Source organism: Cryptotermes secundus, unplaced genomic scaffold (assembly GCF_002891405.2).
Source record: "Cryptotermes secundus unplaced genomic scaffold, Csec_1.0 scaffold973, whole genome shotgun sequence".
NCBI classification, from domain to species: domain Eukaryota; kingdom Metazoa; phylum Arthropoda; class Insecta; order Blattodea; family Kalotermitidae; genus Cryptotermes; species Cryptotermes secundus.
In genome coordinates, this window is record NW_019745099.1 from 473457 (window position 1) to 617635 (window position 144179).

The 144179-nt window shown below is 41.0% G+C and overlaps 2 protein-coding genes and 1 long non-coding RNA gene across 3 annotated transcripts in view; 1 reads left to right on the forward strand and 2 right to left on the reverse strand.

The window, feature by feature from the left end:
• Positions 1–4514, forward strand: part of LOC111875010 — a 121289-nt gene extending 116775 nt beyond the window's left edge. The window contains exon 3 of the long non-coding RNA XR_002844648.2: positions 4097–4514. This is a non-coding gene — a long non-coding RNA (uncharacterized LOC111875010). The remainder of the gene's footprint in view (positions 1–4096) is intronic.
• A 24501-nt stretch (positions 4515–29015) lies between these two features.
• LOC111875004 (box A-binding factor) lies at positions 29016–99881 on the reverse strand. Its single transcript, XM_033755677.1, has 10 exons — positions 99842–99881; positions 75344–75472; positions 71624–71798; positions 69627–69824; positions 66714–68088; positions 63858–64030; positions 62283–62408; positions 51836–51977; positions 34424–34634; positions 29016–30694 (listed from the first exon to the last, which is right to left on the reverse strand). The coding sequence occupies exons 3-10, from the start codon at positions 71783–71785 to the stop codon at positions 30592–30594; spliced, it is 2490 nt and encodes an 829-aa protein (XP_033611568.1). The 5' UTR covers positions 71786–71798; positions 75344–75472; positions 99842–99881; the 3' UTR covers positions 29016–30591.
• A 12312-nt stretch (positions 99882–112193) lies between these two features.
• The window catches only part of LOC111875008 (transcription factor GATA-4), a 105136-nt gene continuing 73150 nt past the window's right edge, over positions 112194–144179 (reverse strand). Inside the window, exons 4-7 of the mRNA XM_023871003.2 lie at positions 130622–130716; positions 123187–123351; positions 120894–121017; positions 112194–113533 (exon numbers count right to left, since the gene is read on the reverse strand). Of these exons, the coding sequence (XP_023726771.1) occupies positions 112968–113533; positions 120894–121017; positions 123187–123351; positions 130622–130716 (950 nt within the window). The 3' untranslated portion in view covers positions 112194–112967. The remainder of the gene's footprint in view (positions 113534–120893; positions 121018–123186; positions 123352–130621; positions 130717–144179) is intronic.

The window sequence follows — 144179 nt, forward strand, 5'->3', positions numbered from 1 at the left end:
CATATTTTGAAAGACAATACTTTAATTATCTAATTACAATATTTGTATCGGAAATAAAGTAGTAAAAAGACCAGCGATGCATGTGAAATTGCAAAGGATGCATTTGGGTAATGTCTGGACTTGAGACTCTAGTAAACAGTCCACTATTTTGTACGTAATGCACAAGGCGAACGGCGCCTTGTCTGGAAGTCGTGTCAGTCCGTCCGTACGCATGCCCTTCTGCTCCAATTCCATCGTCTCGATTTAAGTGATATTTTATATGTAAGGGTTACACTAAAATGTATCGCAGAGATGCTTTTCATCCAACAGGTCTACAGTCATTAAACGGACGCCTACAACATATCGTGTCCCGTTAACTGTACCGTACATGCATCAGCCTGAAATGAAAAGTGTAAATTTAAATTTGTAGATCGTAATGAGTTGCATGAATAATGTCATGTGAATATCATCAAATGCCAATATTACATTTTAGAAACTTCATACTCACGAATTTAGTGTATATAAAGCAGACTTACGCCGTAATTTTCGCTTTTTTTAATATATTTTTAAGAAATAAAGCTTATTCAGTGTTAATCTAAACACGTCGCTCTCTGAGCATGGAGATGTCCTCGTGTGATCGGCGCCGTTGATTTCTAAGTTTAATTACTGGGAGACTAGAAACCAGAATAAACCTACGGACGTAAGAGTCCTGGGTAAACAGACTGGCACCATTTTCTTCTTTAAAAACGCTTTTTATCAATTAATATTAATAATAATTTTAATAATTATTCGGATGTTTCATGAAATCGAACAATGATTCTCGGAGAAATAGGTAACTTAAATTTCAGATTAGCTGTATTGATACGAGGGACAGTATCCATACTTAGAAGTGGCTTTGTTAATGCAAACATTCACATTCATAATATGCACACAGTATCTATTAACGTTATGTTGCCTAGTAATTTTATTTTTAATTCGTTTCTTTAAGTATAATTGTATTTTATTTAGCAGGTAATCTGTTAGTCGGCCAGTTAGGCCCCATCCTAATGCATATACCAACATGAAACAAACATGAATACCTCCTGTCTCGAACCCGCAATTACAATGTTCGAGATAGCAAATACAATGAGGCTCTTGCGACCAGAAATTGTGTGGACGGAGTAATTAATAAGAATATCCAGAAAACTTCAATTCTTCTCTTGTTTTATCTTCATTTGGTGTCTGTCTCCAAGTATAATTAGAATGATCAAGTCAAGGAGGATGAGGTGGAAAGCGCATGTAGCACGAATGGAGAAGAGGAATGTATATAGGATATTGGTGGGAAAGCCAGAAGGAAAGAGACCACTAGGAAGAACAAGGCGTAGGTGGATGGACAATATTAAAATGGATCTTAGATAGATAGGGTGGGGTGGTATGGATTGGATTATCTGACTCAGGATAAGGAATAGTGGAGGGCTCTTGTGAACACGGTAATGAACCTTCGGGTTCCATAAAATGCTGGGAAATTCTTGAGTAGCTGCAAAATTTGGAGGCTCGTCAAGAAGGGCTCATTTCCATGAGTAAGTAAGTAAGTTTGTAGTAATTACATAAAAGAGAAACGTGTTCGGAGGCTTTGATATATCTGCATGCATAATCTTTTAAATTAATGAAAATTTTAGGTAACATTTAACACTTACGATCTGCAAAAACATTTGCTTTTATTGGTCTCACATCCGCCACACATGCTCTATTTTTATCTAAAACTTCTTATTGTAAAAGGTATCCGCTCATGACATAGTACAGTACGGATGAAGAATATTATCTTCTATCCCGAAGACAGAGGCAGCAGCTTCCTCCGAAACGTTTGTTAACTCTTTACCAGGACATTCGTCTTCACATCCCAGGAGGGAGACGTCTTCTTACTCACCACTGTAAGAATATCCAAAGTGCATAAAACGCTTTTCTCATTAATATGTAAAGCTTTTGTACGAAACACAGGATCCTGCCACAGTATCTTAATACGGTGAATATTTAAAGCATTTCAAGAGAGGGTGATTATTATTTTTTGCTATACATAGTATTTGTTTCATTGAAATTGTTGAAATGTGTCTGCAACAAATGAACACCAAGGCCAATGAGGTGCGTCGGATCTCAACGATGACAGCTGAGTGTAATCAATTGGATTAGGAACTACATCTTTCCATTCTAGTTTCTTATACTTTCCGTTGGAAGATTTTTTCATAAAATAATATATAATGATTGTAAATGATTCTTAGTAAGAATATTTCTTTCTGAATTACGAGAGAGAAAAAAAGTTCTCAACCCACATAATTCCAAATTTATGGTAGAAATTCCGGAAATATATTTCTCGCTACCTCATTCCAGTCTGCTATTGCTGTGTCAAGTGGAATGGACATCACTTTCGGCCACACGCAAGGAAGATTTATTTCATACTGATGTGCTCTCCGTTTTAGAACTTCTTGAAAAGAATTCCATGTCAGGACTTTTAAAAGCGTTTTTTTTATCCAGACTTGTGGAATAACTCCATAGCTGTCGCCAGAGGTTATCAGGATGTTCTGGTGAAAGGTATACCCTTTGCTTTTATTGTAGTAGGTTCAAGGTGCATGCCACGGAGAAAGCATTCGCTATAGAACTGTTGTGATCATAACGCTAAAACGCACTACAAGTGATCCACCATTTGATGGCGCCAGCGGCAACAGTGTGGCGTGTTTCGTTACCTGTACGTCTAACGCTTTCAATATACAGAGTGTAAGATTTGAGGCTTTCACGGCGGTGACTATGAAGAAAGCAGTCTTCTGGGATTTGGCACCGTGTATATGTGGTGTTAATCGACGTTTCGGAGGAACGTATCGCCTCCATCTTCAGGGTAGAAGAAAAAATATAAGAAATCTGCTTTTACCGGTTCTCACGGTCTCTTCGCTTGCAGATTTCTTATATTTTTTCTTCTACCCTGAAGATGGAGGCGATACGTTCCTCCGAAACGTCGGTTAACACTACATATATACGGTGCCACAGACAGAGTGTAACTTTCCGAAACTGACTTATTTGTTCAGTTGGCCGCGCCATAGCTCAAGCGGTTAGTCGTTGGCTTCCCACCGCGGCGGCCCGGGTACGATCCCGGGGCTGGTCAAGTGGGATTTGTGGTGGACAAAGTGGCGCTGGGGCAGGTTTTATCCGAGCACTTCGGTTTCCCCTGCCAATCTTCATTCCACCAATTGCTCCACAATCACCCTCACCTATCATCTTGGGCTGGTACAATAGGCCAGAAGTGGCCGCAGTACAAGGGACTTAGTCCCACCCCACTAGCAATAAAAAAAATACTTGTTCATTTTAATCGGAAATTCTTACTGAACACACACAGTAAATAGCGTTTCGCTTATTTGCATGTTTTAGGCTTGTCAAATTTAAGGGCCGCATAGTGAATGGGGATTAAGGGTTGAACGTATTTCCCATCTCAGAAATGTCTATCACTACACGCAGAAAGAGCTCTGCTAATATAGGTTACTTTCACATGAAAATTCTATGATGATTGTGCCGTGATGTGTTTCAGATGCAACTGATTTTTAATGTTACCCATGACCTTATGTAGTCTCAGTTTTCTTCCGTCTTCAGATTGTCTTCTGCTTTATTCCATTTTGTAGCTTCATGTGTATCCATGATTTATTCTGACCGTCTTACAGTGCATACATTTATTCACCTTACTCTTCTCTCTTGCACTACATGTTTCGGCACTATAGTTCCATCTTCAGGTGCTTTTCGATGTACGTCGAACTACTGCAGTGCATGCCCTGTTGTCTTTAAACTAAAATAACTAAAATATATATTCGTCATATATATTGCTAAATTTTAAATATTAAAAATGTTAAAACTGTTCAGGATTTGTCATCCTTATGTCGTATTTCAGTACGCGAGTCAGACGGTCAGTAAGACAGTCAGAATAAATCATGGACATAAATCAGTGCAACAGGACGCTAAAATATAACATTATTAATAGCTTCATGTGTATTTTGGAGGAACATATTTTCTCCACTGTCAGGATATATCTAAGATAGAACGCTAATAACCATCCTTGAAAGTAAATAATATTATACCGAGATCCTGGTTTTTATCACTACAGGAACACAAAATCTCTTACATACTGAGTTGATACGTCCAGTACAGAAGCCTAGCAGCTCCCTCCAGGATTGCAAATGTTGAGCACTGAAGGCAGAAGAGGATTTATGTACCATTTTTCTAGGATGTTGTGAGAATTTGGCTTGTGATTCTCGAACTACAGTAAGTCCTCGTGTAATGCGGTGGATACGGTCTTCTAAGCAGTTAGGTTATGTGAAACGACGTTAAGCGGATCCATTTTTACTGTAAGAAAGAGAAATTTTGCGAGCCTTGATGTCTCACAACTCAGTGGGTCTTCAGGACCTGTTATAGGGACTGTTTTTACTACAAGAAATCTAACAATTAAATGAGTTACGTTCCTCGCCCTTTCTTCGCCCCATAACATGTGTTACAATAGGCCTATAGACAATATGAAGGCTTTTGTAAATCCTTGTATATTATTAACTATAAATATATGCAATTATAAGGTACATGTATATTTATTTAACATTCGGAATAATCTACATTATTCAACATTAGACACGTGTTTGGGTGCGTAACCTCCCCTTCTACGTTTTTTTTAAACTCCAATGTGAACGATGACATACTTGCGCGTTAACAATAAGTTGTTTGGAGCCTTGGTATGAAGACAGTACCTACGTAATGATGCTAACTGGAACAACGTTAAGCGAGGAGTTACCGTGTTCTGTTCTGGAACAAATTTGGACACTTAATAAACAGGGCTTCTGTCTTATTGCCCATAGCAAACATCTACATTAAAGATATTACGCTTTGGATAAAAATAAATATCTTTTTTTTTTTTGCATTACTGGCAAACTTAATTCAAAACTGATAGACCTACAATACATTTCAAGATTTATAAATATTTTTTTCTTCCTGCTGAGTTGAATAACTCGCAGAAAAAAGGTTTCCAAAGAGTAACTCTCGTAACAGTATGTAGTATCATACACAAAATAAGCTGACTTCCAGCCTGAAGCGTTAAGATCTTTCTTTTTAGCCTGATGTAAAACAAAAAGGACTCAGGATCAATAAGCTTCCTGAAAAAATGATAAAGTTACAAGAAGTTCTAGGAAGAAGTATTCACCTACTTTCCTTTGGTATGACACGGACCGCACAGAAAATGACGATTGCAACAGTTCGTCTTTTCAGCGGTAGCATCTTCACCGAGTTCTTTCCCAGCAACGATAGGGTGATACACAGACCCACAGACATAGACGTCCAACAATTGTTCTATTGTTGTGCATATTCGTTGCCAGGGGGACGTCTTTACTGAGCCGTTGTCTAGCAATAAGAGAGGGATACATTTCACCGAACCATTGTCTAGCAACGATGGGAGGGATATACATACAGACACACACACACTGATGGAAGAGATTTATGGATTAGTCCGTTGAGATGGGCTCAGGTGCCATGATATACATACCAGGTTTCATAAAAATTGGTTCAGGCATTCAAAAGTTAATAAGGAGGGGATTCATAGGCACAGACAACATTGAGATCGCATAAGCCTTCTTTCATTTTCTCAAAATAAAGAAAGTAGGTTAAAATGATGCCGATCGCAGTTGCCGGACGATCTAAGGCATGAACCAACTTCGCTCGAACGCTGGGATAATGCGTTCGAATCCCACTCAAGGCATTGGTGTCTGTGTGCGTTTATTCTGCGTTTGTGTTGTCCTGTGTGCAGCTAGCAAGCTTAGCAAGGAGTCCTACCGACTGCGTATAGGATTAAGAAACTGAAAAAGCGGCCAAGGTCCAACAAAGGATTGTAGAGCCATAGATAGATAGGCTATAAATGATGTTAAATAGACCTGAGCAGTTTTGATTGCCGTTGCGAGAAAGGATCAAGAAAGAGGTTATTACCGCTTTAGTGAAAAGATTAATGATTAAGGCATAAGTGTCTCTATGTTTGTGTTCTCTTCTATGAGTCTTTACAGGGCCGTGGAAATAAGCACTCACTGCTTCGGGCCTGAGAACATGTGCATGATGAACATCACATTTCGGACGATTTTAACCACGAAATACAGCCCTTGCGTCGGAGACTGGTTGGACCTCATGGCCGCTCTAGACATGGCGGTAAAAAGAAATGCAAGAGCGTTTTGGGGGAGAGAAGAACCTGTCCCTGTGTCCGTTACTTTTCACGGCAGTCAGTTATGTGCAATATTATAGATAGAGCTCGAAACGTGGTTCAGTGTCGCAGTAATTCTTGTCTGCTCAAAAATTATATAAATATATACGTCTTAAGACTGCCACAGGAGTAAATTTGTGTCTACTGGTTTCCTCGTCCAATTATTTACACTTTCATTTGGTTGGACTAGACGATAAGATATTACAAGGAAAGCTAAGAGAAATTCATAAATCATAGTTTAGTTCTGCATGCACTTCTTGCCGTACAGACGTACAGCTGCTGACGGACGTCCCTTAGCAGTCAAATTAGGATAATTTGTTGCGAATTTGCATCGCTGAAATAATATCTGGTGTGTTCCATCCGGTATTTCTCCTTCAGTAACAAAACGCAGGAAAAATCATACAAAATGGAAAAAAAGTTTTCTGTAGTGGAGGCAACGATAATTGTTTGTGCTCATTTTTATTATTTTTATTATTTTATGTCTTTATTAACATCAACCCTTCGCAAATAAATCAATCATACTCCTATGTATGAAAGTACAAACTTCCCAAGAAGATATTTTGTTGCAATAGAGACGAGCTAACAAGTGTTCGAAAAAATTAACGCCGATGGGCTTCAAAATTTCTACGATTTATACAAAATAAAAACACACCTAGGGCGATTAAATTGTGACATGTAGAGCCGTTGTTAGGCCACGACTCTTTGAGAACTGCTGGCGTTCATTCGTTGTGTCCTTTTGCAGTTAGAAGCTGGTAGATGAGGCCCGGGATGGTTGGGTAACCCAGAGGAAAGCGAATGTGAGCCGTTGGAAGCTGCTGCCAAGCAATGACAGTGAAGACGTGACTGTGTGCGCTAGAGAGCATGTAATAATGAACTGTAAATTTTAGTTACGAGTTGTTTAAGACTTTAATAAATGCGACTACCAATCCAGTCCCCGTCTATATTAACACGCATCACGTTCCAACTGGTGTCAGAAGTGGGATTAGATTGAGTTACTGGATTGAAGACTGCAGTGGTTGGTTGCATCGTCAGCCTGCAAAAATGGAAAAAATGACAGGGTCAATGCTGCAATGCCTGCTAACCATCATGGCTGATATAGAAGTCAGCCAAGAACGGACGATAGCCAAGATGGACGCCCATCGGAAAAGGTTGGAAGCCAATATGAACTCCTGGCGAAAGGTAAAGACTCTCCAAGAAACGATGGAGGCCTATCAAGAAAGGACGGAGGCCAGGATCGAGACGGACCAGGTACGACTGGAAGCCGAAATTAAGATTTTCCTGGTAGAAGTGGAGGCCACGTATTTTGAGGCAAATCCTGAAGGAAAATTGGACTGTAGAGGAGCAGGAGAAAGTCCCACTGCGGTTGCAGTGAAAATTATTGGAGCTCTAATGTACAGGTCCGGGGGCCGGCGTCTGGCCGTAAAGGGCCGCGGACGGACTAAGAAACGGCCTGGAGCTCTAATGTACTTGTCTGGGGATCGGCGTCTGGCCGTAAGACGCCGCGGACGGCCGAAGAAACGGAGCTAGGGCGATGGTGGGTCCCGGCAGAAGTTGGCCGCTGCTCGAGGACGGTTGACCCGCCGTGCTATTCGTGCATTGCGCAAAGACGTATCCGTAGGGGATTCGGCAAGACAACCAGCAACGGCATCAGGAGTAGAAGCAGAAGACAGGAGGTACGTCTGGGAAGCAAGAAGACGTTATATGAGGTCCTCGAACAAACTCTCGAGTTGGAAGTCGTGAAACGAATAGTTGGGATTTCTATCCGGTTGCAGAAAGTGAGTGACTGGACACTGTATCAGCCATTGTGAGCAGTTGCTGTGAGAAGCCGGTAGCTGAGGCCGGGGCAGTGCGGGAACCCAAATGAAGGGGCAAGTCTGCCGTTGGAAATCGCTACCAAACAACGGCAGTGAAGACGTGACTCCGCACACTAATTTATGTGAAGTAATGTACTGTCAGTTGTAGTCACGAGTTGTTAAGTAGTTCAGAAAATACGACTACCAATCCAGTCCCCGTCTACAGTCACAGATATCACGTGATGATAACAAGAAGGATGGGGTGGGGGCATATAGGCCCTACCACGCATTGATAAAGTGAGAAATATATAAAATATTTCTTGGAATACCCCAAGGAAAAAAAAACATGAGCGATATAACCTAGACCTTAGACAATTCGGTTGCGAAGTTATGAAGTTTCATGACCCTCAGAATAGGATCCAGTAGCGGACTCTTGCTAACAAGGAACTTGAAGATAATATTAGTGTGACGGATGAAGGGTAGAAATTTTATGTTCTTGTCATTAAATCTCGCTTGGTATAAAGAACGTCATCAAAATTAAATTATCTTAGATTCAATTATGGGGATAATCCTGATAAAAGGTTTTGGACAAGTCCGGGTTGACCGTCAACTGGCTGGATTATCTTCATCCGCTTCGCCACTGAATGCAAAACGGCGCTGGAAAAAGACCAACTCACTATCCATCGGTTGTCAGAGCTTTACCTTGGATTGAAGCTCATGCCTTTTCGCCGCCTTACGTGGAGGTTAAAACAGGTCAACTTTGTCTTTGTTCTTCCTACAGGCTACGTCAGTTTGGTGTTCCGTAGGCGCAGGAGAAACGTATTTAAATATTTAGTTTATCTTTTATTTGATCTATTGGCCATCACCAATGAAGTTTAGTCTACTTCAAACCCATTAATCGACTTCAAGAATAGACCATATGCTGATGGAAGCCAGTTGTATCCAAGGAAGCCTAAGAAAACTGCATTTAAAAAAGAGACTTGTCGATTGACATCTTGTATTTGAGATAAACCATAAAAGACGGGAAGCTTCTTGACCAGCTATGAAACAGACAGCTTCTCATGTAGAACACTGTTCCAAGGAATTAATCTGTCGATTATTCAGAACAGTATTTCTCAACCACCGGACCTTGGCTTCAATTATAAGAAAAAGAATTTAGCGGACCGCGGCCTCACAAAGGTTGAGAACCACTGACTTACAGGATTTAATACCATATCAATCTTCATGATATGCATATTTTCGCCCCTTTTCCCCCCAAAGCGGCGTGGACTGTCACAAAATTGGGTGGGGCCCTGTGCACTACGCTTCCCCTCTACCTCATAAATTTGTTGATTGTTGAAGGGATTGGTGCGGTACAGAATGAGTCGCGTGGGGGTAATTATACAGCCGAGAAATCTAAAATGCGATTAATGAACACGCACTTCTACAGGGAGCAGGCGCGGACAAAAATTTCCTCCTGCTACTGAATAAGGCAAGCCGAAAAGCCGATCTGTCTTCTATTCCGCATGTAGGTTCTGGCTCCTTCATTACTTTTGTTTTTACTTACTGATACAGAGATTAGCAGGGAGCCGGGTTAGTGTAGTCGGCGTACAGACTGGCTACGGGCTGGACGATCAAGAGGTCGGAGTTCGAGTCCCGGTAGGGTCATATTTTATCTTATGCGGCTCTGGGGTCCACCCAGCCTCCTATCCAATAGGTACTGGTTGTTCTTTCCCCGGGGGTAAAGCGGCCAGGGTGTGAGGCTGACCACTCACCTTCAGCTAGTGTCCAAGTGAAGAAAATGTGGATCTATTCATCCACTCCCCCATACGCCTTCATGACGTAGTGCTTAATTTGTTAAGCACAGGAATAACTTTACCTTTTACCTACAGTACAAGAATTAGCTTTAATTAAAATTCAGCATTGATGATATCTTGCGAATCTGCGATCTACCTGCTACATTTCATGATGGATATACTCGTAATTTTCTCTTGTTTCTACTTAGTTATATTGCGGATTCCAACTTCTATGCCGGTTAGAGTTGCCGCGCGGTCTAAGGCATGAACTGGCTTCGCTTGCTCGGACGCTGCGATCGTGGGTTCGAATCCCACTCAGGGTATGGACGTTTGGTGTATGTATGCGTTTAGTCTGTGTTTATGTTGTCCTGTGTTTAGGTAGCGTCCTTGCGACGGGCTGATCAGTCGTCCAAGGGGTCCTGCCGTCTGTGAAAAATGATTACGGAAGTGAATAAGAGGCCAGGGTCCTGAATGGGTTGGAAGAGCCATTGAAAAAAATACTATTTCTATACCCTAAGGAGATATGGTAGTCTACCTAGTGACTCTGAGCTAGAAGACAGGGATGCAAGTACCGGCACGGGCAACAAGCCCAGACCAGTGCGGGAGCATATCCAGCCTCTTATCCAGTGGGTACCAGAGGCTCTCTCGGAAGGGGTGGAGCGTTTTGAGTGTGAAGATTACACTCTCTTCTATATCGTGTAGACTAAGATATAACTTCTCGTCCACTCTCCCTTTACACTTTCCTAACTTGCGGCTGACATAATTCAGAAGAGTCAATCTGTCCATGGTGCTTCTTACTGCACCTAAAATGGGATATAAGACAGGCTCAGTGCTAATGAGTTTGCATCCTGACAGTACTAAACTCGGTAAAAGTGGCAAGGGGCATTTCTTTTGACTTTGTTCTAAATTTCGCATCTCTTAACCAGTAAATCGGGAAAGCATCATTGATAATTATTTGATTATGATTTTAAAAAATGCTGAATTTTCAATAACAGACACACTGAAAATACTCAGCAATAGCCGTTAGTTAACTCGAAGAGAAAACTAGGTTGAAAAAAAATAATTTCCATCTCTGCCCATAATCTTAAGGAAATGGTTTCGTTTTAATAATAGCCAGAGACTGCCCCTCGGAAAAAAACTCTATGAGCTACTTCTCTTATAAACTGTGTGAGAGAAAGATCGAGAGAAATATGGTCCCATAATGGGATCATCAAATAGTTTCTTCAGAGTGTAATATGTTGGTTAGGGGACACTTGAAAAATGTGTTCGCAATAAATAATTTCGGAGCAATAAGATTAATAGACGAAAGTAGGAAGATAAATGCTTCTATCAAACCTAATAGAGACAAAAAATTACATGAAGCATCTGATAAAAATAAACTGTATTCATATTGACGCACTATACAGTGTGAATAGCAAAAGTTCATAGTGCAGGTTTCTTATAAACATTGCTCAATGCCAGAAGTATAGGGCATAATAAGACATAAGTAAGTACGAAGTATAGTAATTTCTAGTTGTATCACTGGAACTGCGTACAGATGCCTACACACCTCATTTTGTATATCTGACATAAGACGTATTCTGTGCGACTCTAAAGTGGTAAACTGTAATGTAAGATGGAAATGACTGGTTACATATGACATTACCGAATCACACGTGTGTAAACCAAAACATATTTCTTTTCAGCAATACACTATATAGTGTTCATTCATATCGTTCCACTTATGCAATGTTTGTAGGCTACTGACTTTCCTTTGGCTAATATTCTTTCGCAAATATCTAGCATTTTCGCTCAATCAGAAACGATTATACTCGTTTAAGACATGAATATCAGCTTTAGTATACACTATCGTGTAACCCATATCAGCTGACAGCTATGTCTGTCGACTCCCAGTTAGGCCATAGAAATATGAACACGTGCAAAGAACATTTTGTAAAAATATGAGAACTGGTCCAAAAGTTTGTCACACTTTTGTGGTGTATTTAATTGTCCTCTCCAGGAAAGGAAACACCTTTTTAATGACTCTCTCTAAATTTAATACCGTCGTGGTTTACAGTGAATGTACAACTTCTTTAATAAAACCGTCACAACACAAGTATATCGAGGACAGTGCCTAGTTTTGGCTCTGACCAAGAAATGGTTGTGTTGTGACGGTTTTAATAAAGAAGTTGTATATTATAACACAACAGGATGGATGAAATGAAAATTACAGTGAAAATACCCTATAATTTCTATACGCCTGGCTTAAGGAATAATTAAGATGTCATTTGCAAAAATTCTGGGGTTGGAAGACGCACAATCTAAAATAATGAAAGTGGCAATTAAGGGTGTGCCTCTGTGCCTCGATATGAGTAGTTTAGATGAAGCCATTATCAATTTTTCTGAATGTCTTCTCATTGATTCTGCTCGGATTTGTTTTCTGAAGAAACTAGCAGACGTTCAGCTAGTCAAGAAACTGCTTTCCTTTTATGAAACCCGAAGTTTTCTTGCCATTTACACAAGAGTACGTCATTGGAGTCTTACATTTTAATCCTTGAATTTCTTCAAGCGTTAATATTGTCACGTGTTGGGTTAATATTAACCCACGTACGCCTCTCTGAAAAGGAGTCTCTTCCGTTAAGGGTTTTCTTAAAAAAATAGTTAAGCATTTCTCCTTTCTTTCATGTGCGATACACGCCCTGTCTATTTCATTCTCCATCACTTGATTGTCCTAATAATATTTATGGGGTTTGCAAATTATGAAATTCCTAATTTTGTGTTTTTCGTCCTCTTGTTGTTTTGTTTCATAAGTCCAAGTATTCTCTCGACATTATCTTATAAAACTTCGTCAGCCTATATCCTTTCCCTGAGGATGACAGACCAAGTTTTACACCCATACAATATTGGCGCTACTATTAATATCGTAATAAAAGTCTGGCTGTGATATTTGAGATCCAAATGATGGGAAATAATTGTAAGTCAGAACAACTTGTGTTAGCTGCATGGGCCTGTCACACAGACACTTTGGATAATAATATTGGACATTGTGCGCTCAAATTACAAGCATTGCCCATTATTCAATTCCGTGTGCATGTAACATGGAAGGAATGTATAATTCAGGCTTCTGATACAGCTACTGTGATGTGGAGGGTAAAGAAAACGCTTTTTAAGGTTCATTGCACCACTCCGAGAGACAAGTTTCACACAGACATGCAAGGAGCCTATTCCCGGCAGTCACGTTACGTAAAAATTGTCGTCCATATTTAAAGAAAAGGTTTGTCCTAGACCCGTTACAAAATATGAAAGAAACTTCGGTAATCCAGCACTATATATAAATGGATGATACTATCCAAGGAAAATGAATAGCCCCATCCTGTTTAGATTATCAAGAAAGGGAGTAGAGAACTGCCATGGGACTATTGTGAGAGTTCATTTAATATCTGCAAACCTCTTTCATTCACTTCGGCAGTATTTGTCCTGGCACCAGATAAAAGCTATTAAACTGAAATGATTTCTTCTTTGATCCAGACTCGGAAGCATAATTTACAATAGTTTAATGGACACTGAAAATTAAAGGAAAGTCTCCTCACTTGTCAAATACGCTACTTATTCTTTCAAAATTTTAAACCTCCAAAAGAAATTATTTTTTTTCCTTTGACGCTACAGCCCCAGTTTGGGCCTTGGCCTACGTCCATGAAATGCTCTGTTTCACTTCGGTTTACTAGATCTTAGACATTTGGTAGGACTCCTTGGGTGGGTGATCAGCTCGTCGCAAGGCCTCTACCTGTACACAATCACAGAAAAACGCGCGTGCGCGCACACACAAACACACACAAACACTGAACATCCATGCCCTGAGTAGGATTTGAAATCAAGATCCCGGCTTCCGAGCGAGCGAAGACAGTGCATGCCTTAGACCTCTCGGCTACCGTGACCGGCAAAAATACACGTATATTAGTGCATGAAAATTCTGAAACATCGTTTAGTTCTCAAGAATTATTTTTCATATTGTAAGTATGAGTTACCTACATCCAAGTATTTCAGTACACGTTTTTAGTGAACACTTCATAACTTCTCAAAAAATTTCCTGAGTCTATCTATGGGGGTTTAAGCCTAATACTATAAAATTGTTCTCCTTTTTATACATAAGTAGGAGCCATGTCTGTTAAAAATTCTCCAATATTGTCAAAAGCCTGACTTTGAGATATATTAATTTTTACGCTTTGACTGGTTCTAGGAAATCTCGGTTGGAGTCGAAACAGGATAGCAAGTTTATAAATTTAATCGAAAAGGGAGAACAACGTGAGTTGTCATTTCATTTCAGTGCAACGTGCCGAGTTTGATTATTTTCAAGAATTATAAAAATGTACCGGAATATACGGTCACGGTTATTAGCTACCGTCTTGCCCCAGCGAAGCGTCCGACTTCGTTATCACACATAAACCGAAGGAGGCACAGTACCAGACAGTTGGCATCCCAAGTCACCTTGATCTCTCGGTGCATTCATTAGCGCCAGTAACCCAGCGATTCTCCGGGACAGATTTTTTGTCTCTCCAGTCACAGTCTGCATTCGGAATCCACATACTGAAATGTCTCCTGGTTTCCATAATTACAAATGCAATTCTCTACAAATTTAACGCGATATAATTTTAATATTTAACTGTAAACTTTACCAAGAACACGAGGGTGAAATATCTGTCATACATGCAGACATAAGATATGAGTGACATTTTTAGCATTTTTCCAGGAAGTCTCCAGGGAAATCGTTTCACAGGCGTCTATATATATACGTATTTTTTTCTTTGGCACTACAGCCCCAGTGGGCCTAGGCCTATCTCCATGAACTCCGTTCACTTCGGTTTTTCTAGATCTTACACATACGGTAGGACTCCTTGGGCGAGTGATCAGCTCGTCGCAAGGCCTCTACCTGTAGCCAAACACAGAAAAACGCACACAAACATCCATGCCCTGAGTGGGATTCGAACCCACGATCCCGGCTTCCGAGCGAGCGAAGACAGTGCATGCCTTAGACCGCTCGGCTACCGCGACCGGCCTGTCTATATATATAACAAATTATAATAATAATAAATGCCATTGCTACGAATGAATTCTAAGCTCGGCTCACTGCAGCGTGGAAAGGAAAGACACAAATTTGATATCCATATTCTAACGCTTTTAAGCACTATATACATGTAAGTAATATTTCCAAATTTAGTTCGTATCTCTCAGGAAGCAAAATGCGTCACTATTACGAAATCCAAATTTAATGGTGCTTAAGGAATCAGTCGTTTATATTCCGAGATTCATACGAGACTTTCAATATGTAGGCCAAATTGAGAGTCATGTATCATCAGAGAATATGATAAATATTTTAAAAAGACTATCTGATCTCATATAGCCGGTCACAGCAGCCGCACGGTCTAAAGCATGAACTGTCTTCCCTCCCTCGGACGCTGGGATCGGGAGTTCGAATCCCACTCAAGGCATGGACGTGTGTGTATGTGTTTATTCTATGTTTATGTTGCTCTGTGTTTAGGTAGGGGCCTTTCGACGGGCTCATCACTCGTCAAAGGAGTCCTAGCGTCTGTGAAAAATGATTACGCAAATGAACAAGAGGCCTGGGCCCTGAACGGACTGGAAGAGCCATTGAAAAAGAAACCTGACCTCAGTAATATGGCCAAAGTTATGAGCTTTCGGAGGCACTGAAGTCTTACACGTCTCATTCCATTGTCACCAGGCGATATATCCAAGAAAATTTATTACCTATTTTTCGTCTACGTTAGGCTGCTGGTTGATCTCATGTCATCCATTGATTTTCAGGTCATTTAACAAAAGCTCTTCAACTGCAGATTTTACATAGAGTCGAAATAAATAGCAATACTTTATTACTAAATACAGTAACGGTCTGGAACGAGGTATTCATAGCTTGTTTGTAGGTAAGTTCTGTTGTCTCAGAAATTGGCTGCAGGGTAGCCAAGATACTTAGCTCGTAACCTGGCCGATATGTACACCGCGTAACTCTCGAATATAAATCTGGACCATTGTGGCTATAGCAGTCTGCTTTTTATGGTGTCATTTGCTTAGTTACAAAGTATAAATATATTAATGGGCCTTCAGACTGATGAAAAGTATTCAGTAATTTTGTGGCGCATTTTGTAAACACATATTCTGGCCTACTTATCTGTTCACTTGTACAATTTAACTGTACTGTCAGTTGATTTAGTAGCATAGAAGTACAGTCTTCAAACTCTCTGAAAAATATTCCTTTCTAGACGTGGTTTGTTCTAGTCTGTTCCTAGAGTATGTGGCCAGGTGGTAATCCCAATATCTTCATGTTGTACAGAGCACAAATACGGAAAATATACGTACATATTTACATTAAGAATCGCTGACAGGGTGTTTTCCCCTTCCTTTTGCTAGCTTCACAATTTTGATGGCTCTAATTTGGTTGAAGGTGGCAGTAAACCTGCGTTACACATCAAATTTCAAAGACATATGTAAATGAAACACTGATAGTCTACGTGTAATGAGGCCTGAGGAACGCACAGAAGTTACTGATAGAGGTATATGTCAGCCCATAGGCCCAGCTAGGCCCATCCGGTGAGAAATGTGCCTGCACTCTTCTAGAGTTGTAGAATTCAACATCATCTTAAAAGACTGAACTGGAATGTTTTGTTTTAAACTCAAATTAGTTTAATACCGCAGTGGCATTTTCCATTATCTGAGGGAAATTGTAAGAAAAGTAAAACCATCCCTGCAACAGGCCGTGGAGGACCATACGGTTCCGAGACCACGAGGGTCCCACATTTTATAGACAATCAGCTCAAATACTGCGGTGAGGTTGTCAGCCTAATGCGCCGACCGCAGGAGGAATCCTGGTACTTCTTTCCGTTAGGGGCTGAGTCGACCCCAGGGCCATAGTGCGGCTGGAAGAACTAGATCAATTGAAAAATCCAATGACCTCATGAAAATGAACCTTCTAGTTCAATAAAAGGTTAAGGAAGTCTTGACTGGTTAAGCGACTATAAAAAAAACTCCGTGGCTTTAGTCCGCAAGCGAACTATACCGACTGAGCGACCGCCGCTTGTCGGCGAAGTTAGTGACAAATTTAGCGGATAGACGGTGTCGCGTGGTCAGCGTGACGAATCCCCATGGCCGTTAGTCTCGATTTTCTAGACCGGAGCCGCCATTTCCTTGAAATAGCTCCTCAGTTATCCTCACGAGGCTGAGTGGACTCCGTTCCCGACCTACTACTTCTCAGAAAATCTGGTAGCGCCGGGAATTGAACCTGAGACCTCTGAATCTGTAGCCAGGAACTCTGACCACTAGACCACAGAGGCGGTCACATCATACACCCGTTACCTAAGCGACTATAAGTTTCTGAAAATTGACTATGCTCCATGGATTTGGTTAATTGGTTATTTAGTAGTGGCAACAGCAGAAAATGAACGTAATGAAAGTGCCTGTCCGTACGACAAAGTTTTCCATTTCCTTTCTCTGTTCTTGTTTGTTTTCTCGGGCGGCGTAAAGTTTATAGTTTACCTCAGAAGGCGCAATTAATGGCTGGACATGTTATGCAGCTCGTGCAGAAATGAAACTTACAAATATAAGACGGCGAGTGTTACGGTGCAGAAGCTACATGATTTGTGAGGGTAGACATATGGCTCACGAATTCGAGGGTTAACAATCTTAATGGCTCAGCAATGGAATCCGTGCTGTGTCTTGCTCCAATTGAACTCCTCCCTGTCTCTTACCACAAAGACGATATCTAAGGACCAATAATTCATGGCGATTAATATGGTTCTCCGGTACTTATCTGGCTTCGCCCTATGGTAAGCATGTAGGGTACATATATAAATATATTTCAAAAGCCCATATTTTAGAAGCTATATAGGCAGTGAACGGAGAAGCTCATGGAGGTAGGCCTAGGGCCACTGGGGATGTAGTGCCAAGGAAAAAAATAGGCAGTGATTTATGGTTGTTATATTAAACATTTATGTCGGATATTTTTTGAACTTATTATTAAAGAAGAATAGTGTTGGTGCGCCTACATTGAAATGACCCAAAATATAACTGGAGGTTTCCTTTCTTTAGAAAACATCAAGTTAAATGTTTGCTCCTTGCAGTTTTAAAAATTTTCAGTTAGTATCTTGGAACGTATCTAAGGTTTAGTGTTGCGAGTGTTTTGATAAATCAGTCAGCAATTAACTAAACTTCGTTAGGTCCATATAAAGTCAGAAACTAACTATGCTTCTGAGAGAAATTTCTGCCCCTTTGTCTCCAAAGTTTCTTTATTAATTAAATTTTGCAACAATAATATTTTTTTTAACGTTGTATTTCATACTTGTATTTCAGTTTTTATCCCGAACTGTATTTCATTGTAAAAATGTGATTTCGCTTAAATATATAGACTTGTACGTGGTTTTTAACATAAAATTATTTGGCACTTCACTCATTCAATAAATTTAAAATGAAAAATATCTGGATGTATAGGCCTANTCTGTAGTGCTCGTGTAAGTGCTTTAGTAATTGTGTTGCTTGACAGCCTGTGTGAAAGAAACGGAAAACACGAGACCTGTCCAATTTTGAAAGCAGACAGATTGTTGGTGTGCGTTTAGCTGGAGCATCTGTGATAAAAACTGCCAAATTATTAATCGCATCTAGAGCGAGAGTTTCTAAGGCTATGTCGGCATACATGAATCATAGGAAGATAACATCAGCGAAGAGGAACAGTGAACAAAAATCAACATTGACAGAGAGAGAGATCGTCGTACTTTGAGAAAAATTGTTTCGAAAAATCACACAATTACGGCAGCACCGGTGACAGCAGAACTAAATAGCCAACTTGAAGACCCTGTTTCCACAAACACTGTCCAGCTTGAACTTCACAAACCCAACATCCAAGGTACGGTTGCAAATGTTAAACCTCTGATCACTGAAAGTATTGCTCAGATGAGTAAACGATGGTGTCACGACCATAAAACCTGGCAACTGGATATGTTCGCGTGATGTGGTCAGATAAGTCGTCCTTCATGCTGTTCCCTACATCAGGATGAGTTTACGTTTGGGGAACTTCCAAGGAAGCCTACAATCCGCAATGCCTGGTTCCAACAGTGAAACACGAGGGAGGTTCTGTGATGGTTCGGGCAGCAATATCGTGGTACAGTGTTCTGTTGGTCCCATTGTCTCTTCATGTCCGAGTTACTGCAAGGGAGTACGTGGACAGGTTGGATAACCAGGTGCATTCCATGAATCAGACGTTATTTCCGAACAGCGACACAGTTTTCCCAGACGACAGTGCCCCCAGTAACACAGCTGGAACTGTTCAATCTTGGTTTTAAGAGCATGAAAGTGAACTTCAGCATCTTCCCTGGATGGCACGTTCACCAGATTTGAACATCATTGAACCACTCTGGTCGGTTTCGGAGACCAGTGTGAGGAACAGATTCCCATCCGCAACATCTCTAAAGCAGCTTGGCGTTGACTATCTATAAAAATTGTATAAAATTGCGCTAGAGACTGTTCAGAACTTGCGCGAGTCCATTCCAAGAAGGATTGCAGCTGTATTGAAGGCAAAGGTGGTTCAACACCATATTAATAAAGAAATATGTACGGTATCTGTAGTGTTTCCACTATTTTGTCCAACCCCAGTATACATAAACATATATACATATAACAGGTATATATAGAGAGAGACAGAGGTATAAGCTTAATGAATCAATCACTGTCATAATCAGGTAAAGAATCTCTTCCCATGCGTGGATACAGCTTGCTTAATGAGGTCTCATGAAAGCGAGCCGGGAAACCCCCTTCCCTACAGGCTTCACGTGAAGTTCATATCCAGTAAGGCTGTGATTACAGTTATAGCTGAACTTGTTCTGTGTAACTGGATTCATTGCAAGAAAATACAGGTTCCAGAAAAACTTATCAATTACATAATATGGAATATTTAAAACAACTAACTCAAGCAGCAATTGCCTTCAGCAGCTTAGAAATGCTGAAGTACATCCTCAAAAGAGCGAGAATTCGTTTACAAACCTGTTTCATAGACAGTATTCCGAAGAAGTAATTTAAACATGACTTTCCAGAATCTCTGTATTGTATCATGAGAAAGATATCAATGAGCTTACTTTATTGTCAGCTTGATAAAATTCTTATTCATAGGCTAGTTTTGAACAATATATTGCAGCGAACGTACGAATGTAGCGTTTATCACTTCTTAAATGTATTAATTGCTTGGGATCTCAGCTCAGATATCCCTTATTCTGTATCTGTGCCATGTGCTTCCAGGTTTACTCTTTAACCATCTCGTCCTTTGTCCACCTGACTAGGATAAAGACAGGAATTTACACATTTAGCCAGGAGCAGCCATTGGACAAAATGTCCATTCTATCCCTTTCATAGAATAGCAGTGAGTATGACGATGGGCGGCTGAGAGGAGCAGGATGCCGTCCGCATCACAGCACAGATCTGTACTGCCCACATAAGCGTACATATAATTTTGACTCCGTTAAAATGAAGGAAAGGAAAGTCACATGGAAACATGAACACTGTATCTGACTGATTTGAATTTTGATACCTTGTGTCCTGATTAAATTGTTTTGTCATTAGTTCATTTTGTCAAATAAATAGGCCACTACCGCCGCCTTATACATCATCAGCTCATTATTCATAATCATCTTAGTATTTAAATACGCGGTTTGTTATACGAATCATTCATACACTCACTGCCGTCTCAAGTGCGGCTGGCAGTAAAAGGTTTAAAACTGAAATTTTACAATTCTGAAGCTCTCGAATTTCTTTAGGTTTATGTCTTTATGTAACACGTCTATTGCAAAATATGTTGCGGTCAATTTGACTATCATCAGGTGCATTAAAATTATTAGAGAATTTGCTGCCCTTTTGCACAATGTCGCAACTCGTGTCAATTCGTTTTCATAATTTTATGATTTAAATTTAAAATTCGAAATATGTCATTCATGAAGAAAGCAGTCTTCTGGGATTTGGCACCGTGTATATGTGGTGTTAACCGACGTTTCGGAGGAACGTATCGCCCCCATCTTCAGGGTTGAAGAAAAAGTATAAGTAAATCTGCAAGCGACAACACCGTGAGACACGGTAAAGCAGACCCAGTCTGCATGTACGTATTTACTGCCGTCGTGCCGTGTGTAAACGTTACGAGGGTTCTGCAGAGTCGGTTCCGTTTTATATAGGATGAATGTGTGTGCTGTCTAGTATTTACGAAATATTTACGAAGCTTGGGGTTATACAGTATATAACCGTTTTAATGCTAAAAGCATGTTATCCCATTTAAAGGCATTCATGTATCTTGTGAATCTTATTTTTTTTAGACTGGTAGTGGGAAATGAAACTTGTACTTCTGTGCTTACAAATCATAATATAATTGTTTGTGCCTTGGAAACTTCATGTTACTAAGAACACAAACAGACGTGCTCCTTAATCTGAAAAATCCCCACCCAGGAGGAGTTATATATATCAACACACGTTTGATTGTTTATTTGTACAGGAAATATTGCAACGAAGGCTTTCAGAGCCACCGAGGTAGGCTTAAAATACTCTTTCTCGTCAGCAGATGGCAGAAGTATGCGTGGTACTCCAAGCCGTTTCTGAATCTTAAGCGTTCTAGCAACGGTTCCAACGGTATCTGTCGTAAAGCCGACGCGTTGTTTAAACTCGGAGCAGATAACACGTGAATGAGCAGTTAGTTCAAAGTAAGGGCTACGGTTCGAAAGGCTAATCTCCTAATCCACACATACTTCGACGAAACTTTGGACCCTGCCAATACAATATGTTTGTCGCTGTCATACAACATACATCCAATAACCTCATGATTCACAAGTATTTGACTGCTGAAGAGTGGGGGGAGACGAAAACGCGATTATATTCGCTTCTTGTAGTGAAGAATCGGCACATAGAACAGAAAATATAATAAACTTGATATGCAAAGTAACATGAGCGGAATCAATTAGAACTAAAGTTGATTTTCAAACATGAGGAGCTATGAAAAATAAAACTTAAAATAAGGAGAACTAATTCCACGGAGTAAAGTCAACCTTCCAAGAAATCGCCCAAATATTATGGCTACGGCGCGAAAGAGGCCGCCACTGGACCCTCTACTAGGCCAGATGAATTCAATCCACACATTCATTCCCTATTTCTTTAATAGTATCCTCCCAGAAATGCCTGGATTACGTCTAGGTCTCCAAAATGGACTCTTCCATTCAGGGCTTCCGTCCAAGCTTTTGTTAGCATTTACAGTATCTACTCCCTACGTTAGACAAAACTAATTATGCAGGCCACAAGTTATGAAGTTCCTCATTATGACTTCTCTCTCCGTTCTGTTGATACTCCCTCGTCCTTGTTCCAAGCAACTGTTCATGTCAGTACATTCCACCACATTTCGAGAAATTCTTTGTCGCGATGTAAAATTTAAGACGATATAAATACAAGAAAATTTTCTACAGGAAACTTAATATTCAAAACGGTAAATATCAAAATTACTGGCTTTTGGACTCTTTCCATTGTTAGATATTCTTGAGATTAGAAAACACGACATTTTGGAAAATGGATCTGTTTCTGTCCTCAAGTTAGCTATTTCTAAGTGATCCAACTGAGTAGTTGTCTTCCTCCAACGCCTGAGGATGGAAGCAGGTCCAGCTTCCGAAACGTCGTGTTTTCTGGTCTCTAGAATACCGGACGATGGAAAGCGTAAAAAAACAGTAATTCTGAGCGTTATACACCAGCGTCAGAACCCTTTAGAGTAAACATGAAGAACAGTTCTGCATTACAGTTTCAATACTGACCACAAACCTGTTTCTTCTGACAGAAAATCATGGCTCCCCTTTGCGGACACTTTTGGAATAACCCTGCATACACGACGATATTAGCCATTCATATAAATCTTAACTCAGGAATGGTATTTAAGCAATTCATGCGAAGGATAGAAAATTCATAGGCCTAAACTGTAAAAGTAAATCACTCCAAGGAGGGCATGTTCTTAACATATTGAAGGATTAAAAGCCCCAGTCTTCAGGTATAATTAAGATACTGTAACGTGGATGGCCAGAGCATTGCTAGGTAACGGACCGGTAAACACCCCGCGACCATATACACACAAGGCAACATTGGAAGATGTGTCTCGGTGGAGGATTGTTATTGCGTGTTGCTAGTCAACAGCGTACCAATGAGGACGCTGGCTACGAATCACATGACTTGTTCTCTGTGTGGTCTTATAAAACAATATAACTCCGTTTTATGGGCGTGTTCCGTGCGGATGCTGTATGTCAAGAATAACACTAGCTGTTCAGTTAAGTCAGTTCTCGGTAGGAGACAGCCACGGAAGTACGTACAAGACCTGTGAAGTGTGATTATAAGACTTCATTCATGTATAATAATTGGAGACTAGATAATGAAAAGTTCAGTCCAGTGTGACATACGAGTTTACAACACTTCAGTCCTCATTCACCTTACATGTTTCGATTCAAAAGAATCATCTTCAGAGGCGCACCACAACGATAAGGAAACACTGTCACATAAGATATTCTAACAATATGCGCTTTAGATATGACTAATGCTCTCTATATAAATTTTGTTATCACGGTTGGTTTTGATGTTTGTCTTAGGCACTCACAATGGCGCTTCTTGAAGTGTAGATTTACTTATGATGAGTTTCTTTTAGTGTATTTCCTGGTTATTCTGAATTGGGTTTTTCACCGCACGCAATATGGTGTTCACTTTTCCATACAGTAGCCTCCCAATGTATTTAAATTTGTATTAAAATTTCCATGTAAACAATTAGTTATTATATTAAAATATCTTGAGCCGACATTGGGTCATGTTGTTTTCCTCCTGATGGTGGGAGATGTCGTTTATTTCTCTTGATTTTATGTTCTTATTATTAGAGTGTAGTTCACGTGCGTGCTGTGTCGTTTGTAAACTCATAATGTCACACTGGACTGAACTTTTCATTATCTACTCTGTAATTAATAGTGTGACGGACCAAAATGTGACAAGTTAAATTATAATAATTGGAGTTGGCCGTCCCATAGCTCAAGCTGTTAGTCGCTGGCTTCCCACCGCGGCGGCCCGGGTTCGATCCCGGCTCTGGTGAAGTGGGAATTCTTGTGGACAAAGTGGCGCTGGGGCAGGGTTTCTGCGAGTATTTCGGTATCCCCTGCCAATCTTCATTCCACCAAATTCTCCATTATCATAATCACCCGGGGCAGGCTACAATAGGCCCATCAGTGGCCACCGTGCCAAGCGGACCCAGTTGGACTCCACCCACCACTAAGCGAATTAAAAAAAAAATACTTCAAGTGTATGATTCAGTGAGACTGTTATATTCCCTGCGTTTTATTTGCTGTACCAGGAGAGGACCATTGTGTGTATGTGTGTGTAAATCAGCGATAGCGTTATATCTAAATGTGATTAAAAGAGCTTGTAGCCAAGGTGCTAATAAATCCAATTATTAGAACCCGTCGATTTCGTCACGCATACAACCCTACACGTGACAGTATTAAGTACTGATATTCGGTATAGCGAAGGGTTACGGACGGACTGGACGGCAAAAAAAAAGATTTTCGGTTCTGGGCAGTTGCAAGAAATTTTTCTCTTCTCCATAGCGCCCAGATAGACTATGGTGCCCACCCCGTCTCCCACACAACCCGTGAGATAAAGCAGCAGGGGTGTGAAGCTGACCACTCACCTCCATCTAGTGCGACGATAAGAATGATTGAGCTATACCTCCTCTCCCCCATATGTCTTTATGCCGTGATGATTAATTAATTAAGCACAGGGGAAACTTTACCTCACCTTACAAATAAACAAAGCTACAACGGATAGCTCAGTCGGTAAAGCGAATGGCTATGGGCTGGACGACCGAGGGATCGGAGTTCGAGTCCCGGTGGGTCAAGAATTTTCACTTCTCCATGTTGTCTAGACTGACTCTGGGGTCCACGCAACTTCCTAACCAATCCTATTAAATGCACAGTGCACAAAGCCCGAGTTTACCAAATGTTATAATTTCCAAAATTGAAAAATTTACGTAGGGCGCCAACGGAAGCAGTGGCATGCTGTAATAAATTTCCCTGTTATTGACAGAGTATATTTGAGATAGGTATTTTGCTACAAAATTTTACGATTAAGCACGCAAGTAATTGTAGCTTCTTTGACGCATGTAGGCCTATCTAAAATGTCGATTAATCAGTGTATAATTGTGCTGTATAATTTCGGCTAATAATAAAATTAATGGTAATGATAATTAAAAGAAAAGGTAAACCGTCGTGACCTATTTTAAAGCATAATCCCATAATTTGAAGAAACTGAGTAAAAGAACGAAAAAAAATCAACGTAACTTCTCTATATGCTGAGATTTTGCTAAGAGGGCCTTATGGGGGGGGACCTTCCCAGAGACACGGTAGGAACTGAGCCCGGTAGTTCCCGACTGCAGTCTAACGCGCTACCGCTGTGCTAAACGCTTGTCCAAGGGAACGTCAGACGGGGTGCGTGGGGAGAAGAGAAGAGTCCTACAGTGAGATGGAAAAGAGGCGGGATTTATCCGAAGGGTAGCAGGTGGCGAACAATGGAAAAGGTATCAAGTCTCCACCCTATCAGATGTCAGCTCCACCCCTAAGTCCACCCTACTGCAAAGGGGAGTATTTTATTTCGGACCCATGTAGTGTGGCACTAATCTCAGCTCCATGAATAGTTCTGTTAGCGCAATGGAACGCGTCTGCCCGCGGAAACGAATACAGATCGCAGGAGGGGCGACAAAGCAGTTACAGAGGGTGTGGGACCAGAGAGTCGTACGCCACTTCGCATTTGATTTGCGATACAGCCTACTAAGAAATGTTTTAAATAAATGCATAATTCATAACGTGCATCATTATAATTGTTGTTACATGTATACTCATTGCTGGGTAACGTGTTGGTAAACAAGTTCCCGCGAAGACCTATTCTTGGTAAACAGTTCGTTGCTAGGTTACGCAACAATAGATGAAGCTGTGTATTTACGTCGTTCGTGTCGAACAACAGTAGGAACGGGGTCCTCTGTGACCAGTTGCTAGGTCACGCAACGGTTCTTACAATAGAACTGTCTTTTCTGTGTGGTCCGTGCCGCGGCTATGTAAAGAGATTCCCAGAATAACCGAGAGAGTTTAATGTGTAAAATGTATATACCATTTACCTCATGACAAATGAATGAAGACAGTGACTCTAACAAAATACAGACCCGTCCTCTCGTCAGAGAGGGCACCCCACAATAACAAGACCATAACTGTCAAACAGTAATAAATATCTGGTCATAATCCCCAAACGGGGCTCAACACCAAGACCGACTTACTAACTGACCGTCAATCGCTATGTGACTTTGACTTCGACTAACCGAGAGAGTGACAGAATTCGTTAAGGGGCAGTTAGGAATCAGCCGTAAGCTGGAGGAGTGAGTCCAGAAAAATTTTAGTTCCGAGGTTCCAGAGTGATTGAAGAACAGAGTTAACATTAATACAATACAATACATTGTGTTTTAATAGTGTTTCTGCCCTACCTATAATTTGTTTTAATATCCGAATGGGGCACGCGGTAGCGTAGTTGGTTGAGGCACAATGCTACAAGCTGGAGATCGCGGGAACGATTTCCAACGAGGTAATTTGATTTTTCAATTGACCTAATCCTTCCAGCCGCATTATGGCCCTAGGGTCCACTCAGCCTCTAACAGAAATGAATATCAGGAAACTTCCTGGGGGGTAAAGGGCGGTCGACGCGTAAGGTTGACAAATTTACCGCCATCTATGAGCCGAATATCGAGAGAAAATGTGGCAGCCTCGACGTCTTACAACCCTATAGACCCTTCACGGTCTATTACAGGGATAGCCATATTTTAATAATTGAATGATTACTGTCGTAAAAAAAACCAGAATGTGATTTCGATTTTGCGTAGGACTTCATAGGTGCAGGATTTAGGACTTGGGCAAATATGAGCATTGTAGATAATATCATCATCTTTACATTTTCGGTCTCTCTCTAATCTAAGTGAGGAACACACTTGGAAAAATAAGAGCTCCTTTACATATATAGGCTAATCAACCTAACTCTTCAGTTTTTATTGAAGCCAGAATTTTTAGAATGGCAGAACACGGTAATAATTCAAATGTTTTCATTTGTCGTGTTAATATGCGCCTGCGTACGAGGGTGCTAGCTCTATATGGCAAAGAAAGTTGTATTTGTAAGATTTGAGGAGGCGATACGTTCCTCCGAAGCGTCGGTTAACACCACATATACACGGTACCACATCCCAGAAGACTGCTTTCTTCAAAGTTGTATTTGTCCACAGAGTGCATTTATGTAGTCAAAAATAAACGTCCCTTATTTCACTGAACAACATTAACCGATTAGTCTTTATAACAGAGACTGAGTACTTTCTGTGAGGTACGGATTTAATTTTTCAGTATTATTTAAATAAGTTTGTTTTGAAACGGTTTATGAAAAGTCCAGTTAGTTTTAAATACAGGTATACAGATATTTAAATTCCATTAGCATCGAACATAATCAATAACCTTTTATTATGATATACGTTTTCTTTTATCCCTATACAACTCTATAACCAAGCCATATCACTCGCTACCAGGCTCCATATTCCTTCTTTAAGCATAAAATAGATTTTAAAATATGTCACAAGCGACAGGAAGTAACAGGGAAATGGAAAATTCTCTCAGAGAGGAGCTTCATAATTTGTACTCATCACCAGCAACAGTAGCGATTAGGCATCACAGGTGAGCAATTGAGACGCATGAGATGGGCCATGTACGAGTATGTAACAGAAACTGTGAGAAGAGTGTTGCATACACACGTTTAGTCAGGAAACTTAAAAGGAAGAGATCAGTTGGGGGACCTACAGCCCGGAGGTTGTGAGAACAGGCTGCTGAGGAGAATATTTCGACCGAAGAGAGATAAAGAGACGGGAGTTTGGAGAAAACTACATAATGAGAAGCTTCATAACTTGTACTTTTCTCCAAGTATAATTAGAATGATAAAGTCAAAGAGGATGAGATGGGCATGGCATGTAGCACGAATGGGGGAAGAGGAATGCATATAGGATATTGGTGGGAAAGCCACAAGGAAAGAGACCGATAGGAAGACCAAGACGTAGATGTATGAGCAATATTAAAATTGATCTTAGAGGGATAAGATGGGATGGTGTGGATTGAATTGATCTGGCTCAGGATAGGGACCAGTGGAGGGCTCTTGTGAACACGGGAATGAACCTTCGAGTTCCATAAAATACTGGGAAGTTCTTGAGTAGCTGCACAATTGGCGGCTTCTCAAGAAGATCTCAGCTCCATGAGTGAGTGAGTCAGTTTCCATCGCTGTCCGCCTCGAAGCAGCGTTGACCGACAGTCACATGTACGACCAGATGCGTTGCCGTCTACATTTTGTTTAGAACACTGTTTCATTAGACTGAAAGCTGCAAGCCTGCGACTTCACTCTTCTACGTTTGGAACTGAAATGAATATCTGATAATGGTGCTACATTTTATCAGAGTTGTGGATCGTTACGTCACACACAGGCGGAATCGGGGATCACTAAAACGCGACCCAACTATATGTGGAAGCGCGATATTAAAAAAAAAAATAAACTAGAAAAACAGTGCGTGAAGTTTGGGGTTGGATTCGTCTTCCACCTCACAAGTCCCCGTGGCTCCGGTCTAGAAAACCGAGATTAACGGCCGTGGGAATCCGTTGCGCTGACCACGAGACACCCTCTATCCGCTAAATTTGGCACTAACTTCGCCGACAAGCGGCGATCGCTCGGTCGGTATAGTTCGCTTGCGGACTAAAGGGCACGGAGTTTTTTTAAATACATCTTCTGGTTCCGCAAAATACGAGAAATTCCTTGACCATGTTACTGTAATATCTTCAGGAATAACTCTGCGTTACAAGGGGAATAAGTAATTGGAAAGATGTGACAGAGTCGGAGAAACTATCCACTTAGGTTCTGAATCTGTAAAGATGCTTGTGGGTATATGCACTATGCCTTACAGGACTACCTCCGTAGCTTCATAAAGCATAGGAATACCCTCGTCGACTCCTCACACTTAACTCTAGCCTTGCTATGAATTCCAGTCCGTTTCGGTTAAGGATATCCTAGGTTATCCTTAACCATTATATTTCTTATAATGCAATAATTATAATTATATTTTAATGTGACTAACTTTAATTTATTTTGTTTATTTTACATGGATTTGGCAACCCTGACTAGATTATTCTTTAACAGAATCAATTAAACCCATAAAGATACAATTTTTATGTATACAAATAATACTTTTAAGCTACCTTGTAATTACTGCAAAATGAACGATACTTCAGCATATTAATAAAAAAATTAACAAATGTACACTTAAAGGACACGAATAAAATTAATAGTTCCGAATAGTTTTGTCATGATAAACCGTACCGATTTTCTTGTACTCCCATATAATTTTTCCCCACATTTTATTAAAAATATGCATAATCATAAATTAAATTATTGTAGATCTAATTCTGTGAAACTGTAGAAACTTCACTAGACCAGTGAGGGCGCTGATGTCAACAATTAAATGCAGGCTTCACGCTCCGGCTTATCGCTTAGGCCAGATACCGAAAGCATTTTGCAATCTGAAAAGAATTGCCGGTAGAAATCAGCTGATGCCTAGTCGTACAGACCAGATTCTTCAACAGTGTTGACAAGATACCTTTTGAAACGGATTTTGAACGGCACGCATTGGCTCATTATATTCTGTCTGTTAAAAGAAATTAATTTCGGAACCTCTAAAATGTTCTCTTTCTCTCTCAGAGACAAAGCACACTTCTAATATATTTACATCCTCATTGCCAACTACGACAGAATTACCATTCTAGGGTGGGTTTCTTCATTATAAACGGCAGCTCACGACATCATGGTCAATCCAAATCACATTTCCTTTCTTCCACAAGGAACTTGGTCTACTTCCTTCGCAGATCATACAGCACTGTGATAAATCAAGAAGTGTATCTATTTCGGAAATTCATGTGGCACGTGTTTGTTTATCCAATAGAAAGAGTTTATATTATTCTGACTAGTAACAACTTTGGGCTTACAGGTCTACACTGGCAATTATCCTTTCAAAATTCAGTGGTTATTTTAGGTACCACTTGCTTTAATACATTTGAAACTCTGCGTTCTGCCCCCAGAGTGCATTCGTGTGTTCCGTGTGGTTCTCATGATAAACAGTGTCTGTTTCCCTAAACAGCATTAACTTATTTATCTTTGAAGCCGAGACAAATGTGTTTCCTGTGAGGTAAAATATAAATTTCTACATATTTCTCAGAAGAAATTCAGTCTTTAAAGACTCTTAAACACTCCGCAATGAATGCGTTAAACAGTTTACCCTAGGGATAAGTAACTGCTTCGATTGTATGAGAAAAGTTAGACTGTTACACTGCGTTTACAGTAAGATTTATATGTTAGGGAGAGATCTTCCTCCATTTTCACAGTAAAAGGTCTGTCGTTCTACTTTCTCAGAGGCAACATGTATAGAGAACTAACCTGTCCACGGAACAACAAACATTACCTAAACCATCTGCAGAAATCAGATATTTTGTTGAGACCACTATTCGAGCTTTTTCATAGCCCTCGTTACATCTTTGCCCTCCTAATACATGGCTGTTAATATAGTAGAGTGCATTCCTCCTATATTCTTTTCTAGACAACGTTCACTGGAATGACTTCGGCTAACTATAGTTTAAGCTTCGAATCCAGGGGCCAACAGATGGTGGTTTCCGAGGTAAATGAATCAGTTGTTTTGTTGTTCATTGTTTAAGATGGACGTCGAAGTGATGACACTTGTCAAGGCGTCAGGTGATGGCCTTGTAGGTATGGGCTCTAGCGGTGGTACACTGAAACAAACAGACCGCATAAGTCATGACGTGCTATTAGGCAGAAAATTCAGTAAAAATGTTAGGTACGACTATCAAGTGGTGTAAATTATAACAATGGGATTTTTTCCTTGGCACTAGAGCCCCAGTAGGCCTAGGCCTACCTCCATGAACCTCTACGTTCACTTCAGTTTTTCTAGGTCTTACACATTCGGTAGGACCCCTTGGGCGGGTGATCAGCTCGTCGCAAGGCCTCTATCTGTACACAAACACAAAAAAACGCACACACACACAAACTAAACATCCATGCCCTAAGTGGGATTCGAACCCACGATCCCGGTTTCCAAGCGAACGAAGACAGTACATGCCTTAGACCGCTCGGCTACCGTGACCGGCAACAATGGGTTTTAGAGTTAAGAAAATAAATGTAGCCATATTCCATATCTGGGAACGAAAGTAAGAAGTCAAAATTACATTTACTATTACGGAGAAAACTTGTTATGATCCAGTTCAGAATTGTTTTCCTCGCCGTCTAATGATTAAAGTACAAGAATGTAATAGTACATTGTGTATTATCGCGCAAGGAACAATATAGACTGAACTTCTCTGAGAATCTGGTGCTCAGGGCAATATGTGGATCTAAAGGTAAACAAAAAGATGCCGGAGAAACTTGCATAATGAAGTATTTCATAATCTTTATCAAACGTAACCTGCGGGATCGAATCAAAAAGAACGAGAAAGTAAAAAGCATGGCAGAAGTGAGTATGGTAAACGAAATTTTGCAAGAAAATATGACGAAAAAGACTCATAGGTAGACCTGGGCATAGATGGGATGATATTAAGATGGATTTTAAGCAAACAGGCTGTCAACTGGATTCATCTTGCTCAGGACGGGACCCAGTGGTCGACTCGTATGAACACAGTTATGATCCTTTGGCCCCCTTAATAGAGCCCCAATTCCTTGACTAGATGAAAGACAATTAGTAATAGCTTCATTAATATTCTGCTGCATTATGTTACTTAGAAGTTAAAGAATTTTGTCATGATAAAAGTCCCAAATAAATTTGGTGTTTTTTAGAAATTTGAATAATGGTAAAAGCAAGCAGTGAATGTCAGTGCGCTTTCAAAAGTGGCAGAAATACGTGTAATAATGTTCTTAAGAGTATAGAGATATTAGTCCAAATTAAGCAGAATAAGTAATAAATTTACATTGAGAAAATTTGTTCTACATTATGTGATCAATGGGAAGACACAAAATTGCAATGTCTGATGGTTGATAATACCTGCAGTCTGAAAAGTGCAACAGTTAAAAAAATTTAAGGCCTAATTATAACTCGAGTATGTAGGATCTGAGGTTCTCGCAACGGTGCTTATGAAGAGTTCGGTCTCCTGGGATATGATGCTGTGTAGTCCGCTGAAAGCCAGTCGACGTTTCGGAGGAACATGATGCCTCCACTTTCAGGGTCGAAGTGTAAGCCAACAAGAATCAAGTTGCAAAGTACTTCATGCTGGTATCTTACTGGCTTATTCTTCGTAATGCCACGTTCCAGAATAGAGTGAACAGAAATCATAATAACTAAGCTAACTTGCTCTGCTCCTTCTAATCATATTTGAGAGGTCAGCGCATTGTCGGCAGAACACCTAGAATTTACGTGTAAATTTCGATTCTCCGTTGCATATCACAAATGTTTCCTCTCTACTTCATTTTACAGTAATGTGCCCGGAAGTTGAGCTAAGTTACAGGAATCAGAAGGGTCACCGGGCGTCCCAGATATCCAGAAGATCCGAGTTCGTTTATTGAGAACTTTAGAGTGTACCACTCACTCACTCTTGAGCTGAGCCCTTCTTGAGAAGAAGCTAAATCTTCAGCTACTCGCGAAATTCCCAGCATTTTATAGAACCCGAAGGTTCATTACCGTGTCCACAAGAGACCTCCACTGGTCCCTATTCTGAGCCAGATCAATCCAATACATGCCATCACATTATATCTCGCTAAGATCCATTATAATATTGTCCATCCATCTATGCCTTGGTTTTCCAAGTGGTCTCTTATATCTTACACGTCTACTAAAAAATTCAGACATTACAATCAAGAATTATTAAAATATAAAAATTATGAACATAATCGAAATAAAATCCGTTATAAAAAGCATATCAAAAATACTTGCAATTTTTCATGTATCATAACACCTTTATATATTTTGTATTAATATTTTTTTTTCTTTACGTTGTGAGGTCAAAGCCTTGCACAATAAAAATCACTTCATTCCAACAATGTAAAGGCAACAAAGAGCCTCAACAATTTATGTAACAGAAGAATGAGCTCATGAAGATGACTGAGACGACTGAAATATTTCAAGCAAATAACACTCACTCATGCAGGTGAGCCCTTCTTGAGAAGCTGCCAATTATGCAGCAATTCAAGAATTTTACAGCATTTTATGGAACCCAAAGGTTCACTACCGCGTTCACAAGAGCCCTTCAGCGTTTCCTATCCTGAGCCAGATAAATCCTGTCCATACCATCCCATTCTCTCTCTCTAAGATCCATTTTAATATTGTCTACCTACCTACGCATTGGTCTTCCCAGTGGTCTCCTTCCTTCCAGCTTTCCCACCAATATCCTATGTGCAGTTCTCCTCTACCCCATTCATGCTACATACCCTGCCCATCTCATCCTCTTTGACTTGATCATTCTAATTATACTTGGAGAAGCGTACAAGTTATGAAGCTCAAGCAAATAACATGCTTATGAATTTTGGTACATTATAATGGTTAATAATGTAATATTTTCTCTAGATCAAGTAAACTACAGTGCAAATATTTTATGAAGGGGAAAGGTAAAAATTGTAGTAGAAGAGTAGAAAAAGCGAAAGTCACAGGGGAAAATGAGAGATATTTTATTGTGGGGAGGGACAAAGAGTATAGTTTTTTAGGATCCTAGGCTTCACCCGCTAGTCCTTTGATCACCACTACTTGAATTCCACTTTGACCAACGAACCTCTCAGAGAATATGCGAAATTTGTTTGTTGATAAGTACAAGCGAGATAGCTCGACTGTTTGGATTGCGTCGCTGAAATACTATAGAGCTTGAAAGCATATATTTTTAGTATTACGTCTGGATTGTGCGGCTAATTGCACAAACGGAACAAGAGCAGCAGTAGCCGGGCTGAAACCTGTGCAACATAAAAGTTACCAAGGTAATTAACAGTTCGTATTTTCCAGCATCTACGCCGCCATTTTTTTTTTTTTTCGTTACGTACATCGGAGCCCGCTGTCTTGTTTTGCCCAGCTAAGTTCTTCATTGGTGAGCCGGGATAGCATAGTCGGCATAGCGACAAGTTACGGGCTAGACGACCGGGGGGTCGATGTTCGAGTCCCTGTAGCGTCAATAATTTTCTCCACGACGTCCAGACCGGTTTTGGGGTCCACCCAACCTGCTATCCAATGGGCACTGGGGGCTCACTTACCTCTAGCTAGTGCCGAGGTCATGAAAATGTGGATCCATACATCCAGTCCCCCATACGCCTTCATGGTGTAGTGTTTAATTAATTAAGCACAGGGACAACTTCACCCTCACCTTAATTTCTTCATCACTTCTTCTTGTGTAGGCTAGGGGCCTATGTAATGTAGCAGGACAGCTCCTTCGGAATTCAGAATGCAGTACTATCTTCTTCTTATACAGATGCAAGCAGGGGAGAGAGACAGAGAGAGAAAGAGAGAGAGAAGGGCACACGTCCAGTGTACTCACTTGGAAATATGTCTGTTGAGTATGCTCGTGGATGGCAGAAGGGGGGACTGGGAGGGTGTGGGCCCCAGACTGTTGTAGTGATCTGCTGGCTGACCCATCTCGTCACCTAGGAGACCTCCGTGCGCCTGCTGTTGAAGTAACATCTGGTGGGGCTTCACGTCGGGACTCCCAGTTCCGCCACCGTACATATGTGCCAGCTCCAGCTTGTCCACTGTCAACACAAACGGGACATGGAGCTTCTACTTTTCCAAAACACCTCCCTCTCAAAAGGGACTGCTACCTCACTTGAATTCATGTCTGGCACTTTCGCTGCTAAGAATCTGTAGTTGCTACATGGCTGCTAACTCATAGGAGAGCATGTTAGATCTGTGCTATACTTTGATATACTTTCCTAGGATTCAAGTCACAGTACCGAGAAATCTTAGTCATGCAACATTTGGTCTATTTACAGAGTAAGACATATAGAAATATTTCAGATTAATGTTTAGGTCGGGTTGTGGAAGAAAGCGTGTGGGAACACACATCATCTCAAGTTGATTCCCACCAATAAATCAGCCAGAAAATCTTGGGACATTGTGCTTTATTTCGAGCTGTAACACCCTCGGAAATTTCAGCTCGACTTAAATCTCTTGGTCACATTGACTACAAACAAAACAAAAAGAAAACCCTCCGTGGCCTGTAGACCGCAAGCGAACTATACTGACCGAGCGACCGCCGCTTGTCGGCGAAGTTAGTGCCACCTTCTGCGGATAGGTGTCAAGTCGTCAGCACAACTGATCCCCACAGCCATTAATCTCGGTTTTCTAGACCGGAGCCGTTATTTCTTTTAAATATCTCCTCACTTATCCTCACGAGGCTGAGTGGACCTCGTTCCAAATCCATTACTTCTCAGAAAATCTGGTAGCGCCGGGAATCGAACTCGGGACCTCTGTATCTGTAGGTAGGAACTCTGACCACTAGACCACAGAGGCGGTCCACATTGACTACAGCATTAAAGAATAATGGTCTTGGTTCGAGTTAACTGCTTCGATCGGTTACCGTATCACTCCTGATGAAGACGCCCTACTCAGAGAGGACTATTTTGCTCACGTATTCCATAGCACTCCCGAATAACAGGTCTTACTTCGATTTAAGGTGCTCTGATAAAGTGAGCTAGATTACTTCCAATTAATGCGCTATGCTTCGCAAGAACTTCTTTCATCACGTTAGTCATAGTACTGCTGACTGGAAGATCTAACGTCCAGAGAGCTCCATGGGCCAGGTTAGCCATAGCATTCTCAAACAGGATGCCGCACTTCGAGGTAACTCCTACGGTCAGGTTAGCTATAGATCCTCTGCATAAGTCTTCGTTACTGAGTTCTCCTGCTTGGAATACGCTGAAGACTCCTGAAGGGAACTCGGTAATTCAAGCCGATCTCTCATCAAGATTCTGAACGCTGTGTTTTTCGAAAATCTTCCGAATTTTTTCATCAGGCCTCGGTGTCTTTTTATCAGTTCCTTAATTCACTCGTGATCATTAATATGATATAAAGACGTTACAAACTTTGTCGCGGGCTTTAATGACTAATGCATATTCATGCTTTTCCGACCTCTTTCGTCACCACATCAATGTAGCAACCGTGTGATTATATCAGGTTTCTCCAAAATTAATACCATTAGATGAAATATGTGTGTAGCTACTAATGCAATGCAACATCAGTAATTCCGTATTCACAGATACAACCCTCACATTAGTGGTCAGTTTAGCTGCAGAAGGTAAACAGAGGCAAAGGGTCGCGAAAGGTGTGTTCTTAAGGATTTACAAGGAGACGGTCTTGTCCTATTTCAAGGTACTATTCCTGAAACTGAAAGATAATATAAATGGTTAAGTTGTCTGTGTGCTTAATTCATTAAGCATTATGGCATGAAGGAAGCACAATAGATCACTGTAGGTCGCGGTGCAAGGCCCGAGAAGGCCCACCAGTTATACATTAATTCATTCTTTCATGACATGAAGATGTATGGGAGAGTGGAGGTATAGCTCCCTCATTCTTGACTTCTGCACTAGATAGTGGTGACTGGTCAGCTTCACGGCCCGGTCGTTTTACACCCGGGAAAATCGTTTCTGGTACCCCGTTATATAGGGGACTGAGTGGGCCCGAGATTCGGTCTGGACGCTGTGGAGAAAAGAAAAACTTGCCCTTGCCAGGAATCGAACCCCGACCGTCCAGCCGTCGCCCATCACTATACTGACTGAGCTATTCGGACTCCTGAGAGTAAGAAACCTAAGTCAATTTATTCGATACCTGGACACAGATTCCGACCCGGTAACTCCGCTGTACAAATCCAGAATATTACCGCTAAGCCAGCCTGCTCTGCGCGCAAGGAGGAACTCATGAACCGAGCGACTCGTCAGCACAACACCTCCCCATAGTACCTGTGATGTACACATCTAAAATTGCGATTTTATTATCTGAGAGCAGTGTATAAAATTTCATGAGACGTACTGAGCAAGTTTGAACACTGATAAGCGCGATCGATTGACATGAATACGTGACGGTTCATGCGCGGAAGGATGAGAAGGCTCAGACAAACATTGCGACTGATAAGTCAGTCCATACATTTTGCAACACAGAAAGCTTACCTTCCTTTTCAGGGATGGACAAGCCAGTCAACACTCCAACACTTCAAACCGTTACATAACTCTCAATTAATTATAATACAATTCTGCTTATTCGTAATTTCCACTAGTAGAGCTACAGCTACCGGTTACGTTATAAATTTGTCAGATAAGTTACAGCCTTGAAGGTTCACATCATAAAAAATTCGTCATAGTCTTTTCCATGATGACTATGTTCTCCTTATTTCCTTCCCCCATCAGTTATACGTAAGTTGAAAGTCTTCAAGCAGACAACGTACTCTCTTATACTCTCTCTTAGAGACGCTTCCTACAAGTTAACTCCCTGCATAATAGTTACCAACATCGTCAGTAAGCCTAAACTTAGTATGCATTAATTTTACTTAACACTACAACTTTTTTTTTCTTGGCACTACATCCCCAGTGGGCCTAGGCCTTCCTCCATGAATTCCGTTTCACTTCGGTTTACTAGATCTTACACATACAGTAGGACTCCTTGGGCGAGTGATCGTCGCAAGGCCTCTACCTGTAGGCAAACACAGAAAAACGCACACAAACATCCATGCTCTGAGTGGGATTCGAACCCACGATCCCGGCTTCCGAGCGAGCGAAGACAGTGCACGCCCTAGACCACTCGGCTACCGTGACCGGCAATACTACAACTTGCCCCTCACAAATGTCATAAATTCTTCCAAAACATTTTATTTCATTTTAACTGTCAACTCTGATTGAAGTTCTTTTCATTGGTTGGGAAGGTTATACCAACATATTAATAGCAATAAAAATTTAAACAAATCTCATTAAGATGAATAAAAGAATTAAAATACTGATCAAATCAAAGCAAATGTACCCATAATATTAAAACAAGAATATGCAAGTCCCCACTGTAATTATAATATGTTTGTTAAAATTTATCGACTTAATTTTTATTGTAACTTACTTTAACTCTTTAAAAACCCAGCCTCTTGTAAATAATGTTTAAGAATTGATTTCGTACCTCACAGGAAGTGACAAAAACCAGTCTGTTACTGTTATTCAGGGAAACAAACTCTGTTTAATGTGATAACCATACGAAACACAAAAAAAAAACTCTTGGGGCAGAACGCAGATTCTCAATATCTCACGACAGCTGGTACATTTAAAACCACTGGTCTTAAAGGTTAATAAGGACTAAAGGACGATCTTTTCTACTTCTGAAAAATAATTCTGAGTTTGGCGGAAAGGATATCACTCTTTATCTTCTAATCAAACCTTTTAAGAGTATCTTACGGTATAGGCTGAAATAATAGCCCGTCATAATAAGTGCAATTTCCGTCTTAATATTCGTTTGCAACTCCGGCCCGATATTTAACCGAACGTGTAATAGTCTTCACTAGCAAAACACGTTACAGTATATTTCCTGAATTTAAAATGTTTGTTAATTTAAGTAACTTGAGACCAAGGACCTATTGCGTTGTAAATTCCATTCCAGTTTAAAGTTAAAAATTGTCTTGTCCTGTCAAATATATTACCATTATCACATGGGCTTTCACTCGATTCCTTTTTGTCACTTGTGCTAGAGGCCTGGACACTGTTTCCAACTAATGCTCATATTTCGAAAGCAGGCTACTGTTCAAGTACTGCCGTATGTTCAAATGTAGGGCTGTATAGTATTCATAGATCAAGTATCGTACAATGGAAATGAATGTAGTTGCTTGTATTATCTCCCCCCCCCCGTGAAAGATTTCGTTTCACTCTACCTATACAAACACAGAATAAATGCAGGCAAACATCTATATCTTGAGTGGGATTCGAAACCACGATCCCAGCATTTGAGCGAGCGAAGACAGTTCATGACTTACACCGGAAGGCCGCTGTGATCGGCTCGTCATCATCATCATCATCATCATCAATACCACCATCATCATCACCATCACCATCACCATAGTACATTTGCGCATTCTGTTGCATTGATGTACCACTCTACACGTTCATTTTCATCTTTAATACAACTGCAGTATACGAGTGTTCATCCTAAAGTGACATACGCGTACGCTCGCCTAGTGGGAACATACACACTACGGGGGCACACGATGATAACATTAATAACAAAGACCACGACGTTGTTCATCGGAATAAATAAAACAACACAACACAGGCGCCGCAAGAGGAAAATAGCACGGGAAAGGAGAAAGAGCTGGGTTCCCAAATATTTGCATTTCAGTGTGAACGTCTGAATATGCAATAGCATTGAAATGTAGCAGTGAATTGCAATTTTATTGATATTTTAAACTAAAGAGATACTGTGGAAAGAGTTGCAGTAAAGACGGAAGTGAACGTGCTTAGTGACCTTCAGCTCTATCAACTGGTTGTTCGAGCGGCATTAACGCCGGGATGGTGCAGCAACTTCTTCATCATGGCAGCAGACAGGTAGCCTAAATTAAGGCTGTTCTGGTCAACATTCAGAGTCAGCTGAATATAACATGTAGGATTCTTGGAAAGCCACAGCACTTCAACCTGGCGTGGGCGGTGCAAGTTATGCAGTAGGTAGTAATTACGTTAATGACTTGTACTTAGAATATGTGTCCTCACGGATTTGAATGTAGAAAATTCGGTTCTTGACCCATGGCCAGTGCAAGATTCTTAATTCTGGAACATCTTGCTGTTTCATTACGAAGAGATTCCTACTTCTATGGGCCTGTACAGTCATTCAAGATACAGATGGACCGGCGCATCCGTTCCACAGCCGCCGAAGAAGTGAGTTTTTCAGTCATGAAATCTGACCGCTGTCTGATCGATGTACGACTGAAGAAGAGACCGTGTATTACTTAGTGAACATCCACTAGATGGCACTAAGAGCGCAGGAGCTTGAGCATCTGCTTCGACGGCGTACACTTCGGTAACATTGTATCGATTTCCTTGATATCAATTAAATTTGTGTGCCTACTGCGTAAAAAGTAAAACAGTAAAGCTATCCCTGTAACGGGCCGTGAAGGCCCATAAGGTTGTGAGACGTTGAGGGTCCAGCACTATCTTAACAATCGGCTCAAAGATGGCCTTACGCGCCGGCCGCACTTACGCCAGGAAAATTATTTAATTAATTCCTGGTACTCATTTCTGTTAGAGGCTGAGTGAACCCCAGGGCCTAGTGCGGCCGGAAGGATTAGGTAAATTGAAAAAATCCAATGACCTCATCGGGACTTGAACCCGCGACCTTCCGGCTTGTAGCATAGTACCTTAACCACTACGCTACCGCACAAAATTGGTATTTTATGGATACCTGAAACTTTAATCAAGACGTTTCTTTCTCAGATGAATGCATTGAAGAATATAGATACATAGGTGGAATTCTTGTCCCCAAGGCATTGGGCATCGTCAGGTTTCGGACGGAGGAGACGGCCTTCAGATGTGGAGGGTAGCTGTGAATATAATGAACAGGCAGTCGCGGACAACCGACAAGGGGTGGTCCTCCAGCTTGGGGGTGTTTGGCGTGAGGCTAACAGCTGGACGGACTATGCTGAAGAAAATGGACATGGGATTTGGTACATGGAATGTAAGAAGTCTGTATGGGTCAGGTTCTCTCGTGACAGTTGCGAAAGAACTATCACATGACGTCAAATTACGTGTGTTCTCCCAGCATGGGATCTCCCGTTTCAGTGATGTTTCTTGGTCCCCGCGCTCCCCTGATCTATCGGTTTTTGGGGATACCTCGAGGCAAGAGTGTACACAAGAGGTGAAACTTTCCATTCGTCAAGAAATCGCAGCTGTGCCGGAAGACATGTTGGAGAATGCGATGCAGAATTTTGTGGAGAGGCTCTAAATGTGAGTCTAGCAAGAAGGACGTCACCTGACTGACATTTTCCGTACGTAATATATGTGTAAGTTAAAAATTCATTAAAATACCTTCTTGTTTATGTAATTAAATAGGTTTTATCTTGAAAATCAACGAAGTTATTATTATGTGAAAAACATGCGTTTCCTCCTCTCCACTTTGTATAAGATAGATTTAGTGGGAGTACAGGAGGTCAGATGGGACAAAAGTAGCACCGAACCACGAGAAGAATACAGATTTTTCTATAGAAAGGGGGAATGAGAATCATGAATTAGGTACAGTTTTCTCCTACATAAGAGAATCATATCAACAGTTAACAGGATAAAGTTTGTTAGTCATAGGATGTCGTACATAATACTGTCACGTGTTGCGGTGAATTTCGACAGAGTCTGGATTGGTTAATGGAGCACTACCGCAAATCTCTACAATTCACAAATCACCACAGCACCCGCTAAGCCTTCTCCAGGCTGCCGTGTCTTCATCAACCGTTCCCTGGCAATGGCTTCTAACATTGGATATTCGTCAGCTTCACACGCTCAGGTCCTCTCTTAAGAACCTGCCGTGCAGAACTCACTCTCAGCTGACACTGTCCCTTTCTTATAACATCTTGGCACGAACTTCGTAGAAACGTCCCTTTCCATTGTTGTAGTTCTGTTGTTACATCATTAAAAATCAGCAACGGGAACGTATTTACCGAGCAGTTGCTTGAAACGGTCGCTGTTTAGAGCGTCACTACTTAGAAACGGATCTACACGCCACAATAATAAGTCGCCGGTGTGATATCATTGTTCTAAATATTCATGCGCCAACAAAGGATAAAACTGATGATATAATGGACAGTTTGTACGACGAACTAGAACGTGCATTCGATAAATTCTTAGGAGATTTCCATGCCAAAGTAGCTAGGGAAGACATTTTCAAACAAACAATTGGGAATGAGAGTTTGCATGAAATTAGTAATGTTAATGGAGTTACAGTAGTAAACTTTGCCATATCCAAAAATCTGGTTGTCAAAAGTACAATGTTCCCACATCGTAACATCCATAAACTTATTTGAACTTCTTCTGCTGGAAAGACTTACAGCCAAACTTACCATATTCTGATAGATATGAGACGGCATTCAAGCTTAGTTGATATTCGAGAGTTCGCGGAAGCAGATTGTGATACTGAACACTATCTGGTAATGGCAAAAATTTAGGGAGAGACTGGCAGTGAGTAAACAAACAATGCAAAGAGGTTCGACCTCAAGAAATAAAATACTCGTAGATAGAGGGTAATGAACAGTATCGTGTTGAAATTTTTAGTAGAATCGCAACTTTGGAAAACTCAGACGCTGAGGTGAATATTAATAGAGCTCGGAAAACTATTAGAAAGAATACCAAAATTTCAGTAAAAGAAATTCTAGGTCATTATGAATTGAAGAAGCACAAGCCACGGTTAAACGAACGATGTTCAAAAATAAAAGACCTAAGGCAACAATCTAAATTGCAATGGTTACGGGATCCAAGCGAAAAAAATGGGGATTATCTGAACTTTATAAAGATTGAAGCCAGCAGGCATTTCAGGAATAAAAAGAAGAAATATCTGAAAGACAAGAACACAGAGATATGTATAGAGGAATAATTGAATTCAAAATGGGTTACCAACCTAAAAGTAAATTGATGATGAATGAGAATGGTGATCTGCTTGCAGATTCCACAGTGTTTTGAATAGGTTTAACCAAGAAAAATTCAGCGTGAAGCAAACCGAACTTCACGCTGCTCTCTTGCTTCTATTATTCTTCGACCTGAAAATGAAGATGTGTTCCTCCGAAACGTCAGTTGGCTTTCAACGGACTATCCAGCGTTATATCCCAGAAGGTGGAACTAATCTGTGAATATATCTAGGTAGTTCAATAAACTAACATTAAACTGCACTGAACTTTACTTTACAAAAGACCACGACGTTTCGGAGACTGGATCTATCTCCGTCTTCAGGTGGGTAGGGAAGGCTAAACCTACTCAGTTTGGCCCGTTAGAAAGAGATAGTCTCAATCAATGCAGTCTTTTGTCTTTTACATACCAGACGATGGATGAAGTCCAAAACAAGCCAAAAGAAGTATAGTATACGCCATCTTCAGAATCCTTTCAAGTCTGTCTGCACTGAACTTGTTCGCAGTAATGCTCATAGACCTGCAATATTCATCTCGTAACATGCAGCTTATCAGCAGCTGTCAGTGGACTCAAAATATATAATTTCTAATTTCGTTTATATAAGTTGTCCTCGGGTTGGACGATGTTAAAGCAAAATGGAAATGACTCCGTAAATGTTATTGTGGGTGTACTGATGCAAGATTCATTGATTACCAGAATCGTAGCTTTGCGCTTTTTTCTTACGGACAAATGAACAGGCAGATTTACAGACAGTACAAGCGGCCTCCGTAGTCTAGAGGTAACGTTCCCACCTCATGACTCGTGGTACGCGGGTTCAAACCCTTCGGAGGTCGTGGAATGTTTAAGGGCGGAAAAATTCAGGGAACAAGTCCTCCGGGAGGGACTTTAAGCCGTGGGTCCCGTGTCGTAGCTTTACGGCACGTAAAAGAACCTCATATCTCCAAATGAGGTCACTGAGCTAAATTCAAGGACATTTCCCGCCCAACAGTAGTCTCTAACGCCTCTGATAGATGGGGGAAGATTATAGATACCGCCAAGCCAGTAGAGGCCGAACTCGCTGGCTCGGTCGGGACTGATGGTATGCACCAATATCGGTAGGGTATAGAGATTGGTAGAATATCATAGAGGGAAGCACAGTGGACCAGTACAGGTCTAAGTGCATGGGGAAACCCACCCTCTCCAATAACTAACTAACTAACTAACTAACTAACTACAGACAGTAAAGCACTGGAGAGCGTTTGTCATCTTTTTTAAAGAAAACAGGTTTCAGCTACCCCATAATAAAATGGATATCTCGATTTTCCTTTCGAAAGCCAGGTGGCCTGCTGACGTACATTAGCAGTATTAAACTAAATTAAGTATTAGAATCTTCCTCGAAACGTATATTTTCAGCCAGTTGGATGTAATTCCTGCCGATCACTGTGGCCGCGCGTTCTAAGGCATGAACCGTATTCTCCCGCTCGGGCGCTGGGATCGTGATTTCGAATCCCACTCAAGGCATGGCTGTGTGTGCGCGTTTATTCTGTTTTTGTGTTGTTCTGTGTATAGGAAGAGGCATTGTGCCGGGCTGATCCCCCGTCCAAGGAGTCCTAGCGACTATGTAGAGAATTAAATTGAAAACCAGCCAAGGCCCAAGAAAGGGCTGTTCAGCCACACGACCGATCTCGCTCTGGCCCCGAATATCTTTCATGTGTGCCCAGTTCAACAATATCCACTCTAACATCCGACCGTCTTACAAACCTTAACATCTGCGTATTCATACTCCAGATTACATTTAGTAGAAGAGAGTTGAAAGTTGCAGGTGATGCAGTTTTGTGCTACTAATATTCCTGAGTAAGTTCGCTAAAGCCTAAGTCATTTGATCTGTGTTCGGGAGGTGACCAGTTTGAATCTAGGGCCATGACTTTGATGCCTGAAGTTTTTCATGGCTTTCCCAGTACCTCCAACATATTCCTGGACAGTACTTTTGTTAGGCCACTAACATTTCCTTTCACATTCTTTCAAATTCCTTATTTTCTAATTATTCTAACATTCGAAGTCGCATATTTGGAATACTGATTCTGTCTTTTTCTCTCTCGCTATATATATATGTGGGTGTGTGTGTGTGGCTCTACAGCCCTTTAGACTTTGGCAGTTTTTCAACTTCTTAGTCCCATACAGTCTGTAAGACTCCTTAGATGGAAGATCAGTCCGTCGTAAGGCCGCTACCTACACACCGCACAACATAAACACGGAATAAGTGCACACAGACATCCATGCTTCGAGTGGGATTCGAACCGACGACCCCAGTGTTTGAGCGGGCGAAGACGCTTCACGCCTTAGACCGCTGGACCATTATGATCTGCTTCTCCTGGAAGTGTCATTAAGTTAACGGATAAATTATACACATTTCCCAAATGAGAACTTCGATATTTTGTAACATCTGTTGATCTTTGTGATAAATTATTGCATTTTCAAATCAACTGTTTACATAGATAATAATCCCATAGATACTGCACAAGACGAAGATAGATTTTGTTTGTCATTTCATTCATCTGTGAGAAAAACAGTTCTTGATGAGTTTGTGAATTTTGGAGACCATGGACTGGTAGACAATTTAAAATTATTACCTCCGAGTCTAATGAAACCAGTGAAGGAGCTCAGGACAATTTCTAAGTCAAAAAATCAAACTTTATGCATTCTGAATACAAGATACAGAGCATTACAGCTTCACCTAAAGCTCTAACAAATAAATTATTATAATTAAAGCAGCACTAATGAGTTTAGTTAATGTCTCTGAACTGTCTGTTGATCTAACCCTTCCAGCCGCACTATGGCCCTGGGGTCGACTCAGGCTCTAACAGATATGAGTGTCATTAATCTTCCTGGGGGGCCGACGCGTTAGGCTGACAAACTTACCGCCATCTATGAGCCGACTGTCTAGAGAAAATGTGGGAGCCTCGACGTCTCACAGCCCTGTGGGACTGCATCGCATGTTACGGGATAGCTTTAAACAGTCTGAGGTTGGAACAGGTAATTTAAACGCCCAAATTAAGTGCCGGCATTTTTGATGAAGTTGATGGTAGTAGTTATGATTACAAAATTATTAATGTGTTCCTCCCGCTCGGCAAACCATCCTACATAAGCCTAAACGAACAATTTCATGAATTATCGGAATAAGGGAACTGTCTTTAACACACACGTAGAAACAGTTTTCCTACATCCAGAAGTGGCGTGATCCTGGAAACGACTTAGTACTGTGTGCAATGATGTCAGAGCTAGTGCTTAGTGCTCCTATTGTGTCTACGAAGTTAGGTAACGCTAGTCATGACCCAGCTCAGAGTCCGCCATATCCTCCGAGCCTGTTTTTCAATGAGTAGGCCTACGTATTAGTTATATACTACAAGGAAAACACAATGCTATGAAACTGAAGTGCCTCGCGGCTTTTCTTAAACTGCGGAAAACATTCTCGGACTTTTTTCCGATCGTGCAAAGCAGTTAGTAGATAAGAATGACTATGTTCCTTCTTGTTGCTTCGTAGTTGAAGTTTCACGTCTTCAGTTACTGTTATAAAATCCAATAAAATGTAGGGTTGATAGCAACGCGTATACCTGCATTGAAGGATATGCCTGAGGAATGAAGGGGCCGTAAGCTATTTCCGGTAACTACCCGACTCTTCCCCCTTGAATTCTGAAGAGCGTCAGGAAGAATGTCAGTCAGGATACCCTGTGCTCCAGCCTAGATTCGAACCGATAACATCCCCTATTCAAGCCAAACATGAGTGTACCCTCATTACTATGATTTAGGTTTAAAGAAGGGATGATACAGCGACAAATAAATAATGAATATTGTGACATGTAGACCCATTTCTAGGCAACGCCCGAAATACACGCACGCAACAATAGAACCGGTGTCTCAAGAAGGGTTTTCTATGTTGTTCGCATATATCCATTGTTAGGTAACGGGCCAACAAACATGCATTCTTCACAACAGAAGAAAATATTTTCCGTGAGGTCCGTGCTGAGAGCTTATCTTGAGAACAATCGATGTTACAGTCAGTTGAGTCGAGCCCTTCAAGGGCGGCTGAGAAGAGACGGAGCTATAGTTGAGTTTAGTTAATTGAGATAAGGGTACAGGTGTGGGGTGTTAACCAGTGGACAACAGAAGAATCTCCACTGCGAAGATCCGTTACCAGGAAACATCTAGTGAAGACACTGCAGAGGAATAGCCATTGTGAAGGGCTGTTACCAAGTAAAGGGTAGTGGAAAGTGACTGAGAAGACTTACTGTTGAGTGATTTGTAGTAATTATTTGTAGCTACGACCTGTAAGTGGTCGATAAAATATTCACCAATCCAAACCCTGTCTATAGTCACTATTAAAAGGAGACAATTTTTGATAAATGTGGGTTAAAAATTCCTAAGTTCTTTTACAAACTGTTACCCATGAATAATTAAGTAGCTAGTGGAACAGAGTCCTTTCTTAGAAGCTGATAGCCGTTCACCCCATCAAAAATTTCCTGTCTTTTGTTAACGACAAAGTTTATTGTCATGTTCACAAGAGCCTGCCATTGGGCTCTTCCTTAAAATATCTTAATACAATTCTCATCTACGCCTAGGCCATATCACCCTCCCTGGTTTTATTATGCTAGTAATATTTGATGAAGACTTCAAAGAATGAAACTCCTCATTATGTAGCTTTCTCCTCCCTCCTACACCTTCCTGCCCCTTGGATCCGAATCTTCTTGGCATTGGGATGTCAGGCACCCACGTCTATGTTCTTGCCTGAGGAACTAAAGAAACTAACAAGTTATGAATTGTTGCACAGGACTTCCGGCTATCAGAAGGCAGTTTCTTAGGCTCATGCTAGAGTTAACAGTTTCTCATTCAGAACATACTTTCACATTTCAATTACAGACAGACGAAATAGGCACAAGTGTAAAATACAAAATATCTTCCAGTAGTTCATAATTTTGAGTAGGTGATTTTCACTTCCAAATGTGAAAATTTTATTTTAGTATCAGGACAATTTGCCATAGCCCAGTCTGGTGAAAGCTGAAAGCACTGTATGACACTCAATCAAATTTCAAGCTTTGTAAGATTGTATGCCAGGTTGTGTACATATGTATACATGTGTGTATATGTGTATATAACAGAATCGGAGCGATAGACAGATCATAGAGGCTTTAAATATTGGACAGTTGAAGGTAAACTCAAAATTTTCATTTACGAAAAAGTGTAGAACATTAAATTCGGAGATTATTTTGTACCATTCAGTTCAGAAGCTTTTATCTTCCAGTCTCCTACCTGAAAACGTAAACACAAAAACATACATAGCTGTAAATCTAGCTGCCATTTTGTGCGAGTGAGAAACTGGTCTCTTACTGCAGGGGAATAAAGCAGATTGAGGAATTTTTAGAACAAGTTGCTGAGGGCATGTTTGAACCTAACGGAGAGTAACAGGAGGGTGAACCGCCTCTGTGGTCTAGTGGTCAGAGTTCCTGGTTACAAATCCAGAAGTCCCGGGTTCTATTCCCGCCGCTACCAGATTTTTTAAAACCGCGCCATAGCTCAAGCGGTTAGTCGCTGGCTTCCCACCGAGGCGGCCCTGGTTCGATCCCGGGGTCTTGTCAAGTGGGATTTGTGGTGGACAAAGTGACGCTGGGGCGGGGTTTCTCCAAGTACTTCAGTTTCCCCTGCCAATCTTCATTCCACCAAATTCTCCATCATCATCATCATAATCACCCGGGGCAGGTACAATAGGCCAATCAGTGGCCGCCGTGCCGAGTGGACCCAGCTGGACTCCACCCCCCACTAAGCGAAAAAGGAGGGTGACTACAATTACATAATAAGGAGTTTTATATATTTGTAAGGCGATCAAATAAAACAATATGGGTGAGAGAACATGTAGCACGCATGGAGATATGATAAAAGTGTAGCAGAAAATTCTGAGAATATACAATTTGAAAACTAGACATCTATGGGAAGATATGCTAAAATGTATCTTAGCGAAATAGCATATGAAGTTGTGGACTGGTTTCGTCTGGCTCAGGACGCGATCCAGTGGCTAGTTCTTATGAACACAGTAACTAATCTTGGGATTCCATCAAAGGCGACGAATTTCTTGGGTACCTGCGCAAATATTAGTATCCCAAGAAACGGTCTGTTCCAGGGAGTTGGCTTATAGCAGTGTCTACTCTCTGTACCATTGTCATTTGATACTGGAGAGATTAATGTCGGGTTTGTGGCTGAACTGTACTGGTGCATTACTGATGGTATATCTGTACACATGGTCGCTGTTATCAGTCGGGTGAGCAAACACTGTCAGATCACCGGAAAGCTCGGCGCAACTATTGAATTCTATTCAAGTGTAGGGTTCGAGTTCTTGGCAACAGATAAGAAAACTCTTCATTGGAAGCCTACGTGACAGCTTCATCCAAGGTCTTTTATTGATCTCCTTCGGTTTTACTGATCTTGTATTTGCGAAGTGACTTACGTGAAGATCAGTGTGACGGCTTACAAAATGTTCTTTGCTTAGAGCCTCTTTCAGATGAAAGTAGCAGAACAGGCTCAGTCAACCCGTAAGACCTATAACTTGTGTTCATAAGGCTCCGGTTCGAATCTCGGCTCCGAGACAGATTTGTGATGACTGAGGATTCTGTGGTTTTCCTCAGCCGTTACAGGGAAATGCTGACATAGTGCTTTAAATTAGATCACGACCTCTTCCCTTCACATCCTTTCCCATTCATCATTCATTATCATCCAATTGTTAGATTTCTTATTATTTATTGCTGGTGGGGTGGAACTACGTCCCTTGTACTGCAGCCACTTCTGGCCTATTGTACCAGCCCCAGATGATAGATGAGGGTGATTGTGGAACAATTGGTGAAATGAAGATTGGCAGGTGAAACCGAAGTACTCGGAGAAAACCTGCCCCAGCGCAGGTCCACCACAAATCCCACTTGACCAGACCGGGATCGAACTCGGGCCACCGCGGTGGGAAGCCAGCGACTAACCGCTTGAGCTCTGGCGCGGCCTTCTGATTAGTAAGTCTGCATTTACTACAAGTATTAATGCATTTCCTTATTTGTGCCGTGAGGATAGGTGCCCGAAAGCTCATATAAATTCCCTCGTATGATCCAGAAAGACTCTGAATACCTCCACTGTCTTTCAGATTAATGGACTTTGAAATAGTTGGGTTTGAAATGTAAAATGTGCCACAAAGCTATTCATCGGCGCTCTAATTCATTTGGCGCTCGAAGATCCAATACGATGGAGAATAATACATGTATTGGTTATAATGAATGGTAACCGCAGCGGCGTGTTCTAAGATTTATCATATGGAAGAGCCGAAAAGAATATGAGAAGTTGCAATTGTCTTACGAGATTGAACTCCAGCCTTCTGAAGACTGGGTGCGAATGAAGAGTGTGAACAAGCAATCTTGATTCCTTGACGTCATGTACAGTTCCTCGCTTAATGATAACATATGAACATATATTTTTGATCTTGCTGTTTGAAATCAATTTTACAACACACCCACAATTAATGACGCACGTCCTGGCTTTGTTCTTTGTGCTTTCTCCTATTCTAGCGCGTCACTTAGAAATCTCATTCATCCTGGAATCCAACGTAGGGATGTACTATCCTGTAAGATCGCGTTTACACAGCAACGCCCCTTGCAAAATTACATATAGTTGGGTAAGCATGACTCATACCGAACTGGCTAAATCAGCGTTAATGAAATTAACTTGTATTTTGAACGTATTAATTTCTAGTCTCGGACAGGATATATACATAGATTTTTCCCAGGCTAATATTTAGGCCAATGTAGACTACCATAAAACGGACTACAGTCCTCCTTGCTCCTTTTTGTGACACGTATGGTCATTGCTAGGTGACGACTCAGTAAACAAGCTCGCATCAAACACGCAACCAACAATATAGGACATCCATTGTTAGGCAACGGAAGTGTTTTCTATGGACTCGCCTCGAGGCTGTATAAGTAGTTCAGGAGAGGTCGTCGTAGGCCAGACAGGAGCGAGTCCTAGGTAGCCAAGGAAGAAGGGTTCGGCTGAAGGTTGATTGTGAGTTATTGTAATTGATTGTGATTACGAGTGATTGTACAAGGAACGATCAATAAATCCAATTACCATTGCGAACCACGTTTTAAAGTCACCCGTGTATGTGGCTTTTCTTTTTTCGTTCATTTCATGACAATATCCCACTTCTGAATCCACAAAAGAAGACGCGAAAATATATACCGTCATGTAATGTCGAAGTTAAGAATGGCGAAAGAAGATTTTCTGAAATTTTATATTGTTAAGTGTCTTCCTACAAATATATTCGATCCTAGTCTGCTGCAGAAGGCAATTATACGTATTTATTAAAGTCTGTTCGGAATTACTTATAAAATTTCTGTTTCAAGCTGAACAATTCTCTCATCACTGGAACATTAATGTCTTCTCGGATCTGATGTCGTGTAATTTCGTGGATGTTTCGCAGAAAGCTACAGCCTGTATCTTCTGGGTAAAAGAATAATTTTCTTCCCTAAAATGGAGGCAGTAGGTACCTTCGAAACGTTAGTATCTATCCACTAAAATGTACGGCGTCACGCTCAAAGACAATGATCTTGGTCACCATAATAACTTCAAATCTTGCAAAGTAATTTTTACAGATGAAAATCTCACTACAATTTTCCACTCAACATAACGTGTATCACATTTGATTTTAAATGTTTGTCACCCACAGTCACATTAGGAAGTTCTTGAGGTAAGGTGGAGTTGTCTTTGTCTTAACTATTTAAGCCCTACCCCGTGAAGATCTACGGGGGACTGGATGTATAGGCCAATATTTAATTTACTTATACACTTCCTAAATCTGTGATTAAATTTTTTATACAATTGTTTTTAAATAACGGGTTTAAATAATTCCTTTCAGAATTTTCCACAAAAGAAAGTCCCTGGTAAAAACTACATATGAGAGTAATAATTCGGTTTTTATTGTCTACATTTTGTCTACATTAAAATCGCCCAATAAAACTGTTTATTTGAGCCCTCAGGATAAATGGCAGTTTATTGTCTTTTGAAGAAAAAATAAGTCGAGTGTCCCTGACTGAAATTCACGATGATTTAATCCAATAAAACAAATCAATTTCCTTTCCGGCATTTCACAAGGAACCTAAAAATCCTAAGAGCTTCACGGTTGGTACAATTTAGTTCGTAGACTTGAAATTGTATGCAGCAAGTATTTGCTTCTGAAAATATGCTGAAAGCGAGAAAGCTTTTCACAAAAATTTTCAGACAGATATGCATTCTGGTGTGAATGCCACGAGTAAACCTGCAAGTCTTTAACTTACCATGCTGAATGCTGCCCTTCCCTTCCGTCTTGATGACACCGGACAGTGACCCTGCTGATCCCTGGCTCCCCTGTCCTGGATTCTTTGGTTTCCTTTTTCGGGTCTGAATACCTTCTTTCTTCATGCTTAGCGGGCGGTTGACCTGTAAGGCGAACAACAAGGCCACTGCTTGGAGTTACGTTGCTACAAAATCTTCTGAGAACCAATGTTTCGGTTCTCATCTTACGACAATCCAGAATGCTAACCCTTATTTTCAAAGGTTCTGGTCAGGACTCAAAAAATAGCTCACAACATAAAATCTACTTTTCAATTCACAAAACAATCGAAAGTTTCGTGTAAGTTTTTCGTGCACTCGCTTTGTATTTGTTTAGCCTTGGCTTCCAATTTCGGTCCTAAAGATGGCTAGCCTGAGAGGTTTCATGGGTTTCTCATAGTTTCTTGGCAAATGTGAGAATACATATAACGTAAAATACAGGGTTAGTCCAAAAGAAAAGACAATTTCAAAGTTTTACAGAAAGAAGAGTTTTAATAGCATGGCCGAGATACTTACATGGTTTGAAAGGTAGGCCCTGAAGTTTACATGGGTAAGTTACAAGAGTTCTATATATGACCCTTTTGTAACACGACAAATATCAATGCGATAGTCTACTTCTTCCCAAACGCTTCTCAGCATGCCCACGTCAGCAGTTGCAGCAACTACTGTGATGCGTTGTTTAAGATCGTCCGCACTTGTAGGCAGGGGGGGAACCTAAACTCTGTCCTTTATGTAGCCCCATAAGAAGTAGTCACAGGGTGTTAAATCCGGACTTCTTGGTGGCCAACATGTAAGAGCCATGTTCTGGGCGGTTGGACGTCCAATCCAAAGCCGAGGCAATTTTTTGTCCAGATAACCCTGTAGAACATTTGTAACTTACCCATGTAAAGTTCAAGGCGTACTTTTCAAACCATGTATGTATCTCCGCCATGCTATTAAAACTCTTCTTTCTGTAAAACTTTGAAAGTGTCTATTTCTTTTAGGCTAACCCTCTATATCACGACCTATTCCTTCCAGATGCTTTCCGATTCATCATTCACTGTCAGCCTTCCAGTCGAAGCCGCATAACGAAGTGGAATAACCTATAGGAAACTGACCAAGTCCAGTTCATTACACCGAGATTAACAATAACCCATCTCCTATATTCGTTAACTCGTATAGGGTCGTATGTGAACGGGAGCATATCTAGAGTCATTGTCATGGTAATGCCGTCTACTGGTAGGAGACTGGATACATTAAAAAAATAATTCTCAGGTTTTGAGATGAACTTCGGACTCTGCTACAAGAGCTTTAGTGTTTTAGTAGACGGATAGGTGGCATGCTAAAAGGGGAATGTACCCTTCCGAGCCGAGGAGACAATTATGTCGAGTCAGGTGACATGATCACTGCAACTAATGTCAAGTCTTATACTGCCTTGCAATTCACATGAATCTAACATCTTTGCGACTGTTATGATGTCGATTTTGAAGACAGAAACAAGAAGACAAAATTACTCCATATTCTGATCAAATTTATTTCAAAAGGCGCGTTTCGTGAACAAACATATATGAAGATTGTTGTCTTATAGTATGTGACACCGAGTAGTTCGGTAGATAGTTACTGAGGTTTCGAAGAAATCTACTGTCTCCTTCTTCAGGGTATACGGAGGAAATCTCTGAAAAGTCGTCACTATCTACAAGACTACATTCTTCATGACCACCGCAGTGAGAATCTTAGTCTTGTAGATGTTCATGAAATTTAAATTATTATTTGAAGGTCTTCATTAGGTGAAAAAGAGGCTCTAAGGTGCCCTTTGAAAATTTAGCCGAAAACTTCCTCAACTCTGCATTTATGTGTATGTATGTATGTACCTACTACTATATCGGAAATTAAACTGTTACTATTGCTTATAGATTCAGTACACATTACTTATAATATTTATATTTAAATGCTAACACTAAGGCCAAATAGCAATAATACATACATACAAATACATATACATATATACATAAGTACATGCATACATACAGTATATGCACATACATACATACATATATATCATATCTCCAAAGGAGGTCACTGAGCCAAATTACGGACGTTTCCCGCCCAACAACAGTCTCTAATACCTCTGGTAGATGGGGGAAGCATTATAGATACCTCTCAGCTAGTAGAGCCGGTCTCGCTGACTGGGCGGGACTGATGGTAAGCACCAGTACCGGTAGGATATAAAGACTGGTAGAATATCATAGAGGGAAGCACAATGGACCAATACAGGTCTAAGTGCATGGGGAAACCCACCCGTAAAGTTACGACACGGGACACACAGCTTAAAGTCCCTCCCGGAGGACTTGTTCCCTGAATTTTTCCGCCCTTAAAAATTCGACGACCTCCGCCGGGTATTTGAACCCGCGTACCACGAGTCATGAGGTGGGAACGTTACCTCTAGACTACGGAGGCCGCTTGCATTTATGTAAATTATGTATAATTATTCATATAGGTGTGTAGGTCTTGCTAGCCTTATGCTACAAGCTGAAGCAATTTGAAAATAAACTAGGCCGTTTCAGTTTTTCTCAAAACTTACTGTTAAAGGATATAAGGGCGGTTGTGTGTGTAGCCCTATATGGTTAGTTAGATCAGGGAATTCATAAGTTTCTGTGAACGAATAAGAGCGCACAAAACAAATCTTATTCTGCAGATGCGATTTGATATGAAAATAAGTTAAAAATTGTAACTTACTCAGATACAACAGCTGTAGCGTCTTCCAATCAGAATAATAGCAGCAGTTAAGATATGACACCTTACAAGATACCTTTAAGGTCATAGAGATATATCGGCATCTCTTAACTTATCCATGATTCTGATATTGTCTATCTTTCTGCTGACTTATCCGGTTTAGGTGAAAATAAACGATTATGGTTCCGGAGCTCATGAAGATTTCAGATCTGTTTTCTCTCACATTACCGGGTCGATAGCCTATCTTTTGAAAATACGTTATATCAGAGCGATAATACACCATCCCCAAGAGATATATTTTTAGTATTAGGTGATTACATTGTTTTATCTGATGCATTATTTTAAATCAAGTTTACTGTGATAATTAAAATGATTATATTCGAAATTCGGGCGATTTGTGTTGATCGCTATGTAAATATTGATGATTAAAGCCACTTAGAGTCATTTCTGAACAGCTATATCTTTAGAGTTCAGAAATTCGAGCGATTTCAACCCAATATATTCGGTGCAGAGACATAAGATACCACAAATATTTCACATAAACTGAACAGCCAAATCAATGTCTTAATTATCATACTGACAAAATTGTGGTCTTATAAAATAAGTAACAAGCTATCTCGCGCCCATTATGTATCATTTTCAACGTCAGTGCTATAAGAATTCGATTTATGGAACGCCATTTTACTTGAGATTGCTGTATTTCTAGACTTTGTCCAACGCATAGTATTCTGAAGGAACATGGCTGCGCACAACGCTCAGAAGCTTAGTAATGCGCCGTAGCCTGAACTCTTGAAGTTTGCCATTGTACTTCCATGCCAATAAAGATTTATGCGTGATGAATCTTTCCGCCTCTTCATACCTCAACAATTATTTTAATACAGGCCTGCCTAAGCGTAGATATTTTTATTTTATGAAAGTTATCTTTTGAGTGATACCTGTGGAATTATTAAGTGGTAATATATCCTGTGTCCTTCTAGGATTAAACTGAAGTTTGTTCAAATTAACCGACGTCTTCTGAATGGTTTCCCATGTCTGTATTTCCTTGGTTCGTAACTGACTGCAAATTTAGTGAGCATCTCATTATAGGGTCTGTAAAACTGCTTTAACCATTTCTCTCTGTACAGTATGATCTTGGGAACCCGACCGTGCCCTAGTCCGACACGTCCGGTAATCTGGTATCATTCGCCAGACAGGAGTCCGCGACCTTGTGTAGGATTCTACAGGAAACAGAGGCTGACATGTCTTCAGTCGAGCTTGACAAACTTATTTATTTTGACCCTCGCTAGTACGCAGTGTTCCAGTTCTTCAGTAGTACAGTTTTCCTGTACAGTATTTTATATACAGCGGTGGATTTAATGTGTGCTGAAGATATCCAGTTATGACAAACGTAAACATAAAACTTTAAATGCTAAAGCGGAAATAATTAAGAAACTTGGAAATGTGAAAAACTTATTAATTTGGCTAAAGATTGTGGTGTTTGACGTCCTACGACAGATGATATCAATAAAAATTGATAAATAAAAATAAATGTGTTCAGACTTTTCCAGCAATCCGTCATTTTCGGCAATCCGACAGTACCTTGGCCCCATAGATGTCGGATTACCAAAAGTGTGCTGTATTTTTCTACTTTCGGTATATTTTTTAATCTGACAATTGCAAGTTTCGGCAGACGACCAGAATTACAGAATTTATGGATTTTATTAATCGTCTAATCTTCTAAATGTTTCGGAAAGGGGCTTTCTTCAGCTGGAAGTGAAAGTGTGGAGATGCACCTACTCAGTTGGGTCTGTGCGGTCTACAGGACACCCTTTCATCTGAGAGTAGAAACAGATTCAGTTTCCGAAACACTAAGTTATTGTTAGAACATCAGAAAGTGGACAAAGTCCAGAAACTCAGCAATCCTCAGTACAACACAGCATCGCGCCAGACATTTTCAGAATTCACTTATCACTCAGTTTCTAAGTGGTGGACAGCCGGGATTCGATTCCAGGCAGTGGCGAGAGATTTTCTGCTTCACCACGGCGTCCAAACCGGCTGTGAGGTTCATCCAGTTCCTGTCGAATGGTTACCGGGGGTTCTTTTTCATGGCTTAAAGCGACAAGGGCGTGAAACTGACAACTTCATCTCGTGCCGAGGTCAGAAATGGCGAAGCTGTATTTCCGCTCCCCTACGCGTCTTCATACCATCTTGCTTAATTAATTAAGAACAGTGTGAAATGTACCTTTACTGCGCTTCTTTAATATTATCAACTTTCTTGTGCTTCTTAACCTGATTTCCGCTTTCAGTTAATAAAGATGTAGGATTTATCCCTTCATAAAATATAAATTTTATACCTCCTTCTATTTTTCATTCATGAATAACACCAATTGAACAAATAGATTCTTGAATTATAATAGAAACGGCCAAATAATATATTAATGTTTTGTATCAGTTATCTTTGTACTGCGAGCACTCTGTGTAGTTCAGTAGGCATAAAATGGAACTCGCGAAAGGGTGTAAGGCTGAGAACCTCAGATAACCTAATATCCGACAAGTGCAAAGGGGAACACCTTATTGTTTGGTCATAACAGAGGAGGAGGAGGAGGTGGAAACGATATTTTGAAGAAGTGTGTTGTATCAGTGTGGGAGTCGCCATTTCCTTCCGCGGAAACTCTTGCTAATTAGTCTTACAGAACATGACAGAGGCACAGCACACACGGTTCTGAACTCCCTTCACCTTTCATCACGTCACTGCAGATACAAAAAGAGAAAATATTTCCTCAACCATGACGTCATCACTTTTCCTCTTTTTACGACAAGTCTCGAGGGAATCGCCCATTTCCGCCATAAACACAAACGTTTCATGGCTAAAAGCGGCGTTCTTATGCGTAAATGGAGAATGTCCCGGAGATGGCTGAGCATTCTTTTCCTGTTCTTTCAGATAGTGTGAAAGTATTGTATTATTATTGTATGGGGACTGATTAGTTTTAGATCCTCAGGAAATACAGTATTCCCTTCGCAGCAACGGTGTGGGGGCCGTTAAGTTTAGTGAGTTGAGCGCCAGATTTCATATATCATTACTATTCTTCTTATTTATTTTAAACTGCAAATGGGTTTTCACCCGGTGGCAGTGGTACTACAATAAGACACAACACACAAATAACACACATCGCACAAGATAACACTGTAGTGCCTTGGCCCATTACTTCTGTCTTCCTGTATGTGGAACTTGGTCTCTGACATTAAGGGAGGAACATAGACTGAGGGTGTTTGAGAACAGGGTGATGAGGAGAATATTTGAACCGAAGAGAGAAGAAGTGACAGGAGGTTGGAGAAGACTGCATAATGAGGAGCTTCATAACTTGTACTCTTCTCCTAGTATAATTAGAATGATCAAGTCAAGGAGGATGAGATGGGCAGGGCATGTAGCACGAATAGGGAGAAGAGAAATGTACATAGGATATTGGTGGGAAAGTCAGAAGGAAAGGGACCACCGGGAAGACCAAAACGTAGGTGGTTGGACAATATTAAAATGGATCTAAGATTGAATGGTATGGATTGGATAAATGTGGCTCAGGATAGGGACCAGTGGAGGGCGCTTATGAACACGGTAATGTACCTTCGGGTTCCATAAAATGTTGAGAAGTTGTTGAATAGCCGCACAATTGGCGTCTTCTCAAGAAGGGGTCAGCTCCATGAGTGAGTGAGTGAGTGAGTGAGTGAGTGATGGAATATATAATAAAACAATCCAGACAGTGCTTGTTTCTCTTTCCATTCGGTGGAATACGTGTATACTACAAATTGTTATGGAATTATTCGGAATCAAAGTCCGACGGATGATGCTAGAAAATAATTTCTATTTCCCTTTGTACCTACGAGAAAATTCTGGAAAATATCACTGAATGCATTGCTTAAATCCGTAAGACTTCTTAGCCGACAGGTAAACATTTTAAGCCTAATTCTAGATCCGAAACTGTCGGTATCGCTTCTCTGTCATGAGTACATATTATCCGTGCAACCGGATGCAGGGGTGTCCAGATAACCGAGCACAGATATTTTTATTGGATTTTTGAAGATTTTTAATATGTTGAAAGATACGTGGACCTGAAAATTTACTGCTCTTTGAGCAATTTTCTTCAGGATCAGGTTAGTGATTTGTATGGGTGTAATAATGATCTGAGAAACAAATAATTAACAATATAAATTTATGTAAGTTTCTTTCATTAGAATTCCGAAACAAGGCCTTTAGGACTTATCAAACATCATATATAAAGATTACGTTATCATCAATTTTTTTAAACAGACGGGCCGAAATATTTCGCAAATCACCAAGATGATTGCGAACCGCAGTTTGATTTTTCGTAAATAACTCTTGTCTCACTTTAAAGCATTGCATCAAAAATGGAGACAATGAGAACGCCAGAGAATTCTCACCGCTTTAAAGGCGTCTGACAGCCAGCCTTAAGATTTTAATTTGTCTTGACATTTTCTTTTTGGTTTAGTCGGTACGACTCATACTCGGATTCAGTCGCGAAAATACAATAAAAAATGTGATCGTGTGAAGCTGTCCTTGTGTAATATGCTTCACTATGTGGACGAATGCTTGCAGCCAATATAAAGGTCGGTTATCTGTCTCTGATAAGGACTAATTCGATCGAAGATTAACAAGTGTGTCATGTTTGTGTCCATCGAATACTTCGTTGCAAGTGTTCCGCCATGAACATTGCCGATTCTATAAAGTAAAGGTAAATGTTCCTTGTGCTTAACAAAGCACCACAACATGAAAACATGGGGGGGGGGATAGTTGTATATATTGCTCTTCTCAATCTTCGCNCGGTACTGGGTAGTGGTGAGTGATCAGTCCCTCCCCCCCGTCTCTTTACGCCCAGATAAAGAGCCGCCTGTACCCTTTCGACTGAAAAATAAGTGGGCCGCGGGACGGCTTTGGATGTGGTAGCTAAGGGGTAAACCAGTGCTTCTGCTAACCATCCAACCCCGCTCATTGGGTCCGTAAACAGTCTCCATAGAGAGTGAGCTGTTCCAGCTCATCTGTACAAGAATTAAATATGATAAATTTAATTTAAACGGATGCAACTAATGAAGAGACCTGTCCTACAAAACAAAAATAATTTGGAATAGGCCCTAATGTTAAATAGTACTTAGTGCCTGGAAAGAAATCTCATAAATTCACTTATGCTTCAGTAGAATGTAGCCTCGTACTCAGGACATCAGGGCTTAGATTCTCTTCGTAACAGCCGTCTGGGCTTTTTCGTGGTTTCCCTCAGTTCCTCCAAGAAAAGGCGAATTGTTGTAAAATAAGAAAAGAGCGCTCAATTCAACTTGCCAATGCATACAATCATTCTCTTACTCAACACTGTAAGCCTTATATATATATATATTTATTTATTTATTTATAAATAAAGGTATCCCTGTAACAGGCCGTGAAGGAACCCATAAAGTTGTGAGAAGATGAGGCTCACAGATGACTGTGAGGTTGTCAAACTTAAGCGCCGGCCGCCCTTTAGCCCCAGGAAGATTCCTGGTACTTATTTCTATTAGAGGCTGAGTCGACTCCAGGGCCATAGTGTGGCTGGAAGGATTAGGTAAATTGAAAAAATCCAATGACCTCATCGGGATTCCATCCTGTGACCTTCCGGCTTATAGCATAGTGCCTATATTGTATCTGTGTGTGTGTGTTTAAGCTATAGGACGACGGTTGGCAATAAACAAACTAATGAAAAAGAATAATTACATTTTCAACTCCCACAGACAAGTTAATATGCTTATTAGTTGTTAAAATAATAGATCTCTACGTGAAAACTCGGTAGTTACTGCATAAAACGCTATGTAGATCAAGTTAACAGTGGTTTGGGTCAATTAATATTAATATTAACGTACTATTTTAGGGTAATTGCATTAGGAGGAATGAGATGGGGGGGAAGGACTAGTAGCATATATAAGAAAGAGAAGGAACTCGTGTGACATTTAGTTGGAAAACTTCGTGGGAAGATATCAACTCGACAGAAATAAATGTAAATGGGCGAATTTGCGTTTGAAAAACACGAATTTAATATGTCGGTTGGGAACGGTTAACTCATGAATGACTGTTGTAAACAAGGTTTTGAGCCTTCGGGTCTCACCACAAAGAAGGGAAATTTTCTTGCCCAGCTAAGCAACTATTGATTTTCAAGAAATTTCATAATTATGGATTTATTCAAGAGAGACTTAAAATTTCATTTCGCACATTTTTTTAAGTCTGAGACATGAAGCTTTATAATTTAAAGGTTACTTCCTTGTGCAGGAGAATTATCTGGGGAAACTATAGGCTTTAATGATCTCATTGCTTACCAACACAGCATGACATCCAAAAAAGAAACAACTGGAGGAAACTGAATTATGTATTAACTTATATATCACTAAAATTATTTCTGTCTGCATTCCCACGTTATTCATCGTATTATAGGGTTGAAGCTTCAGCACCTGCCCGTCCTCTTACACGTAAACAAAGAGAATTCAATTAATTTGCGTAATTACATTCTGGCCTTCTTGCATTCCCTCCTCTGCTCTTCGTGGAAGAGGTAACGACTTCCCATATTTCCCCAAATATTCCCTGTTCTCGGAGTCTTTTTGGTTTGTACCACAGATACTCTTTCGCTCTTTTTTATCAATCATTCTATCCGGAAGCTTTATCAAGTTGTATTTGTTCATCTAATTTATTTTTTACTCAGTGCTTTTTCGTTTCTTTCCTATTGTCTTCTTTAGTGGCTAGTAATTAATGGGTTCTCTGGATTGATGAATCGATTTATTGGAGAGTCACCAGTCGTAACTACAAATAATCATAACGCTTCGAAAGCTCACTGGCACAATAACATATAAAGTAAAGCCTTCAGCACTTCCACTCTTAGATGTTCCTTGTCTGTATCCAGGCTTCTCTCTTCCGTCTTGTCCTCGCATTGGGCTTCTGACACTCAGTGGGACTCTTCAGAATATTCCTTGTCTTTTGTATCCCCTCTGTCTGGTCATTTCTCTCGATCTAAGCTGGCTTCACACGGACCGATATGAAACACTCCGTGGAACGGTACACTTTTTCGTTCTTGTGGTTGTCATCGAAAAGTGTCTTTCGTTGCTGTGTGAACAGTTTCTATCTAGCATTTGTAACGGAAATGAGTCTGTATGTGTTGCGTAGGAATCCATGTCTCTGTCACAACCTCGAAGTTGTGTTTCAAAAAAGCAATTACCTAGCAATGAATTCATATATAATATTTTCTATACCTATGTATTATATTCCACTTATTCTCCTTGCTTTAACTGTATAATTTTCACTTCCACATAACGAATTCAGTAGTTCTAGGACTTAATAACATTTCGGTTGTTTTTTTATTTCAGTTTTTAACGTTCTTTTTAAGTTACACGATATTCTGTAGCATTTATAGAATGTCCTTCTGTAATGTGTATGCCACGTCTAGTTTACTACTTTGGCGGGCACGCAATGCTATAATATTAAAATTTCAGACAAGTTTCCGCGTCTTGTGACGCGATATAAAGGCACAGTACGTCTAGCTTCCTCGTGTCTCCTTATGTGTGTCTCCTTAGAACCAGTCCTCAAATATTCATGAGACGCGGTATGAATACTACATCATCTTTGACCATTCTAATTCTAGATCTCTAAGAGTACGAACATATATTGTCATCATGCAAAATATAAATAATTGTTATACTTACCCCGTGGAGTTTGAAGTAGAGACCACAGGCGTTGCATACCGGCTCTCCGCTGTTGTTGCGTCGCCATAAAGTCGTTGTGTTCGTGTTGCAATTGGCACATGAGACACCTGTCCGCCGATTGCCGGTCTGGTTAACACAAGAAAGCAGTAATATTAACACTTCTTCAAGCAGTGTCTGTATCGCGTGCAAAACAGAGCCATCTCCGTTGAGAGGAGAGACTGATTAGCTTATACCATGGAGCTGAGTCCTTTTTCAGAGCTCACTAATGTTCAGCCACTCAATATATTCCCAGACTATTATGACATGTACGATATACATAGTGCTAGGCGACGACTCTGTATACACATTCCCGCGGCAATGAATACGCAGGCAACAATTGAATAACTTCCGTTGCTATGCAACGGCGCTATATATACAACAATAGAGGAAGCGGTGATTTCTATGGCTCTGCCTTCGAGACAATATAAGTAGTAGAGAACAGAAATATACCAGAAAAAGAATGGAGACCTGGCAGTCCAGGAGGAAGGGTTCGGCTGAGTATCTTAAAAGGAGTAGTTAATAAATCCAATAAACCGATCGAACCCCCGTTTATTAGTCACGCCTATAAATACGTGACAATAATATGAAACCCGAAGGCTCATTATTGCTCTCCACAGATCCTCTTCCACAGCCACATGAGTCCAGTCAAAACTCTTCCACACTTGTTTTTTTAAGATTTATTTTAATATTATTCCCAACTACGTGTATGTCCACATTTTGCTAGTAGTTTCTTTCTTTCGGGTTTTCATACTAAGGCTAATCATGCATGTCAAAGTGTAAAGGAACCAATTGTAAAGTCGTTTTTTACAAAACTGGGTATAAATTTCCATTCTCTTCATTGCAGCCTGCGCCGGCAATATCCTCATCAGGATAAGGACACGCATACTACCAACNTTATTGCCACGACGCCACATCCCAGAAGACGGCGTTCTTCATAGTCTCCGCCGTGAAAACCTCAAATATTTTATATTTGTTTTCATTTTCAATTCATATTTTCAAGTCGAAGCGTTGAAAACTACCCCATGTGCAAGTACTCCAAATGACACTGATCGGAATAATTAAGTAGAGACTAACTCACCGAGCTAGCGGACTCCGTAGTCTAGGGGTAACGTTCCCACCTCATGACTCAAGGTACGCGGGTTCAAACTCGGAGGAGGTCGTGGAATTTTTAAGGGCGGAAAAATTCAGGGAACAAGTCCTCCGGGAGGGACTTTAAGCCGTAGGTCCCGTGTCGTAGCTTTACGGCACGTAAAAGAACCTCATGTCTCAAGGAGACCTCTGAGCCAAATTTGTAAGGACATTTCCCGCCCAACAGCAGTCTCTAATACCTCTGGTAGATGGGGGAAGCATCTAGATACCGCTAAGCCAGTAGAGGCCGAACTCGCTGGCTGAGTCGGGACTGATGGCACGCACCAGTACCGGTAGGATATAGAGACTGGTAGAATATCACAGGGGGACGTACAATAGATCAAACTGGTCGCGGTGCATGGGGAAACCCACCCCCTCCAATCATAATAACAATACTAATAAACTCACCGAGCTAGTTTTCTTGGTGTGGTTGCGGAAGGGCGGTCTGTTGACGCCATTAATTCTGTTGTATAAACCACACGCATTGCAGAGGTAGTGGCCGGTGCCATCACGCCTCCAGAGGGGCGTCACACTGGCGGCGCAATTCACACATTCCTTGATGTCCACCCCCAGCATGTTGCCTGATATGGAAACGAACAGTTTATTTGAAAGCTTTGCAGTATATTTCCGTCAACACAACAATAAAAATGAACCAATCGAACTGCTCACATAGGTATTATTTGATAGTTGCTACATGTTTCAGTCCATATTTGGGACCTTCTTCACCAAATACGTCTCTTGTTTTCAACTGACCTAATATGGATCCATATTAGTGCTACTTATCACAATCATATAATTACGTACATGAAAGAGTCACGAAGTTGCAATAATTTTAAAAGTTTCCAAAATTTAAAATTATATTATTGAATGTAGAATTCTATCTAGTTTTTGTGTTTTTCCCTCATTAGGTTGTCCTTCGCCCGGTGTTCGTTGTTATACTATATTGTAACGGATTTGCTCAAAACATTGCTAGGCAACGGCTCGATGAACACCCCGCGATACGAGCATGCAACAATTGGATAGCCGTAATATAGAAGCTATGCAAAAAATAAAAATTAAGAAATTAATTGAAATAACAGAGAGAGGGATTTTCCGATTTTACATTTTAAAAACCAGTACAACGTAATAAACCTGTAGGATTGATAGCAAGAGGAAAACCTCGAAGAAATGAGATATCACTTTTTAAACCGAGAAGGAAACTGCACGCCGTGACATTAGCTTGTTTAAAACGTACTGATCGAAGATACGCATAGCAGAGCGTGTTGAACATTGCTGAGATTCATGATACACCTGTCGGTTACGTTTCATGACGAACGTAACCACTTCAGTGTTACAGATAAGTATACTTTGGCGTTGCTACAAAAAACGCAAAAGCAGATTATAAGGCATAGCATTGATGTCATTTCTAGCGACAAATGTGAGGCAACTGGTTCAGTCCGTGGTGTCGCAAGCCAGGCATCAATCTGCATCATGGAATACTCAGTAAATATCATTGCTATATCTAAACATTTGAAGCCATGAGACTACAATAGTGGATCCTTCGAACAATGGGATCGCGCAGTCCAGTCCGGCTCGAGGGGTTATTTTATGTCTATTCCATCTATGTTGTGTTCTAGTATTTGGTATTGACCTTCATTTTTCTTTTAAGGGGTCCTAACCAAGCATGGGCGATATATTGCTTGAATTAATTTTGAACTGGAACAAGCGAGACAGCCTTGTTCATAAATCTATGATTTTAAAGTACAACTCAACAAAACTTACCCGTCTATTGCACTGATCTAGAGCCCTGAAAATCTTGTGTTGCTAATGCCATATTATTGTAATTCAAATTTATAATTTAAAACGAAATTCAAATTTGTTCATGAGATAGTTTCTGGGCAACGGCTCGATAAACACGTTCTCGCGAACACGAACTGTGTTCTCGACTGGAAGCCGGAATCGTAGGTTCGAATCCCACACAACGCATGGATATTTGGCGTGTGTATGCGTTTATTCTGTGTTTGTGTTGTCCTCTGTTTAGGCAGAGGCCTTGCGACGAGCTGATCACCCGTCCAAGGAATTCTACCGTGTGTACAAGTGATCAATGAAACTCAAAAATCGGCCCTGTGCTCCAAAGTGGGAGCGAGAGGAAAGAAAATCTATTGGTTATTTAATTATCATTATCTAACGGAAATCTTAATACTGATTTCACGCAGTTGCCATTTTTGTTGTTTTCCATTCTAAAGAATAATTTCGTAAGAAATTTTATATACTTTTTGAAGATTTCATCACATATTTTAGGACCCCAGATTAATTTTTGCTAGCTTAGCTTCCACCACCAAAGTCCGTAATTCAGCCATGTTACTATAGATTGTAGGAAATTAAAAATAAAGAAGCTGTGTTGGCCTTTAATGGCATCATTTTCGACCCACGTTTCCAAAAAGTCGGTTATCTGGTTCAAAGGTTGTAACAGGGAACACAAACTCAAAGACAGACGCAAAGAGCACGGTGAACAAAAGAGCTTAATTTTTCTCCTGTTGTGGAAGAAAATTAAACTAAATCGCAAAACAGTTACAAGCTCCACCACAAAATTACACTTGCAGAAATGATCTGCACATTCATTTAATTCAGAAAGTGATGACTCTGTTATGTCAAGGCAGTAAATTGTAGAAAACTGATTAATGGGATATTAAATAAGCAATTCCAGTACAAATCCTTTTTAGAAAAATGCGGGAGACGAACGGAGGTTTTTTTCAGTACTAAGCGGCCTCCGTAGTCTAGAGGTAACGTTCCCACCTCATGACTCGTAGTTCGCGGGTTCAAATACCCGGCGGAGGTCGTCGAATTTTCAAGGGCGGAAAAATTCAGGGAACAAGTCCTCCGGGAGGGACTTTAAGCCGTGGGTCCCGTGTCGTAGCTTTACGGCATGTAAAAGAACCTCATATCTTCAAAGGAGGTCACTAAGCCAAATTTACGAACGTTTCCCGCCAAACAGCAGTCTCTAATACCTCTGGTAGATGGGGGAAGCATTATAGATACCCCTCAGCTAGTAGAGCCGGTCTAGCTGGCTGGGCGGGACTGATGGTAAGCACCAGTACCGGTAGGATATAGAGACTGGTAGAAATCATAGAGGGAAGCACAATGGACCAATACAGGTCTAAGTGCATGGGGAAACCCACCCTCTCCAATAACTAACTAACTAACTAACTAACTAACTAACTTTCTCCAGTACTAAACTACTGAGAAATATAAATGTAACTCAAATCATTACTAAACTGTACTCACTTGCGTCGTAATTGTCTTCAAACGACATGTTCCAGGATGTCGACGGCCCTGCACCTCCGTTACTTCCGAATGTTGTGAAAGCAGTCTGTTGCATTGGAGACGACGTCGTAACGCCGTCAGTAACAACAGAGTTATGTAGCGCCGTTCCTCCATAACCTGACCCGACGTAGTCAATTGCCGTGGGCGATCCATTTGCAGATGTAGTCCAGTACTGTGCAGACGGATCGGCGGCCATTGAGAACTTGCTTATGTAGCTCGCCGCGGTTCCGTGGCCGTAGAGAGTGACTTGCTGTGAGTTCGGAGATCCTGGTGGCTGGTGTTGGTCATAAGTCAGGGACTGATTGTGTCCCTGTAGGCTGCTGTAAAGTTGTGTGGCCGAAGGTTTAGAATCCACGGATATTGAAGTTGAGGTCAACGTAGGATCACTTCTTGTGTAGATCAGCGGACTTTCTGAAGATCCGAGGGAAACCACTTTGTTTGCCATTCCTCCAGCTGACGTAGGGTACAAGGTGTACAGTTCTGCACTGGAGGACTTGGGGAGGTACTGCGAATACCCAGGAGACGACATACTGGAAGCCTGCTGCAGTTGATACGGTGAGTGAACGGTATTCTCGCTGTAAGAAGCATGGTAATTGTTGGCTGAGGTTACAGTCTCCAGTGTGGTGTACGTAGTCCCCTGACTGTCAGTTTGTTGGCCTATTTGCTGTGTCAAAGTAGCAGGGCCCGGAGGAGTGATACAGGCACTGCTGCCACCGTTGGCGTCATTGTTCTTAAGCGTCTGCAGTTGTGCCAACTTAGCACCACCTGCAGCCCCTCCCTCGTCGTGACCTTCATTCTTAACTTGTAATGATTGATCACCTGTATCACCATAGGCATTCAGCTGATGGTGATGATGAATGTATTCTAGATCTGGCGGAGGAGTCATGTCTTGATGATTATGGTGCTGGTATCCCTGTAGATGTTGCTGTTCCTGTGTTGGAAGCAACTGGTGGGTCTGAGGGGCGTATCTGTGCTGTGGCGCATCTTGTTGCTGGTGCTCCAGAGATGGTGACGCGTACCGGTGTTGCGCACTGCCTTCAGTTCTTGCTACCGAAGGGGTAGGTGTGAAACGATGTTGGATGTTTGTGGCCACTTGTGGCTGCTGAATTGCGAGGAGGGGAGGTGGGGGACTGGGCTGCGGTTGCTGGTAATGTTCTGTCGTGGTGGTGTAGCACACGGTGGGCTGCGACTGCACGACGGTGCTATGGCTTGTGGGTGACGTGTACCTCACCTGACTAGGCGGAGAAGAGCTATACGGCACCTGCTGCTGATAACTTTGTTGCTGTTGTGCGTTTGGTGAAGACTCATTGATACTGACAACTTCTTTGGTATTTATCTGTAAGAAAAGTAAAAGCCTGCAGCTGTGACTTGAGGAACTCCGTCGGCGGAAACACTGATAATATAGACCGCCATTATAGACGATTCTGAAATAATGTCATCCACCTCTCTAACCACACTAAAGATCATTGTACTCGTATCTCTGTCCTCGCATGTCTCTTTCCTTCGCCTGTGTTGTCATTTTCAATGAGGTTTATTCACAAAATTCCTTCCCTTCTGTCTGCGATTCGAGTTTCATGCACAGCATACCGTGTCATCCTATTTGTAACAGGTTTCTAAGTTGCTATTATGTAACATCCTGAATTTCCAACTTACATTATCCCGGTTCTGGTCAAATCGGATTTGTGGTGGACAAAGTGGTGCTGGGGCAGGTTTTCCCCCGAGTACTTCGGTTTCCCCTGCCAATCTTCATTCCACCAATTGCTCCACAATCACCCTCACCTATCATCTGGGGCTGGTACAATAGGCCAGAAGTGGCCGCAGTACAAGGGACTTAGTCTCACCCCACTAGCAATAAAAAAGAAATACGATATTATTTTAGATTAAGGTACTTTCCTGAGAGTTTGTTTTCGATCATTTGTGAAACATAAAAGTCATTTTCCACTGTTTCTTTTAAAAAATCCTATGACTTCCGAAAATGATCCTTTCCAGTTATGCCTTGTTATGGCTAGTCATGTAAGATTTATATCAACTAATTAAGGAACCGAAAACCGTGTAACATTTCACGTCACGTACTAACTTTTTAAGACAAAACTATTTAACCCTGACAGATCTGCGCTTTGATTGAAAGCTGAAATCTTTTAATGTTAGGAGGTTCCGGATTAGGTTCTTAGCCTACAGGATACCTAGCCTGAGGGGACTTATTCCTGATTTTCGTACCATTTGACGCTGAGTGACTGAAGAAATTGTAATATACGCCACACATCATACCAAATCCACTTAGGCCTGGTCACTCGTGACTTCTACAAAAATAAGTTCTTTTTTTTTCGAGAAAGCTTTCTTTTTCATAAGTTCAAAGCGAAGAATGTAAAGATATTCTCAAATGAAATAGGTCTCCAAATGAATTTTTGATGCCATCTTCATTGTTTGTCAGTGATGGCCTTCATAGTCTTCTACTTCAGATACAAACCTGTTAGTTCAAAGCTGATCACATTACAACATCACACTGATCAGAGTTATAAATTATGATCTCCTAACATTTCTTTAAATATTGACTTCATCGACAATTTTTATACTGAATATATAAATCCTGATAATAATAATTTGTGCCGTGCACCAATTTATATAAGAAGAGTTGTATGTCAGGGAACAGACAAAGTTGGATATGAGCTCCGATTAAAGTAGGGAGTTTGTTAGGCCAATAAAACGGAAATTAACTTAGACAATTTTAGTGTGGGCCTCAGGTATCAAATTTCATCGAAGTCCGTTCAGTAGTTTCGGAGAAGAAACGCATGGATGGACGTGCACTTTGTGCAAAGACGGTGTAAAGAAATTAACTTGATTCGAATTGCTGCAATACCACGCAGATTTACTTACGAGCTGCCCAGCTGGGGAGACGTGTGATTGTCTCACAGAACCTGGAGGTGTGTGGTTGTTTGGTGGCGCCGGGCTGTGCGTCATGGACACGTCATTGTTATGTGGGGATGACGTTGCAAGTGCCTGACGCTTCAGTAACTGCTGTTGCTGCTGATTATTGAGAGAGGGCGTCACTGTTTGCCGACCATGGTCGAGATGCTGAAAGCAGAACATAAAGTTTTTATAACGTGTTGCGTCGACGAGACAAACCATCGCTCACCAACCTCCATGTTTGAATCCTGCACTGTAAGATGTACGTTCTTCGTACATTATCCAATAACTTCGTGCAAATCCAATTCATTCCCCATTCCAGTTCTATTCTCTTCTTTTCCATTCAATATTGGCTCTTTCAGGAAGTTAACTAGAAATAAGCCCCACAGACATGAGCGGTCTCTTCCTGTTACCAAGCTGAAGAAATTCCTGGTGCGTATTACAGTAATATGTTGAACTTGGCTCGGAACAACGGCGACGGAAATTCACAAAGAATTTATGCATAACTGAAGTAAGTTCCAACCCGAAATTCGTTCAGAATATAGAGGACGAAATACGTGAATAATTAAGTGGCAAATAGAATAAATTGTATTTAGAGACACAAGAAAAATAAACTATTTATTGACTACACAGAGATATTGGGTTTTCGGACTTTATCCATCGTCCTGGTTTTTTAAGATAACTAAGAAAAACACGACGTTTCGGAAACTGGATCTGTTTCCGTCCTCAGGTGAGGGAAAACACCTATTCTGTTGGGTCCCTTAGAAGTCCGAAAACCCAATATCTCTGTGTGTTATACACCATCGTCAGAATCCTATAGTAACTACTTATTTATGGATTAACTCCGTGGAGCTGAATCCTCCTTGGGAAGCCGCCAGTTACTTAGCTGTTCGAGAATTTCCCAACGTTTTATGGAACCCGAAGGTTTACTACCGTGTTTATAAGAGCTCCAGTCCATAACACCGCATCCTATTGATCTAAGATACATTTTAATATTACTCTTCCACAAACGTTTAGTCTTCATAGTGGTCTCTTTCCTTCTGGGTTCCTTGCCAAAACCTGTACGAACTCCTCTTCTCCAACATGCGTGCTACATGCTTTTCCCATTTCATCCTCATGACTTGATCTTTCTATTTACATTTCGTGAACAGTACTAGTTATGAAGATCCTATTATGACATTTTCTCAAGCTTGTAAAAAAGAAAGTATTAACACGATATTCATATATGTAGAGACTGAGTAAATAGGGGAGAAGAGGAATGAATAATATATTGGTGGAAAAGTCAGAAGGAAAGAGAAAGGCCAAGACGTAGGTGGGTGGATAATATTAAAATGGATATTAGAGAGATAGGATGGGATGGTATGAACTGGATTGATCTGGCTCAGGATAAGGACCATTGGAGAGCTCTTATGAACACGATAACGAACCTTCGGGTTCCATACAATGTTGGCAGGTCTCGAGTAGCTGCGCAACTGACGGCTTCTCAAGAAGGGCACAGCTCCATGAATTTACTTAGTTAGACTCTGAGTAACGAAAAGTCGCTTAAATTGCCCGAAGTGGATACAACGAGAATAGGAAAATGGAGGAAGATCTAGATTAATCGATGTAATCCGGGAGTAGAAACGTCAGCGAGGATTTTTTTGGAGCAACAGAAGAGAACGGAACAGCCGGACGACATCAGTCGCATATTGTGTGTAACTTGAATAACGATTTTGCACAACATTCATATTTGTGTAGCGAAGGTACAGTATTATAATTGTTTCTTACAAAGTAATACTACAACATGAAGTTTAAACATAACATAAAGGCAGTCATTACAAAATGGATGTATAATTTTTTTTCTATAGACAAAATGTCAGCTAAAATACCTTCCTCCGTCGCATTTTTCTGTTCTGGTCGTTGTTTTATACGAGAAGGGAAGTGTATTGACAAATTTAAATTCTAAGAGAGCGCTACTCAGCTGCTACCTGCTGGTTGTTATCATCGTAGTCCTCGTCGTCATCGGCGACGTGTCCCGTGGTGATATGGCCCGTAGTGGTGATAGTTCGCACTTGCCGGCGCGTCGTGATGACCGAGCGCCCTCCATCTTTCGGCAACTCCTCGGGGTCTTTGTCCCTGCTCTGCTCCATGGATCTCACGTCCCTGCAAAACGATTTCATGCAGGAAAGAAGAAAGTGAGAACTGTAGTGCTTGCCGTTGGAAGTAGCAGACCATTGTGATTCTTGAGCAACAACTGACGAACCACCCGTTCAGGAATCCTGATCAGAAAATTCTCAAATTGCTACTACAGTCTTCACTAATTTATCTTTTACTGACTCATTTATTCCGTATCGATTACATATTTTAATACGACCCTATGAACAATAAAAACAAAAGTTTTTTTTTTTAATTCGCTTAGTGGGGGGTGAAGTCCAACTGGGTCCACTCGGCACGGCGGCCACTGATTGGCCTATTATAGCCTGCCCAGGGTCATTATGATGATTGAGAATTTGGTGGAATGAAGATTGGCAGGGGAAACCGAAGTACTCGGAGAAACCCCAACCAACGCCAATTTTGTCCACCACAAATCCTACTTGACCAGACCCGGGATCGAATCCGGGCCACGGTGGTGGGAATTCAGCTACTAACCGCTTGAGCTATGGCGCGGGCAAAGTGATGGTTGCTAAAGAAAAACCCCCAATTGAATATTTTATGTCAGAACAAGCAACAGGTTTAATTATGTCAACTTTGAAAGTTATGCTTATTTCATTTATTATTTATTTATTTATTTATTTATTTACCATAATTATTCGACCGAAGGTTCGGTGTTCGAGTCCCGGTAAGGTCAAGAATTTTCTCCACGTCGCCCAGACTGGCTCTGGGGTCCACTCAGCCTCCTATCCAATGGGTACCGGGAGTTCTTACCCCGGGGATAAAGCGAATGGTGAGTGAAGGTGACCACTCAGCTCCAGTTAGTGCCAAGGTCAAGAAAGTCTGAATCTATACCTCTACTGCTCCACATGTCTTCACGTCATAGTGCTTAATTAGTTAAGCACAAGAATAATTTTACCTTGTATTTGCTGTTTATTTACATTATGGGTCAAGTTTTAATTTACAGAGGATCGTACCCATGTAACAGGTTGTTACAGTTTACGGACTTCAAATTTTCAATTACGTGATGTAACCTTTAGAGCTATCCAATATAACTTCCTAATTTCTACACATATGCTCTCATCTCTTAAATCTTTGTCTGTCATAACCCAATTCCCCATTTGCATGTAACCCTAAATAAATATTTACTTATATTCTTACGGTGAAATTTGTTAGAACACTCCCGCATGTTTCCGTAGGCCTATGCCAAGACCTCAGTGACTCATAACTATGGACCGGGTTTTAATGCAAATACACATTTAAAAAAAAAATTTGCTCATTTGTATATACACGTATGTATGAATTACTTCATTTCTTAAATTTTATTCATGGTTTGAGGTGCATATAAATGCATGTTCTGCTTGTTTTATAAATAAGATAAATATTTTCGAAGATCTCTATTAATGCTGCGTATTTTCCTTTTAAAATATTTATTACTTTATATATTTTTTAAATTTTATGTTCAAATTTTCAATCGTCGTGCGTATAGAATTTTTCTTTTTCGAAATTAGGATATGCTGCATACTTGACTCGCAACATTTGATCTTACAAGTAGCAATTTGAGTCTGGATTCGTGTTTCTGATGCAATACCCAGGACGGGACTTCCCCGTTCCCTCTACTCGTAACTTGTCTCATCCGCGTACCATCAAAGTGGCTGCGAAGGGATTAGTCGGAAGCGTATTCACATGTAGCTGCTAGCAAAGTACCATTCAAATGCTAATGGACTTCATTTATTTATTTCCGAAGTCTCCGTCAGGTTCGCTACGCTTCTTCATTTAAAGCTGGGGTCGTTATATTACTGGTGACTAGTCTGTGGTTAAGTTTGTTTAGCTTTTAGCAGTCATGCCGAAAGTGAGAGTAAGTCAGAAAACTAAATTACAGCTGTATCAGCGGGAGTTTGAGGGAGATGATATTTACGGATAACAAAATTCTTTATTGCCGAGCGTGAGAAAAACTGTTGGTTGTGAAAAACGCTTTCAAGTGCTTCAGCATTTGAGCACTAAAATACATAAAGAGAACATTAAAATTAAATCCACGGAAAGTGCTCCTGTTCAGAAACTTTTCAGTGAATTTTCTGAATATAGTTTTCCTCAGTTCTCCTTTGACTTGATGTGTATTTAAATATAGCTTTTCATTCAGTGATTACATAAAATTAATGTAAATGTAGATTTATTGATCTTAAAATAATGTAAAATCAAGTTTAATATTTGGTATGGTATAGAAATCCACTCCTAGGCATCTGCCCCCCCCCCGCCAAATTAAAAAAATATGGGAAAAAGGAAATATACCATACAAAAACAATTACATTTTTTCAATTTACTAAAAGTAGTCTTCTCTCTTTCTCTCTCGTTCTCTCTCTCTTTACGGCTCTACATCCCGTTGAACCTTGGACGATTTTTCAGTTTCTTAATCATGTACATAGTCGGTATGACTCCTTGGACGGGTGATCAGACCGTCTCAAGGCCTCTACCTAAACTCAGGACAAAATAAACACGGAATGAACGCACACAGATATCCATGCTTCGAGTGGGATTCGAACCCACGACCCCAGTGTTCGAGCGTGCGACGACAGTACATGCCTTAGACCGCTCGGCTACCGTGACCGGCTTTTAAAAATTTAGTTTCTCCCTTTTTCCAAAGGGTGGGGGTGACACTGTTTCACAGCGTGTTTCCGATTGCTGTTGGTGCGTCACGCAAGGTTCCAGGTATAGTCTTGTTACTTGTTGCGAACTTGGGTCGCGCCGCAGGGAGGTGGAGAGGCCAAACACGGATGTTGTCTGACGACAGGAAACCCAACATCCGTCGCGAGGCGGTGTGTTCCGCTGTGGCCGCATCGCGGCAACAGGCCTACAGCTCTAAAAAAATGATAATTTCAGTTCTGCAGCAATGTTTATACTACCTCAAGCGGCTAGTCGCTAGCTTCTCACACCGGAATCCCGGGTTTAATGCCAAAGCAGTTCACCTGGGAGTGGTAGACAAATTGGCTTGGCAGATTTTTCTTCCAGTATTTCCTGTTTACCGACTACATCATTATTCCACCAATGTCACTGCATTTCGAATGAAAGTGTTTATTTATAATGTAGTGTGATTTGCAGTGCATAAAAGCCGGACATTCCTTCTACCCGTATTCCCATTATCATTGTGCTAACGAACTGGAATTCAACCAGCAGAAATTTGTAGTCCTTTTTAATTGTTTCTTCCCCCATGTCCGTTACAGTTATGCTTGTGTTGAGAGCAGTTTAAATTGCACACTTTAAGTAAAGGAAGGTCAGTCTTTGGCTTCTCATCGTGGCGGCCCGGGTTCGAGCCCGGGTCTGGTCAAGAGGGATATGTGCTGGATAAAGTGGCGCTGGGGCAGGTCTTCTCATAGTACTTCGGTTTCCCCTGCCAATCTTCATCCCACCAAATTCTCCATCATCATAATCACCCGGGGCAGGTACAATAGGCCAAAGAGTGGCCGACGGGCCGAGTGGACCCAGCTGGACCCCCCCCCACTATGCGAAGAAAAAAAAAAGGAAGGTATGGCCTTCATGCATTGCTCCTTATTCAAGTTTACCTTAGTTCTGAATTCTGTTCTCTTTTGAAAACTGCTTTTCTTTGAGATCCTGCAGAGTATATCAGAGATGTTTCTTTGTTCAGTGTCTGTTCTTCAAACGCACTTCAGCTGACAGGGAAGTCGACGTATCTGGAAACAAAAACATTTCTTGATCTTACTTACTTACTTACGGAGCAGAGCCTTTCTTGAGGAGAAGCCAAATCTGCAGCTACTCAAGAATTTCTCAGCATTTTATGGAACCCGAAGGTTCACTACCGTGTTCACAAGAGCCCTCCTCTGGTTTCTATCCTGAGCCACATCAATCGAATCCATACCATCTCATCCTATACCTCTAAAATCCATTTTAATATTGTCCACCCACCTACGTCTTGCTCTTCTCAGTGGTCTCCTTCCTTCTGGTTTTCCCACCAATATCCTATATGCATTCCTCTTCTTCCCCATTCGTGCTACATGCCCTGCCCACCTCATCCTCCTTGACTTGATCATTCTAATTATACTTGGAGAAGAGTAATTGTTCTTGATCATATTTTATAAATGGGACTTCCTTACATATTAAAGTATTAATTGTATCGATATGAATATACTGTGACGCATTGCAAGGCAACGGGTTAGCTGAACACGTTCCCGAGCGTTACGGAGTCGACGGGAATAAGAGATCCGTTGCTGCACAACGGGTTTGGCTACCACGGTACTGCAGGAGCGTCCGGCACAACGCAGATGTGAAAGACAGTAGTGGAACCCTTGGAGTGGGTGCATTCTATGCGGGCCGCCAAGCAGTTATGACAGTAGCAGAGTTCCAGGGTGCACAGATGCAGGTGCTGAGTTCGAGAGACTAGAGACCAGTCTTGAGATTCAGAGAGCAGTGAGAAACTCGTCAAACAGTGTTCGTTCGGAAGGAGCTCAATGTGTGAGCTGTTATACTCAACTGTAATCGTTATAGAGACGTCCAATAAATCCAATCATCGAATCTATAACCAAAAATTATTAGTCACGCCTACCCCTTATACGTGAAAATATCTATACATAATTATTTTTTCTCATATCATAATGACTGGCGTGATTATACTCGTAATTACTGAATTCTTGTTAATGTCTTAATCATACAAGTTACCTTGTTTTTTCTTTATTTATGTACGCGTGTTTGTTCTGTCTTCCTCATGTGGTCGTACTTACTTTTGGGTTGTTCAGCAACTAAATAAAGAATTTAACCGCCGACTTACCCTCATTTTAGGGGGTTAGTACAATAAGCCCATCTGAAGAAGTATCAAGGGACTCATTCTCGTTGTATGCCTATTATTATATTCAGAAAGGTCTATGGCGTCGATCGGGGTTACGTTGCCCAAACACTGGGATTGAGGGTTCGAATTCTGCCCGTTATTTTTCTATGACGGTAGAGGTCTTGTGACTGTCTGATCCTCAGTCAAAGAATTTCTACTAATTACCTTAAAAAACATTAGAAAATTCCTAAGTAGAAAAGAACCTGGTCGGAAGGAGGCCATAACTCAAGTAAATGACTTTAACACTTCACTTCATCGCTGGATTTGTACTGCATATTGCCGAAACATGTAGGCTGAAGTTAATTGTAGTTATACAGGAGTTTCTTCGTGCCGCGTTTTGATGAATCCATTGCCTTGAAATATGCAAATAGATCGAGCAATGACGAAGTAAATGGTGTGATGAACATGGATGATGGATAGGAAAGGATTTATAAGGAATCTGACGTCGCCGACTTCAGTATACTGTCCCGAGTTTCACTGGAGATACTGAGTGAAACCACGACAAAACTAACAAGGATGGCCGGTAGATCGGCCAAGATTTTAATAACTATTTTCCGAACACAAATCCAAACCATCGACAGCATCGAGCTGGGTAGGAAGGTTATGACAGGAAATATATATATATATATGATACGGAACAGAATCTCTCTGTTGCAGAAGCTTAACCTAACTTCATCAAATAACTCAATATTTCGTATTTACGTGGATATTTTTAATTTGCAGCCCAACTAAATGTTCAGATTTTAAATCTGGTTCCATTTTTCTTAGTACCATCAAAAATTGCTGAGATATTGTGTAACGAATGATTGGGAACCTCGGTTTCCAGGATTAACGTCGAAAATGTCTGCTGATTTCATCTAATTCGTAATTATCTTCGGGCACGTTATCCATATTTTCAAATATTGGCTAAAGTTAAAGCGTTTGTACAGGGAACAGGGGGGTCTGAATCAAATGCTCCAACCATCGTTTGCTAGGTAACGTTTCGGCAAACACCACCTGTAAGCCAGAATAGCAAAGACCGAGCAGAAGTCCATTTGATATGCAACGGCTCTCTAAAACTCATTCTCATGTTAACAGAGATTCAGCAAAAGTTTCCGTGGGTACGAGGAATCTTGGGACCACCAGGCATTTCCGCTACAACGAATAGAGGAGAATCATTAACTTCTATTCGGTCCTCCCGAACTTACAGAAGAGAGTTCATTCGTGAATTCAATTCATTCATTCGTAAAAGAATTCATATAGCACTCCAATAGTTGAATATTTAGCTACGAAATGTTAATCATGTAAGGATCGTTACTGAGCAAAGACCAAACCGATGTTATTGTATAATCATTCGTTTCATTATGTACATTTGCTACAGGTTTCGATCCAGCTGGGTCAAAATTAGGCAATTTTCCATGAAATGTAATATTCGTTATTGGATTGTGTTTCTATGTATTTGTAAAGCGAATTCAAATTACCGTATTTACGCATGTATAGGCCGCACATTTTTTGCCAAAAATTCAAGAGGAAAACTGGGGTGCGGCTTATATTCGAAATATTCGAAATCACACTTNGTTATCATTAATATGAATCTCATTACAATCTTGGGGGGCAGGCGGTAGCGTAGTTGGTTGAGGCACTATGCTACTCTTGAATAGAGTGCAAATAGAACCTCAGAATATGAATAACCGCTACCTAATAACAAGAAGTGGCAGCCTTAAATAGGACACGATACAACATGCACAATAATTTTACCATCGTCACTAAAACGGAAAACAGAACATAATTTCACATAAATGCGGAAAACCACCAAGTAATATGTGCACAAAGAATTGAAAAACAACGCAGATTCCAAGGAAAAATATCTATTCTACGATACATCACAGACTTGTACTCCACGCTAAATAATAATAAAAGATTATTTTTTATTTTTAACTTTTAATTTTCAACGGAGTAATAATGTTTTACATTTTCAGGCTAATATCTAAAATATAAAGAAACAGGTATTGTAAAGAAATTAATTTTAATTACTAATATGGACCCATATTAGAAATACATAGGGATACAATGCAATAACAAACAGTACAAATAATGAAAAATTTCCACATGATGATCCAGCTGAATCAAAACATGCAGCAAATGTACATAATAAAACAAATAAGGATACATACAGTAACAATGGTTATTTACTACGTACTAGTTATGTTGACGCTTGTATAATAAAACTAGCTACATATTTTAGTGTCTGAAACGGATATTCTTTTTATTTTATTTCTTGAAAATTTACCATCTACTCCATAGTAACGATATGAGAAATAAGTAAATGGTTTAAAATTTGAAGGCTTGTGACGGGTACCATTCATTAATGGTTCTCCGTGTGGTTACACATCATCGAGAAGGTCTTCTGACCACATTTTCTTCAGTCTTCTTTTTTCCAAGGTTTGGGTGAATAGGTCACTTATGAGTTGGTTTACATGCTTTGTTGTTCGGTCTTTATATGTGCTTACGTTTGACTTAATTACATTTTGTATTAATGATATTTTGAAATCTTCATATAAAGTTTGGTTAGACATAGCATGGTGTTCCAGATTTCATATGGAGTGTTTTGGATTGGATTCACTGGAGTATTTTGGTATTTTATGGTTTACTACAACAATGAGGTTTATCCGAGATGCGATTATTGCTAGAACTGCTACGGATATGCAAACATTCCTGGAATTCGTTCGAGTTTGGTTTCTTCGCCGTAACTCTAGTCTGTTTATTTTAATGTAAGCTGTTCCAGACAAGCACAAGTGTTTATGTACGAAATAGCACATATTCTTTGTAATAATACGATAATTGAGAATTTCGGTCCCAGTTATTTGTTATAAATTAGTGACTGAAAGCAGCCGAAGTAAGAGAATGATAAATAAAACAAGACATTAAATAAATAGGACACTTAGCACAAGAAAATAACACGAAGGTCTAGTCTCACTCTAAGGAAAGGACACAAACTGATGGTGTCAGAGAGCAGGGAGGAAAACTTGGACCTAAGAGAGAGAGAGAGAGAGCGCCTAAGAAGAGTGATGAGCAAATTGCTTTACGGGGAATTCTTCTATAATTTACTACAGCGATCAACTGAAATGTGATAAGAAGAGGAGCAATAGCCTTATTTGGAAAGCTATAAGGATGATATCGCTTCTGAGTCATCGGACTAAATTGAAAATCTGAAGTCTATTCAGGCGTGCAATTTCTTGAATAGTTCTCGAAGACTGTGCTCTAAGGAGTTAGTCAGTGAACAATGCAAACGTTTTATATAATTGAAGCAAGTTGTCTTCTGGGTTTAGGCACCGTGTATTCTTCGTTTTGGCCGACGTTTCGGAGGAACGTAGCGCCTCCATCTTCAGAGCAGTTGAATAGCTGCGGAGAGCAGCTATTCAACTGCTCTGAAGATGGAGGCGCTACGTTCCTCCGAAACGTCGGCCAAAACGAAGAATACACGGTGCCTAAACCCAGAAGACAACTTGCTTCATTGTCATCGCCGTGAAAACCTCAAAACTTACGTTTTATATAATTGTTTGCAACGCATGTCTTACCTAAATTGACAAATTATAATTTTGACGGTGTAAGTTATATATAAATAAATACCAATACAGTAATGTGAATGTAGTTGGTGGTGATGATGATGATGGCAATAATAATAAGAAGAAGAAGAAGAAGAAGAAGAATACTGATGAAGTCAAGGAGGATGTGATGGGCAGGGCATGTAGCACGAATTAGGGGAGAAGAGGAATGCATATAGGATTATGTGGAAATACCAGAAGGAAAGAGACGACTAGAAAAGCCAAGACGTAAGAGGGTGAACAATATTAAAATAGATCTTAGAGGAATGGAATTGAATGGACTTGATTGATGTGGCTCAGGTTAGGGAGCAGCGGAGGGCTCTTGTGAAGACGGTAATGAACTTTCGGTTTCCATAAAATGCTGGGAAGTTCTTGAGTAGCTGCACAATTGGCGGCTTCTCAAGAAGGGCTCAGCCCATGAGTGAGAGAGTGAACAATAATACTATATGTACGTACGTATTTATACCACTAAAAGAAACTAAAAATGTGTCTACAGTTTTATCTGCTATAAGACGTCTCGTATCTTTGCGACAAGCATTCAGACGTGTTACGAAAATGCGAACGTATGTGGAATTCCTAAAAGCTTCTTAAAGTGACCAGCCCGATTTTAGTTTCGTTGATAAATGGAAAGGTGACGCAGAACCGGACGTTCTTACAAGAAACCTCCCTTGCCATGGCCTACATTATTGTCACAGAATTAGGTCACCCTTTTGCTGAATTCTGATGCAGCGGAGTTGCACAACGAGCGGAAAAGCACCTTCCGAAGGGAATCACCAGCCTACCATTGTTTGAAGCTGTTACTCGCGTGCCGACGGGACGAGTTAGACAAACATCCATGGGCGTTGTCAAACGACCGCGCGCCGAATCATAAGCGTAAATGTCCGGAATAGAGAAACTGACATCTCCAAGTTCGGTTTCAGGCAGGCAGGCACGGAGTGGAAGTGACATAGGACACAGGATGTATGCCTGGTGTTGCATGGACTGGGTTCGTCTGACTCAGAAGAGGCTCCAGCGGCAGCATCTTGAACAAACTCGTACACTAATGAACGTTCGTGTTCCACAAGAGGCAGGCAATTTCATGAAAAGATGAGCGACTATCAGCTTCTCTAGAAGACTTTGATCCCTGATATTAGTTAGTTAGTTAGATATTTAACTTACTCAGTTTTATTCTTCCACCGATACCAGTAAATCGGCAAGCTAGTTATATATTAAAGAAGAAATGACTAGAACATATGCTCTTATAAAACGCAAAGATGGTCTTACTGCCTGGTATCTCTGCGGACCCTCCCAGAGGATTTCTAGTCGTCATGTAGACCTGGATAGATGCTACTTGTATTATGTTTCACTCAGATACGAATTCTGATGTTAAGAAAGATATTAGAGCTGTTAGTGAGTATGCAAAAATTAGTTTTAATTAGTCCGTGTTTATCAGCAGATTTCTTTGTTGCTTCGATGTAATCTTCAGGTGATAACAGTTTACTTAAATGTTTGGCCTTTTCTGAATTTTTCCTTATAATTAGGCCGTCTAGACCTCTCTTAAGATTAAAAGTTACGAAGCAATGGAAAGCGAGCACTTCTAATTTAAGATCGCTGTAAATTGGAACAAAAACATATCATATGTGGAGTTTATTTTGCCCTTCATGCTTACACATATGACTGAAGGCAAAAGATATTCAGGTATTAGCTACGAGTACCAGGGCCTTGTTTGGTTTAAGTTATGGGTCTCAATTTTGATTGAAGGCACTGAAACGGTAGTTTTATGTGAATATTTATTACACGTTTCCTACAAAACTGGGGAACACGTCAAATTTCTGCACATATGCAATTGGTAGAATTCATGTTATTCAAGAAAGCGACAGTTTATTTCCCAGAATCTATATTAATTTATTTCTTTTAAGCTTATAGCAATGTAAATTTTAAACATCTGTGACTCTTATTCGTATTGAGAGTCGGGTTCTTAATGCCAAGTGGATAAAAAGACAATTTTCATCTACTTATAGATGAGAATATGCGAACGAACCAACCAAACCGTTAGCATCACCCAACAATGCTGCATACTAAAATGCCATGTTATATGAATCTTCCTTCGGTCTTCCACATAACAGTGGCAGACACGTCACAGCCTTAAGACAAGCAAATTCAAAGTCGTTCTATTCAAGGTAGACTGGATAGAGTTATTTTTATTATGCTTAGAGCAACATATTTTCTAGCTCAAGCGGTTAGTCGCTGCCTTCCCACCGCGGCGGCCCGGGTTCGATTCCGGGTCTGGTCAAGTGGGATTTGTGGTGGACAAAGTGGCGCTGGGGCAGGTTTTCTCCGAGTACTTCGGTTTCCCCTGCCAATCTTCATTCCACCAACTGCTCCACAATCACCCTCACCTATCATTTGGGGCTGGTACAATAGGCCAGAAGTGGCCGCAGTACAAGGGACTTAGTCCCACCCCACTAGCAATAAAAAAAATATTTTTTCTAAACATCTATAATATTTAACGGTTAAATGCACTACAACATAACCTCACAGACGGTTTCTTAGTCGCATTGCTGCCATTAGAGGAGTACGCATGATATAGGAGTACTGTCACGATTTAGGGGTGTGACAATGCAAGGGTATGGATTGGCTATTGGATTTATGGCCAGTTGTATATACCACTCTGAACTACACTTTACAGATCACTGACACACACATACTAGTGTCCTCAACCTAATACAGTCTCCACTAGCCGTTTCCTGGCAACGGATTTAACACAGGAACTACAAGAGTTTCGTTGAATTACACATTCCTGATATCGCACATAAAGTCTTCTTTTCCTAGCCGCACTCTTACAACTCTCTTCTTCACAGTTTCTCGTACAGAACTGCCTATCAGCTGGTCTCCGGCTGGCGGCCATTTTACACAGAACTCCTAGTCTTCTTTCACATGTTGACTTTCAACTGAAAACTGCCAACTGAGTTCTCCCATTCATCAGCCAATTACTTCACTTCACTTTACTCAACTGAACTGCACTGAGCCGTCCTGGGGTCCTCGCTATATAGCCTCGGGGCGGACCCAGCAGGAAGCACTGTCCTCCTATTATTGCGCGCATTCGTTTCCGTGGGAACGTGTTCACCGAACCGTTGCTTAGAAACGAGTTGCATAACGCCATTATTCTATTGTTGCGTGCATGCTGTGGGCGTTACCTAGCAAAGGCCGCTGTTCAGAGAGTCGCCGTTTAGCAACGGGTCTCTGCGCCACAATATATAATTTTTGCTCCTAGAGGGAAACACAAATGCTAAAATACTCGCAATAATATCTGCAATATTCAGAACAAATTATTATTTTTATTCCTTCACTTATTTGGAATATCACATAAATGTAACTTTGCAAGTCACCTAATAAATGAAAATAGATGGTACAAACAGGTTTTGTTCCCATTAAATACTCATTGTTGTTGCCAACTTGAATTCTGCACGGAAATATCTCTAATATGCAAATTCCTTAAGAGCAGCCCGTAAACAGAAGGCACTTTAAAGAACCGCCCAAAATAAATACCCTCAGTTTTCTGTAAGTATGTACGACAAATTTCAGCTTTCTATGTTCACTGGCTTTTAAGTTAGGGCTTTAACACGCAAAATCACACACATTCTCTTTTATTTATTAGCTATCATATGTAATTCAAATGCTGTGGAAGAAACTCAGTTCTTTCTAATTTTTTCGTACACTCATGCGTTCTAATATTTGTTCCATTTTTACAACACCTGTCGACTACATGAAGGTCTATCAATATCTGAGTCACTGAGTAGGACTTCGAATTTAGATCACAAAAAAGCTCTACCTATTGCTACAAACACTGCAGGCGTGAGACACAGATTTCTGAGATGACAGAATCTTGCTTGTTCTGATCAGGACTACTCCATCCTGAACTTTCACGGAGATCGGACGTTATTGAGAATTTTGTCTTAAATGTATATTTTTTCAATGGCTCTACAGCCCTTTGTTGGGCCCTGGCCTCTTCTTACACAGTCGGTGGGACTCCTTAGACAAGTGATCAGCCCGTCGCAAGGCCACTACATAGAGGACAACACAAACACAGACATCCATGTTTCAGTGGGATTCCAACCCACGTCCCAGTGTTCGAGCGAGAGAAGACAGTTCATACCTTAGACCGCGCGGCCACTGTGAACGGCTAAGGTCTAACGGAACAAATTTTCAGAAAGCACATTATATAGCTCTATATCTTATGAACTTAGTTAGTTAATTCTTAGGTGTATACAGTCTAAATGTAGTATACGTCACTCTTCCATGTCAAAATTATGTTCTACTAATTTCGAAACTGTCAGATTTATTTCAATACTAAATTTGAACTTAGTTTTTAAAATGCTGCAGTCTGGCCCGACAGAGAATGTTGTATGAAATCCACTTTTCCGAACACGTTAGAAATCGGCAGAGTTTCTAACTCGACCCTCTTCCTTACTACGGACTACGCGTATTCATATTCCAATCCTAACACCACAACAATTAATAATGAAGATACAAAAAAAGTACTAATTTCAAGTAACTCTAAATAGATCGAAGCATTTTTCGTGGAATTGTCAACAGCTGACAAAGAATAGGCGGCCGATCACGATGGCCGTTCGGCCTAAGGCATGAACTGTCTTCGAACGCTGGGATCGTGGGTTCGAATTCTACTCGAAGCATGGATGTCTGTTTGTGCGTTTATTCTGTGTTTGTATTATCCTGTGTGTAGGTAGCGATCTTGCGACTGGCGGATCACTCGTCCAAAGAGCCCTACCTTCTGTATAAGAAAGATTAAGGAACTGTAGAAGATGCCAAGGTCCAACAAAGGGCTGTAGAGCCATTGCCGAATGAATGAATGAATGAATGGACAAAGGAGATGCTATTTTTGTTAGATCCAGCTACCGGCAGAACCCTCAACTTTCCTTGAGATTTAGTATTGCCTGCAACCAGCCCGTTCCACGCAGTATCAGCGCATTTTGTCACCATAATCCCATGCGGCGCCATAGCGATTTTATTGAAGAGATGGACAATTAAAATATTGTATTATATTCTGCGTTGAACGTAGCCCAGTAGGGCATGTGGGAGTGGTTCAGTTGGCCGTACTGTTACACAGTATAGCCGTCGTCATTTGGTTAGCGGCCAGATACAGAATGAAGAATATTCAGGACTTCCAAAAGATCGGAAAGGTCGTAAGACTTGCCGGGTAAATGAAGAAAGTGAAGTTGGCGAACATGTGAGATGTTGCACTTATATCTTAACAAAACGTATGCATTCTTTTCAGAGAAGAATAAAACATATAAGACTTACACAGCATTTTATAAAATTTACTTCATTAACAGAACTCGCTTATCTCAAATCCTCTTCCATTTATGTTTTATTTTTTATCTAATCTCGTTGAGAATTTAAAAACAAGATGGAAAGTTTCTAAGTGGGCAACCATGTTCCTGAAAGTGGAAAAATATGACAGCCCCTGGATGCGATCTCCTGCTTCTGACGAATAGAGAGGCCTGTAAACGTTACCGTTTTTCAGAAATGAAACTGAAAATTATTGCTACGGTTATGGCACTTTTGTCTGATTCGGCAACCATCTAACGTAACGGTGTTTTACCGACATTGAAATTAAATAGGTTTAGTTCGAATGATAATTTTATTTACTAATTTATCCCCCTAAACTAGACGAAATATTGTATTACTTGTGGAAAAGCCTACTGAAATTCAACGGAGAATCATTTCTTTGTCCATTTTTTTTCCATTCGTTTCCATAAAATTCCTGCACTGCAGTCCTTATTTGTCCGTAAAAGGTAGTGAACTTACATATATATACAAAATGGTTTCCAAATTGTAACTGCCATATGCATCAGTAAGTGAAAAAAAATTGAAGAAAGCAGTCTTCTGGGCTTTGGCGCCGTGTATATGTGGTGTTAACCGACGTTTCGGAGGAACGTATCGCCCCCATCTTCAGGGTTGAAGAAAAAGTATAGGTAAATCTGCAAGCGACAACACCGTGAGACACGGTAACGCAGACTGAAGAGGATACCGTTAGAGCAGAGAGGGAAGGGGATGAACTGCGAGTAAANAGGAAATGCGAAAGCATGTCCTGTTCTTTAAACTGGCTCCCTTGATTTCCGAGATCTTCGCACAGGAATAGCAAATAAATGACTTCGTGTGAGTAATTATATTCACGGTCCTTTTCAACATTTACCTTCCGAGATTTTCAGCAAAAGCTTTTTGAATCCTTTATATTTCCATATCAACTGCTAGATTTAGTTTCAGAGATGCTAAGTTGGTTAGCTTAGAGCCAAAATACAGTAAGAAAGAGGTAAAGCTAACCCTGTAACAGGCCATGGAGACCCATAGGGTTGTGAGGTGTTGAGGCTCTCAAATTTTCTAGACAGTCGGCTCACAGATGGCGGTGAGGTTGTCAGCCTTACGAGCCGGCCGCCCTTTACGCCCCAGGAAGATTCTTGGTGGTAATTCCTGTTAGAGGCTGAGTCAGCACCAGGGCCATAGTGCGGCTGGAAGGATTTGGCCAATTTAAAAATCCAGTGACCTCATCGGGACTCGAATCCGCGACCTTCCGGCTTGTAGTATAGTGCCTCAATCAACTATGCTACCGCGTGCCCCCGCCAAGAGACAGTAGGAAGGATTATTTTCAGAGAAAACTCCACACACAGAAGATGTCCGGAAAAGAGGGACTAATTTTAAAGCGACGTATTTCGTTGGTGGCATGGAAGGTGTAAATTACATACTAGACATTTTCTTATAGCCTATAAGAGTAATTTCACCAATTACAGCTATGCCTGTGGGTTAACGTGAGAACTTCTTGGTTCTTTACAACTAGACTTGAAAGGATTCTGACGATGGTGTATGCTGTACAGAATTATAAGGTATATTTTGGACTCTATCTACAACGTTTCGGAGACTGGACCTGCCTCCGTCCTCAGGTGGATGGGGCAAGATAGCCCTATTCAGACCAGTGATTGAGACTAGCTCTTTCTAACGGGCCCAACTGAGTAGGTCTATCTTGCCCTATCCACCTGAGGACGGAGACAGATGCAGTCTCCGAAACGATGTGGTTTTTTTGTCTTATATATACCAGAAGTTGGATAGAGTCCAAAATATACCTTATAGTTCTTTACAACTGTCCCTCACTTGGACTTGTTAACACGCCACTTAACCGTTGATATTACTACTAATATTGTACCGAAAAACATTTGAGAGTAGAAGTGAGAAAACTCCGTTACTGAACCCTCTTCCTTGTATCATGTGCGAATAATTCTGCCGACGCTGTTAGGAACAATAACTAGGAAAAAGAAGATACGACGATGAACCTCGCTTCCTCGCTATATGAAAAATTCTAAACCCTCAGTGCTACAGGACAGAGTTTTTCTTGAGAAACTTATAATCTAGTGGAAGATCTGCATTATATTAAGCTTTACCAAATTTAAATTAGTTACTAAAATTGTACAATTTAAAAATATATTTGCACTCTCAGAACGTATATTCTGAATATTTGTCTCTCGTTTAATTAATTTCTCTGAATGCAGAAAGTTGTGTGCGTAATTAAAAAAATCCACAAATTCGTGCGTGTAGGAACATACGAAATTCAATTGCAGACTCACATCGCATGTTTACTTATTGCCGGAAATATGTACAGGGTTAGAGGCTATAAAATACAGCCCATAAATTAGGGTATATCTGTTGACATATTTTCTCACATTATAACTTGCCACTTTCTTCTATGTCAGTTCAGAAGTCCCCGTCTAGTTTCTGAAACATTTGTCCTTATACAGAATATATTTAAACGGCAACGCCAGCCCGAGGCCTCTCAATTACAATTTGCGAATTTCCAGTCTATATTTCGTGGACCAAAATCTAAATGATGACATTTTTATAATACATTACGGGAGTCTTAGGATTCGATCAGAATTTGCAGCTCTAATTATTCGTGGGAACGTCAGAACATATTGCCAACCAACATTGGCGGTGAAAACTAAATACAAAGGCTACTGATTATCCACATTTCAAATATACCGATTTGCTAAACCCACGACGAAATCGACGTGTAATAGCACACAATATGTTATAGAAATATCGTCATAGGTTGGAGGGCGGTAGCCCATTGAGGAAATCATTTTACTCGAAATTCTGAAAACAGGCTCAACAAGCCGCAAGGGCGTGAAGCCACTGGGCCACACCTTCATACTCTAATGAAACGGTATTTCATAGAGAGAAAGAAACATTTAACAGAAAGAAAACGGGAAGTAAGCTGCAAAAATCATACCTGACAGCTGTTTAACTAACTAACTCTATGGAACACAGTCCTTCTTGACAAATTAATAATCGCTCAGCTATTCAAGAAATTCTCAGCTGATTAAGGAATCCTAAGTTTCATGGCCAAGTTCATAAGAGCCCACCAATGGCCTCTATTGTCTGCCAGGTGAATCCAATCCATATCCTCACACCACCGAGCTTCTGCTTCTACTGCATTCAATGTTACATAAACATTCGCAAATCTTATTTCATTGCGTGCGTTTATAATCTCTTGGAAAGAATCGTCATTTGGTGTGCAGTTATATAGTATCTTCCTATCGACCTCAGTCCACGTACTTTTGCCTATAAAACATGGACTAATTGATATTTTTCTTTTCCTTGGCACTACAGCCCCAGTGGGCCTAAGCCTACCTCCATGAACTTCTCCGTTCACTTAGGTTTTTCTAGATCTTACACATTTGGTAGGACTCCTTGGATGAGTGATCAGCTCGTCGCAAGGCCTCTACATGTACACAAACACAGAAAATCGCACACTCACAAACTAAACATCCATGCCTTGAGTGGGATTCGAACCCGCGATCCCGGTTTCCAAGCGAGTGAAGACAATACATGCCTTAGACGGCTGGGCTACCGTGACCGGCGGACTACTTGATATTAGATGCTACTAAATCAAGAATAAACACAGACACATAAGCTTTCAAGCGCAACAGGACAAAGAACCAGCTTAAGTATGAAGTAAAAGGTTCCTATAGAAATTTCTCGGAAAACCCTTGAACCATCCGATGCAGGACAAGTTCATAAACACTGCTAAAGTGTGGAGATCCCTTGGAAGCAGAGCAGCTGTACGAATTGCAGTATTTAAAACTTATTCGTCCAGTAACTCAGCCAAATATGAAATATTGTAACTTCGAGTGGTAAATGTAGAGGAATAAATAAATACGAACTTGACTCGTTACCTGCAGCTGACGGCCGAATTGCTTGCTATAATCTTATTTATAAGTCGTCACTAGTGACCACTGCGAACAAGGTGTGAAGTGGAGATTGTCGTCGGTGTGTTCGGCGCGGCTCTTTGCACTGGACTGTCTCTCTTGTCTCACCTTGCCGTTTGTGTGATGTTTCAACATTCCAAAGGAGGGGCATATTTGATTAAGACGTACTCTACAAACCAACGGATCCTAGCCCCATCTCGCGGATGTCAAAACCCCTTTCTCACCTATATCAGTGTGACTGATGGGCGGAGATATGGCTATCAGACAGTACGACACATTTCTTACGAGTATTTGTGATTGGTGGCTGTCGATCTAAGACTTCCCCCTTTAAGTCTTGTGCAAATATTTAAGTTACATAGTTAAGTCTCATGATGGCACCCGAAATTGATAACCGATAGAGGATTTCCTACTGCAGGAATCTTTACCGGGTATGGATAATGTTCATGGCAGGTTGTATTAAAAAAAAACAGTATGTGGAGTGATTCCAAAACAAATGAAACCGGTCACGAGTCACGGCGATTGCAGCAGCTCAGGTCCATTCAGAAATAATATTCTAGAGAAATATAACCCGTATGTTATTGCAGGGACAGTTTTTAAATGACTTTAAAATGTTCAAAATCTGTCCTTTTTGCGGAGCAAAAATGTATTATTTATTGCGTGATCACTACTTAAATATACAATCCAGTTATCGCTAGATTAGCAGAATCCGAATATTCCGTACTGTAGCTTCTAAATGACCGATTTTCAGCATTATTGGTATTGCAGGATTGCAGTTTCTCACAGCGGTGGTTATGAATAATTCCATCTTCTTGGAATATAACGCCGTGTAGGCTATTAAAAATCAACAGACACTTCGGAGGAATATATAGCCTCCATTTCCAGGGTCGAAGAATAATAGAAGCAAGAAAGGAGCATGGCTCTCTTCCTGCTAGCTTCTTGCTTGGCTTATCCTTATTGATGAAGATGGACACCAAACGTTTCTGCGAAACATCGGTTGACTTTCAAAGGACTATACCAGAAGATGGAATTTTCATCATTGGTACCCTTTTAAAAGTAGATTTACATACAAGTTCATTAAATTATTTCAACATACGTACATCACGTGAGATAAAACAACGCTTTTTCGCCTTCAGCGTCCAGAAATTGTTAGCACCGCAGTCAGTATGGATGGGTGTCAAACCTACATGACAACAACTTAAACTGTTGCTATTGTCAGTGTTCTCTTCCTCACGCAATGGCTACTCCCCCCTGAGTTACTTTGTCAGCAGTGGTTGCATTTAAACTTCTTCTTTCCTCCAGATCTCAAAGCGATTTCCGTTTTGAAGGATGTCAGTAAATTTCATTATATCTGCAGTCATTTATTTAGAATTGTTCCTTTTCAACCCGACCAGAAACTCTATTCAGATATCTGAATCCTGTAAACCCAGTACTGCTCAAGGAGTAGTAAATGTAGTGAACGCCGAACTTCAAAATATTTCTGCAATGAATATGAAATAGGTGATCATCGCGAAATATTATATCATTTTATAAACTGAGCACTTACGAACTATATGTTTACAATATATAAATCTGTTATGCAAATTTGTTTCTGTAAAGAAACATAACATGGATATCGTATAAACTTATAAGGGAATGTCTTCATACTTCAGAATTATAAAAATCAGCAAATAAACTGTTAGCTCCGCTGCTTTCATGTCTTCAACTATAGTGTGACGTAATTGCTCTATGCAGGAACTGTTGAGCCACAGAGGCCTTGGGGCACGCGCGTAACATGAGAGTTGCGAATTGTATCGGCGCGTTGCTAGGCGACAATATATATATATATATATATATATATATATATATATATATATACACGTGACTGTATTAATCCCATAACCCCAATTCGATTAAATCAACGGTAAAAATGCATGAAGTGCCAGCCCCCGATGAAACCGATGCTCAGAGTCTGACAGGTCCGCCATTCAGCATTACTACACAGAACTAATCCTATAGGAGAAGAGAAGAGCTACACCAGCAGTGGTCGCAAATATAAATTTTTAAAAACTGAATTCAGTATACTGTTTCTAATCGAATTTAAAAAGCAACTAACAAAATCCGGTGCCAATTTATGTTTGGTCTCTCTAGCGCTAGCACTAAAATCGTTGATATACTGTGCGTTAATAAAAAAATGTATAGCCTGTACATTAATTTTTTGGAGTGCTTAAGTAGGAATGATGTCTCGTGGAATGTTTTAAGATAACTGCAGAACCACCATGAAAGAAAAATTCAGAGTATGAGATGCGCGCCAAGGCTCAAATTCTGCAGCCACATCACCGTGAAGATTGATGCATGAATCTCACACACGTACGAGCCTACTCCTCTCAGAAGCAAACATTCTTGCAATATAAAGAGAGGACAGATGAAGCTGGCTCAATCGGTAAAGCTTCTGACTTGTCTTCGAGAGGTGATCGGTTCGAATCTCGGCTGAGATACCGACTATCCCGATTGAGATATTTCGTGGTTTCTCTGTGTCCCTCGAGACAAATCTCGGGATAGTACCCCAAACGACTGTTTCAGTCCACATCCGCTTCACTTCAGGGTTCACAATTCGACACTCTTATTTGAGATGGAAGAGTCATTAATTAAACTACAAATAAAATAGAAAAATAAACAATAGATCCAATACTTTAATTGCCCAGTTATGTACATCGAATCTCTTTCGCTGCTTTTCGGGAAGAACGGGATGAACCAAGGACTCTGAGAACCATCTGCCTGCAGGCATGTACTCATGAGTGGAAGAAAGAAGGCGAGGGATGTGAAAACTTGGTGCGATAGTCGCAAATACCTTAGGAGAGATACGACCTCATGACCGAACGAAAGGAGACGGCCAGCTACACAACTTACAGCGAGGACAACTGCGACCGATTCTAAAATTAGACAAGAAGAGGACCCTGGCTGCTATAGACAATTCTTACACTACATATAGGCTGCAGTACGGAATTCTTCAGTATAGGCGTACAGCTTCAGGTGCTGTGCTCCACTAGCAATATGGCGCATAACTGCAAGGCGTATACAGCGCCTTCCGAGAAATGTGGCAAGGAACATTGACAAACGTTTTACCAATATGCTGCTACCGCTGGTCTGTTTGTAACTGATCACGCCCTGAAAGCGACACGCATTTGCCCTACTTTCGGAGTGCCTCATCTATAAGAGCTGTATTTTCTACAAATGGGACTAACCCTTGATGATGATGATGATGATGATGATGATGATGATGATGATGATGATGATGATGATGATGATGATGACGGTGGTGGTGGTGGTGGTGGTGGTGATTATGATGATGGTGGTGGTGGTGGTGATTATGATGATGATTGTGATGATCTATTTGAAACGAAAATTTTTACTGTAAATTTTACTCGACTATCAACCAAGGGTCTGATTGGAGATATAAGGAACCATCTTGAGGTTCTATCTATAACACTTGACAAATAATCCGAATACTTTTCATACAAATTCGGCAGGAAGATAATCTAATAATAATTTTAGAAACGCTGTCTACATCATTTTTTCTGGTAGCCAAATGTTCAATGCCTCACCAAGAATTTTCTGCAAAATATACAGGACGATCAAGTGAGGAGTTATTTAACGTTGCTTCAACACGTAAGCACTAACACAATTTGACGTCATATGTTTTGTTGATATGGAGTAAATATTTAACTAAATTTAAATGATATTTTATAGAAGAAATTAGAAGTGTTTCATTTCATCCAATTATCTTGACTTATAATACTTGAATGTAAAGAACTGGTTTGCTGGAGAAAATGTACTCATCCCTCGTTTCAAACGACAAAAGAACTTCTTATTCAGTTTCAAGAGGACATGAATATTCTTGATACATTTCAATTTCGTAGGAAAATAAAATGAGTTTTCTGTTACTGAAACCATGAAAACAGCAAATCTCAGTTAATATCCCCATTATATCAATCTGCATAAACTCATACTTAATTCTGTTTCACTGACTTGTGACTAGAAATCACAGTCTCCAAATGGGTGTGGAGTTAGATTGGGGAAACTTTTATTACTTCGGATACATTTCCCCCCCCCCCTTAGCACTACAGCCCCAGTGGGCCTAGGCCAACCTCCATGAACTTCTCCGTTCACTTCGGATTTTCTACGTCTTAGACACACGGTAGGACTCCTTGGGCGGGTGATCAGATCGTCGCAAGGCCTCTACCTGTATACAAACACAGAAAAACGCACACAAACATCCATGTCTTGAGTGGGATTCGAACCCACGATTCCGGCTTCCGAGCGAGCGAAGACAGTGCACGCCTTAGACCGCTCGGCTACCGTGACCGGCCTTTGGATACATTACAACTGAAAATACTGTTAACGCGAATGAGGAACTGATGAGAACTTCAGCGGCAGAATTGCATAATTTGTTGAATGAGACATGTCGAAAGGGGCAAATTCCGAAACCAATTTGGCATAAAAATATTTGATCTTGGCATGGCAAGGTAAAACTTGTCTCTCTTCAATCCAATATTAGAGCGTATAGGGCCGTTGCTATGCAACGGTTCGGTAAACACGCTCCAGTTGCTAGTCAGCAGATTCTTAATAACGTAAAAGTTGGACTACAACGATGGAAATTGGGTGTTTCTGCGTGGTCCTGGTCATTCCTTTCGATTGACCAGGGTGGGGAGGATGTTGGGAATTGAGACTTCTTTCCCCTCTAATTCCTTGACTTACGATCCATGACTGCATAGCGTTTGCTCTACTAGTTGTTGCGTTTTATTTGTCGGGCAGTAACGAAGTTCCCAGAAACTGGATAACCTTCACTGAAGGTTCACTGCCTGGAAACGTCTTGTTGAATGAAATGTGAGAACTTCCCACATTCAAGCAAACGCTACAGTGACAGCTCAGGTACCATTGCTTAGCAACGGCAACACTCTTAATATTATTCTGTTAGTGTAAGAGATGGGTGGGATATACGTATATCGCATATGGGATGAATAATGAACATATAAAAATTAGGGTAGAACGACCAGAAGATAAAAGGCCACTTTTGAGACCTAGCTGTAGGGGGGGGGGCAGTATGAAAATGTCTTAAGGAAGCGAAGTGTGAACGTGTACTTCACTGAAATAGCTGAAGTTTGTAAATGCTGTAATGAGCTCCAGAATGCATAAAACATTGCATATCTTGAAGGGATCTAGAAGTAGCAGTACTGAAGAAACATTCGAAATCTTGAAGTCAGTCAGTCAGTCTGCTAATGTTAGGCGTCGTCTCTGTAGACAAGCTGTGAAGCTGTCGGTTACTGAACATCCGTTTTATCGCGTCGACCTTCGTCATAAGTCTCTTCTGTTTCGATTTTAATACCACATCTAGCATCGCAAATCAAATGCTTACACAGACCAATTACTCGAATCTGAAGTTGCTAATTTTCTTCAGTTTTGAGCGGATATGTTCTGCGGCTTGATAACCTCGGTAGTGTCTGGAGATGGGAGTTAGAACTCGGATAAACATTATTATCATTCCTGAACTATTATCATCACGAGACTAAGTGTGATTTAAGCCCTCTCCCCACTCCAATAAACACTTAGTTTGTGTATAGGGTGTAATACAACGATATGTTACCCTCGGAAGTAATCAGTTTCAGTTTAAGTGTGTATGTGTGCGTGCGTGTTGGAGAGATAGAAGGCCCAAAGATTGTGCCAGCAGCAGCATATGGACAAAGATAAGGTGCTAGCTTTGGCTACAGATCTGCCGACGGCAATATCTCTGTTTTACAGCTCTTGTTCAACAAGATATGCGGTACCATGTTTCGTATATTAGATCAGTGTATCGCTTCGAGCTTAGCTTGCTGGTACATGGTTACTTCTGTCGGACTACATCCATTCAAGATGTCGCAAAGTGAATGCAGCTGTTATAAAACAAGTGACAATCATTGTGCGTTTTGTGATTCTGAAAATGAGTGGTTATGGAGTTTAAAAATCTCGCCGTGGCGAGACAATTCGTGATAGTTGAAAACAAATAGAGACAGAATTTCTGTTTAAAGGAATAGGCTATATTGATGTGCAATATATAAGAGTTCTGTAGTTTCACGAGGTGACTGTGTCAGATCACGACTTGATCCCAAGATCACGAAGGAAACCAATCTCCGCAGTATTAGGTAATGATTAAATTTTTACACCTAACTGGTTATAAGCAATCAAAAAAACAAGGAAGAATAATAAGCAGAGGACTTTGGTTAATCGTGAATACGATACGTTAAATATATACATCTACTTGCAGTATCTTAAGAGGAGCTGATGAGGTATCCCTCTGAATGTAGGGATTTGTGCTTCTTTGTGCAGCCCAGGACACAATGGCGATTTTCAGCAGAGGCTCGCCGGGTCGAAGGCCTGGAAAATTTTTGAGCCGCAATTTCAACGACTCTGTTGACAAGGTGCGAATATACGTTAAATTAAAAATACGAGCAAATCGCGTGTAATGGTGGTGCAATCTGGTCAAGATCGATCAATGTTTGGGGGGGGGGCAAGAACGTTTTGAATCTTCTCGACCTGATAACTGTACACAAGAGTATGAACCGCCACTAGCATATAAACGTGTGTTAGAGGATCTTACACTATCCTTTTCAACACAGCCAAAATCTGCTTCATGTCTGTCATTCTTTAAGAAGTGTCAGAATTTGCCTTCTCTCCGCGCTCCTATTTCTACCGTGCAATGTGCAATATAATTTAATACGTATCCCAAGTATATTTCTTCTTCTATTTTGAGAAACGACACGTTAAAATCCCGAAGAAGCTACAGCGTAAATTGTGAGGTACGAGAACGACTGGAAATTTCCTTGTTTTCTGATGGTAACACACCGAGTTGCACAATAGTTCTCCCGCTGCTGGTGATGTTTGAACAAGCTTACGGTCGAGACAGATGTGGCTTGATACTAGCTTTGTTTGCTGACGCTCGAGTACAGTATTGTAACTCATATTAAGCATTCTAATACACAGCAACCGTCTCTACAAGTCTTTTCTTTCGCAGGAAAATGTTATAGCTATGTTTCACTGAATTGTGATTCTCAGGAAGTCTGCAATAATTAGTATATATGATGAATGTGATTATTATTATGAGGACGTCGAGAATAAGCAACGATATCGAATGTTATAATAATAATAATATAGTCATAAATATCACAGAACAGGCTCTAGGCTTTTTCGATTTGCAAGGACAAAAATTGTTTTTTCGTCTTTCTTCTGGACGATCCCTCTTGTCTTCCTCTTTCCGATGCATATTAATGGAGCAGCTTCGGGGTTCACCTTCCAGGCATTCTTTCAAAAGTGAAGAGTTCTATCTTCTGGGATTTAATGTTCACTGAAAGTTCACTGGCGTTTCAGAGGAACATTTCGTCTCCATCCTCAGTGTCGAAAAAAAGCCAGACAAACATCCGAATGAAGCAGGCAGCAAGCAGAGCTCGACCCTAAAGATGGAAGCGACACGTTCCTCCGAAATATCCGTTGATTTCAACGGGCTACTCGTCGTCATATCCCAGAAAAACAACCCCTCATAATCTCCGCTATGAGAACCTCAAGTTCTTTCCACATGTCCAAGCCAATTTTTAATAAATTGCATCGCTGTTACTCCCGGTTTCCTCTAATAGGCGTAACTTTATTGCATTTGTAATCCGTCATTCTGTATCCTACGAATACTCCAAGGAAGCTCGTTTCAGTTGCCTCCTTTGCTTTGCATTTATTATTTCATTAACGTCAAACATGGCCGCGCCATAGCTGAAGCGGTTAGTCGCTGGCGTCCCACCGCGGCGGCCCGGGTTCGATCCCGGGTCTGGTCAAGTGGGATTTGTGGTGGACGAAGTGGCGCTGGGGCGGGTTTTCTCTGAGTATTTCGGTTTCCCCTATTAATCTTCATTCAACCAAATTCTCCATCATCATAATCACCCGGAGGCAGGCTACAATAGGCCACTCAGTGGCCGCCGTGCCGGGTGGGCCCAGTTGGACTCCATCCCCCACTAAGCGAATTAATTAATTAACCTCCAACATTCGAATCTATATAGAACACAGAAATTATTATTATTTTGCAAACTTGCAGTGTGTCTAAGATTTATTTTCAGTGTTGTTAACAATAATATTATTAGTTGTAGAAAAATTTGAAATAAACTTCTATAAATTAAGTGCAGTCATAACTTTTAGAATTGCACGCTCAGAATAATAAGATTTCCTCCTGTAGGTAATTCTATTAACGATAATTATCGAAAAAAATTCTATGATTTTTTGGGTTAAAATCATAGAAATACGAAGAGCCAGCACAAGTGTAAATCACGAAACTGTAAAATATTTGAGTTCTGAAGCCTCTAAATATTTTAATGTACTTCCGTAAAATATCGAATCGAACTGTTGTCGCAATTGTGTGCTTAGGATCTAGGTAGCTTATTTTCTTATTTTTTTTTACATGTTTATTTTCTTACTTTCAAATTTCGCAGTAATAAGCCTATTGTAGGCGTGCAGATTTAAATACATTCACACATTATATAATACATAAAATCGCTCACAAAACAATATATTCTAAGATGCAAACCAAAAAGGCATTTTTGGGGGTGCGGATTCGAGGATTTGTTATAAGAGATGCTTATTTAAAGGTGGGTGGTTGCATTCCCTTTGTATTAATTGAATGTGTATTAAATTANTTCGCTTGCAGATTTCTTATATTTTTTCTTCTACCCTGAAAATGGAGGCGATACGTTCCTCCGAAACGTCGGTTAACACCACATATACACGGTGCCAAATCCCAGAAGACTGCTTTATTCATAAAATTTCCTCTCCACGTTTCAAATATAAAGTTCTGATCATGGCGAATCAAAATCTTCGAAACATGTGACCTTTTAACTACCTTTTAATTGATTTACATTAAGAGTTGTATTTGACTGAAATCTGTTCTTCCATAAGACGTTCATATCAACTACAGACATTGCACTCGTATGTATGTAATGTCACTTAACATCAACCCTTTTCCTTTATATAGCAAGCATTCGGTAAGTGAACATTTTAGGTCCTTTACATATTCATATGAATGTGATCAGAATGCGGAAATGTGAGGAACATATTTATCAAGTGAAGTGTAGATTCTGTATTTAAATTATCTTCATAATCCTAATGTACCACATGTCAAAAATAGTTATTTAATGTTAGCATGATATATGTGCATCGTTATTTAAACTTATGTCACATTCATATCGTGCCCTTTAATTACAAACACGAAAATAACATTTTCTTTTTGAACTGATATTTTAAATCTCTATTGAAGATCACTGATAGTTAATACTAGTTTTAGAATGTAATAAAATCGGTAATAAATTACATAAACGTTTATATGAGCATCTCGTTTGAAAACTAAATACTTTATTAAGTCTATGCTAAAAAACGTTATGAAATATTATTCTTAAATAAAATTAAATAATTTCTAGCTCATGTATTACAAATATTTCTACTTTAGAGCCACATTATATGTAGTGTCTGGGGAAAGAAATTTGTGATGAATTGTTGCCAGAATGAAAGAAAGTTTAGGAAACAAATGCACTCTCTCGTCTGTCTAACGAAGTGAACACAATTTTATAAATTCTTGTACGTGCAACAGGTCTGCAATGGCCCATGATGAAGATGATGGTGAATAAATTTGAATGTATATAATATATGTATGTATGTCTCATTTCACTGACTGCATAAAGGGATCATGTATATCGACCTATTGAGAATATGTTCCTACACTCAAAAACTTATCGAAATTCAGATGTATTTCGTGTAAGAGAAGCACACTTAAATTTGTTGGGAGAACTTAATTTTCATGCAATCTATTTTATAATATTTTCTATTTCACATGCTACTTACCTCGAGTTATACTAAATTCAAAAAGAGAAGTGTGTTCCATAAAAAAACTTGATTCATTATGCAAAATATATTACGTTATGAATGTATATTAAGTGGTCCTCATTTCAGAAGCGTACATACATGAATTTATGACAATAAAATTATGCCCTGTGCATTGCAATATCTCTTTTACCAATTAGTTTTTTCTATGATAGATTGCATCTGTGACAAAGGAGCATCAGGTGTCTATGTACAGAGACATAAAGACGTGAAACTCTCCTCTAGGATATTTCTGTATGAGCGCTGCCATGATGTGAAGATTTCTGGGACTTTATCGTCAACTTGCGTGCAATCTGAAGAGTTGTTTAGAATACGGTGATAACGTCGTGATACACATTATCTATTTTCTGTCATAACAAAAGCCGTTTACTACATAAGTGTAAACTTTTAGAATAGCATTTTCACAAAATAGACGTAAACACGCTAATGTTTTCGTAAAACCAGAAACAGAGAGTAACTCACGGGCGTTTCCTGGCGATCTGCAGCAGTTGGACGCGTGTAACTTGGCGCAGTGTCTTCCAGTCAGTGTCGGAAACCTGAACGGTGTTTGGATACACTAAATGTAGGGCGAGTCGATCTTCTTCTGCAACAGCAAACTGTGACTTCGGAATTGAAGCATATTTTTTTTTCTCAGGAATGATTCACCGCCATTTAACACACCCAGACGCGGCAGCCATCTTGGTTTGATCCAAACTTAATTTCCTTCACGAAGGTAATCGAAGTTATAATCAGAGATTGAACTGTATAGTTATATTCATAAGGTTCTTTTTCATATCTATTATCACGTTTCTAACGCCACTGTGAACACTTAAAACATCGCACGATCTAATGAAAAAAGTAATTTACGTAACATTAAAACAGCCTATCCCTACGTGACGTATTAGTCTTATAGCACCGTAGCGGGAGGTTATATGAACACAAACGTAAAGCAATAAGGACTAATTTCCAAGTTAAGCACTATTCACATTGAACCTTAGTTACCTATGTGACGGATATTAAGTCGTTTTTTCGAGGTAGTTATCAGAGAGTAACCGTGGCAACAGGAAGAGCAAACAGAGCAAGCATCTGCTGATAAGAGGGGTCGGGCCTACATGAAGCGTCATAAAGACACGGCCACCTTTGGTCACGACCCACTAAATACAGAGCTACAGTTCGGTACAAAATTATTGATTTATTTTATTATATATCGAGAAGCTCACGGTCGTCCATCTAGTGAGGAAGTCACTCAACTTTTATGCAACCGGAAAATTTAATACCAGGATAAAATGACCGTTCACCGGACTCCATTCTGAACAGACGAAACCAGTCCACACCCTGCTTCCTTAAGTTCAATTAAAATGTTATCCTTTCATTTACAGTCTTGTCTTGTTTCTTCCTTCCATGTTCTTCTCGAAGTTTCTCAGCTCACCTGTACATGCTATTCCAGCATTTAAAACATGTCACAGAATCCCTCCAGTCCTACACTCTGCATAACATTTTGTAATATCACGATCTTTGGCGATGAGATATTAGCTCTCCATCTAACCATCCACTGCAGTATCGCCCCTTTTCGACTGTCTGTATTCACTATATGCATAGCTGACTTCCACAATGCAAAGTACTGCAAATGAAAATTTACGGTTAGGGCTATATCAAAATGATTTCCAATATGCTCTCCATAGTCGAAGGGCAATTAGTCTGTCTCTCGATACGTGGGCTATTGTACGCTTCCTGTAAATAATGTCTGGTAACAAAAAGTTCCATAGTTTCGAATGGAGGCGTGTAAATACAATGAGCCGACATTCTGCACAGGTCATTTAAAAGTTTTAAAAAGTATCTGCAGATTCTGATTGAGTCCAGCATACAGTACAATTGCACAATTTAGAAGTCATTAATCATTTATAGAGTATGGTCTTCTAGGATGTGTCACCGTTTAGTCTGGTAGAAGTTTACCGACATTTCGGATGAAGCTATTCTTTCCGTCTCAAGGGTCAAAGAGTAAACCAAACCAACAACCACCGAGAAGTAGGGAACAAGAACAGCTACACGTGCTGCTCGGTTTGCTTACATTTCGACGCAGAAAGTGGAGGTAGTATATTCCTCCGATACGCCAATACTTCTACCAGACTACATGGTGTCACATCACTCTTGACAGTCACCGCGGTGAGAACCTTAAACCCAATATTAGGCTCTTGTTCAAAAACTTTCCGCTCTTAGGACATACTCCCAAATCCTAACATTCGTGATTCATTTTTTAAGTGATTAAATAATCCTCTTGTATCAGAACCTGAAGATCCATATCGCTAACAACTAATTAATTAATGCCATGGTGCTGAGCCCTTCTTGAGAAGCCACCAGTCGCTCAGCCACTCAAAACCTTCCAAACATTTTCTGGAATCGGCAAGTTCATTACAGTGTTCTACAGCTACCAACAGATCTCACAATTGGACACGATCCTGAGCCAGTTCCATCCATCTACGTTCCTCACAAACAATCTTCCTATGATCCCTCTTAATCTTATTATTTCATTGTCTTCCAAGTTGACATTATCAAGAGAACTCCCATCAGACTTCCTCGTCTCCCCATGCCTACCAGAATGCCCTAAAACTTTTTTTTTATTGCTAGTGGGGTGGGACTACGTCTCTTGTACTGCGGCAACTTCTAGCCTATTGTACCAGCCCCAGATGATAGGTGAGGGTGATCGTGGAGCAATTGGTGGAATGAAGATTGGTAGGGGAAACCGAAGTACTCGGAGAAAGCCTGCCGCAGCGCCACTTTCTCCACCACAAATCCCACTTGACCAGACCCGGGATTGAACCCGGGCCGCCGCGGTGGGAAACCAGTGCGGCCTGCCATAAAATTTACTACCCTAGTAATACATCTAAAAGCGGCCTCCGTGGTCTAGAGGTAACGTTCCACCTCATGACTCGTAGTACGCGGGTTCAAATACCCGGCGGAGGTCGTCGAATTTTTAAGGGCGGAAAAATTCAGGGAACAAGTCCTCCGGGAGGGACTTTAAGCCGTGGGTCCCGTGTCGTAGCTTTACGGCACGTAAAAGAACCTCATATCTCCAAAGGAGTTCACTGAGCCAAATTACGGACGTTTCCCGCCCAACAGCAGTCTCTAATACCTCTGGTACATGGGGGAAGCATTATAGATACCTCTCAGCTACTAGAGCCGGTCTCGCTGGCTGGGCGGGACTGATGGTAAGCACCAGTACCGGTAGGATATAGAGACTGGTAGAAATCATAGAGGGAAGCACAGTGGACCAATACAGGTCTAAGTGCATGGGGAAACCCACCCTCTCCAATAAGTAACTAACTAATACATCTAAAAATGAGAAGTTAACTCTTATAGAATAACCCACAATTCAACAGTTACATTAACTTTTTCAGGCCCAAATATTCTGACCTATAATAAGACTGTATCTCAATGATTACCTCATCTCGCTTCCAATGTATTGATAGCAATTCTCCGCACGTCTCTAGATGACCTCGACGGCTGTCACCTGCAATGTTAACAGGTAACACGTTCGAGATGAAGGAAACTTCTCAGAATCTTGTTCCGATGTCCTCCAAATTAGGGTCAATCCGTCTTCACATTTTTCAATCTAAGGAACGTCCCATGTTTACTCGTATTCTCACATGGGTGGTTGAGGGGCTATGCTACAAGCCGGAAGGTCGCGGGTTCAAATCCTGATGAGGTTACTGGATTTTTTCAGTTGACCTAATCCTTCCAGCCGCACTACGCCCTGGGGTTTACTCAGCCTCTAACAGAAACGAGTACCGGGAATTAATTAAATAATTTTCTTGGGTAGTAAAGGGCGGTCGGGGCGTAAGGCTGACAATCTTACCGCCATCTTTGAGCCGATTGTCTAGATAATGTGGGAACCTCAACGTCTCACAACCCTATGGGCCTTCACGGCCTGTTACAGGGATAGCTTTACTTTTTTTACTTATTCTCACATAACTGCATGCAGCTCTTTTCGCGTCCTATGCTGTCTCACTCATTTCGGATGAAGGATATTCTGATTTAAAATGAAACTACATTTCAAAACTCCCGGAAAAGGAAGAAAAATTTCTAATCCATAATAAATTACTTTTATTGATGACCAATAATCAGAGACGCCCTCCATTGATTCCTACTCATTTTACCTCCTCAATTAACCTCAATAATTCTCAAATCTCATTAATATGTGCTAATTAATTGATCCTCAGAAGCATTTTTGCTGACTTCTAATATTAAATTACACTAAATAGGCGCTAAATGGTATTTTAACATAAAAGTATTTAGAAGACAATGAGATGTTTATGAACTTAATTGTCCTATTTGTGTTATTCCAATGTTAATTAACTTTTAAATGTCAAATAAATATCAAACTCGTCAAATTTTCGCTCAGGAAAGTAATCTCATTTGTTAAGAAAGTGAGCTAGACACTTTTGTCAGTACTGTGGCCAGATTACAGGTTGAAGACCCCCAGAATCTAGGTTCGATTCTCGGTGGTAGCAGAGATCTGCCTCTTTGCCACTGTGTGCAGAGCGACTCTGCAACCCGTTCAGCTTCCTCTTCATTAAGTACCACGAGGCCTTTCATCAGGGGCCAATGCGGTCTGGACGAGAATGAAATATCTCTGCATCCAGTACCAAAAAATATGAAGAGTTCCGCTCCACTATACGTCATTTCGCCGGTCACGGTAGCCGAGCGGTCTAAGGTATGTACTGCCTTCGCTCGCTCGGAAGCCGGGATCGTGGGTTCGAATGCCACTCAGGGCATGGATGTTCAGTGTTCGTGTGTTTCTGTACAGGTAGAGGCCTTGCAACGAGCTGATCACCCGCCCAAGGAGTCCTACCGAATGTCTAAGATCTAGTAAACCGAAGTGAAACGGAGAGTTTCGCGGAGTTAGGCTAAGGCCCAAATTAGGGCTGTAGCACCAAATGAAGAAACAATATCATGGTACTTAACTAATTATGCATTGAGTGCATTCACCTACCTGCGGAGAAAGTATTCCTATTTACGCATTCGAACATTACAGAAGAAAAGAATTTGTCAGCCTTACGCGCCGGCCACGCTTTACTCCCCAGGAAAATTAATTAATTCCTGGTACTCATTTCTGTTAGAGGCTGAGTAAACCCCAGGGGCTAGTGCGGCTGGAAGGATTAGGTCACCTAAAAGAAATTCTATGACCTCATCAGGACTTGAACCCGCGACCTTCCGGCTTGTAGCATAGCCCCTCATCGAACTGCTCAACCATGCTTCGATAAACTGTTGTTACTCCGTTTGTAGAATACGGTAGTTCGCCTGAAACAAAGGCAACTTATCATGACAGTCTACGAAGCTGGTTGCCTACTTTCAAAGAACAGTTAAAAAGATGCTCCTACTTTAGGGGTATGTACGAGTACTTATGAAACGAAGACAAAACTATCAATTTCCTAATATTCTTACTTTCATATAAAACTTATGTAAGATTCTTAAGCGTAGTTAACTTCATTCACCATTTACATTATGAATTTCGTCATAATGGGACAAATATTTATACATTCCATGCTCTCGACAAATATTATAGAAAATGGGAATATAGCGGGCCAGTGCAACGTCTTTCATTGGCATACCTCATCATTCGGGATGCATAACTTCCAGCAGTTTTCGCGTAGGCGGTAAGGAACTCTGAAAACTATAAGCCTACGTATCATAATGAATTATGGTAGGCCTGTTCTATTCTCACTTCAAAGTTTTTAAACGTTCACTTTTTGCCAACGTGACTTTGCTTTGCTGTACGAGGGACAGCGGAAAGCACAAAGGAGAGATGACGCGAACGCTGTTGCCGATAGAACAGTGTGGTGAGGACTGAGGCGAACGGTTACGCAGTGCGTGGCCCTTAGACGCTGGGAAGCTGCGTGCATTCGCGTGTACAGGACATCACGGAGAAAATTGCAAAGCAAATTCGTCATAAATTTATGTCCTGTTGGGAATTCGAACAAGAATGGAGAAGGAATGAATGTTAGCCTTTAGGCCCTACATTTTTAAATACGAGTAAATCCCATAGGGAGGAAGTACTACATACATTAACTGAATTTGGGTTTTGCCAACACAAGTAACGTGACGGGTTAAGTGAAATGTATAACTTATGAGCTCAAGAATATTTTTATGTAGCTGTACATTAATCTTATGTATTTCGGATATATGGCGGGATAAAATGGCGTATTTAATCACGCTGATTTTTACTGTTGCTGCCATCAAAAAGGTCTAGTTACTAAGGAATGCCTGGAGTAAATGACATAATTCAGGCATATTTCTCCTGCATGATGAAAATTTATTATGCAAGAACATAAATACTGCGTAGAATGAAGCTAAGAATCTTTTTTTTTTATTTTTAGGATAACATACATTTCCGTCTGTGTATAATTAACTACACGGGCTACGGACTGAGTCTTCAACAAAGCAATTATCAATTAAACAAGAGAACATTTTATTTCTAAATTTTGAGCACCAGTTCGCTTCAGTTTTATGTCTCCCTCTATCCTGAGCCATTTACTGACGTTATTAATGTTTACTCGCGCGTCAGCAAAGGGGAAAAAAAATCCATTATTTTCGAAAGATTTGATATTGATGTGTTTTGTTAAAATTAATCGGAATACACGTGAAGCGTAGCCTGTAACGGTAGCCCAGCGGTCTAAGGCAATCACTGTCTTCGCTCGTTCGGAAGCCGGGATCGTCGGTTCGAATCCCACTCAGGGCATTAATGTTTACTGTGTGCGCGCGGGCGCGCGTTTTTCTGTGTTTGTGTAGAGGCAGAGGCCTTGCGACGAACTGATCACCGCCCAAGGAGTCCTACTGGATGTCTAATATCTCGTAAACCGAAGTGAAACGGAGAATTTCATGGAGGTAGGCCAAGGACCAAATTGGGGCTGTGGCGCCAAAGGATAAAAAGCACCTGAAGTGTAACTAGCAAAATATCAGGTCGAAATACGTTTAAAACGTTGCATAGGAATTATAATTTACAACGTATATTCAATATATTTTTCTTTAACGCAGACCTTCCCATTTTCAAAATAATTAAACATAAATTATTTCTAAAACCTTGAGGCAAGAACAGAGCGACCTTGATAAAATTCTTACGCTATACGCACATTACCGAAATTTGTTTATAGGATTCTATACATCTGATAATGTGGGAAATTAAAAACATTTTCTTCTGTGTTCCAACTGTGCTTTATCTTCATAGCGTAGTCGGTATAGAGACTGGCTAAAGGCTGGACGACCGAAGAGTCGGAGTTCTAGTCCCGGTTGGGTCGAGAATTTTCTCTTTTCCACGTCGTCCAGACCGGCTCTCTAGCTCACCAAGTCTATCTAATGGGCATCGGAGACTCTTTCCCCGGGGGTAAAGCAGCAGGAGCGTGAAGCTGATCACTCACCTCCAACTAGGGCAGAGGTCAAGAAAACTTGGACCTATACACCCACTCCCCTTACGCCTTCATGGCGTACTGCTTAATTAATTAAAAGCAGGGAAACCTTATATACGAGCTTTGACATCACTACATCGACTTGCAGACCCAGTCCTTATACAGCACAATTGAATTATACGTCTGGATGTCGTAGACTTAAATTACTTTTATGAACGCAGTTTTGAGTGTACGAATACAAGGTTTTGTAATTCCAATGTCACGATTTTGAACTTCATTATCGAATTCCATGTGCTCGTTAAACCTTCTGGTACTGAACCTTAGGACAATATCGCTATTTACACCAATTCCTCGATTTTCGTGAATCCCGGTTTGAAAAATATGATTATAAACCACAAATTTCATTCATTTAAATATGCGATCATTTCAGAACTTTGTAAACCTTTGCGTTCATGTAGCATAGCATAACACAGCAAACGCTGTAACTATTTTGAATCATGAATAACGGGATTTATGAGGAAGCGATCGTGGCCTATCACAAGGTACTTTCAGCTATTTTGCTGTTGAGATCATAGATAACTTTTAGAAAGCCAAATCCTTAACCGGCGTTAGAGTCTAGGCCCAATTCAAGACATAGGATCACGACTCAAGACAAATATGCGAATGTTAAGGAAATAGTTCACTTGACTTCCTACATACAGTCCGAAGGTTAGCAGAACAGATGAATTGTGAATTAACACTTCCATTAATATTCACCGCGGCAATGTTTGGCAACCATCGGTAAAATCTCTCAACTGAAACCACGTTCATGTCGATATGTTATATAGTACAATAAGTTATGATACTGTCATGTTTATCACAGTGACTAAGACGTTAGTTTGGACTAATGAATCGGTTTACTGGATCTTCACTAGTCGTTAACTACAATTAGTTCTCACACTCTCAAGATTACTGTAACTATAGACACATAACGTCACACATTATGTCTTCTAATTCTTCGTCTAGCAACACTGCTGTTACCTTGGAACTTCGCAACTCAAAGAGACACCAATTCCCATTCTCGTATTCTCTCATATCCTCTTGGCACGTACCCACAGAGAAAACACAGCGCTACGTAGCGCACATCACACAGAAAACAAGTCACGTGATGGCCATCTCGCCAGTCCACTGGCGCGCTGACTGTTGCCTAGCAACAAGCTCTAAACATTCGTCCTATTGGTGCGTACGCGTACTGTGGAAGAATATCTGGCCGTTGCCTAGCAATGTGTTGACATGTCACAATATCAGTAACTTGTGACACACTAAGGGCAGGAATTTTATCTTTCAATTCGACACAGCGTGCTCTTTCCTCGGGAATGAAGCGATCAGAGAGTGACTCTCTAGCTTTATTCCCGCTATTATAGGACTTCGAGGGGAAAATTTTGCCTCATATACATTTTACTTACATGGGTAGAACTGACAATGAGTAACATAAAACATGATAAACAACATGTGATTTATTATTATATTTATATTAGTGCTGTACAGTTTGTAAAACACCATTTTCCCACTTTCAGGTTTTTATCCTGGGTTAATTATTATGAATCTACAATCAAACAGTCACCCACTCTTTCACATACCAGTACATCCACTCTTTCTCCAGTAGGCCTATAGCTAACCTGAGCATGTCTATATTGGTGCCTCATTTGGTAGTTTAGACTCCCGCCTTGCAGAGGCGGGGAATGGTTCTACTATGCTGTACTATGATGCTGTTGGTTTCAGTGATGAGGGCGTATGATGCCCGTTTTGTCTTAAATAAATCCGAACTTTGATAGTTCACAAATATTAAATTGTCTTTAGTTCTCGCTGAAAATTGTGAATAAATAATTCTTTGTCTTTCGCTCCCGAAAGCACAAACTACGAGAACTTGGGAATATCAACCAAATGAAATGCTGTGATATTGCTGAGCGTTTAATTAACTACGTGCCCTTATATCTTCAGTTCCTTGAAATAAAATATTTTATAACATAAAAAAATACAATGAGTCAGAAGTGAGAATGTTAAATACCGAATTGATATACAGCATTAAATAGTAACATTATAGTGTTCCTTTCTAGGTTTTCAGTCAGTTGTTATTGTTGCTGAAAGCTATTACCGTGATCGGGAGGCTCAAGAAAGAACATATTCCACTATAAACGAACAGATCCCGTGTCTGGAGGAAACTCTGTTGAACATCTCACACCACTACATGACATATACTGTACATTCATCAATTACTTCATACAGAAAGTACTTCCAGCCATTCAATCATTGTTGTACCAAGAACACAGTGAACATTATTGCTTTCAGTAAGAAAGTTTTCTCCGAAAAAGAGAAACATACTAAGTCTTCGTCAAATACCAATACAGTTAAGGTATGAACGTTCTGTTGCAGTTGCAGTTGTAGTCATATTTAGCAACAATGCTTTGGTTTCTTGACGTGTGTATACAAAGCATTCAGGCACAGCATACAACATATAAAATACTTAAAAAGAGTATTCTAGTGTTCCCTTAATGATCAGCAGTGACCGCTGCGATTTGTTCTGCATGTTCAGCTCTGAAAATCATGAAGGCTATTAAAAACAGAAGTGCTTGTCAAATTGGCTGAGTAAATGCAGAACCTGGCAGTGAGTCACGGCATACACCTGATTCAGTAAAGTAGTGCTTTTACTTTGTACGGGTATTTCATAATATTAAAACATAATCCTACAACTCTCTGTGTTATACAGGTAATAAAAACACACAATAACCAAAGATGAAGTTGTACTAAATTCTGAAACGAACTCCATTCAGTAGAGGAATCATTCTGCTTTTCATATGGCGAGTATATTATTATTATTTCATTAATATGAATCAAAAATACAACACTAAAATTTGCTGTTCGAACTCCATTGCTGCTGCCACATTGACAGTTCTCAATTTCAAACGGTATTGAAGATTCCCCCACCACTGCCAGAACCAAACAAATGTTACTCTATTAACTTCAATGAATTCTGGAATTTCGTGTGAAATTTTCATTTATTTCTTCTAACTCTGACTTGATGGCACACTCGCTTCAATATTTAATTATCTTTCATCTGACAAATAAAATAAAACTTCACTGGAATGAAGATAAAGTTTACAAACTGACATGCAGGCTAAAAAAGTAAACCAGGGTCATGACATTTTTAGGATGGTATTTTATTATTTGCTACCCTATCACATAAGATACCAAATTATGCAGGTTTCATAAAAGGATGTTCTAAAAATGAAATCATGGAAGTTCTATACAGTTCTACAAGGACCTTCTGGTAATCCAAGAACTTTGCCATGATCTATATTACATGCAGGCTGAACCAAACACGAAAAGGCACACATCTGATGTCGGTTCCGCATTACAAGAATCCTATATACATAACGCTATAACTTAACTTACTATAAATTAAACAAAATACAAACTGTTAAAATGCAAGTTGTTTGGCAACCATGTCATTAATTCACAGAACACACCACAACTCCCAATATATTTACAATAAAGTGATTCAATTTGTATTTAGGCAGATAGCCGATAAGAAGCTATATCATACTGCCACTGTTCAGCACTGAAGTTCCATGCAAGAGTTTCCCCAGGCTGAGTGGTTGTCTTACGTAAGTAACTGTGCTTGAAACATAAGTAATACTCGTGCAATGGATCTTCCACAGTAGAAATACAAGCGTACCTGCAAGTACTTCTGAATGGTGAATTAAAACATTGAGCAAACTCAAACACTTTAAATAGGACGTGTATTATTAGCTTTGTTGAAATGTGTTCCTGCAAGTCCTGCAGGGGTGACGATTCAGTCGAAACATGTAGAGCCTATACTGTTAGGCCCTGTCATGTGACGTAACATGCGTTTAGCTGATAGTAGATTGTGTAAATTAAAACTGAGATTAATATCAAATGTTAAAGGCACATGTGTATTTTTGGCAAGTAAATACAAGAGACTTAGAGTGAGGGGGGCAAAACCACCGCCCCGACGTATACCTGAGCGTCTAAATAGGGAAATCCAATAACTGGGGGTATAGCCGCGCTACTATGACTCTGGGAATATAAACAGGGACGGCTGGACCTCCAGGTTGAGGGCTAATGACCCCATTCCGTAAAAAGTAACTTATATGAGATCTGACGACAAACGAGCAAAGGGCTTGAAAATTTGATAATGGAATGTAAGAACCCTACACCAACTCAGGGCGCTAACCTAAACTAAGACGGGTAGTAGTGTAGACCAGGATACCAGAATTCTGAGGCGAGCAAATCGAAGAGCCTGACGTTAAATGGGGAGGAGTGGAAGAAGCCTCTAAAGAAGGTCTGGGCCCACGCAGGGCCGTAGAGATAATGACAACGACGATTAGGACAAATATACGAGTAAATTTTGAACAAGTTACTTATTAAAAAGTACTTGTGACCGAAACTAACATCTGTTACCTGGGAGGTTCGCACAAGAACAGACCTTCAAAAATCAGTTACACTCAGCTGTTTCTGTCAGGTGGATGTATCACACACAAAGTCCTTACAGGAAAAATAATTGGTCTAATCCCACAAATTTTAGCCATAATCTCTATTTTCATAATACATGACGTTTCACTCTAGTCTTTTCCAATTTCTTACCACCAACACTTCTAATTGATCTTTAAACACACCGCTTTACTGATATATCTTCTTTGCGATCTTTATCATTCTCTGCTTTAGTATAACCTCTACAACATAACGTGTTAATGAAAGGTTTCTTTAGATACAGACTTAAGTGTAATTATTTCCGATTATCATCCTCAATGATTCTCCATTAATGATCAAACTAACAGTCACCACGGCAGCCGGGATAGCTCAGTCGATACAGCGACGAGTTACGAACTGGAAGACAGGGGCAAACGATTTTTCTCTATTTCAGGGTACAGACAGGCTCTGAGGCTCACCCAAACTCCTATTCAACGGGTAAACGTAGGCTCTCTCCACTGGGGTAAAGCGGCCGGGGCGTGGAGCTGACCACTCCCCTCCATCTAGTGCCGAGGTCAAGCATGGTGGAGCTACGCCACTACTCGCCCACACGTCTTCCTGGCGTGCTGCTTAATTAATTATGCACAGGAACAAGTTTACCTTTACTTAACATCCATTACAGCTTACGTGGTGTTCAAAAAAACAATGTGAACACTGCGGAGAGTCCGGGCTACTGGTAATCGCTCCATCGAGAGAGAATACAGCGTAAACTTCGGCAGTCGGTTCTACCGCCCTTACCGGTCGGATGGATTGCACTGTTTTTCGTTGTTCTGTACCAAGCAACGCTCGATTTTGTTCTCAAGTTAAGAATTTCCCAACATTTTATAGAACCAAAAAGTTCATTGTTCACAAAAGCCCGCCACTGTTCCCTCTCCTCAGCCAGATGAATCCAGTCCATACCACCCCATTCTATTTCTAAAAGTTAAATTTATTAATATCCTCCCACCTACGTCAAGCTCTTCCTATTGGTCTCGTTCCTTCTGTCTATCCCATGAAAACCCTGCTTGCATTTATCGTCTCTCCCATGCGTGCTACATACATGGGAATGCATGTAGTACGCATGGAAGAGTTGAGGAAAGCACACAAAATTTTGATGGGATACGGTGAAGGGACGAGACTACTTAGAGCTCAGCTTAGATATAAAGAAAATATGAAGATCGATTTTAAGAACACAGGTTGCCAGTGTATCGACTAAATCCATCTGGCTACAGACGGGTTCCAGTGGTGGGCTGATGTCTGCACGGCAATGAACCTTCCGAATTGATAGAAGGGGGGATTCCTTGACTATCTGAGCGACTGTCAACTTCTGAAGGAAGACTGCTCGGTGGAATTAGTTTATAATTCATTAAACACTTTCTCTGCTACGAAAAAGGGTACTTAATAATATCACTACATAATTTAAAGACCTTGAATGAACCCAACATTCAAAGGCAGTATTATTATTGCCCACATCTGTTCACAGAGTTTGATATCTCAACCCTTGAACTGTAACCGAAATTATTACGTCATTCAGATGTAAACATATGTACCTCTGTTGCGCTCCGGACCGACATGCCCTTCACGCCTCGCGCGCATCCATTGTACTTAACGCCCAAACTGGAGAGAGCCTCGAAATACGCTCACAAGACACTTTAGGGCGCTTGACGGCCTAACAGTTACTTATACTGTCACGTGTCCGTCTACGATGACATGGAGACTACAGTGGGTCTATCCATATTGTCTCCGTTGCCCATGACAACCACTTTGTTATTGTTGCTGTTGCCTAAGGTGACAATGTGAGGGGATGGGCCGAGGGCTGTTTCCCCAGGCGAGTGAGATGACATGAGAACCGGCGACCTGTTAGCCTGTAATTCTGCTGCAGGAGGCGATGGGCACTCCGATTTTGGTGGTGATATCGTCGTGGTCACGTGCTGGCTGCCAGAGTGGTTCATGTGATGTTGGATCAAGTTATAATAGTGATTGACGGGTGGGCTACACACTCCGGTACCTCCGCTACCACTCTGATGGTAGAGATGTGGAGAATGATGGTACTGCAGGGGCGAAGTTACGTGGAGTGGGAGTGGTTGTGGTTGTTGTTGTGGTTGTGCAGAAGTTGAACTGTACAGGCTCGAATACGTCACAGTGCCGGTGCTGCTGGTACCGCCGGTGCTGTGTCCCAGAAAGTTAAGGCTGCTGTGCTCGAGTTTAAGGATGTCGTCGCCGATTTTCGTGCGGGCAGCGCCTGTGCAGCAGTCTCCGTAACTATCTAGAAAATAAATCCGTTAAGTTTAGTTGGTGAAGCACATTTTATCATTTACAGGCCATCTTGGATTGTAACTGGCTTGACGTTAACGGACCATTTGAGAAATGACAATGACACAAATATAAACTAGGCATTAACTAACTAACTAACAACTAACTAACTAATTTCATGGAGCTGAGCCCATCTTGAGAAGCCACCAGTCGCTCAGCCACTCAAGAATGTCCCAACATTTTACAGAATCCGAAGGTTTATGACCGTGTTCACAAGAGCCCTCCACTGGTCCCTACCTTAGCCAGATGAATCCAGTCGATTCTACTCCATCCTACTTAAGATCCATTTTAATATTATCCTCTAACATAAGTCTAGGTCTTAACTACTGACGTCTCCATTATTATCCTATACAGGGTGTTTCACGACTTTAGGGCATAACTGCAGGAGGTGATTTCCTAGGTCTTTGCGATCAAAAAAGTTCATATAAACATGTGTCCGATTTTTTATGGTTACAGAGTTATGACCATTTTTTCATTCCCGTACACGCCCTCGTATGAACCGCGTCTGTCATCTGGCAGGTCGCTATTTTTAGCCGGCTACAGACAGAGCGTTCTCGTTATCTCGACACTTGAGAGCTACCTAAGGCGTGGTGGGCTGGTATGTCCGGCGCGGTTCACAACAGAGTGGCACCTTGTGTTGCAGCCGGCGGTGGCATTTTCGAAAATCAGCTTTAAGCACCAATAAATTCAAATCAAAGGTAATTTCACAAAGTTAACTTCACATTAATACTTTAAATGTATCATGCATTATGCTGGTTTATTATTTTGTTCCGTTTATTGTCAGTAATCGTTACCTTCTATCCTGAGTTTAAAACGCTCATAACTCCGTAACCGTCCAAAATCGGACACATGTTTATATGAACTTTTTTGATCACAAAGACCTAGGAAATCACCTCCTGCAGTTATGCCCTAAAGTCGTGAAACACCCTGTGAGTGCTATATGCCTTGCCCGTCCCATTTCATCCTCCATGACTTAGGGATTCTAATTATAAGCGAAATGCACAAGTTATGAAGCTCCTCAATACGTAATATGAAGGACACGCTCGGACCGACAGCTTGTCAATCGTCATATGGAAGTCATATTCCTAGGCCTACTGTTCATAATGATGAGTACTGATTGCGACATCAGAACAAGAGCCACTTGCATGGCATCTGACATGGTTCATGCGATTAATATGTGACTGCTTACAGCAGAGAGAATCCCACTGAGGCACACTCTTCTCCGAATATTTTGTTTTTCCCATTTTATTATCATTCCAGCAATCTCCCCATTCATATCTCCTACATCGTCATCACAGGGAACAATTTCAAGTCACAAGTCCATTAATACATCTCTTTGTCACGACGAATAACCACTTTGCTCTGCAAGCAGTTTTAGATGCATTTTCAGAATTTAAATATTGTCTTCGAACTCACTGCCTCTATGAGCTTGCAAATTACACCACGATTCATGCCTCACAAGCTAACTCCTGAACCTACAGTAACGCAGCTTCAGAAGAAAGCAACCATCGAAACGCGGGTTAAACTTTTGCAACCCAAAATTTACACTGGATACAAACATGGTAAAATTTCGGACTTCCTTAAATCCACCTCACACTTAAAAAAGAAAATATTAAAAAGGGGTCAGCTGGTCTAAAATTATTTTGAAGCCTAATAAGCCCTCAGTCCCTAAGCAGGTCTATGCCTATGATAATCACAGAGCTATATATCTTCCAGAGGAGGAAATTATTGGACCGTGTCCAGAAACTGCATTACCTTCAGAGATTTTTGGATAATCTGTATGTTTCAATTGACAGGTACCACATTCAGAGTGAGCTCAATCTGTGACGTATGCAGCAGACTGTTTAGGACTCGAAGGCCTCAAGAGAATGGGCAAATAATGACAATTTTTTTAACAGCAAAACCAACCATTTAATGAAGTGTCAGGTCCGTAGGTTGTCTTCTTTATTAGAAAATTAAAATATCCAGTCAACGTAATGAATAAGTGAAATACCTACGATAACCGTAAGCTTTCCTTGTTATAATTCAGCCCGTACTGATGGTGCATAAGTCAAAGGCGCAATTTCTCAGCATTCCTGCTTTAAACATAATGAGCTGATACTAAAGAGGTTATCAGAAACAGAGCAAGTGCACTGGCGAGGACACTGATAACGTCGCGAACTAGACCATTTGACTGATATTTTTTAATATTTAACCATGAGTATTCGGTTCAAAACGATGTAGCGTAACGGAACACTTTAATTGTGTATAGAGGAGGAAGCTACTTGGCTTCGGCATAGCCAACATGTTTCCGCGTCATGCCTGTAGTTCAAACCCAGAAACATACATTTTTGCAGGAGTTACATCCATTCAGACTTCTGTGCTTAATTCGCGCTGCAGAACTATTTCCTATGGCGGCGGACGGTTGAAACAAATATAAATCGTGCACAAACCTTTCACTTTTCTTACCAGAAATTATGTGGAAAATATAACGAGGACATGCACTTTGGTCTTCTCATCAAGATTCCTCTTTAAAATGAACGTGAATTGTACATTTACTTTCCAAGTAGCCGGAGACATTTCTGGTGGAAGTAGAGACAGCTCAGGCAACGGACTGGACGACCGAGGGCTCGATTCCTGATAGCAATACTTCTCGCTTCTCCATAAAGTCCAGACTGGCTCTGGGGAGGTGAAGCTTACCACTAACCTCCATCTAGTGTCGAAGTTAAGAACGGTGGAGCTATACCTCTACTCCCCACACGCCTTCACAACATGATACTTAGGTAATTAAGTCCAGAGATAACTGTCCCTTTTACTTTCCTACTCTTTCCGGGGGGAGATAACAAAGACTGAACCAACGAATCCATTCCTTCCATACATACAGTGTCATTCATAACAAAAGTTATTGTCATTTTATAGGTTATTGTACGAGGCTGTAGGTTTCTCGGACTGTACAGCTTCTAAAGGTAGAACGAGTGATGAAATGGGAAAGATTCGGAACAAAGAAGTTGTGGCCTACTCGAGATACCGTCCGGCATTTGCCTGAAGGGACTGCTGAAACCCACAATATCGTCAGTCAGGGTAGCTGGTAGCATCTCGGCCAAGATTATAACCCAAGCACCTTCGAATACGAGTACGGGGCGGGTATTGCTATGCCAACCCGCTCAATACACACGTCTTCTGAGCCTTCTGAGGTTACTTCTGTTCTAGTATGATGTCAATGCCGTCTGCGCATGTGCCTTAAACTCACTGGGCACTCAGTTACGGCGCAAGGGACACCCCACATGACGGGGAATCTCATATGGGCAGGCTGTGGCTTCTGGCTGCTTGCGCGTTAACCACGAATTGACTTTAACGAAATAGATACATCGTCGTCAGTAAAGACAATTTAAAAAAAAAAGCTAGTGGGAAGCATGAAGCTCCACGCCTGAAAACTGTGTCTTTCACGAGAAACATTGGAAAATTTTTATTTTATTAATACTGTAAACGTCTATGAGGACAAATTCAAGTTACCGTTAACTCGGACTGGCCGGGTGCGGTACTCTTGGGAGGTACTGAGGGTGCTATGGGCTGGGTCGGGTCTTGACCCCTTGATGTGTTTTGTTTCAGTTCGGAAATGTGTTCTGGGCTCATATGTGAACTGGGCCGTGTCAAGGGGGTGGGCCTCTTGTCACAGAATGGCGCTTCCTAAGGCTGCGGTTCGACTCCAGGTACAGATGACAGCTCAGTCTGTCGAATAAGATGCTTTGGGCAGGGGAAAAGGAATTGTCCTCCAACATGTTTGGTGTGTGGGGGGATAACAACGCCTTTTTCATAGAAACTTACGTGTTACAAGATGTTACACCTGGCCCTGCACTTGGCCGTACTGTTTCGAAAGGCTTTAGCACATTAAAATGAATACTGTGATATTTAAATGCGGACCTTAAAGAAATAGGTCATGACGATGTGCACTGGATCCACTCACTGGCTCAGGACAGGCACGAGTGGCGGGCTCCTGGGAACATGAGAAAGAACTGGGTGTTTGGATTTCAAGCAGTTTTATTTGATTATATCTCAGGCCAATGTACAGTTACTTATTAAGTTGGGGTGAATTATATCTACATCTGAGCTATTAATTATGTTCCGGTTCCCTTCTTTTCTAATTCTTACTCCCCCCAACTAAGGAATTTCGTATCAAAATCCTATTGTGCAGTATAAAGGAAAGCAAACAAATTACGCTTCTTTAAATAGCATTTGTGCTTTTATTACAATAAGCACATTTCTTTGTCTTATTTGCGCAAAGTGTGCAAAATTAATCTACACTGAGGACGTAATTTCTGCTCATTCGCATGTTTTGTATGTAAATGTATTCGATTCAATTGTGTCTATATGTGTCTACATTTCTATTCAATCTTATTATCAGTAGGGAACGGGAGAATTACGATTCAATTGTGTTTGTGTGTCTACATTTCTATTTAATGTTATTATTAATGGGGAACGGGAGAATTTTGATTCAATTTTGTTTAGATGTGTCTACATTTCTATCAAATTTTGTTTCGAGGTGTCTACAGTTTTGTTTAAGCTTATTATTAATGGCGAAAGGAAGAATTTCGATTCAATTTTGTTTAGATGTGTGTACATTTCTATTCAATCTTATTATTAATGGGGAACTGGAGAATTTTGATTCAATTTTGTTTAGATGTGTCTACATTTCTATTCAATTTTGTTTAGAGGTGTCTACAGTTTTGTTTAAGCTTATTATTAATGGGGAACGGAAGAATTAAATTTAAATTACCAACTCAACTGAACTCATTAATTAACCGCATAGGTAAATAAGACTGCATGATTGGACTGAGGTAGGGATTTCTCCCTTAACAACTTAGCCCTCAGTAATCGTATCAACATAACCTACACCTTCGAACCCTCTTTACACCCCCATACTTAGATATACCCAGTCTGCACGCCCTTACATATCGTGAATGTAGGTTAGAAATCAGAAACTTCCTTTTCGTTACAAAGAAACGCTTATCTCGAGAAAACGCTTCATTATTTTCTATTCATTTCAGCTCATGCAATGTCATTTTCCAACAAGTTTTTGTTCAGGTTACCCTAGTTCTCTGAGAATATCTTGCATGTTCAGTACTGCAGCCCCTCAGATGCGCTGACACTGAATCGTAGGACAGCGAGGCTGACTAGACGCGAAAGCTGGTATTCTAAGATTAGTTCTCTGCAATTGCTTCTTTATAAATCAGAGTTTGGTTTGAAGCAACGACATTCGTAATTAAGAAATAAATCCAGTAACCAAAATAAAGTAAAAAAGAAAATGTTTACCATAAGCACGTTACACTATTCTGCCGTATCTGACTTGCAGTAGAAACTGCTGCACATCGTTCTGAGATATAAAAGCCAGTTTTCATATCTTAGTTATGAACATTTTCATAAAACGTGTTTGTTATCACTCGCAGTAACAGTTCGCATGAAATATTACTCTGTTACATAATTTGTCAGGGACTACAACTTTTTGCATTTTTGCAGACTGTGCTTCCCATATTCACAGAAATAAGAAAGCCTTATCATGGCACAAGCAGCATTTCAAAATTTTGTACTGGCTGTATAAGTAAAAAAGGTAACTGTAAAATTTAAATAACATCAGGCATACACGACGGAATTTTATATTTTAATGATCATTCACAATCCTATATAATTATACTCTTCATTTTCCATAGTTAAGACTGAAGCACAATTATAAATCCAATGGAAAACACACTACTCTTAGAAGCATGTGGCTGGAAGTTTTCCAAGTAGTCTTTCTCTGGAAACGTTTTCTAGGGGTGCATGAGGAATATTCGTTCAGAAATGATATGCTTGGCCTTGTTGGGCTCTCGGCGCGCAAAGAAACGTTCGCATACAGGTGCTGAATGTTATCATGTCGATTCCTTCCATGTTGAAGTTACAGTCATCCACGTACCTAAAGCCTGCTCACCTTCTCAGTTAATTAAAAATATACTTTTTCACGGATACTTTGGAAAACATTAAATTGAAATTGTCCTCCTTCGTGTTCACAGATGATTCTATTTTAACCTGTTATCCTACTTGTGTTATTTTACAGAATGGTTGAGGGGCTATGCTACAAGCCGGAAGGTCGCGGGTTCAAGTCCCGATGAGGTCATTGGATTTTTTCAATTGACCTAATCCTTCCAGCCGCACTATGGCCCTGGGGTTCACTGAGTCTCTAACAGAAATGAGTACCAGGAATTGATTAAATAATTTTCCTGGGGAGTAAAGCGCGGCCGGCTCGTAAGGCTGATAACCTTACCGCAATCTTTGGGCCGATTGTCTAGATAATGTGGGACCCTCAACGTCTCACAACCATATGGACCTTCACGGCCTGGTACAGGGATAGCTTTACTTTTTTTTTACCTCCTCCTTAGTTGAATTTAGTACCGTATGTAATTAATCAAACTACTTTTGAAGATGCGAATTCACAATCCAAAGTACGTAGTAAAAAATTAAGATTTATGCGTGTATGTTCTGCTACCAGTCTGAGAGGCACTAAGGGAAATTGCCCAGAGAGACGGCACATCTTGAAGACGTAGTACAGCATTCGTGAGACACCTAGTATGGAGACGGGCTCAGTGTTATGTCCTGAGGGTGATCTAATACAGGAATACCACTAAGAAGTATTTAAGGGCAAGAGAGAGAGCGGTAGCCTATTCCACGTCTCTAAAAATTAAATGTAATGTATCGTAAAATTAACGTGAAGACACGAAACCTAATATATCTACAAATATAAATACTGTATTTTATTGTCATGTTGTATTATATATTCAATTATATTTGTTTCCTTCAACACGGCTTTTTGTACAGATTTACAATATGTTAAGTATTAAGTATTACATATTTCGGCCTTTCGGCCATCAACAGTTAACGTACACTAATTGCTGGCTTGACTGCTCCTTACCTACATTGGCAAATATTTTTTTATGTACGCTCCTTAAGGCGGATCCACATTACTCGTGCTCGTGCGTCAGAAGCTTACTGCTGCCGGAAAATCAGGATCTAGAGCTGACGAAGTGGACGCCAAAACTGGTTTGCATACAAAGCCTTCGCATTTCTTCACAACAGATATCAGCTCCAGATCCTGATTTTCCGGCAGCAGTAAGCTTCTGACGCACGAGGACGAGTAATGAGGATGCGCCTTATGATACACATCCTTGTTAACAGTAAAATGTTTAATATTTAAGCCATTAAAAATTATATTTTGGTTATTAAGTTATTCCTGAAGGAAACAAATACAAATGAATATCCAGAGACGAGTTCCGACTAATGTCTGCTGCTCAGAAGGTGCAGGGTACCTAGCTGTTCCAACTTCACCAAGCTCGGACTTTGCTGCACTGAGTTGGAGCTCCCACCTCCACCACCCCCGCCTCCAGAATTTTCTGACTTGGGGGTTCCACTTTTCGGTTTCCTCTTCCTCGTCTGCAAAATAAGAACATCAGAATTACATTTCACACTTAGGTCGTTAGTGTATCGATACGAGAACATAAGTTACAGCATGAGTTAATCTCGGAGAGGGAGCTGAAAGTGAAGTTGTCCCTGTGCTTAATTAATCAAGCACTATTCCACGAAGACATATGGAGGAGTAAAGGTATAGCTCCACCATAAATGATCTTGACACTACATGGAAGTGACTGGTCAGCTTCTATAACACTGGAACTTATCTACATCAAAGAGTGAAATGATTTTCGGCAAGCCACACCAGGGCGGCACTCGCTCTCCTGCCCGTTTTCTTTCAGCCTTCAGGATTATGACTTTCATTATAAAATATTTCACTTTTATTAACTGTAAACTTGCAGATAACGGTTGTTTCCAGTACAATTATTCAAGTGCTCACACTAAAGTTGTAACGGGGTACGGAGAAAAGTGAATTTAAACAGAATTTAGCCAGTACGTTCATTCGACATGTCAGCTCCAGAAGTTACCGCTGGACAGAAATATGAGCCACATTCGTCAAACATCTAATAAGGTGAAAAATGTTGTTGGGCTTCATCTGTGTTCGCTAGTAGGTAAAAAGGGGGAAAAAAAATAAAAATACGACTATGGATCCCTATAATATAAATAGCTATTGTCAACACAGAAATACGCATTTTTCGACGTAAATTCATACATTAATGTTACTCCTTTTTTCAGATATTACACTTTACATGGACACTACAGGAGTTGCACATGGACTTACAGAACCCTAACCTAACTAATGAGTATAGCCTGACACGTGAAATTTATGTACATGTTCATGCCTTAAGCATAATCTTTCTGAACCACAAACGCCAACCACCTGAATACCAAATGGTTAACACTAATATAACTATTAACTCGAGTAATATATTTCAAACAAATCGCTCGTGTAAGTATAATTATTTCAGTTATAAGTACAGGATTGCCCTGACTCTCTGTGTTACACTTCCTCTATTATGAATGGGCCACAAAAGCAAGCGAGCCATCCCTGTTTCGTGGGCGGTAGGTTGAGAAAACATTATAATATAAACGGACACGTTTTAACGTAAATTTACTACACTGAAGCAAGTACAACGCCCAACGCTAGACTGCAGGACAGAACTTTTTATGCATGCAGCGAGTATACACACAACAACACGCCACTTTTATGTATTACTGTGTATGATCCGAAGGCTCGTTAGAAGGCCGTGACTGTACACACAGTGGGTTACGGTGCAAAGCCACTTCAGAAGTCACGTAGACCGATAATTCTCTTCATTCGCTTTCAGTTCCTCTATTCTCCTGCAGCTCACGGCTAGCCTGCCTGTCTCTTGTAAGGCATGAACTCATTCCCTCCCTTGTTTAACATTAACACTTTTCTGCGTGGATGAAAGCTTCAGTCCGCAAGCTGACACCTGTGGATGTTTTCCGAATATACTTCGTCTGTCTGTCCATTCGAATATCTTCATCTTTTAAATCACGCTTAAGAGACTCAGGTGGAATTCAGTATGAGATCTACACTAAAATAATAGGTGATTTCATGGGATTGCTCAAAAGTGGCTCATCTACAAGAATTAGAGACGTGACAGAATTTATATACCACTGAAACCTTCAACCTGAAGAGTGCGATTTTCTGGGTTCTAACGTCGTCGTACTTCGAAGGAACTCCGGTAGGCTTACTGAACCACACGGCGTACAAGCCAGGAGATCTTCAACTTATTTGAAGTACGCGGAACTACTAGGTTTTTTGACTTTGTCCATCTCCAGTAAACTACAGAACACAACGTTTCGGAAACTGTTTTCGTCCTTAGCTGACGGGCGGAGGGCACCCACTCTGCTGGGTCCGTTAGAAAGAGCTAACCTCATTCAGTAAACCCGGTATCCCCCCATCGTTATGCACCATCACCAAACCCATTTAGACTTACGTTATTTGATGTAATTTGTTTTATGCGAGTTAACACATGAAAATCACTACTCATGAAGGATACATAATCACTAGAACGCATCTGGAAACTTCTGTATATTCTATGTTCCTAAATGTCTACATAAATTTCCAGCAGTGAAAGGTGAGATTAACAGCATCAGCCTTACTTCTGGCGGAAGTTTCCTTCATCCGTGGTATGCACTAACAACTTCTGCGCAACGTAAGCTCACCTGAATGCTGTCCTTCTTCATGGCCAGTGGACGGTTGACGCCGTGCAACTTGTAGTACAGACCGCAGGCGTTGCAGACCGGCTCGCCCATTGAGTTGCGCCGCCAAAGAGACGTCTTGTCCGTATGGCAGTTCGAGCAGGACATGCCCAATCTCCGCGAGGCGGACTGCAATTGTTAGTTATCAATTTGTTAGTTCCACCAGCATCGGCTGTTCACAGCTAACGTAAATCTGACCCTTACCTAAAGATCACTCGCCAGTGTATGAAGATTAAGTTCTACCAGTTCTTAGCCGTGTCACTGTATGAAGATGGGTTTACAGCTTCCATCTCCTTGAAATTACCCAAGGTTCCAAGTGAGTAGAACACTGGGTGTGGCCCAAGGTCATTATAAACATACTGACGATGGGGAAAGGTAAAAGAAGTAAAGCTATCCCTGTAGCAGGCCGCGGAGGCCCACAGGGTTGTGAGACGTCAAGGTTCCCAAATTTTCTCTAGACAATTGGCTTACAGATGGCGGTAAGGTCAGCCTCACGAGCCGATCGCCCTTTACCCCCAGGAAGATTCCTGGTACTCATTTTTTACAGGCTGAGTCGACCCCAGGGCCCCAGTGCGACTGAAAGGATTAGGTCAATTGAAAAATCTAATTACCTCATCGGGACTTGAACCTGCGACCTTCCCCAGACCTAAACCTCCCTTGAATGAATGGGCCCTGTCTGCCTCTTTCGTAACCCGTCATTTACTGACCCATGCATTTTTTGTGAATCACCAAATCAGCGTGTAGCCACCACATTAATTTGTAAAACGGTGTTGGGAACTTTGCAAATAAAAAGGCAAAAAGTGACCTGTGAAATGGGCATTATTGTACGCGTTATACACTTTCGCAAATTACGTTCACTAGTACAAATTTGTGGACACACAGGATGAAATGATGATCATTAATGTGGAAATGTCATTATCGGCTATAGTGACACCGACCAATTACTATAGAATTTTATATCAAAATGTAATCACTGGGGGGGATTAGCGTTTCAAATTTTCGTACCGTAGAAACGTGTATGAAGACGTTAAAGGTTACTCGTGAAGGAAAGATTTCGTGGTAATGGGGCCAAATATATAAGTGAACCTATGTAACAAAGCTTAGATTTGTTCGTTCATTTTTTTCGAAACTCCTAAAATTAAACCCTAAATACGCAATTGCGCAGGCAGTATCTTACTGGTTTCACATCAGTACAGCTTTCTTTTTTTATTGCTAGTGGGGTGGGACTAAGTCCTCTGTACTGCGGCCACTTCTGGCCTACTGTACCAGCCCTCGATGATAGGTGAGGGTGATTGTGGAGCAATTGCTGCAATGAAAACTGGCAGGGGAAACCGAAGTACTCGGAGAAAACCTGCCCCAGCGCCACTTTGTCCACCACAAATTCCACTTGACCAGACCCCGGCATTGAACCCGGGCCGCCGCGGTGGGAAGCCAGCGACTAACCGCTTGGGCTATGGCGCGGCCCTTCAGTACAGCTTACTCGTGCAATCTTTGCCTCATTAATGACCAACATCTCGCTTGACGTTGTCGGATCATACGTTCTTATGCAACATACACGGTCAGGCAGAAACTGAGACTAATACAAACTCATCGTTTTGTTTCCGTCTCAACACAACCACCATTAGAATCTCACTCACATTTCACTGTATATAATGAGTTTATTGGTCTTAATAATATGGTAATACGCTACATGTGTTACCTTATAAAGCCATCATCAGGCAGTACACATTAACAAATACTTTCAAACCATTTAACTGCGCTTTACACGATTCATACATTACATATAATTACTACTACTAATGTGCCTGACTTTACATTCAGTTAACACATTCAATTTTCATCTGAATTAGTACCAGCTTTATAGAACGCATTAAAATTTGAATGAAGTTTCTACATTCATTTGGATGCTGAAAGGTGCACATAAATGAGCGATTTCACAATATGAAATTAGCAAACAGAACATACTGTAACGTGTATGACTAGGCAACGGCGCGATAAACACCTCCCTTAAGCGCACTCAACAATAGGACGAATGTTTACGGCTCGTTGGTAGGCAACAGTCAGCTCGCCAATGGACTGACGAGGTAGCTATCACGTGACTGGTTTTCTCTGTGGACTTCCTTATGCAACAACAGAGGCTGTTTTCTGTGCGTTGTTGGTGCGGAGGCTATATAACGACAGTTAAAGATATAACTGTTCTCAGTTTAAAGTGACAAGAGTTCAGTTGAGGGCACTTACGAGTAAGGGCGGAAGCAGCGAACAGAGCGAATTGGAACCAGGAAGAAAGAAGAGTACAGGAGGTCGGTCTGTGAGGATTTAACGTGTGATTTGAAGACTCTGTTTATGTGTAATACTTGGAGTGTGTAATCCATTGAGACTGTTATAGTCTGTGTGTTGAGGTCCGTTCTCAGGAGATAACTAACGAGGACTGGAAATCCTAGTGCGTGTGCAACAGTGAACTGGACTGTGTGTATTAACCTGCGGTAACGCTGTATTGTCTGTAGTGACTTTAATGAAGAGAGGCTGTAACCAAGGTCGTAATAAATCCAATCATCCGAACTAGAATCCGTCATTTTCGTCGTGCCACCCTACACGTGACAATACAATTAAAGGTCAACTTCGCTTAAACATATAAGATGGAGTGATAACAGACTGTCAAAATGTAGGAAATAGAAAACATCAACCAGACTAACCCATCATCACAGGCCGCGCCATAGCTCAAGTGGTTAGTCACTGGCTTCCCACCGCGGCGGCCCGGGTTCGATCCCGGGTCTGGTCAAGTGGCATTTGGGGTGGAGAAAGTGGCGCTGGGGCAGGTTTTCTCCGAGTACTTCGGTTTCCCCCGCCAATCTTCATTCCACCAATTGCTCCACAATCACCCTCACCTATCATCTGGGGCTAGTACAATAGGCCAGAAGTGGCTGCAGTACAAGGGACTTAGTCCCACCCCACTAGCATTAAAGAAAAAAAAAACTCATCTGAAAGGACTTGGTGACAAAAATAAATTTCTGTACAAACACAGCCCAGCACGAATGTTTAAAGAACGTAACTTGTTGTTCTAGCTTAGTTATATCAGTTGATATTTATTCCCAGCTCGCGGCAAGGGCGAGGAATTTTTCTGTTTCTAAAGCGTGCAAACCAACATTGGGGCCCACCTAGTCTCCTTTCCAGTGCGTGCCGAAATTTCTCTCGTCGGGGGCAAAGCGGCCGGGGTACGGATCTGACCATTTACCTCCACTTAATGAGGCAAAAAAAATGCGTGGAAATGTAGCTCCACTTCCCCATACACTTTTATGGCGTGGTGCGTAATTAAGTTCGGAGTCAACTTTATCCTTTGGCCTCTATTTTATTATTTGCTTCTTGGTTTTAACGAAGCGTGACTTAAATGAAATTTATGTCAACGACAGATAGAAATGTGTGACCCCAGTTCATTTTACAATGCGCCTCCCTTTCCAATATCCGTGTTGACGGCAAAACAAACATTCAAATGAAGTCAGACCACATCTTATTGGTAGAACATCTCCGCATGTAAAAAAAACATTAACACGTAATTTTTATCACTGCTAATCGCTTCAGTACTAACACCATACGAAACATTTAATGTATAGGTCTACAACAGTCGGTGCACAAAAATATACTGCATCTGTTAAAACGAAGTACAGTAGATTTAAGATCACGTCCATCTGAATACAATCCTACAGTTTTCGCAGTTTCCAATTTTATGCATTTTCTTTCTTCTTTGTAAGTTCGTTTTCAAGCAGTAGACCCAAGTTTCAACTGCATAGGAGCCGAAGGAATAACATATCTATGTACAGGACTATAACTAATCGCTCATTCGACGTTTACTACCGGCTAGTAACTTGTGTCGTAGTAGATCTATTTTTTGACAACTGATTACAAACCAGTATGCAGTCAGAATTGCCTAATTCGCCCAACAGTGCGTTACTGTAGTTTTACTGCTGTTTAATTTAATTTCAATTTTTTGAAAATAAAGAATTCAATCCATATATACTAATTGGGCCCGTCACGGTAGCCGAGCGGTCTAAGGCATGTACTGCCTTCGTTCGCTTGGAAACCGGGATCGTGGGTTCGGATCTGTTTCCTGTGAGGTACGAAATGAATTCTTATATACAGTGCGTACAATCAAGTGCGCGCCGCGGCTGCAATTTGCCGTGAGTCATACCACCGCAGAACGGATGCAGTCACGGGGAGGAGTTGCAACTTGATTGTANTGTTTGTGTACAGGTAGAGGCCTTGCGACGAGCTGATCACCCGCCCAAGGGGTCCTACCGAATGTGTAAGATCTAGAAAAACCGAACTGAACGAAGAAGTTCATGGAGGTAGGCCTAGGCCCACTGGGGCTGCAGTGTCAAGGAAAAAAAATAATATACTAAATGGGATGTGAAACGAGAGTTATAGTAGCGAGAAATTAAATAATAATTAACTAATTCTGTCACAGAACACGTGGGTTTAATTGGGCATTTTTTCGACATTCACTTCTTATCTCAGAATCAACGCCCCTAACATGGAACATAATCTTGCCTTTCCCTCACGTTATCTTCGACCGCCTTCCTGGGGGGTTCCCCGTGAAAATTCTGTTTGAATTTCTTATCTCTCCCATACCAACTACATGTCAGAATCTACTTTAGGAACTAAAATATATGTTGACACTATACAGCTGTGGCACACTTTAACAAAGCCGAAATGCTGAAGTGTGCTGATTCCGGATTGCAAACCGGGATGTAGGAATGTATTCGTGCCTTGTTTCCGTTCATATTTGGACTCTGCGTATTTCGGTCCAGAGAACTAGCGGGATCGAAGTTTCTACACCTTAACAGCAGTCTGATATCATAGTGTTGTTTGATACCAAGTCTGTATATTTTCTGTAAATTCCTATTCAATTTCCGGGGGCCCGAACTGAAACTAATTAAAATATCTACAATGTGGTAGCAGAAGCCATAAATGGAACGCCGCTAGCATGAAGGCCGGCCATATTACGCATAAAAATCGTCCAATTACAGGTACATGAATTAGAACTTGGAACGTACATTGCTTCGTTTCATACGTTTTTTCTTTGCAAAAGATGATACTTGTCGAGCCTGTGGTACCGGCGTCGTGTAACAAATGCATTAAATTGCTCAACGTTCTAGAGGCAGACTTGAAAGAATTCTGACGATGGTGTATACTGTACTTCTTTTGGCGTATTTTTGACTTCATCCATCGTCTGGTATGTAAAAGACAAAAAACCACGACGTTTCGGAGACTGGATGAAGTCCAAAATACGCCAAAAGAAGTACAGTTCTAGAGGCAGTTCAGAGATGTGAACAATATGAGTTGGAAGAGCATCAGTAATATAATTTCATATATTCAAGTCCCGTGGTAATTAGATTTTTCATTTATGCCTCTCTCGATATCACTTCTATGAAAAATATTTTTCATCCTGCAGTAATACACATAATGAATTCCCCGCTGCACAAGGAAAGGAAACAGGTTTTGAAACTTTCAACTTAATTTTCGTGGTTACATGTGAGAAAGTCGGTGGGGTGAGTGGTGAGCAAGTGATAGGGTCAGCAGTGAGGACCGAGGGGGGGCGAGAGGGTGAACGGCGATGAAAAGAACGGATGAATGATGAGCGAGAAGTTTGGCGAGTCTCGAAGCGAGTTGTGAGTGTTTTGGTGAGCAAGTCACAAAGTGAGCGAGTGGCTGGATGAGTCGCTGAGAGAGAGTGAGTCAGTGACTGTTTCTAAATTAATTACATTTCCATCTTTATGAACTTGTGGATGGTGAGTCAGTGACTGTTTCTAAATTAATTACATTTCCATCTTTATGAACTTGTGGATGATTTATTTTTTCTGGTTTGACATCTTAAGTACTTTCTGTTACAATGTAATAAGTACATGAATATGAAATCTGGTAAAACGTGATACACAGAAAAATGTGTCCACAGAACGGAATTATAACTCGTAATCGCAGGATGTGCCGGTCACGGTAGCCCAGCGGTCAAAGGCATGCACTGTCTTCGCTCGCTCGGAAGCCGGGATCCTGGGTTCGAATTTCACTTAAGGCATGGATGTTTGGTATGTGTATGTGTTCATTGTGTGTTTGTGTTGTCCTGTATTTAGGCAGAGGCCTTGCGAGGAGCTGATCACTCGTCGAAGGAGTCCTAGCGTCTGTTAAATGAACATGAAACTGAAAATCAGAGGCCAGGGCCCAAGGGGGCTGTAGAGCCAGCGAAAAAAAAAATCCTAGGATGTACTGCCGTTTTCTCCGCAGCTAAAGATACCTTACCTACTGCAATTAGCATAGGAGCATATGAATATATTACAATAATACATTAAATACAGGCTACAATTCACAACATACAGAGAAGCCTAAATTAACATGCATTAAGATAATTACATAACTAAAATACTGAACCTGCGGAGTTAAGTACCTTAAAATATGCATGCTCAGATCTAGCTGTGTTGGTGTGATGAAAGAAATTAACGCTTAAAATAGCAACAAAATTTTCAACAATTCTCATGCAACTTTAGTTTAAGTTTCAAAATATTTACAGAATAATGCGATTCCTCTGAAGGAAAATCCAAGAAATTTAAACATTCTTCCCAGAAAGATGAATTCTGTTGTTATTTAATAGCAGAAGCTAAGGAAAGCAGTAGAATTGCGTGTAGTGTTTTATGATAATATATTCCATTGTGAACTACAACTAAGTTTGGTTTTAATTAAAACTGTGAAGGATTTAATAGATACCGATGTATAATTTAGATTCCTGTCAGGCTTATTAATTTTCAGTTTTAGATCTTCAATAAATGTTGCACGGAAAAAAAAAACATCAAAATTTCAGTCTCTTGTGCAGAAATTCCATAATATGTAGAATTTTACTGCGAAAATGTTATAATGATTCAAATATTAAGTTACTAATATTTCTGAGGCTGTATTCGTTAAAAACGTGGATTTCTGATCACTTCATCCACCAGTGATTAGAATCATTTTTATATACAGTTCTTGTTTCTCAAGTTAACCGGGTCTCATTTCCGGCTGCAAAATTCCCACGCGCCATCACATGTAGTTCATGCGTTGTAGCACGAAACAGTATGCAAATCAATTAACAGATTTTCTGCTGAATTTCAATTACGGTTAATACTTACAAATGTCTCAACATGAATAATGGGAAAACCTTAGTAAAGACACTTATGACAGTATGACCATTACCACAGCGGGTGTCAATGGCTTCTTAAACAGTTTAATAGTTTATTTTAAATGTCTCTGCAAAGTTTGTTCAAGTTATTAAACATAAACATACGCAGGGTTACGGAACCCCGTACTGGCCTACATTCACATGGAATATATTAACGGGGTTTTAAATGTATTATTTTAGAGGAGAGTTATCATCACCTACCAAACGTCTGTTGGATTTTTCCTCCAGTGGACTTCGCGTGATCCCATTAAACCCATAGAAGTTTTTGTAGTAATCCCCCGTCTCCGACGCCGCCACTGAAAAGTACACAAGTGCTCCATTAGCCAAGGGTCACCAGACAAATTACTAGAGAGGACGGGCAGGGGTCAGGGCGAGGTTGATGCGGCGGCGTCACGGGGGATTCCCACAAGGCGTACCTACATATAGTACATACATTAAAGTATTCGAATTTGGAAATAAATTTCATATTTTAATATTTCTTTATTCTAATGATCTATTAACGGTTTTACTTCTGTACATGGATAATCTGACAAATTGGCTTAATTTGGGGCAATTATACCGCAAGAAATGAACTAATCAGATCACGACTCTGTACGGGCACAACAGCGATAGGTGACAATTTCGAAATGACATTCAACAAAATTAAAAGCCCACATTATTCTCGGGTAGTGGATACTGATGCCAAACTCCGGCGAGTCGTCTTTTCTTGCACAGATATAAACTGAAGTTATAAAGCACTTCAAATAGAACACAACTTCAGATTAATTTCAAGCAATTTCATCATGACAAAAATGACTTTAAAAAGGGGTATGTTAACATTATAAACCACATTACTGCAGGGAAAACAATGGCAGGTAACTTTAAACGGTTTTGATCTGGAGAGATTTTCCAAAACGCAAAATAATTCGAATACTTTGGTTTCCTTAAAGTTACGGCGTGGTATCGCCTGTGTGGTCTGCCTTACCAGACGCCGTGGCTGTTTAACCAGGGGGCGGTTCATGCCATTCATCTTGTGGTAGAGACCGCAAGCGTTGCACAGGTAGTGGCCAGTACCGTCCCGACGCCACAGGGGAGTGGAAATGGCGCCGCAGTTCACACATTCGCGACCCTCCGAGAAGTACTCAGCGGTCTCGACTACATAAGAGACACACAGTACGTGACTTACACGAGGAAGTACAAAACATCATGCCAAGGGGGAAAAGAAAACATTATTCATCATCACAGGACTCGGTTCCTCTTCCGGTTAGCAAGACGCTGCAACAGAAACACCGTGATAAACATCCTTATTTCCTTCTCCCGGCACTTGGAACTGAAATAAGAGGACAGCATGCATAATGTGATACACAGTGAACATACATCTAGCAAAGCGGCCTCCGTAGTCTAGGGGTAACGTTCATGCCTCAAGGTACGCGGGTTCAAACCCGGCGGAGGTCGTGGAATTTTTAAGGGCGGAAAAATTCAGGGAACAAGTCCTCCGGGAGGGACTTTAAGCCGTGTGTCCCGTGTCGTAGATTTACGGCACGTAAAAGAACCTCATGTCTCTAGGAGGCCTCTGAGCTAAATTAAAGGCAATACTTTCCCGCCCAAGTAGTTTCCAATGCCTCTGGTAGATGGGGAAGCATCACGGTACCGAGGGCCGACCTCGTTGGCTCAACGGGGCTGATGGCACGCACCGTTACCGGTAGGGTATGGCGACAGTGTAAATTAAAGGGGGACGCACAATGGACCAATAAGTGGTATAAGTGCATGGGGAAACCCACCCCCTCTAATAATACGAATATGAATACATCTAGCAACAGTTTTTGGTATTGTGACGCACTCCTAGGCATAGGTTACTGAGCGTTACGCTGTAAACGAGAATAGACGCCCGTTGCTGGGCAACGTGTTCGGTCACCACGGTATTACAGGCGTATCCGACACAACGCTGACACGAACAGCAGTACTGGAACCATTGGAGATGGTAATCTGTTAGCTTGTCCGGCATTTTATAAAAGGCTACTGTGACCGGCCCAAAACTTATTACTCATGTTTATTATTACACGTGACAGTACTTTCGTTACGGGTTCATTGGACATAGTGTATAGAATTAACTCACAATGAAGTATCCGTCCACACGGTTTACAGCTGAAACTTGTGGAAAGATCTCAATGACGTTAGGTATTGCGAGACTACGTGGAAAGTTGCACACCGGATTTAAATTGGGGGGGGCTGTCAATTGGAATATTGGATAAAGCACAAATTTAAATTTATCGAATATTTCAAAAATGGCTCTTATAACAAAAGAAACATGTGAGGCGATAAACCTCAGGTCGCATGTACCTACACGTATGCATGCTTGCGGTAACCTCGAGCGTAACTCTTAAATATTTGTCGGAGTGAAACATGTTTCGAGCTAAAGCTGAAGAGAAAATAATGAAAAATCCATGCATCTCATAACTTGTATAGCCTACGCAACAATCAAATGGGGTCTCCCAAACAAACGCAAAGTTAGCACACGTGAAGAATACCAACGTCTCATGTTGTCTGTAACAAACGAAGTTTTCTTTCGGCTGAATCCGCATGTCTGCATTTATATATGTGGAGCCTGGACAGCGCAGTCGGTATAGCGACTGGCTACAGGGCTGGACGACCGAGGGGTCAGAGTTCGAGTCCTGGTTGGATCAAGAATTTTCTCTTCTCCACGGTCTTCAGACCGGCTCTGTGGCCCACCCAGCCTCCTATCCAATTGTTTCCGGGGGCTCTTTCTTCGGGGGTAAAGTGATAAGGGCTTGAAGCTGATGACTCGCCTCCAACCAGTGCCGAGGTCAAGAAAACGTGCGTCTGTACATCCACTCCCCCATACATCTTCACATACTAATTGTCCGATTTAATTAAAATTGTAATGTTGGACAAAATTAATTAAAATTCTCAATTTAAAATTCCATTAAGATCTGTTCAGCAACACCGCAGTTGTTTCGTGAATACAGAATCAGTGACAGAAAGGACGGAGGAAAGACGGAGTGGGGGACGGCCGGAGTGACAGGAGGGCGGAGTGACGGCAGGACGGATAGAAGGGCGGCTGGAATGACGGTAGGAAGGATAGAGAGCGGGCGGAGTGACGGCAGGACGGATAGAAGGGCGATTGGAATGACGGTAGGAAGGACAGAGGGCGGGGAAGGGAGTGATGGCAGGACGGATAGAAGGGCGACTGGAATGACGACAGGAAGGACAGTAGGGCGAGCGGATGGACTGACGAAGCGACTTTAATATGCGAAAGCTTGCAGACGCGCCTGAATACAGCCTGCTATGTGACTACCAACTGGATGTTAAAGATAAAAACAATGACAATTTAAACATTTCTGAATCCTGATAATTTTATTACAGCCTTCTTATTACTTATTAGAAACACTATCGCCATCTTCACTTTACAATTGGTTATATTCCTTACGCACCGAAATTTTCATTTCAGGCGTAAATACCGTTTGCAATACTGTCATTACATTCGCTTAAATACACTGGAGCCGATCACAGTGGGTGCGCGGTCTAAGGCATGAAATGTCTTCGCCCGCTCAAGCATTGGGATCGTGGTTTCGAATTCCACTCGAGGCATGGATGTCTGTCTACCTTTGTTGTTTCTGTGTTGTCGCTGTACAGTGGCTGCTTTGCGTCGGGCTGATCCCCCTGCAAGGAGTCCTACCGACTGTCTACAAGATTCAATTAATTATGATGGGAAACAGGACAGAGGGCCTAATCCATCAAGGCAGAACAAATGCAATGACTTTGTTACATCAAGGTAAGAAGAGTATGTTATGAAGCAAATCAGTATTTTCCTTTATACTACTTTAACGAAAATTTATAATCGAAATATGTCAGTAAGCCCCATCCACAATCGCGGCGGTCACCCACTGGAATTCGTCCATTTATTACACTGCAAATTCCATACACTCTCAGCCACGAAACCACTGAATGGAGCGGAGAGGTCCTCTTCAGGCTGGGGCCGTTCTATAGCGGAGAAAGCGTCTTGGTACCCACCAGATGGGACGGGCGAGGGGGGATTAGGCGACTGGACCAGGTGATAAAAGATAAATATCCCTGTCCCTGCTGGAGACTGAACCCTAGTCATCTTGCCAATAGCCAGAAGCTTTACTTATACGGGCTAATGTTCTTGTTTAATCAAATAAATACACGAACGATTTAAATAAAGATTTAAAATACAATGTACACATTTCTGGGATTTAGAGCATCGAGATGACAAACGTCAGAAGCCAATTACAGAAACGTCCCAAGTTCCTGGGAAACCTGAATTCCTTGTTGCCCCCTGAACCAAAGCCTGGATCATTGCTCCTGAAATACAAAGGCAGGTTTGCTTCAAGCAGAAAGTGTGCATCACGGTTCATTAAAATTGAATTACAATTTTAGTTCAGTCCACAATCCCTTCTCTTTCTTCTTTGCTCCTCCTCTCGCTCCCACTTTTGAGCACGGGGCTGATTTCTCGGTTTCATGATCATTTTTACAGACGGTGGGACTCCTTGGACGGGTAATCACCTCGTCGGAAGGCCTCTACCTAAACACAGACAGAATAAACGCAAACACACACTAAACATCCATACCTTGCGTGGGATTCGAACCCACGATCCCGGCTTCCGAGCGAGCGAAGACACTACATGCCTTAAACCGCTCGGCTACCGTGACCGGCACATAATCCCTTACGGTAAGGCAAATCAGAAGTTCCAGCAATCAGCCAGTTATTTTCATTGAACGTCGTAGCTTTCACAGTAGTAGCGTTACTGATAAATGACAGGTTATCAACTGCACATATGTACCGCCCTATCTGTTCGGTAGAGCAAGACGCAAAACAACGCACAGCAGCGGATGTAAGTTCTAATTTTAATCAGGCCTATTCCCCAGAATGTGAAAGTAATACAAAACTGGCCTACAATGAAGGCTACGGGATCAGAGAATAGTTTTTAAAAATAAAAATATCTATGCTTCATAAGTATTTACAATTTTTTTAGTTCGCATAGTGGTGGGGGGGTGGAGTCTAGTTGGGCCCACTCGGCATGTCGGCCACTGATTGGCATATTGTACCTGCCCCGGGTTATTATGATTATGGAGAATTTGGTGGAATATAGATTGGCAGGGGAAACAAGTACTCAGAGAAAGCCTGCCAGAGCGCCACTCTGTCCGCCACAAATCCCACTTGATCAGACCCGGGCTCCAACCCGGGCCGCTGCGGAGGGAAGCCAGAGACTAACAGCTTGAGCTATGGCGCGGCCTTATTTACCATATAGATCAGATATAAATGCCAGCGGTCTTAAGAGCAAAGTACACAAACAATTCACGCTGATGCAAACAACCAGCTTGTCCACTGTACCCACTGTCGCCGGTATCAAATAAGAATTAAATTCTAAACAAAAGAATTACCAAGGTGTTTGCTGATCTTACTTGAGAATTTAGAACACGATTTTTCTTTTTGTCAGTAAAAATGTGCTTAAATTAAAAAATTCTCCTATACATGTCAACTTCCTGCCTTGTGGACGTAACAGACCTATAAAGGCAGCATTGGGGGGGGGGGATTCACAGACAGCAGAAGAGATCCCGTAAGTCTCCTTTCATTCTTTAAAATATGAAAAGTAGGCTACAGAGTGAGGTTCGTCTCCAGTGGCATAATACTCATACTAAACATTACGAAAATAAAGTAACATGGATTTCCATAGCGTTGCTTAGTATCGGACCGGTAAACACCCCGCGACTAAATACAAACAAGGCAACAATGGAAGATGTCTCAGTGGAAGAATGTTATTGCGCGTTGCTAGGCAACAGCGCACCAATGAAGACGCTGGCTAGGAATCACGTGATTTGTTTTCTGTTTAGTCTTCCTTAGGCAACAACAGAACTGTGTTTTCTATGCGTGGTCCGTGCCGAAGGCTTATAAGAAAAGTGAATGCAGGGACTGAAAGTCAGTCGTAGGCTGGAGGAGCGAATTGTGACTAGGAGTACAGGAGAGTACAGAAGGTCGGCCTGTGGAGATTTAACGTTTGATTTGAATACTTTGTGTGCTATAGTGCAGTGGTACTAAGAGAGAGTGATTTAGTTCAGCAGAGACTGAAGAGATTAGAGTGGAGTGATTTGGAGTGTGAAAATCAGTAACAGTGTTATAATTAATTGTAGTTACGACCTGTAAGTGATTAATAAAACCAATCACCAATCCAAACCCGCGTCTCCAGTCACCTAAACACGTCATAGTTGGGCGGATTCACAAATGGGCTTATTTCAAACATGGATTCGACATATGGCTAAATGGTAAATATCTGCTGGGGAAGGGAGAGTGCACCTACTGTCAGCAAACAACAACTTTGGAGCGTTTTACTACCATCCAAATAGTTTACAACGCAATTTCACTGTGCTTGTACAACGCTGACGGAACGAAAACAGTTCCCTACATACTTATACGTACAAACACATACAAATTCATAATTCGTCCCTACGAGACGAATGCAGATTGTTTTCTAACGACAATTTTCTTTAATTTACATGTTGCAGTTACAAAGGTGCTTGCGATTTGCCTCCATGTTAGCAACACAAGACATGACATTAATATTCGCTGTTCACACAATGAACAGCCCTGACGCAGGCGTCGTAGTACACCGATGTCAAGTTGCCAAGACATTCTCCCAGCTCTGCCACTAAAAACTATAAACACAACTGACCACTTCCATTTACTCCTATGATTAAGAATTCGTCGCTTTTAAGCACAGTGACAGCTGACTACCTTTTGCCTTACTGACTAGCTCCTAGTTATTTGTCTTTAGGCCACTCGGTGTCCTAATGCTAACCTCAGTATTGGTCTAGCAGCTGAGCTAATCTGAAACTACGTGTCTGACAGTGTGATGTCACTTTTAGCGAGTGCTGTAAACAGTGGCTGAACACGCATTATCTTTTCCTATTAAATGCCTTGGGATTATTCAAGTATATAGAATTAAAAATAATTCAAATTTGTTGTCTCAAAATTTGAAATAACATTAATATGCTGTCCAGCATTCTGTGTAGGGAGATGCATGTGACCGTATTCAAATTGGTATTGCTTCTGCTGAAGCCGAAAGCTAATGAATGATCTACACCTTCAAACAGCAGTCACTTAAATACATTTTAATATTATCCCCTTATCTATTACAAGTTCTCCCAGAGAGGTCTCTCCCCCTTGTCTTCAGGGTTTCCGACTAAATTTTTGTATGTAGATCTAATTCCTCACCAATCACAGTGGCCGTGCGATCTAAGGCATGAACTGTTTTCGCCCGCTCGAACACTGCGATCGTGGGTTCGAATCCCACTCGAGGCACGGTTGTCTGTGTGCGTTCATTCTATTGTTTGTACTGTCCTGAGTAGGTAGCGGCCTTGCGATGGTCTGATCCCTCGTCCAAGGAGTTCTACAGACTGTGGATAGATTAAGTTGAAAAAGCGGCCAAGGTCTACAAGGGCTGTAAAGTGATTGATTGATTGATTAACAGGCAGAGAGATTCTCATACGTTCTGGATACCCAGCCTATTTCATCCTTCACGATTTAACTTGCCTGATGAAGTATTAGTATTAGTTAAACAGTATGAAGACGCAGTTAACACAGTCTACACATACCTACGTAGACTGTAAACTATTTACAAAAGGGCAATTCGTGCCGCTTGCCCTGCGTGGAAGGTCGCCTGAAAATTTCGTGACGTAATATTGGTAAGAACTACAGCTAAGGTGAGGGAGTCGCCTAGATGACGTAATGATAACGGAAACGACAAAAACATCTTCAAGCATGCATATCCCTGTCAGGAATTGAACCAAAACTGCCAGTGTGAGTGAAGGCTGATTTTATTAAAATTACGTTCACACTGTTTGCTTTCTTTTGCCGGAAATATTATTTCTGCACTCTTGAGTCGCAACAAACTCACTGGCCGTCGTGATCAGCCTGTGACCGTTAAGTCGGGCCAAATTAACTAACGCGATTCCAGTTCTGACGCCTATGAAAATTTTCTGTGTTTTCTGTAACTGATCAGATTGTACCGAAGCATTAACTGACCATTCGTTCAGTCCTCCCGTTAATCGCTCTAAGAATTAGAGCAATTTCTGTTATTTGTGGTTTAGTTGTCGGCTCTGCCCTTCTTCACAAGGAAGTATAGAACGACGAATGCCTTAGACCTACCTACCTGTCTCTGTATTTAGGCCTCTGCTTTACAGTGGGCTCATATTTGTCAAGTTCTGTCTCATGACAAAACCCATTCCCCTTGAGAAACTTTTACAATATCACTAGTCATTCACACAGAAAAAAAATATATTATGTGGGCCATTACTAGGAAACGAATGGGAAAACACGTTGCCACGGAGAGACTGACTCCTGGAAACCGACCGATTACAAAACACGGTTTCCATTATGGCCGTCCAAGGGCTTCCAACCCTAGGATCGAGTCCCGGCCAACACACTATTGACATGCATCGTTAGTTAATATTATTCATAGAAGGTAAAGGTTCAGTAAGAAAGAGGACATCCTGCCTCCTGGAAAAAAAAAGGTTTAGTCTACCTACAGCATACAAAAAAAAATCATAGAAAGGTTTAAGCTCGCTAAGAGTTTGAAAAGAGGTACTTTCTTTTCAAAGGGGTTAGCTCGCGAGAAATACAAGGGAGAAAGGTACTGAGTTCGTGGCAGTGCATAAGACAGACCAGAACTACCCTTCCTGCAACAACAAATAATAATAAACTTAGTCTTAACATTTCACAACGACATGAAAGGTTGTGTACTGCCAAATTGTACGAAGTAATNAATCCAAATCATCAAATACAGAACCCACTGTTATTTGTCACGCCAAACTCCTTATAGCCAGTCACGGTAGCCGAGCGGTCTAAGGCGTGCACTGTCTTCGCTCGCTCGGAAGCCGGGATCGTGGGTTCGAATCCCACTCAGGGCATGGATGTTTGTGTGTATTTTTCTGTGTACAGGTAGAGGCCTTGCGACGAGCTGATCACCCGCCCAAGGAGTCCTACCGAATGTGTAAGATCTAGAAAACCCGAATTGAACGGAGAAGTTCATGNTAAACCATGGATACTGAAACTGAAAATTGTAAACATTTAGAAAACAAACAGTTGCTTAGGAATTTTTAAATGCTTTCCACGGCAACGCATTCATGAAGAACAGCAATGGTACCCTTGGGGGCGGTGATCTCTATTAGGTTCTCTGGCGGTTCAGGGAGCTCACTCATGAATTGAAGTCAGTCGGGAGCAGAGACCAGTCCAAGACCCAGACAGCAGTGAGAGATTCGTCAGCCAGACGTCCTTCAGAAGGAGTTCAATGTGTGAGCTGTTATAATCAACTGTAATTGTAAAGAAGTACCAATAATCCAAATCATCAAATACAGAACCCACTGTTATTTGTCACGCCAAACTCCTTATAGCCAGTCACGGTAGCCGAGCGGTCTAAGGCGTGCACTGTCTTCGCTCGCTCGGAAGCCGGGATCGTGGGTTCGAATCCCACTCAGGGCATGGATGTTTGTGTGTATTTTTCTGTGTACAGGTAGAGGCCTTGCGACGAGCTGATCACCCGCCCAAGGAGTCCTACCGAATGTGTAAGATCTAGAAAACCCGAATTGAACGGAGAAGTTCATGGAGGTAAGCCTAGGCCCACTGGGGCTGTAGCGCCAAGGAAAAAAAACCCTTGTTAAGTGACAATACTGTCATGTAATTAGGGGTGTTGTGGGGCTGTATACGGGGTCGAATTAGTGAATGAATTTATTAACCACTTGTATGCACCACCCGGAACTACATTTTACGGGTCGCTGACACATACTAGTGTCCTCAGTCTATTGCAGTTTCCACTAGCCGTTTCCCAGCAACGGTTTCATTCAGCTTCCGGCACTCAGGTCCTCTTGTCACAGCCGCCCGTGCAGAACTCTTGTAAACTGACATCTCTAATTGGGTCCTAGGCTGGCGGCCATTTGACACCAACCTCCTAGTCTTATTTTCAAAGGCTGACTTTCAACTGGACAACTGAAATCCCTCACCAACCAGGTATTTCCCGTCACTTACCTAAATGAAATGCTGACAACTCCGGAATTCGACCGACCCTGCTTGTAACATTTCGGCACGAACCACAAGAAAATGCTGTTTCCATTATAATAGTCCAACAATACCTCGACCGTTGCATGCGTATCCGTTGCCGCAGGAACCCGTTTACTGAGCAATTACCTAGCGATAGCCCGGGTATTGTTGACGTGTTTACCGGCCGTTACCAAGCAACACATGTTCCTTTTCGCGATCGTTGCATAACAACAGCTATACGCGCTACACTATCATTAAACAAAAGTAAATAAACTGAAATACACACATGCCAAAATCACTCATCTGCCTACTGGGCCATATATGCGTGCTGCATTGAACTAATGTGAAATTTATGACGTGTCAGGTAATGTACACCCGAGCTGCGTTATCGGGCAGAGGCCATAAATCTCCGTGACCCACGGCCATTCCAAAGCCTTTCAGTAATGACTCATTAAACTGATCTTTCTCTCTCACACGTGTTGTATCAACAAAACTGGGGTCTCCGTGACGTAGCAGAAAGCTTCTAGCATCGGTGGAGGTTGTAGTGAGTGGTGCACATACATAGCGTGTGCGCTTTCCTGGTAGCGTTGCATGAGAACGGGCGTGAAACAAGTGCCATATAAAAATATGGAAGTAAATACAGTACGTATGTACTTTACTGCCTAACAACAGTGTGAAGTTCTATATAACTTGGGAAATATATATGAGGTTTTTAAGACGGAGGATAGCAGGATCTTCTGGGTATGTGGCAAAGTGGTAATAGTTACTATAGGATTCTGACGATGGTGTATAACACACTGAAAGAGCTAGCTCTTTCTAACGGACCCAACAGAATAGGTGTTTCCCTTTTCCTTCACCTGAGGACGGAAACAGATCCAGTTTCCGAAACGTCGTGTTTTTATTTATTTTAAAAACCAGGACGATGGATAAAGTCCAGAAACCCAATATATCAAAGTGGTAATAATAATAATAATAGTCGGTTTCGAGGAACGTGCTGCCTCCTCCTTCAGGGTTGAGAAAACAGAATCTTATATCTGAAAGTTAATACAGGAAAATGCCACAAATTGCGATTGGTCTGCCATGAAGCTAAACGTTACGAACCCTGATTGGTCAGAACAGTAAGGACATAGACAGGTCTAATTTTTATTGTGTTCTGTAGTCTGGTACCGGACGAGGAGCACACTGCCTTCATCTTCAAGGTACATGAAACAGAAGGGAACCGAGTAGTTTCCTCCCTTCCGTCTCCATCGTTCCTTTCTACCATGAAAACGGAGACTGTATCTTCCTCCGAAACGTAAATAGCTACGTACCAAGCTACATGACGTCATAACCCAGGAGACTGCAATACGGTATTTCACCGCAGGGTAAAAGTCAAATCTCATGTAGAGAACATAAATAAGGCGGGTAGTGACCTCAAATACTCGTCACCCATAAAATTCGGACTATAACTGACATCACTACCACTGGGATCATGGGCGCTTGCGGGGGGTGGAGCAGCCCGGGATCTCCCCCTCCACCAAGTATTAACAAGAATCAAAATTTTAAAAATATATATATATCTACAGCTCATACAGAACCTGAAGTTTTGGAGTTTCACCCCGTCCACCCCGTCCACGCCCTCTGGAGACGTTGCCGCTTTACGAGATCATTCACAGGCAATTCCCTTTAACTAATGCAGTTAATCATCCATGCAAACAAGTCGCAAGGGATCTTTTCACTCCTAATCAAAACATTCTGCACTATGTATGTATGAGAGGTCGCACCATAGTTCAAGCGGTTAGTCGCTGGTTTCCCACCGCGGCGGCCCGGGTTCGATCCCGGGTCTGGTTAAGTGGGATTTGTGGTGGACGAAGTGGTTCTGGGGCAGATTTTCTCCGTGTACTTCGGTTTCCCCTGGCAAACTTCATACCACCAATCGCTCCACAATCACCCTCACGGCTGGTACAATACGACAGAAGTGGCCGCAGTACAATGGACTTGGTCCCACCCCACTAGTAATGTATCTATGAGCCTATCCAAAACCTAGACACTCATTTTACATATGTAACTGTTTCTGAGTAACGTGGGCCCATATTTCTTTTCTTTCCCCTTGTTCCTCCATCACGCTTTTATTTTTAAGTGGTCTGTTAATGTACGCTGCACAGATTTTGGTGGCTGCAGGATTAGCTGCTTCCTTGTGATAGGGAACTCCCGCTCAGTTAAACTGTCGTAAGTAAGATCCTGCAGTTGCTACGGAACTCAAATTACAGGAGAAGTAATAAATAAATAAATATTTTCCTTTAACTTCATTTTATCGCTCCCATTTCAAAATTAAGTTGTTTCCTTTCATCAGAAGAAAAACTATTGCTAATTTTCATTCTATATTCTACCCCCAAGACTCCCCCCCCCGGTTTTCGATAAACTCAGATTCGGTTATACTGCACTCGAAAATGTCTTCGTATTTATATGCTTCAAACAGTTTAAAAAACAAGATTTATTATTCCAGTATAGGTTCTATACTAAAAATAAAGTAATCACCTTTCTTACTATCGTGTACTATTGTATAGCACACAATTTTGATTTTGTGCATTGCTTCTTTTTAAACTTCCCGCCAAAAGTAAACTTCCGTCAGTACTGACCGGAAGCAGTAAGCAGCAGGACCAAATCACAATACACACGGCACGTGTTCTACAGCTGGCTGCATATACTGTACTTGCTTTGTTCTCATCATGAAAATTACGTATGCACTAACCTACGTTAACAACGCAACTGTTTATTGTATAATGCGGATAACTTGGACTGTGAGAGTGCGTTCCCTTTATTTCAACACATCTGCACCCTGTCTCTTAGCCTGTACACGCTCCAAACAATGTATCATGACTACAATTCAAAAGATGCAATTTTCGTACTGGGCATAAGTAATGTACGGCTAATGGCCCAGATCACGTTACACTGGCCCGCGCGCAAGGAAAGCATCCTGTCATAAAACAAAATCAGTCATCAATAACTTCAAGGCATACACATTTAGCGCTCTACCGGCTTAATGGTCTTTCCACCTCTTCCTAGGTCTTCCCATGTCTTTTTTTCCGTATTGATTTACTACCGTAGATGTACTTCGGAAATCTGCACTCTTCCATCCTTTCCACATGCTATAACCAACTGGTTTTTCTTCTGTGCATTTTTGCTATTAATTTATATATACAAGCCGGAAGGTCGTGGGTTCGATTCCCGATGTGGTCATTGGATATTTTAATTTACCTAACACTTCCAGCCGCACTATGGTCCTTCGGTCGACTCAGCCTCTAACAGAAGTACCATGAGTCTTCCTAGGAGGTATTACATAAGATCACTCAATATAGGCCTATCGACAATTGTGCGGTGACTGCCTCCCTGACTGTGAAGAGCCCAGGGAGGGTTTCCTAAACAAAAACATAAGCAAAGTATTTGAAATGCTGACCGCTTACAAACTGAAACATGTTTTGGTACNCCCCCCCCCCCACATTTTGTTAAATATGGGGAAGTTTTGTCCGTCCAACTATCAATCCGCACGTTTCATCTTCGAAATTGTACAAAAACAAAATTTGGAGATGAAGGTCAACAACAGAAGTTTTCGCACATGTTGTGGCCCATACTGTGCACCCTGCCCACATTAAGTACTGAAGATCTCACAAAACAGCTCGTCGCACAACATTCTTTCGGTCCTAAGCCAGTTATTAATTTACAGCTAAA

Coding starts and splice junctions, on each gene's coding strand:
- LOC111875004 (XM_033755677.1), bottom strand. CDS start 71,785: ATGGAGCAGAGCAGGGACAAAGACCCCGAGGAGTTGCCGAAAGATGGA. Junction 51,978..62,282: donor TCTACTTCAAACTCCACGGG/GTAAGTATAACA, acceptor TTCGCCTTACAG/GTCAACCGCCCGCTAAGCAT. Junction 34,635..51,835: donor GAAGGGCAGCATTCAGCATG/GTAAGTTAAAGA, acceptor TTGTGTTGACAG/TGGACAAGCTGGAGCTGGCA.